We start from the raw sequence: 132,048 nt of genomic DNA on the forward strand, positions 1-132,048 counted from the left end.
GCTAGAGTCCTTGGCAATTTTTTGGGCCTTCCTCTGACACCGTCTGGTATAGAGGTCCTGGATGGCAGGAAGCTTGGCCCCAGTGATGTACTGGGCTGTACGCACTACCCTCTGTAGTGCCATGCGGTTGGAGGCCGAGCAGTTGCCATACCAGGCGGTGATGCAACCAGTCATGATGCTCTCGAGGGTGCAGCTGTAGAACTTTTTGAGGATCTGAGGACCCATGCCAAATCCTTTCAGTCTTCTGAGGGGGAATAGGTGTTGTCGTGCCCTCTTCATGACTGTCTTGGTGTGTTTGGACCATGATAGTTTGTTGGAGATGTGGACATCAAGGAACTTGAAGCTCTCAACTTACTGCACTACAGCCCCATCGATGAGAATGGGGGCGTACTCCGCTCTCCTTTTTCTGTCGTCCGCAATCATCTCCTTTGTCTTGATCACGTTGAGGGAGAGGTTGTTATCCTGGCACCACACTGCCTGGTCTCTGACCTCCTCCCTAGAGGCAGTCTCATTGTTGTCAGTGATCAAGCCTACCACTGTTGTGTTGTCCGCAAACTTAATGATGGTGTTGGAGTCATGCTTGGCCATGCAGTCATGGGTGAACAGGGAATACAGGAGGGGACTGAGCACGCACCCCTGCGTGCTCAACCCCCTGCGTTGAGGATCAGCATGGCAGATGTGTTGTGACCAACCCTTTTCACCTGGGGTCGGCCCGTGAGGAAGTCTAGTTGCAGAGGGAGGTGTTTAGTCCCAAGGTCCTTAGCTTAGTGATGAGCTTTGAGGGCACTATGGTGTTGAACGCTGAGCTTTAGTCAATGACTAGCATTCTCACTTAGGTGTTCCTTTTGTCCATGTGGGACGGGGTAGTGTGGAGTGCAATAGAGATTGCATCATCTGTGGATCTCTTAGGGCGGTATGCAAACTAGGGTGGGTCTAGGGTTTCTGGGATTGTGGTGTTAATGTGAGCCATGACCATCCTTTCAAAACACTAAATGGCTACAGACGTGAGTGCTACGGGTTGGTAGTTATTTAGGCAGGTCACCTTGGTGTTCTTGGGCACAGGGACTATGGTGGTCTGCTTGAAACATGTTGGTATTACACACTTGGTCAGGGACAGGTTGAAAATGTCAGTGAAGACACTTGCCAGTTGGTCAGCGCATGCTCTGAGTACACGTCCTGGTAATCCGTCTGACCCTGCGGCCTTGTGAATGTTGACCTGTACTCCGGAACAGCTGATGCTCTCTTGCATGCTTGGGTGCTGCCATAGAGTTACATTAGAAGTGCCCATCCAAGAAGGCTCAAGGTCATTGGCCACCGATAAAATGATGTCAAATCATATATCTACAGTAGCTTTGATTGGACTGATCATGTCAACATCATACTTTCAAAATCTTAGCTAGCAGTCATCATCATGAATCAAGTCGACAATCTACTGGCAAATCTTTTTTAATCAAATCAAATTTTATTTGTCACGTGTATCGAGTACAATAGGTGTAGACCTTACAGTGAAATACTTACTTACAAGCCCTTAACCAACAATGCAGTTTTAAGAAAATACCTAATGAAAAATAAGAAATAAAAGTAACAAAAAATTTAAGAGCAGCAGTAAATAACAATGGCGAGGCTATATATATACAGGGGGTACCGGTACAGAGTCAATGTGCGGGGGCACCGGTTCGTTGAGGTAATTGAGGTAATATATACTTGAGTAGAGTTATTAAAGTGATGTATATGTATTAATTTGAGAATGTCCATCATCCATTTTTGTATGATGTGTTACGGAAAATATATTTTACAGTGGTTTAGATGGTACAATTATTCTTTAGACAATGACTGCTTGTTTTTTCACATAAACTGAAATTAGGCAAACTATTGCAATTTTAGCAACCAGGAAATAGCAGAGCGATTTCTGCATTTTGCACCTTTAAGTAACCTTCTGTCTTATGTAACCATACCAAATGTAACATATATTTTGAGTGTCCCGGATCTACATTTACTATGTTACATCTAGTCTATGAGACCAGGCTGCCTACACACAGCAACGCAGTGCAGCAGAAACACCAATTTTTTGGCGCCAACCTGTCACGCAATCAAACCTTTTTGCAACTTTTATGTACAGACAAAAAACTAAAACTGAGGGGGCATAAGTTTGAACTGAGAGGTCTAAGCCCCCCTCGTGGCACCGGGCCCATGACACCACAGGGACACAGGACTGTGTTATGTGTGGACATACAGTTCCAGCACATATAGTACAGAGAGAGTTGACCACCAATTTGGTCCAGATGTGATCGTGATGCTGATTTCCACACCATATTATTCACAAGGTCATAATGATAAAAGATAAAGAAGGCTGTGATACACCTCTTTCTTTCAATACCTGTTATTAGAAAAGTGAATTGATCGAGGCTGACAATATGGGGATCGTCTGGAATGTGGATGGTTCCTATCAGTCCTTTATGAGCTGAGCTCATATCACTGAAATACCAGCTCCATCAACAGAGATGTATGCCAGACACCCAGTAGGCCTCTCTCTCTCTCTCTCAACAGCTCAAAGCCACTCTTGCTCCTGGGATATTGCCTGCCTCATTCCTGCCCTATCTTCTCACTTCTCAGCCTGAATCCAATTGAGTTTTGGTGGACAAGTGCTTATGCACAAGATATATATATATTTTTTGTGGTCACAGTAAGCAAATTATATCTTATGAAGCCATCATAAGGCCTGAAGCATTTACAAGCAGATGTTGAACTATATAAACGGGTAGTATAAGGCTTATGCCACATACGACAAAGCAAAAGATGTGAGGATGGTATGGTAGACATTAGCGTCTAAATAATTTGTCAAGCATTATTGGTGGCCTTGAAAGGGCTTTATTAAGCGTTATTGGATATACCTTGTTTAAAGTGTGACCCTTAATTTTTGATGTGTAATTACGGCTCTCCAACCTATGTGTGTGTGTGTGTGTGTGTGTGTGTGTGTGTGTGTGTGTGTGTGTGTGTGTGTGTGTGTGTGTGTGTGTGTGTGTGTGTGTGTATCAGTGGGTTGGATAAAAAGCAGAAGAAAAATTTCCATCTCGTGTGGACTAATAAATCTCTCTATCATGACAGCTGCTGGAAAAGTTCCATTGTGAAGTGACCGGTAAGTGGTTCTATTTAAAGTTTATTCCTTTTATAGGCGTCAGTGTACTGGTTTAGATAACCCTTATCTCATATGCACTAAGAAACAGTATAAAAGCTCAAGAGAGGCTTGCACAGTGTGCCCTGTATCACTCGCTCGCTCTCGCCTCACATCCGCACACATTGACGTGGCAGTAGGTATACTGGCAACATGGCCCCGAAAAAAGTGGAACCCAAGAAAGTAGAGCCTAAGAAACCAGAGCCCAAAGCAGAGGCCAAGGCAGAGCCAGCAAAGGCCCCTGAACCTGAGCCTCCCAAGGAGCCGGAGGTGGACCTCAAGAGTATCATTCTAGATTTCACGCTGGACCAGATTGAGGAGTTCAAGGAGGCGTTCACCTTGTTCGATGAAACACCGACGGGCGAGATGAAGATCAGGTACGCCCAGTGCGGAGACCTAATGCGGGCCTTGGGTCATAACCCCACCAACACTGATGTGCTGAAGCTGCTGGGCAAGCCCAAGGCTGAGGAGATGAACGCCAAGCTGATGGACTTTGAGACTTTCCTGCCCATGCTGCAGCATATCTCCCGCACCAAGGAGACAGGGACCTTTGAGGACTTTGTGGAGGGTCTGAGAGTCTTCGACAAAGAGGGCAATGGCACGGTGATGGGGGCCGAGCTCAGGCACGTTTTGGCTACCCTTGGGGAGAAGCTGATGGAGAGCGAAGTGGACCAACTCATGATCGGACAAGAGGACTCAAGTGGCCACATCAATTACACTGAATTTGTCAAACACATCCTCTCTACGTGAGCTGCTCTTTCTTGAGTCACATTACAAATTCTACTTTAACATTGCCTGGCTCAAAGGACTGAATGGAACATATATTGCCCTTTCTGTCTGTATGCTGAACAATGTTGATTCCTAAATAAATGCCCATCATTCTAGGTGTGTTCAGTCATTTTTTGAGAAATACTGTTTAAAAAGCAACAGCAGCAGTAGATACAAGCCTCCAAAGTTGGCTAGATTTCGTGATATACGGTCATTGCTGAGACATACTGTCAGAATGTATCTCCGGTAAAGACCAGCTGTTGAAACCATTTAGTGTCTGATTCAAAACAAAATAAGACACAATACGGACGTTGTATAAATACAGTACATGACATCAATTAGTAAGTGTGAGAGTTGGGTTTGTGAGTAAATCACAGGCTTCCTACAGGGACAGATCACACACCAGCTGCTTTCCAGAGCTCCAGACTGATTGATATTCAACATGTCACAACAAGGTCTAGGATTTTCTATATTTTTGAAGAGGTCACAATAGATCATAGGCCAGGATTCAATCTGAGGCATGTTGTAGAGCGATGTCAACAATGCGTCTTCTGAAGCCAAGGTCCCCAAATTCGCTGAGATTGCATTCATGACCTTTTCATGTCAACCGCTGGACAGCGCGCGTCAGATTGAAATTCATTGAATCCCAGGCACAGTTTCTGAATATACAGTGCCTTCAGTAAGTATTCACACCCCTTGACTTTTTCCACATGTTTTTGATTTAGAGCCTGAATATAACATTTATCACATTTAGAATTTTTTTTTTGTCACTGTCCTAAACACAAAACCCCATAATGTCAAAGTGGAATTATGTTTTTTGAAATTTCTTGAGTCAATAAGAATACAACCCCTTTGTTATGGCAAGCCTAAATAAGTTCAGGAGTAAAGATTTGCTTAACATATCCCATAATAAGTTGCATGGACTTACTCTGTGTGCAATAATAGTGTTTATTAACATGATTTTTAACTGACTACCCCATCTCTGTACCCCACACATACAGTTATCTGTAAGGTCCCTCAGTCGAGCATACATTTCAACCACAGATTCAACCACAAAGACCAGGGAGGTTTTCCAATGCCTCGCAAAGAAGGGCAGCTATTGTTAGAAGGAAGCCTGTACAGAATAAAAATATTCCTAAACATGCATTCTTGCAATAAGGCACTAATGTAAAATCGAAAAAAATGTGGTAAAGAAATTTACTTTATGTCCTGAATACAATGAGTTATATACCACTCTTTATATTTTCAAGCAAATTTTCAAGCGTGGTGGTGTTAAGGGTATGCTTGTCATTGGCAAGGACTAAGGAGTTATTTTAGGATAAATAAACAGAATAGAGCTAAGCACAGCCAAAATCCTATAGGAAAACCTGGTTCAGTCTGCTTTTCAACAGACACTTGGAGACACATTCTCCTTTCAGCAAGACAATAACCTAAAACACAAGGCCAAATATACACTGGAGTTGCTTGTGACATTGAATGTTCCTGAGTGGCCTAGTTATGGTTTTGACTTAAATCGGCTTGAAAATAGATGACAAAGCTTGAAAATGGCTTTCTAGCAATGATCAACAACCAACTTGACAGAGCTTGATGAATTAAAAAAATAATAATGTGCAAATATTGTATATTCCAGGTGTGCAAAGCTCTTAGTGACGTACCCATAAAGACTCACAGCTGTAATTGCTGCCAAAGGTGATTCTAATACGTTTTGACTCAGGGGTGTGAATACTTACAGTACCAGTCAAAAGTTTGGACACAACAACCCATTCCAGGGTTTTTCTTTATTTATACTATTCTCTACATTGTAGAATAATAGTGAAGACATCAAAACTATGAAATAACCCATACGGAATCATGTAGTAACCAAAAAACTGTTAAACAAATCAAAATATATTTAACATTTTAGATTCTTCAGAGTAGTCACCCTTTGCCTTGATGACAGCTTTGTATACTCTTGGCATTCTCTCAACCAGCTTCATGAGGAATGCTTTTCCAACAGTCTTGAAGGAGTTTCCACATATGCTGAGCACTTGTTGGCTGCTTTTCCTTCACTCTGCAGGTCCAACTCATCCCAAACCATCACAATTTGTATGTGTATTTGTATTTATTATGGATCCACATTAGTTGCTGCCAAAGCAGCAGCTACTCTTCATGGGGTCCAGCAAAATTAAGGCAGTTTAAAACATTACAATACATTCACAGATTTCACAACACACTGTGTGCCCTCAAGCCCCTACTCCACCACTACCACATATCTACAGTACTAAATCCATGTGTATGTATAGTGCTTATGTTATCCTGTGTGTGTGTGTGTGTGTGTGTGTGTGTGTGTGTGTGTGTGTGTGTGTGTGTGTGCCAATGTTTGCTTCATAATCCCCGCTGTTCCATAAGGTGTTTTTTCATCTTTTTTTAAATCTAATTTTAATGCTTGTGTCAGTAACTTGATGTGGAATAGAGTTCCATGTAGTCATGGCTCTCTGTAGTACTGTGTGCCTCCCATGGTCTGTTCTGGACTTGGAGACTGTGAAGAGACCTCTTGTGGCATGTCTTATGGGGTATGCATGGGTGTCCGAGCTGTGTGCCAGTAGTTTAGACAGACAACTCGGTGCATTTAACATGTCAATTCCTCTCATGAGAAAGGAGTAGTTATGAAGTCAGTCTCTCCTCCACTTTCCGCCAGGAGAGATTGACATTATTAATATTAGCTCTCTGTGTACATCCAAGGGCCAGCCGTGCTGCCCTGTTCTGAGCCAATTGCAATTTTCATAAGTTCTTGCATCAATATGTTTTAACCATGACAGTTTACAATCTAGTGTTACTCTAAGTAGTTTAGTCATCTCAACTAGCTCAATTTCCACATTTTTTATTACAAGATTTAGTTGAGGTTTAGGGTTTAGTGAGTGTTTTGTTCCAAATACAATGCTTTTAGTTTTAGAAATATTTAGGGCTAACATATTCCTTGCCACCCACTCTGAAACTAACTGCAGCTCTTTGTTGAGTGTTGCAGTCATTTCAGTTGCTGTAGTAGTTGACGTGTATAGTGTTGAGTCATCCGCATACATATGAACTCTGGCTTTACTCAAAATCAGTGGCATGTAATTAGTTAAAAAAAAAAAAAATTAAGGGGCCTAAACAGCTACCCTGGGGTATTCCTGATTCTAACAGGATAATATTTGATAGGCTTCCATTAAAGAGCACCCTCTGTGTTCTGTTTGACAAGTAACTCTTTATCCACATTATAGCAGGAGGTGTAAAGCCATAACTCATACATTTTTCCAGCAGCAGACTCTGATCAATAATGTCAAAAGCTGCACTGAAGTCTAACAAGACAGGCTCTCTAGTAGGCTTAAATTAAAGATGTGGCAAATAGGAGTGGCAATATCGTCTGCTATTACCCTCAGTAATTTTCCATCTAGATTGTCAGACCCCGTTGGCTTGTCATTGTTGATAGACAACAATAATTTTTTCACCTCATCCACACTGACTTTACGGAATTCAAAAGTACAATTCTTGTCTTTCATAATTTGGTCCAATATACTTTGATATGTAGTGTCAGCGTTTGCTTATCTTGCCAATGAAAAAGTCATTATTATATCTTCTTAGGGCTAGGCCCATTTTTTTTTAAGCAATTTCCACCTGAATGACGTGCCCAAAGAGACCATCCTCTTAAAATGGCAAGTATAATATATTGAAAATTAGCTCCCTGGATGCAATTCCTATGGCTTCCACAGGCTGTCAGCAGTCTATGTTCAAGGTTTCAGGTTTGTAACTTCAAAAATGAATAAGAAATATCAGTTTTAGTACAGGGACACAGTCTTGGAAATTCATGTTTGCGTGCACCATGAAGACAGTACGCACCTGCTAAAATCCTATTTCCTATTGAACATGCTTCTTTCCGTAAGAAATATTATAGTTTGATCACATTTTAGGGTATCTGAGGAGTGAATAGAAATGTATTTTGACTTGTTGAAACAAAGTTTAGGGGTAGATTTTCGGATTCCTTTCTCTGCCTGTTGAACGAGTGGATTACTCAAATCGATGGCGCCAATTAAACAGACTTTTTGGGATATAAAGAAGGATTTGATCTTACAAAACGACACTATATGTTATAACTGGGACCCTTTGGATGACAAATCAGAGGAAGATTTTCAAAAAGTAAGTGAATATTTAATCGCTATTTGTGAATGTATGAAACCTGTGCCGGTGGCAAAATATTTTGACGTGGGGTGCCGTCCTTAAACAATCACATGGCATCACTACATCCTATGGATGGCATGTTTTCGCTGTAATAGCTACTGTAAATCGGACAGTGCAGTTAGATTAACAATAATTTAAGCTTTCAACCAATATAAGACACTTATATGTACCTAAATGTTTAATATCCATCTTTTTTATGATTATTTATTTGAATTGGCGCACCCTCCAGTTTCACCAGAAGTTGAAAGTTTGAATGAATGAGTTGGCTTTTTTCCCCAAAATGTCATTCAAGGTGCCCCAAAGTCTTTTAGTGTCATTCTTAATATAATTTATCTTGGTTTCATAGCGTAGTTTCTTTTTATTTAGTTTAGTCACATGATTTCTTAATTTGCAGCACGTTTGCCAATCAGTTGGGCTGCCAGACTTAATTGCCATACCTTTTGCCTCATCCCTCTCAACCATACAATTTTTCAATTCCTCATCAATCCAAGGGGATTTAACAGTTTATACAGTAATTTTCTTAATGTTGCGTGCTTATTAGAATAAAGAATAAGTCGTTTATGAAACTATTGGAATAAGTAGTTTCATAAATGTGTCAAGTGCAGCGTTTGGTTGCTCCTCATTACACACCACAGACCAGCAAATATTCTTTACATCATCAACATATGAATCACTACAAAACTTCTTGTATGATCTCTTATACACTATATTAGGCCCAGCCTTTGTAACTTTAGTTTTCTTAGATATGGCTATTATATTTATATTGTGATCACTACATCCTATGGATTTGGATACTGCTTTAAAGCAAATATCTGCAGCGTTAGTAAAAATGTGATCAATACATGTTGATGATTTAATTCCTGTGCTGTTTGTAATTACCCTGGTAGGTTGACTGACAACCTGATCCAGGTTGCAGACACTGGTTACAGTTTGAAGTTTTTTCCTGAGTTGGCAGCTTGATAATAGCCAGTCAATATTTAAATCACCCAGAAAATATACTTGTCTGTTGATATCACATACATTATCAAGCATTTCACAGGCCAGGTCATCTGATGATGCACTCCATTAGTTTCCTTGGTCAAATAGACCTTTCACAGCCTGGAGGTGTGCTTTGGGTCATTGTCTTGTTTAAAAACAAATAATAGTCCCGCTAAGCGCATCGCTGCAGAATCAAATCAAATCAAATCAAACTGTATTGGTCACATACACATGGTTAGCATATGTTTATGTGAGTGTAGCGAAATGCTTGTGCTTCTAGTTTTGACCATGCAGTAATATCTAACAAGTAATCTAACAATTTCACAACAGCTACCTTTTACACTCAAGTGTAAAGGAATGAATAAGAATATGTACATATAAAAATATGGATGAGAAATGCTGTGGTAGCCATGCTGGTTAAGAGTGCCTTGAATTCTAAATAAATCACTGACAGTGTCACCAGCAAAGCACCCCCACACCATCACACCTCCTCCATGTTTCTTGGTTACAGCCACACATTCGTTGACCTACTCTGCGTCTCACAAAGACACGGCGGTTGGAACCAAAAATCTCAAATTTGGACTCATCAGACCAAAGGACAGATTTCCACCAGTCAAATGCCCATTGCTCATGTTTCTTGGCATAAACAAGTCTCTTCTTATTATTGGTGTCCTTTAGTAGTGGTTTCTTTGCAGAAAATTCAACCATGAAGGCCTGATTCACGCAGTCTCCTCTGAACAGTTGATGTTGAGATGTGTCTGTTACTTGAACTCCATGTAGCATTTATTTGGGCTGCAATCTGAGGTGCAGTTAACTCTAGTGAACTTATCCTCTGCAGCAGAGTTAGCTCTGGGTCTTTCTTTACTGTGGTGGTGCTTTTGAGAGCCAGTTTCATCATAGCGCTTGATGGTTTTTGCAACTGCACAAATTTTCCGTGACCTTCATGTCTTAGTGTAATGATGGACTGTCGTTTCTCTTTTCTTGAGCTGTTCTTGCCATAATACTGATGTAGTCTACGTGAGGACATTTGTCGGGAGCTGGCCTGCAGGGACACCATCCTTGCCCTCGACCAGCTGGTGGATTTATCCATCCGGCTGGATAACCTATTGCCCACCCGTGGACGTCTGGATCGGGGTCCGTCTATTCCATCCCCCAGCACCTCCGATCCCACACCTATGGAGCTCGAAGGTGCTGTTCTAAGGGTGACCGGAGGGGGGGCTGTTTCCTGCACTACCTGTGGCCGCAGAGGACACACCGCTGGTCGGTGCTGGAGAGGTTCCCCAGGAAGTCGAGGCAGCAGGCAGGGCACTGGTGGATCATCCCAGGTGAGTATGCACCCAACTCACCCAGAGCTTCCTGTTGCGCACATGTATATATCTATAGAATTTCCTGAGTCTTCTCCGCATTCCCAGCATAAGGCGCTAGTAGATTCAGGCGCAGCTGGGAACTTTATTGACCATTCATTTGCTCGTAGATTAGGGATCCCTATTGTTCCTGTTGATGTGCCCTTCCTTGTACATTCCTTAGATAGTTGTCCTTTAGGGTCGGGTCTGATTAGGGAGGTCACAGCTCCACTATGTATGATAACGCGGGAGGGTCATGAGTAGAGAATTAGTCTCTTCCTGATAGATTCTCCTGCGTTTCCTGTGGTGTTGGGGTTTCCCTGGTTTGCCCATCATGACCCCACTATTTCGTGGCAACAGAGGGCTCTCAAGGGATGGTCACGTCAGTGTATAGGTGTTTCCATAGGTGCAACTACGGTGGAGAGTCCAAACCAGGTCTCCACCATGCACATCCCCGTGAATATGCAGATTTGGCTCTAGCCTTCTGTAAAAAGAAGGCAACTCAACTACCACCCCATCGACAGGGGGATTGTGCGATAAATCTCCTGGTAGACACAGCACTTCCCAGGAGTCACGTGTATCCTCTGTCACAGGAGGAGACGGCGGCTATGGAAACATATGTCACCGAATCTCTGGGACAGGGATACATTCGGCCTTCCACTTCACCTGCCTCTTCGAGTTTCTTTTTTGTGAAGAAGGATGGAGGTTTACGCCCATGCATTGACTATAGAGGTTTAAATCAGATCACGGTGAAGTATAGTTACCCTCTGCCTCTCATAGCCAGTGTGACCGAGTCATTGTATGGGGCGCGCGCTTCTTCACCAAATTGGATCTCAGGAGTGCTTACAACCTGGTGCGTATCCGGGAGGGGGATGAGTGGAAGACGGCATTTAGTACCACCTCTGGGCACTACGAGTACCTCATCATGCTGTACGGGTTGATGAATGCTCCATCCGTCTTCCAATCCTTTGTAGACGAGATTTTCAGGGACCTGCACGGGCAGGGTGTATATAGATGACATTCTAATATACTCCACTACACGCACCAAGCATGTGTCTCTGTTGCGCAAGGTGCTTGGTCGACTGTTGGAGCATGACCTGTACGTTAAGGCTGAGAAATGTCTGTTCTTCCAACAGTCCGTCTCCTTCCTAGGGTATCGCCTGTCCGAGTCGGGTGGAGATGGAGAATGACTGCATTTCAGCCGTGCGTAATTGGCCGGGGCTTTGGTCAGGTAGCGGCTCCCATTACCTCTTTGCTGAAGGAGGGACCGGTGCGACTGCAGTGGTCAGCTGTGGCGGACAGGGCATTTGGTCACCTGAAGGCTCTGTTTACCTCGGCTCCTGTGTTGGCTCATCCTGATCCCTCCTTAGCGTTCATAGTAGAGGTGAACGCGTCCGAGGCTGGGATAGGAGCTGTGCTGTCTCAGCTCTTGGGTACGCCACCAAAACTCCGCCCCTGTGCGTTCTTTTCGAAGGAGCTCAGCCCGGCGGAGTGAAACTATGATGTGGGGGACTGGGAGCTGTTGGCTATTGTCGGGGCTCTGAGAGCTTAAAGGCATTGGCTTGAAGGAGCTAAATACCCTTTTCTCATTTGGACTGACCACCGCAATCTGGAGTATATCCGGGCGGCGAGGAGAATGAATCCTCGCCAGGCAAGGTGGGCCATGTTTTTCACCCGTTTTGTGTTCACTCTATCCTACAGACCAGGTTCCCAGAACGCTAAGGCAGACGCACTGTCTCGGATGTATGACACAGAGGAGCGGTCCACGGATCCCACTCCCATAATGCCGGCTTCTTGCCTGGTGGCACCGGTGGTATGGGAGGTTGACGCAGACATCGAGCGGGCATTACGTGCGGAGCCCACTCCCACCCAGTGTCCAGTTGGTTGTAAGTACGTTCCGTCTGTTTGTGATCGATTGATCTGTTGGGCTCATACGTCACCTTCCTCTGGTCATCCTGGCATCGGTCGGACAGTGTGCTGTCTTAGTGGAAAGTACTGGTGGCCTACTTTAGATCAGGACGTGAGGGTGTATGTTTCCTCCTGCTCGGTGTGCGCCCAGTGCAAGGCACCTAGACACCTGGCCAGAGAGAAATTACAACCCCTACCTGTTCCACAATGGCCGTGGTCACACCTATCGGTGGATTTCGTGACGGATCTCCCTCCGTCACAAGGGAACACCACGATTCTGGTTGTTGTGGATCAGTTTTCTAAGTCCTGCCGTCTCATTCCTTTGCCCGGTCTACCTACGGCCCTACAGACTGCGGAGGCCCTGTTTACACACGTCTTCCGGCACTACGGGGTGCCTGAGCATATAGTGTCTGATCGTGGTCCCCAGTTCACATTAAGGGTCTGGAGGGCGCTCATGGAACGTCTGGGGGTCTCGGTCAGCCTGACCTCAGCGTTTCACCCCGAAAGTAATGGGCAGGTGGAGAGAGTTAACCAGGATGTGGGTAGGTTTCTGAGGTCTTATTGCCAGGACCGGCCGGGGGAGTGGTCGGCTTTCATCCCCTGGGCAGAGATGGCCCAAAACTCCTGGCTCTGATGCACCGTGGATGAATGGTTTCGGCGCTCGGAGGAAACCTGGGACGCTGCCCATGTACGCCTGCAACGGGCCATCAGGCGACAGAAGGCGAGCGCCAACCGGGAGGCCCCGGTATATGCACCGGTAGACCGGGTCTGGCTCTCGATCCGAAACCTGCCCCTTCGCCTGCCCTGCCAGAAGCTGGGTCCGCTGTTTGTGGGGCCATTTAAAGTCCTGAGGAGACTGAACGAGGTAGGTTACAGCTTCCCCCTGATTATTGTATTAACCCCTCGTTCCATGTGTCTCTCCTCAGGCCGGTGGTGGCTGGTCCGCTCCAGCAGTCTGAGGTGCGGGAGGTTCCTCCGCCCCCTCTGGACATCGAGGGGGCCCCGGCGTATACTGTGCGAGCCATCATGGACTCAAGGCGTCGGGCGAGGGGCCTTCAGTACCTCGTGGAGTGGGAGGGGCACGGTCCGGAGGAGAGATGCTGGGTGCCGGTGGAGGACACACTGGACCCTTCCTTACTGCAGGAATCTCCACCCAGATCGCCCTGCGCCTCGTCCTCCGGGTCGTCCCCGAGGCCGGTGTCGGCGCGGCTCCAGGGGGTACTGTCACGACTGCCACCGAAGTTGGTGCCTCTCCTTGTTCAGGTGGCGTTCGACAGTCGTCGTCGCCGGCTTTCTAGCTGCCACCGATCCACGTTTCTTTTAACATTTGTTATGTCTTGATTGTTCACACCTGGTACCCATTACATTATTATTATTTCCCTATTTAACCCTCTGGTTCTTATTATGTTTTGTGCGTGAAAGATTCCTGGTTTTGTGTTAGTCTTTTGTGTTTGGGTTTGTTATCCCTGCATGGATTTATTGGCTGATTATTTTTCAGAGTAAAATACGTTATTTTACTCAGTTCTGTGTCCTGCGCCTGACTCCGTCCTCACCTCTGCACAACTGACACTTGACAGCTGTAGCACACCAAAATGTGGAATAAGTCAAGAGCTAGGAATACTTTCTGAAGGCACTGCATATCTGCTGCTTCTTTGGTGATAAATAACATTGTAAATAGCATGGACAAAAGGCAGCATTGTGCTGCCATTTTCATAGAACTGTTGAAAGCTTTCGACACTGTTGACCACCCATTATTAATTCGTAGACAGTCTGAAATTGGTCTGGTTCAAGCAGCCTGATAGACAAAATTGTAACATACACCTGTATGCAGATGGCACTGATGTGTATGTTATCATCCCTATGGTTGGCCAGGCTCTTTTGGAGCTTCAGAAAGCCTTTGTTGAACTGAAATTGGTACTTAATGCAAGTAAAACCAAGTATGTTATTTTCCAATTCACGTAAAAAAATATGTCTGATTCATGCATCTGGGCATCTGGATTGATGAAAAACGATCTTTTGAAAAGCATATTGTTGAGTTAGTTAAGAAATTAGCCTTTCTAGGGTAGGGGGCAGTATTTGCACGGCGGGATAAAAAACGTACCCGATTTAATCTGGTTATTACTACTGCCCAGAAACTAGAATATGCATATAATTGTTTGATTTGGATAGAAAACACCCTAAAGATTCTAAAACTGTTTGAATGGTGTCTGTGAGTATAACAGAACTCATATGGCAGGCAAAAACCTGAGAAGATTCCTTACAGGAAGTGCCCTCTCTGACCATTTCTTGGCCTTCTACACTCTCTTTATTGAAAACTGAGGATCTCTGCTGTAACGTGACATTTCCTATGGCTCACATAGGCTCTCAGAAGGCGGCAGAACGTTGAATGATGACTTTGCAGGCCATGGCTGAAAAACAGTAGCGCATTTGGATAGTGGTCGATCAGAGAACAATGAGACTGGGGGCACGTGCACGAGACGACTCCATGTTTTTATTTTTTCGTCTTTGAACGAAAACAGGGTTTCCCGGTCGGAATATTATTGCTTTTTTACGAGAAAAATCGCATAAAAATTGATTTTAAACAGCGGTTGACATGCTTCGAAGTACGGTAATGGAATATTTAGAATTTTTTTGTCACGAAACGCGTCGGGCGCGTCACCCTTCGGATAGTGTCTTGAACGCACGAACAAAACAGAGGATATTTGAACATAACTATGGATTATTTTGAACCAAACCAACATTTGTTATTGAAGTAGAAGTCCTGGGAGTGCATTCTGACGAAGAACAGCAAAGGTAATCCAATTTTTCTTATAGTAAATCTGACTTTGGTGAGGGCTAAACTTGGTGGGTGTCAAAATAGCTAGCCCGTGATGGCGAGCTATCTACTCAGAATATTGCAAAATGTGCTTTTGCCGGACATAGCGATTGCATAAAGGAGTTCTGTATCTATAATTCTTAAAATAATTGTTATGTTTTTTGTGTTGAGAGTCCCATATATTGGGGTGTGTTTGTGTTTGTGATTCGTGGGTGATTGTTCTGTGTTGAGCCTAGGCTAGCCAGATTGTTTGTAGTTGTTCGTTCGTTCTTTTTGTTTTGTTATTTTGTACGTTCATTTTTTGAAGTTAATAAATTCTCAAGATGAGCATACACATACCTGCTGCGTTTTGGTCCTCCATCACCGACGACAACCGTGACAGAATCCCCCACCAATAACAACCACAAACACACCCCAATATATGGGACTCTCAATCAAAGGCAGATAGACAACACCTGCCTTCAACTGAGAGTCCCAACCCCAATCAACACAACATAGAAACACTCTCACCACACTACACATAGAAATACATAAACATAGACTATAAACCACAACCCCGGAAATACTACATCAAACACCCTTTAAACAAACACACCACACTGAACCACATAAAACAAATACCCTCTGTCACGTCCTGACCAAACTACAATACTAATTAACCCTTATACTGGCCAGGACGTGACATTGAGACAATACATTATTTACCATTCATGTGTTATAGGTACAAAATAATGTGAAACACAACCAAAACAAACAGCAAACGCATCCAACAAATGTGTAGTCCCAAGCTTGATGTGGTCATTGCATGCTATGAATATGGGACTAAATACTTAACTTTTTACTACTTTAATACACATAAGTGAATTCCTCCCATTACTTTTGGTCCTCTAAAATGAGGGGACTGTGTACAAAAAATGCTGTAATTTCCAGACAGTTCACCCGATATGGATGGAAATATCCTCAAATTAAAGCTGACAGTCTGCACCTAAACCTCATAGTCATTGTATCATACAAAGTGCTGGAGTACAGAGCAAAACAAAAAACTGTCCCAATACTTTTGGATCTTGTTGTATATTTCCACACTATAAAGTTGGAATAATACTGTGAAATTGTGAAAATTAAGATAATGCCCTCTTAGTGTAAGACCTGTTTGAAAAATTTCTGCCTTGGTGGGATGGAGTTTTGGCCTTCCATAGTGACATCACCATGTGGTAAATTAGTCTGTCTGCCAATAACAGCTAATTTTCAGTTTTCCCTTCCCCACTCAGACCACTGACAGACAGTCCTAGCTAAATTCTTTCTTGACAAATTACCCTTTGCTAAGAAGCTATTTTTGTTTCTTTTTGACCGTTTTAATTGAAAACAATCACAGTAAGGTACCTGTTACCCTGAAATGATTTCATATTCAGATAAAAACAGCTGCATTGGACCTTTAAACATCCTCTGTATTATGTGCTTATTGTTTAATGATGTCTTCTAGGTGTCATGTTATCTGCTAATGGCATGGCCATCTTTTTGTGAGAAATTACACTGGTCACTCAAAACACTTATAAAGTATTCCTAAAGTATAAATAGCCCACACTTTAGATGAGGCCACGCAAAAATATTTAACTAATGATTCATAAATGGTTTACAAGGACCTATATTAAAAATGTAATGACTTAATTTATGAATGATTATTAAACTAGGTTACTAACATTTACAAATATGGGAGTAATGATTAATAAATTATGACTACACTATTTACTAATCCATTATAAATGCTTTATTAGGTGGAGGATAGTGGTCACCATAAAACAGCAAGTGGGGTCACCATAAAACAGCATTTAATGCCCTAAGTGACATTCCTGGGGCTAAGGCCATTGGCTGTAATTCAGCTAAGCACTTTAAAGTGTTAGAGACATTTACTCTATAGTTCACACTGGCCTTGCAAGTTGACTTGTGTTTTGACCATGTTTTGACCAGGGAGGCAGCTGGTGAGCGAACAGAGAGAAGGATGAGCATACAATGTCTTATCTTTGGAATATAGAGCAGATTACTACAAACCTCTCAGAGGAAAGTGTCGGTCTTCATTATGCGTATGTCTGTCAATTGTTTGTCAATTAAACCTTTAAATTTAGAAGTCGTTTACCTTATTCTTGGGCTCAGCATGTTCCACTCCTTAAGAAAATCATTATTCCCGACACCAACTAATCAACTATGATTTCAATATTGAAATTGAAGTAGGTTATTATTTAGTCTTCTGTTATTAAAGCAAGCTATTGATTAGGCAAGCTAGGTTAGCGTCAGCTAGCAGCTAGCTTGGAACCTAACTAGCTGGTTAGCTAACGTTAGCTAATATTTAACCACATATAAACATTACCAATATCACTGGTTTAGCAAAGAGTTTTGCAGCTAGCTAGCTAAGTTAACGAGGGGTTAGTAGAGGAGGAGGATTTGGAAAACCAGCATGACTGGGAGGGAGTGGCAGAGGAGGGAGAGGCAGGGTGAGATTGAGAACAGACAGGGAAGGCCCTCAGTGGGGAAGAGGCCCTTGATTGAGATGGGGTGAGGGGGAGCCAAGAGAGCTCAAACTCTGAACTAAATAGTGAATATTGTACACCGCTAACTAATTACTAGAGACAGTCTTTTTGAAATACAGAATTGATTACTTTTACTCTGGCAGTTTTTGTGCAGTTACAATAAAAGAGAATGACCTCTAACCATTTCTCTCTCTCTCTCTCTCTCTCTCTCTCTCTCTCTCTCTCCATCCCTCTTTCCATGCAGGCCCACTTTCCAGGACACCTACAACGACCGATGTCACAGGAAGGCCAAAAAGATCATTAAGGACATCAACCACCCGAGCCACGGCCTATCAACCAGAAGGCAAGGTCAGTACAGGTGCATCAAAGCTGGGACCGAAAGACAGCTTTTATCTCAAGGTCATCAGACTGTTAAATAGCCATCACTAGCCGACCTCCACCCAGTACCTTCCCCTGAACTTAGTCACTGTCACTAGCCAGCTACCACCTGGTTACTCAACCCTTAGAGGCTGCTGCCCTATGTACAGAGACATGGAATCACTGGTCACTTTAATAATGTATACATACTGTTTTACTCATTTCATATGTACAGTATATACTGTATTCTACTGTATTCTTGTCAATGCCACTCCGACATTACTCGTCCTAATATTTACATTTCTTAATTATTTTACTTTGAGATTTGTGTGTATTGTTGTGAACTACTGCACTGTTGGAGCTAGGAACACAAGCAATTTGCTACACGCATAATAACATCTGCTAAATATGTGTATGTGACCAATAACATTTGATTTGATTTAGTTTGATTTATGTGGTAGTTGTTCTCTGCTTCGCTGACAGAGATAGGAGCTACAGGAGTCCACTCTGTTCCAAGTACCTGGCTCTTCTCTATGCACAGCACACTGGGGACTTCCTGCAATCACCCCCATAACTTAATCATTAGTGGTACTGAGAGTTCCTCTAAATCAGCTTTGACTTTGCATGGAGGCATTGTTATTAGGACATTTGTCACGTAGAGAGGATGACGTTATTGACTTTGACCAACTGCTTTTTTATTGGTTAAAAATATGGCTCTATACAGTGGATCATTCTGTACTGAATGTGTACAAGTAGGTTAGGTAAGGAATGAAGTGAAAACCTTTAGGAGGATAGCTCTCCATGACAAAGGTTGGGCAAAATAATTACAGCAGGAGGTTCAATAGTGAGCCATACTGACTGACGAGTGGCGTGGATTGGTACAGCTCAGCTCAGTACCACATACAATGTTAAAACCGGTTTGGGATAGGGGCAGTATTTTCACGTTCGGATGAAAAGCGTGCCCAGAATAAACTGCCTGCTACTCGGGCCCAGAGTCAAATCTCAAACTGTTTGAATGATGTCTGTGAGTATAACAGAACTCATATGGCAGGCAAAAAACAGAGAAAAATCCAACCAGGAAGTGGGAAATCTGAGGCTTGTAGTTTTTCAAGTGATTGCCTATCCAAACTACAGTGTCTGTGGGGTCATTTTGCAATTCCTAAGGCTTCCACTAGATATCAACAGTCTTTAGCACCTTGTTTCATGTTTCTATTGTTACTGGGGAGAGAATAAGAGCCCATTCAACCAGTGGACTGCCTGAGACCTATGAGTTGTTTACTGCGCAGTCACGCAGGCACACCGTTCCTTCTTTTTCCTCTGTAATGAATACGCTATTGTCCGGTTGGAATATTATCGAAGATTTATGTTAACTTCTATGGGCTACGTGGGATGCTAGCGTCCCACCTGCGGGACACAGCCAGTGAAATATCAGGGCGGCAAATTCAAAAACAACAAAATGTCATAATTCAACTTTCTATTAACTATTTTACACCATTTTAAAGATACACTTCTCCTTGATGTAACCACATTGTCCAATTTCAAAAAGGCTTTACAGCGAAAGCAAAACATTAGATTATGTTAGGAGAGTACATAGACAAAAATAATCACACAGCCATTTTCCAAGCAAGCATATATGTCACAAAAACCCAAAACACAGCTAAATGAAGCACTAACCTTTGATGATCTTCATCAGATGACACTCCTAGGACATTATGTTATACAATACATGCATGTTTTGTTCAATCAAGTTCATATTTATATCCAAAAACAGCATTTTACATTGGTGCGTGATGTTCAGAACATGCATTCCCACCCAAAACTTCCGGTGAGTTTACTAAATTACTCATCATAAACGTTGACAAAATACATAACAATTATTTTAAGAATTATAGATACAGAACTACTTTATGCAATCGCTATGTCAGATTTTAAAATAGCTTTTCAGCGAAAGCACATTTTGCAATATTCTGAGTACATAGCTCAGCCATCACGGCTAGCTATTTTGACACCCACCAAGTTCGGGGCTCACTAAACTCAGAATTACTATTAGAAAAATTGTATTACCTTTGCTGATCTTCGTCAGAATGCACTCCCAGGACTGCTACTTCCACAAGAAATGTGGTTTTTGTTCCAAATAATCCATAGTTATGTCCAAATACCTCCGTTTTGTTCGTGCGTTCAGGTCACTATCCAAAGGGTAACGCGCGAGCGCATTTCGAGACAAAAAAATTCAAAATGTTCCATTACCGTACTTAGAAGCATGTCAAACGCTGTTTAAAATCAATTTTTATGGTATTTTTCTCGTAAAATAGCGATAATATTCCAACCGGACAATAGTGTATTCATTCAAAGAGGGAAAGAAAAAACAGCGTGCTCACGTGAATACGCATATCCAATCTCTTTGTCACCAGGCAGACCACTGACAAACTGAGCTACTATACTCTGCCCAGAGACCGAAGACGCCTCAATCCACTTTCCGAAGGCTTTAGAGAGCCAATGGAAGCCTTAGAAAGTGCTACGTAACCCCACAGATACTGTAGTTTCGATAGAGAATCAAAAAAAGAACTACAAATTCTCAGACAGGCCACTTCCTGCTTGGAATCTTCTCAGGTTTTTGCCTGCCATCTAAGTTCTGTTATACTCACAGACACCATTCAAACAGTTTTAGAAACTTTAGAGTGTTTTCTATCCAAATCTACTAAAAATATGCATATTCTCATTTCTGGGCAAGAGTAATAACCAGTTTAAATCGGGTACGTTTTTTCATCCGGCCGTGAAAATACTGCCCCCTTTCCCAAACAGGTTAACCTGTTGAGGATAGACGTTCCACTAGCGGAACCCCGTTCTGCCAGCGGGACCCCTAGCCAACAGCCAATGGAATAGCAGGGCGCAAAATACAAAACAGCAAAAATCTCATAATTCAAATTTCTCAAACAATCAACTATTTTACACCATTTTAAAGATAAACTTCTCGTTAATCCAACCACATTGTCCGTTTATATACCACAAAAAAGGCTTTACGGCGAAAGCATAACATTAGATTATGTTAGGACATCACCTTGACAAGAAAAACCACAGCCATTTTCCAAGCAAGGTGAGGCATCACAAAAACCAGAAATACAGCTAAAATGAATCACTAACCTTTGACGATCTTCATCAGATGACACTCCCAGGACTCAATGTTACACAATACATGTATGTTTTGTTCGATAAAGTTCATATATATATCCAAAAACCCCATTTTACATTGGCGCGTGATGTTCAGAAAATGTATTGCCTCCAAAACTTCCGGTCAATGAGCACATCAATTTACAAAAATACTCATCATAAACATTGATAAAATTTACAACAGTTATTGAAAGAATTATAGATACACTTCTCCTTAATGCAACCGCTGTGTCAGATTTCAAAACAGCTTTACGGCGAAAGCACATTGTTCAATATTCTGAGTACAGAGGTCAGCCATCAAAGCAAGCTATACAGTTACCCGCCAAGTTCTGGAGTCTACAAAACTCAGAAATAGTATTATAAATCTTCACTTACCTTTGTTGATCTTCGTCGGAATGCACTCCCAGGACTCCCACAAGAAATGTTTGTTTTGTTCGGTAAACTCCATATTTATGTCCAAATATCTCCTTTTGTTCGCGCGTTCAGATCACTATCCAAAGGCAAAATGCGCGAGCGCAAAACCAGAGACGAAAAGTCAAAATGTTCCATTACAGTTCGTAGAAACATGTCAAACGATGTTAACAATCAAGCCTTAGGGTCTTTTTAACTTCTTATGGCTTGGGGGCATTATTTCGACGTCTGGAGAAGAGTGCCCAAAGTACACTGCCTGTTACTCAGGCCCAGATGCTAGGATATGCATATAATTTGGATAGAAAACACTCTAACGTTTTCAAAACTGTTAAAATAATGTCTGTGATTATAACAGAACTAATATGGCAGGTGAAAACCTGAGGAAAATCTATCCAGGAAGTGGGATTTTTTTTAATGTGGGTAGTTTTCAATTGAATGCCTATAAAGTATCTAATAGGTTAGGACCCAGATTGCAGTTCCTATGGCTTCCACTAGATGTCAACAGTCTTTAGACATTGTTTCAGGCTTGTTTTTTCAGAAGAATGAGACCTTTCTGTCAGTGGACTGTAGAGTCATGCAGTGCTGGTTTGCGCACGTGACCGAGTGCCTGCCCTTCGTTGTTTTTCCTTTCTATTGAATACGATATTGTCCGGTTGAAATATTATCGATTATTTAGACAATTGACAACCTGAGGATTAATTATAAACATTGTTTGACATGTTTCGACAAACTTTACCGGTACTATTAGGATGTATTCGTCTGCATGTTTTGACCGCCTTTGAGCCAGTGGATTACTGAACAAAACGCGCCAACAAAACTGAGTATTTGAGATATAAAGAGGGACTTTATCGAACAAAACAAACATTTATTGTGTAGCTGGGTATCTTGTGACTGCAACCATATGAAGAACTTCAAAGGTAAGTCATTAAATTGATCGCTATTTCTGTATTTTGTAATTCCTTTACTTGGTTGTAAAATGTTTCTATGCTTTTGTAAGCGGGGTGCTGTCCTCAGATAATCGCATGGTATGCTTTCGCCGTAAAGCCTTTTTGAAATCTGAGAAAGCGGCTGGATTAACAAGAAGTTATTCTTTAAGCCGATGTCTAACACTTGTATCTTTTATAAATGTTTATTATGACTATTTCTGTATTTTGAATTTGGCGCTCTGCAATTTCACCGGATGTTGTCGAGGTGGGTCGCTAGCGGAATGCCTGCACCAGGCAATGCTGCCAAATACTAATTGAGCTTATGTAAACTTTTGACCCACTGGGAATGTGATGAAAGAAATAAAAGCTGAAATAAATCATTCTCTCTACTATTATTCTGACATTTAACATTCTTAAAATAAAGTGGTGATCCTAACTGACCTAAAACATGGGATTTTTAGTAGGATTAAATGTAAGGACTTGTGAAAAACTGAGTTTAAATGTATTTGGCTAGGGTATATGTAAACTTCCGACAACTGCACATCCCGTAAAAAGTAAATATGTTTTTGTTTGGTTATCTTTTAGAAATAAAACATTTTCCTTCTTCAGAAGTTACAGCTAGGCAGGCTGACGTTAGTTAGCTAATAAATTTGCTATCTATCATACAGTAGGCGTATATTAATAATTATATATTTAATATAAGTAGACTTGCACTCATAATTGACTGTAGCCCATATAAAGCACCCACAAGCTACAGGTGGCTGAAAACACAATCATCGTGGGATGAACGAGTGATGAATTTCTGGCCAAGGGTGGACCATTTAAAAATAATTCCTTCCTCCCTCGCACCTTTCCCTGCAAGTGTAAACTCATCAGACATAATGATACGTCATCAGAAGTGTCCACTTAATTTGAGGGCTGAGGGGATAGGGTGTGTCTTTTAAGTGTTTGGACTGCAACCAGAGTGTTTGCCAATGCGTTGATCATGTGACCTTTAAGCGAAAACCGCATCTGAGAATTTGTTTTCACCGGAGGACGCCCTCGTTCGGACTTTTGACCCCCCCAAAAATTGGGTAAAGTAGATCATACACAGATTATACATACTTTGTTATAACCCTCATGGACATGTGAATCCATCATGTAATTTCGATTTTTAACGGAAACACATATATATATATGGTTTATTTCCCATTTTAAAAAAACGAAAATAACGTCTGATAGGTGGCATCTATACGCTAAATTAATTTGAGGACAGGTCGAAACACATGAAACATTCATGGACATTTAGCTAGCTAGCTTGATGTTGCTAGCTAATTTGTCCTGGGATATAAACATTGGGTTGTTATTTTACCTGAAATGCACAAGGTGCATTTTTTCCTGGATTTTTGCAGAATTTTTACCCATTCTGAGTCACCCAAGATTGTGTGTTCTCTACTCCGATAATTAATCCACAGATAAAAGGGTAAACCTAGTTAGTTTCCAGTAATATCTTCTTCTTTTGTGGACTTCATATGGCGGTTAGCAACCAATACTAAGGTGCATTACTACAACCGACTGTGGACCTCAGTTCAGCTTTCAATCACCCATGTGAGTATATGCTCTTCAAAACCAATGAGGAGATGGGAGAGGTAGGACTTGAAGCACATCATGCATCAAAAATAGAACCAAGTTCTACCCAAAATTACAACCAACTAATTGCAGCATTACCGCAAAAATGGAAGAGGGAAAAAGTAAGGAATTTATCTGTTGGCCCTGCATTAAAGACCACAATTGGTTTCAGATAAATAAAAAAGTATACTAGTTTCATTTAATTTAACGACCAAAAAATGTACAGCCGTGCCAAATAGATTGCAAAATAGTTGTGAAGAGATATTTGAGGTACCGATTCCATGGCACATGGTTTATGAACTGATACGCAAAACGACACCGAATTCGAAATGTTGAATTTTTCAATTTAAATAATTATACAGAATTCTTGCAACCAACAGAATGTTATTTATATGGGGGATTCAACCTTCCCAGCACTGCAGATTTACTGCGAAGAGGCAGAATCATTCGATAATTTGCTTTGGTACTGTCCATATGTAGCTTGTTTTTGGTCACAGGTCCAGGAATGGTTGAAGAATTGCAATATTTACCTGGAGCTAACCCTGCGGACAGCACTACTGGGTGATCTGAAAAGTCATAGTCAGTCGGACAATAATATAATAATACTTTTAGCAAAAATATTTATTTTCAATTTACAATCTGTAGGAACAATGAGAATAGAAAGGTTCAGAACTTTTGTGAAACATCACAGCACAGTTGAAAAATGTATAGCAAATAGAAATCCAATATGGATGGTGTTAAGAGATAGATGGGAGGGATTGAATGGAGCTGAAGGTTGGGACTAATAACAACAAGATAACGAATGTAAAACATACATAATGTGCCCGTAAAACGTATATAGGTTAAGAACTTTTTGAAAGAGCAGTTTGAAATATATGGCAAATAGAAATCAAACCGGATGGATATCATACATATATGGGAGAGTTTGACGGTAGAAGAAGGACAAGAGTTAAAAACAAACAAAATAAAACTATTGTAAAATAGACTGTGTCCATAAAATGTATATAGTATGTATGAGATGGAAATACAGGTCTGTGTATGTATGTATACAGTGGGGGAAAAAAGTATTTGATCCCCTGCTGATTTTGTATGTTTTCCCACTGATAAAGAAAGGATCAGTCTATAATTTTAATGGTAGGTTTATTTGAACAGTGAGAGAAAGAATAACAACAAAAATATCCAGAAAAACGCATGTCAAAAATGTTATAAATTGATTTGCATTTTAATGAGGAAAATAAGTATTTGACCCCCTCTCAATCAGAAAGATTTCTGGCTCCCAGGTGTCTTTTATACAGGTAAGGAGCTGAGATTAGGAGCACACTCTTAAAGGGAGTGCTCCTAACCACAGCTTGTTACCTGTAAAAAAGACACCTGTCCACAGAAGCAAACAATCAATCAGATTCCAAACTCTCCACCATGGCCAAGACCAAAGAGCTCTCCAAGGATGTCAGGGACAAGATTGTAGACCTACACAAGGCTGGAATGGGCTACAAGACCATCGCCAAGCAGCTTGGTGAGAAGGTGACAACATTTGGTGCGATTATTCGCAATCGGAAGAAACACAAAAGAACTGTCAATCTCCCTCGGCCTGGGGCTCCATGCAAGATCTCACCTCGTGGGGTTGTAATGATCATGAGAACGGTGAGGAATCAGCCCAGAACCACACGGGAGGATCTTGTCAATGATCTCAAGGCAGCTAGGACCATAGTCACCAAGAAAATAATTGGTAACACACTACGCCGTGAAGGACTGAAATCCTGCAGCGCCCGCAAGGTCCCCCTGCTCAAGAATACATATTCATGCCCGTCTAAAGTTTGCCAATGAACATCTGAATGATTCAGAGGACAACTGGTGAAAGTGTTGTGGTCAGATGAGACCAAAATGGAGCTCTTTGGCATCAACTCAACTCGCCGTGTTTGGAGACAGGAGGAATGCTGCCTATGATCCCAAGAACACCATCTCCACCATCAAACATGGAGGTGGAAACATTATGCTTTGGGGGTGTTTTTCTGCTAAGGGGACAGGACAACTTCATCGCATCATTTGGCGGGGCCATGTACTGTCAAATCTTGGGTGAGAACCTCCTTTCCTCAGCCAGGGCATTGAAAATGGGTCGTGGATGGGTATTCCAGCATGACAATGACCCAAAACACACGGCCAAGGCAACAAAAGAGTGGCTCAAGAAGAAGCACATTAAGGTTCTGGAGTGGCCTAGCCAGTATCCAGACCTTAATCCCATAGAAAATCTGTGGAGGGAGCTGAAGGTTCGAGTTGCCAAACGTCAGCCTCGAAACCTTAATGACTTGGAGAAGATCTGCAAAGAGGAGTGGGACAAAATCCCTCCTGAGATGTGTGCAAACCTGGTGGCCAACTACAAGAAACGTCTGACCTTTGTGATTGCCAACAAGGGTTTTGCCACCAAGTACTAAGTCATGTTTTGCAGAGGGGTCAAATACTTATTTCCCTCATTAAAATGCAAATCATTTCATAACATTTTTGACATGCGTTTTTATGGATTTTGTTGTTGTTATTCTGTCTCACTGTTCAAATAAACCTACCATTAAAATTATAGACTGATCATTTCTTTGTAAGTGGGCAAACGTACAGAATCAGCAGGGGATCAAATACTTTTTCCCCCCACTGTATGTATATAAAAATATATATTTGCTAAATATATATGGGGGATTGGAAGTGATGCAGTCAATTATATTTAAGCATGCACGTGAGCAGGTATGTGTAACAGGTGTGATTGAATAACAGGTATGTGTACATTTATTTTACAACGCTTGTGCGCAAATTGCAGGCGATGTGGTCAGCATGTTATGCCTCGATTACACCTACAATGATTTTGCACTTTGGTACAACAGAAGTACATAAACTTCCAATGGAACGCTGCACTTGCCTTGCAGTTTTGCGTTGCAGAGGCAGTTGACGTGCGTTCTGTGTTGGATTTATGGAATATATTCTTCAAACTGTATGCCCAGGCCGCTTGACAGAAATGGTAGCAGGTGGTTTATGAACTTTTGTTGCACACATATCCAGACGATGCTGCGTTTCATTGTTGGTGTGATCGAAGCGTTAGTGGAAGGTAGCGATATAGTGTATCCAATATCAGACCAGGGTGACCGCTGAAGCACAATTATTGCACCAAAAATGTACAACTACGGCATTGACTTTTAAATTTTTTTGTAAAGAAAATCCCAAAACAACAACGAACAATTCACTCGGATAAAAACGGAATCACTTTGAACACTTCCAAGTCCCAACTTCGGCAGACAAATTTCACAGTCTCGCTGAAGATTCTAGCCACAATCACAATAAACTAGCTAGCTGGGAAAGGCTCATTGGGACGGCTGAACCACAGATAGAACCATGAGACAGATTATTTTATCGGATGTATAAATCATCCGTTTTGCGAGAGGAAGCCCACTGGCCGGCAGTGGGTGAAGCAGGAACGAGATCGATTTTGGCTGACATTCTGCACATTTTCTCATCGATGAAACATTTGATATCAATACAGTTTTCTATTCCCTACAATCTGTTATTTGTTTTAAATCGCGTTGTTTAGAATGAGTGCAAATGCGAATTGGGTTATTGCACACGCGCACTTCACAGAGGAGGCGTTCCCTAACGGAAATATGCAGATGTCTGCTAGAACGCGCCAATAGGATCTCGCTAGCTCGTGGTTGTTCTGCCCACTATGACTCATTCGTTCCCATTGGACATGACAGGCTGTGGTCTATCTTGGTTCAGTTGAACAAATCTTTGACTGAACCGAATCCGTTCGTATCCACTCGACATACGTCATCAATTTTGCCACCAGGCGTGTCCGTAGCATCTCGCTTTCCATCTCCACGTTGTCTTTACGATATGGCGACTCTGTGTGTAGACGGCTGCCCTTCGCTCCGAAAAACAGGTTTTTTATTGTTCAAAACGAGCATTATTTTTGTGTTTCTATTTAATCCGTCTCTAACCACTCGGCTGTATTCTGAGGAGGACTCGGTGGTTATACTGACAAGCGCGACTGTCAAGCAGACTTTGCTCAACTCTTCCACCGCTTGGCTGGTCCAGTTCTACTCATCATGGTGTGGTCACTGCATCCAGTACTCTCCTACCTGGAAGGCACTAGCTGGCGATGTAAAAGGTGAGTCTTACGGATATTTAGCTAGCTAGCACGGTCACATAAAAGGTTTGCTAGCCTTTTGTAAATTATCTTTCCCTGTTGTATTTCTGCTATATTCTTAGAAGATAGCTAACAACGTTAGCTGGCTAATATTATTAGCTGGTTGATAACTAGCTAGTTTAGTAGCTTCCTTAATTGAGTTTGAATTAAAATGTGATACACTAGTTAGCTAACATTACAAATAACAATAACGGCAAGCTTAGTAATAATGTTAGCATTAGCGTGCATGTTTTCTTAGCTAGCTATTTGGATCTCGATGTTTTTTCCCCTCATCTGCTCTTCTAGTCCGTCAACATATGGTACGGTTTAACACCGTGGTTAAAGTTGGTTTGAGATGAGATATTTGCCGAATATTCCTACCGTAAACTTCAATAGGTCGCGAACGATTTGAGCTAACGTTACATACACCGGATGAGGCTCTTTTATGAAGGAAAAAAGCTGTACAACATTGCACAGGTCTTATTTTTAGACAGCCTTGCGCACTGACACAAGTTATGGACAGTCAACAAAGTGCATGATAACAATATTCAAATGTCAATAGCTCTTCCACCACGTGACTTGGCAACCTCACTTCAGTTGTTTGAATACCAATACTAACATACTGTATACTGCACACTTAATGAGTATATGATACTATACACTATTCGTTAATTTTAGTATACTGTAAACGAATGGTAACCTTTCAGTTGAGCGTACTAGCTCTTCGCTTGTCTACTGGAAGTTGATGCTGTTGCTATGCAACCTCTTGCTAGTTTGTTAGCATAACAAATTACTAGCTAGACATCTTTCGACTACGGGTGTGTTTCTAAATTCAATTTGTACTGCCAGAGTGCTCTCTTGGCGCTTTGTAAATTCAGAGTGCACATTGGACACTCTGGTCGAGGAGTAGGGTTGATCTGAGCGTTCTGACCTCACAACGGCAGTCAAGCACCCAAGTCCACTGGCTAATGTTGGCTAGCTTGTTAGCTACTTCCAGACACAAGTGAGAGAACTCCTCGCTCTGACCATTTTACTCTCCCTAGCAGAGCTGATTAAGCTGTTTTCATGTTGTCCATAGCGTTGGTGTCTGTAACTGCTGCTGGCACCAATTTAATTACGCTTTTTTGCAGATGTTTACTGACACCGGCCATATTCAACGGGTGTTGAGCTTTCATAAATTAATCAGTTATTCTGCGTTCTGGCACACTCAGACGAGAGTGCTCTGAAATTGGTGTAGATATCCAGAGCGAATTTACGAACGTACCCTTCATTAACAATGTCCATTGAGAACGCACAACAACTGTACCACTTAGCTAAGCAAAGAATGACGTGAATAATCAAGTCAATAAACGTTGGGTAGTTAGTTGAATAGCATATAATTAATATACTGGCAAGTTTGATGTATTAGCAGGCAACTAACATTAGGTAGGTAGCTAACATACAGGCACATACTGCTCTAATGATATGCGGTTCGTAAGGATAGCGTACCTAACAAATTGTCTGCCAACATAACGTGTAACTTATTTGAAAAGTCATTACTTTATTACATTGCTCATTATTTTCTTAACTTGTGTCATAATTATTTAAAGCAATGAATTTGTTGGACTTCGGCAAAATACACTGCTCAAAAAAATAAAGGGAACACTAAAATAACACATCCTCGATCTGAATGAATGAAATAATCTTATTAAATACTTTTTTCTTTACATAGTTGAATGTGTTGACAACAAAATCACACAAAAATAATCAATGGAAATCCAATTTATCAACCCATGGAGGTCTGGATTTGGAGTCACACTCAAAATTAAAGTGGAAAACCACACTACAGGCTGATCCAACTTTGATGTAATGTCCTTAAAACAAGTCAAAATGAGGCTCAGTGTGTGTGGCCTCCACGTGCCTGTATGACCTCCCTACAACGCCTGGGCATGCTCCTGATGAGGTGGCATCCGCCAACTCCTGGACAGTCTGTGGTGCAACATGGCGTTGGTGGATGGAGCGAGACATGATGTCCCAGATGTGCTCAATTGGATTCAGGTCTGGGGAATGGGCGGGCCAGTCCATAGCATCAATGCCTTCCTCTTGCAGGAACTGCTGACACACTCCAGCCACATGAGGTCTAGCATTGTCTTGCATTAGGAGGAACCCAGGGCCAACCGCACCAGCATATGGTCTCACAAGGGGTCTGAGGATCTCATCTCGGTACCTAATGGCAGTTAGGCTACCTCTGGCGGGCACATGGAGGGCTGTGCGGCCCCTCAAAGAAATGGCACCCCACACCATGACTGACCCACCGCCAAACCGGTCATGCTGGAGGATGTTGCAGGCAGCATAACGTTCTCCACGGCGTCTCCAGACTCTGTCACGTCTGTCACATGTGCTCAGTGTGAACCTGCTTTCATCTGTGAAGAGCACAGGGCGCCAGTGAGGAATTTGCCAATCTTGGTATTCTCTGGCAAATGCCAAACGTCCTGCACGGTGTTGGGCTGTAAGCACAACCCCCACCTGTGGACGTCGGGCCCTCATACCACCCTCATGGAGTCTGTTTTTGACCGTTTGAACAGACACATGCACATTTGTGGCCTGCTGGAGGTCATTTTAGAGGGCTCTGGCAGTGCTCCTCCTGCTCCTCCATGCACAAGGCGGAGGTAGCGGTCCTGCTGCTGGGTTGTTGCCCTCCTACGGCCTCCTCCACATCTCCTGATGTACTGGCCTGTCTCCTGGTAGCGCCTCCATGCTCTGGACACTACGCTGACAGACACAGCAAACCTTCTTGCCACAGCTCGCATTGATGTGCCATCCTGGATGAGCTGCACTACCTGAGCCACTTGTGTGGGTTGTAGACTCCGTCTCATGCTACCACTAGAGTGAAAGCACCGCCAGCATTCAAAAGTGACCAAAACATCAGCCAGGAAGCATAGGAACTGAGAAGTGGTCTGTGGTCACCACCTGCAGAATCACTCCTTTATTGGGGGTGTCTTGCTAATTGCCTATAATTTCCACCTGTTGTCTATTCCATTTGCACAACAGCATGTGACATTTATTGTCAATCAGTGTTGCTTCCTAAGTGGACAGTTTGATTTCACAGAAGTGTGATTGACTTGGAGTTACATTGTGTTGTTTAAGTGTTCCCTTTATTTTTTTTAGCAGTGTATTTTCTGCCATTTACTTCAAATCTGATAATGTTTTGAAGCCATTCCCATTTTCTGAAGAATTGCATTATGGGCTCTAAAAGCACAGAAACTGTCCACTGCTTGTATACTTCATATTTTGGTGTATTGAGTACAACATCTGGGAACTTTTGGCGTACCATACTATTACCAATAAGCATGCTGCATCCTCAATTTATATCAGAAATAGTGCGGTTAGTTTGAGTATGCAAACACAGCTTCAACTCTGTATTAAAGGCTTTTATCATACTTCTGTGTTTTGGAATGCGGAAGCATCCTTTGTTGGGTATGAATAATTCCAGTCCCTTCCTTGGTTACTGAGTACAATCAACAATGGCGGAGGCTAAATCAGTGTTTTTGTTGCTTACTTCTCTGTACTAATAACAACCAAAAGCAGCCGTACATGGGTTTCCATGCATTTCCAAGAAACTTGGTAGAGCGCAAAAAATTGGTTCATGCTGTGAAGAGAGTTGAATGCCCTACGTTTAATACTCTGTGGTACCACCTTCATATGTAGCCTACATTTCAACAAAATGGACTACACTAGTGCGACTGGTCGCAAACTGCTGAAGATCAGAGTTGTCCTGTCCCGGTTTCATTGGAATAACTGGGGGGAAGATCTGCCACAATGGGAATCAGTTTATGAAAGGATGAGCTCATCTCGGAGATGATATTCGTCCCATCCCTTCTTCTGATGAAGACCTGGACGAGGACGTCTTTCTAGAGATTGCAGCAGCAGACTACAACTACACGACGACTCCTCCCGTGTACATACACATTGCGTTCTATGTCTAACATTCAGCATTATAATATTAATGTAATTCTATGTCAATACACATCAGCTATGTAAAGGATGCTGCCATTACTAGCAACATTCAAACATTATGAAAAATAGGAGCTAGGCTAACGTTACACTAGTTCTATTAAAGGTAGACCAGTGATTAGCCTAACATGCTGCCCACACTGGTCGCATCGCGTGCCCGAGGGTTGCAAAATAAATGTACTCGTACATGTTATTCAATCATTGCACCCACACTGCTCGTGCGCGCCAATGAGTGTCTGCGTTGTCAGGTGCTAAAATAGAAGTTTATTCTATTTGTGATGCAGAACGCGCTGCAAGTCCTGCCTCTCCCATTTGCTCATTGGTTTTTAGAAGCATATACCCATGTGCCATCTTCTCATTGGTTTTTAGAAGCATATACCCATGTGCCATCTTCTCATTGGATTTTAGCAACATATACCCACGTGAGTGAGTGAAAGATGAACTGAGGTCGGTTGTGGTAATGCACATTATTAGTTAGTTGCCAATCGCCATGTAAAAGAAGCCTGGAAGGAGGCGAGATGACATGAAACGTTTCGGTTGACAGTTTTATGTGTGGATTAATTGTCGGAATAGAGGACCTTGTGTGTTTCAGGTAAAATAACAACTCATTGTTTATATTCGGACAAATTAACTAGCAACAGCAAGCTAGCTAGCTAAATAGCACAAATTAATGCTTTTTGACCTGTCCCCAAATTAATATAATTGGTTCAGAGTTTGTTTTGATATTTCAACCTGCTTGTCATGTTTGGTGTGGGGGGGACAAAATCAGTTTGCGTACACGCGCGTCCGGTTTGGGCATTGTGTAACTCAAGTAAAGTCAGCTAACCCACATTTTCATTTTTTTGGGGAAAGATTTTATCTACCTATTTTACAAGAATAGTGTCATTTTCATTAGTGTTTACCCTCCTACTTATCCACAGTGCTTAGGCTTTAATGGGGTCATCTATTGATTTTACCTTTGTCCCTGATGTAGTCATTATGAAAAATGTCCAAACATAACTAAAATATGATCTAAATCAGGGTAATCTAGTCAAGTCACTTTTAACAACAGGTGCACTGGATGCTGCAGCAGAAAGGATCAGGGAGCTCGAACATCAAGTCCAGAAACTGAGAATAAGCCACTCCCCTCAGTTACAAGTCAACAGATTCTGTGCTTCTGATGAAGATTTTTGATTCTATACCCATTTCCAGTTGGAGATTTTCACTGCATCTAAGCTGGTCCAATGGACAGAGAATGGGACTACTAACTGGTCTGGAAACAAACCCCAGTCCTAACCGCAAGTTGCAAATCATTGACAAGTTCTTCCTGTATTGCTGCCATTTAGCTTTAGTATTAAAAATGAAGGTCTTGTCTGACATCTCTAGAATAAGTGTCTCTACTGTCAGCCGTGTAGTCATCATGTGGGCCAACTATCTTTTCCTAGTCCTGGGTTCATTGCCTATCTGGATGACCAGAGAGCATGCGATTGTGATGATGCCTGACAAGTACCAACAGCACAGTCCAGACGTCAGTTATCATTGACTGCACAGAAATAAGATGTGAGAATTCAACATCCTTACTCTTCAATCTGAGAGATTCTCCTTTTATAAGAACACTAACACCTTCAAGGGGCTAATCAAGATTGCCCCATGTGGAGCAGTTACCTTTGTCTCTGAGCTCTACACCGAACCAGTGTAGAGCTCAGAGGACCAAGGTAACTACTCTCTGACCGAGACATCAAAAGGCTGTCAGGAATTGTGGAGTTACTGGAGCCTGGAGATGGTATCATGGCTGACAAGGGATTCACCATTGAGAGGATGCTGGCTGATTTGGGGCAAAGCTAATCATTCCCCCGTTGAAGAGAACAGCAATGAGGACACTGAAAGTATGCAGGCCATAGCTCGTCTGAGGATTCTGGTTGAGAGAGCCATCAGAAGAGTCAAGGAGTACCACATCTGGGAAACAACAGTTCCACTCACCTTGGCAGGGACTGTAACCAACTGCTGCTTGATGACCAAATACTAAGGGTCACTTGATGTCGAAGGACATAGACGAGTATGATCAATATTATCCCTTCAAACCCACCTTCTACTGTCCTACACTGTTTCTGTTCAGCTCTGCCCAAATCCTTAAGATGAAAACAGTGACTGACTGTTGTGTAAAAAGATTTTGTAAATTAGTTTTAGTAAATATGTTATTTCTTGTTGGTAATTTTTTTTTTTATGACAGTCATTTTCAATCACCTTAACTTGTATGACCATTGTAAGTCAGTCATCTTATGGCATTCCCTGTGACAATCAGTTCTATTCGGGAATTTGTTTGGGGAGACTGCATTGTAGACCCCACCCGGTAAATAGAGCCATTGACACTTCAAATCCCTTCAGTTGCACACTCTTCAAAATGGTCAAACATTGTTTAAAATAGAGCCAATGTTTTAAAAATAAACACCATAAAACAGTATCTTGTAGGCACACACAGAGCTCTATCAGTAATGCAGAGCAATGTTTTGAACATTGCAATGTTTTTTTGTTTTTTTTTACACCTGTAAATTTTGTTTTTCCACAATATTTTTTATGGTTTTGTTTTTTTACACAAGAACAAGGTGTCTAAACTCTCGGACGCACACACAGTTCCAGCATTAAGTGTAAAGCTGTCTGTTCTCGTCTTTGTTGCTATGTGCTGGGTGGCTAAAGATAAGTCACACTATCTGGCCTTGAGAAGACAACAGCAGCATTATTTACATCATTTACAATTACATCCCTTCAGGCCATTCTCAGATACTCATCCATGTACAGTACCAGTCAAATGTTTGGACATACCTACTCATTGAAGGGTTTTTCTTTGTTTTTACTATTTTCTACATTGTAGAATAATAGTGACATCAACACTATGAAATAACACATATGGAATCATGCAGTAACCCAAAAAGTGTTAAAAAAAGTTTTAACAGTCTTGAAGGAGTTCCCACATGCAGAGCACTTGCTGGCTGCTTTTCCTTCACTTTGTTGTCCCAACTCATCCCAAACCATCTCAATTGGGTTGAGGTTGGGTGATTGTGGAGGCCAGGTCATCTGATGTAGCAATGTCCATCAACTCTCCTTGGTCAAAAAAACCTTACACAGCCTGGAGGTGTATTTTGGGTCATTGTCCTGTTGAAAAACAAATGATAGTCCCACTAAGCGCAAACCAGATCGCCGCAGAATGCTGTGGTAGCCATGCTGGTTAAGTGTGCCTTGAATTCTAAATAAGTCACGACCGTGTCACCAGCAAAGCACCCCAACACCATCACACCACCTTCTCCATGTTTCACGGCAGGAACCACACATGCGGAGATCATCCATTCACCTACTCTGCGTCTCACAAAGACACGGCGGTTGGAACAAAAAATCTCAAGTTTGGACTCATCAGACCAATGGACATATTTCTACCGGTCTAATGTCCATTGCTCGTGTTTCTTGGCCCAAGCAAGTCTCTTCTTATTATTGGTGTCCTTTAGTAGTGGTTTCTTTGCAGCAATTCGACCATGGAAGCCTGATTCACATAGTCTCCTCTGAACAGTAAATGTTGAGACTTGAACTCTGTGAAGCATTTATTTGGGATCAATTTTCGAGGCTGCTCACTCTCTAATGAACGTATCCTCGCAGCAGAGTTTACTCTGGGTCTTCCTTTCCTGTGGCGGTCCTCATAAGAGCCAGTTTCATCATAGCGCTTTATGGTTTCTGCGACTGCAGTTAACTTTCAACGTTCTTGAAATGTTCCGTATTGACTGACCTTAATGTTTTAGTTTGAATTAAATATAATAAATAAAAAGTGCCCTTCCCTTATCTACATTGAAATAATTTAATTTCAGTAGTCCTCTATGATTTATTTTTTTCTATTTCGCATAGCTCATTAGTACACCCTTGTGGTTGAATAAATATAAATATATATAAATATATATATATATATATATATGTGTGTGTGTGTGTGTGTGTGTGTGTGTATATATATATATGTATGTATGTGTATATATGTATGTGTATATATGTATGTATGTATGTATGTATATGTATGTATATGTATATGTGTATGTATATATGTATGTATGTATATATGTATGTATGTATATATATATATGTATATGTATATATGTATATATGTATATGTATGTATGTATATATATATATGTATATGTATGTATATGTATATATGTATATGTATATATATGTATGTATGTATATATATGTATATGTATGTGTATAATATGTATGTATATATTATGTAGTATTATATAGTATATATATGTATATATATGTATGTGGTGTGGTGTGTGTATATATATATGTATGTGTGTGTGTGTGTATGTATATATACATACATACTAGGGTTAACAATTAATAATGTGGATCATATAAATACCATCAAAGGATACCATACAACTTACAATAATGAAAACCTTGTGAAACAGTTGCGAAAACCAACCTTGTTATATTTAAGATTTTAACACAAACTTTGATAGTTTTAGGCACAGTTGTGTCATTAACTTTTCACAGATTTGTTGTGCACTCACATGGCAATCATGGACTGAAATACTGAATTCTGCTGTGTGGAATATAGAGGAGGTGGTTGCTGTGTGCGTGTCACTTGTTCTCAACAGGCAGCCAGTCTCAGAAGGGGGACTTGAAGAGTGAGACTGCAAAGTCCAGGCAATACTGCTCTTTTTGTTCTGTATGCAGTGCTAGTGTTTTTAGTTAATCTTTGTATCTCACATATTATGTGCTCAGTATGATAGAGCAAGATAACTTTCTTAGCAGATCATGACGACAACAGTGGCTGTAGATGATTTAATGAAAAGTTGGAGGGTGGTTGGTAATGGAGGACATCAGGTGTCTGGGTGTTGGGCAGATCCCCTAGCTCCTGGAGAACAGGAGCAGAGTTAAAGGGAACAGGGACAGAGTTTGCTTGTTTAAGACAGAGACTTAAACAAGCAAACACACAGGTTACACTTTACTGTGAGAAAATTTGATGGATTAGTGCAGTGTTATAAATGGGAGATATGTACTTTTCAACACTTGGAAGGTATAGCCTAACTCAAGCTGGTCCCCCTCTGACTCAGAGCACAGAGAATCAGACTGATCCGGACTCGCTGGTTCTGGTGGATGGGATACCTCCTGGGGGGCTCGGACAGTCGATGGTCCTAAAGTCATTTGAAGAGGTACATTTTTATAAGCTTAGCAGAACTACCATTTCTTGCTATCTCAAATGTCAACCAAAGCTTAACTTCTCTCGGCTAGGGGGGTGATATTTTCACGTCCGGATGAAAAGCGTGCCCAAAGTAAACTGCCTGCTTCTCAGGCCCAGAAGCTAGGATATGCATATTATTGGTAGATTTAGATAGAAACTTCAGAATGTTTTCTAAAACTGTTTGAATGATATCTGTGAGTATAACAGAACTTATTTGGCAGGCGAAACGCCGAGGACAAACCATCCAGGATTTTTCTTTTTTTTAGGTCACTATCTTTTCAATGGGTTTTCAATGGGAATCTAGAATTTTGAGGCAGTTGTTTGCAGTTCTTATCGCTTCCACTGGATGTCAGTCTTTAGAAATTGGTTGATATTTTTCCTTTGTGTAATGAAGAAGTAGCCCTGTTCAGAACGAGGGTCGAGTGAAGTGTACTGTTGTGGTTGAGGCGCGTGACCTGAAAGCACGCTCCACTTTGTTTTCCTCTGGTATTGAACGCAGTTTATCCCGTCTTAAGTTTTATCGATTATTTACGTTAAAAAATACCTGAAGTTCTATTAGGAAAGTTGTTTGAAATGTTTAGACAAAGATTACAGGTAACTTATGAGATATTTTGTAGTCATGTTGCGCGAGTTGGAACTGGTGTTTTTCTGGATCAAACGCACCAAATATATAGACATTTTGGATATATAACGACGGAATTAATCAAACAAAAGGACAATTTGTGATGTTTATGGGACATATTGGAGTGCCAACAGAGGAAGCTCGTCAAAGGTAAGGCATGAATTATATCTTTATTTCTGAGTTTCGTGTCGCGCCTGGCGGGTTGAATTATGATTGTCTGTGTTTGTTTGGTGGGGTGCTATCCTCAGATAATCGCATGGTTTGCTTTCGCCGTAAAGCCTTTTTGAAATCTGACACGTTGGCTGGATTAATAAGTGTAGCTTTAATTTGGTGTATTGCATGTGTGATTTCATGAAAGTTTAATATTTATAGTAATTTAATTTGAATTTGGCGCTCTGCCGTTTCACCGGATGTTGTCAAATCGATCCTGTTAACGGGATTTGAGCCATAAGAAGTTAACCTGTTGGGGCTAGGGGGCAGTATTTGCACGGCCGGATAAAAAACCTACCCGATTTAACCTGTTTGGGATAGGGGGCAGTATTGAGAATTTTGGAAAAAATATGTGCCATTTTTAACTGCCTCCTACACCAACTCAGAAGCTAGAATATGCATATTATTGTTCAGGTTTGGATAGAAAACACTCTGAATTTTCTAAAACTGTTTGAATGGTGTCTGTGAGTATAACAGAACTCCTATGGCAGGCAAAAACCTGACAAGGTTTCATGCAGCAAGTACCCTGTCTGACAAGGAGTCGTGCGTCTTGCATCTGTTTATTGAAAAGTAAGGATCTTAGCTGTAACGTGACAATTCCCAGGGCTCCGATAGGCTCTCAGAACCCGGGAAATACCTGAAGGTTGACGAGGCAGCCTCAGGCTGAAACATATTATCGCCTTTGGTAAGTGGCGGATCAGAGGACCGTTGAATGAGGCGCGTGCACGATTCGCTCCTGAGGAGAAATTTAATTCGGCTGTTTAGGCTCAATGCATATTCCCGGTCGGAATATTATCGCTTTTCTACGAGATAAATGGCATAAAAATTGGTTTTAAACAGCGGTTGACATGCTTCGAAGTACGGTAATGGAATATTTAGAATTTTTTTGTCACGCCAATGCGCCATGCGCGAGACCGTAATGCGCCATGCGCGAGACCGTGATGTTGCATTCTGATAGTGTCTAGAACTCACGAACAAAACGTTGCTGTTTGGATATAACGATGGATTATTTGGGACCAAACCAACATTTGTTATTGAAGTAGAAGTCCTGGCAGTGTATTCTGACGAAGAACAAGCAAGGTAAGAACATTTTTCTTATAGGAAATGTGATTTTGGTGGAGGCTGACCTGGGTGGGTGTCTAAATAGCTATCCCTGTGATGCCGGGCTATGTACTTAGATTATTGCAAAATGTGCTTCATCCGAAAAGCTATTTTAAAATCGGACATATCGAGTGCATAGAGGAGTAATGTATCTATAATTCTTAAAATAATTGTTATGCTTTTTGTGAACGTTTATCGTGAGTAATTTAGCAAACTGTTAGTAAATTCCCCGGAAGTTTGCGGGGGTTATGCTTTTTCTGAACGTCACATGCTAATGTAAAAAGCTGTTTTTTGATATAAATATGAACTTGATTGAACAGACATGCATGTATTGTATAACACAATGTCCTAGGTGTGTCATCTGATGAAGATCATAAAAGGTTAGTGCTGCATTTAGCTGTGGTTTGGGTTTATGTGACATGATATGCTAGCTTGAAAAATGGGTGTCTGATTATTTCTGGCTGGGCACTCTGCTGACATAATCTAATGTTTTGCTTTCGTTGTAAAGCCTTTTTGAAATCGGACAGTGGGGTTAGATTAACGAGATTCTTGTCTTTAAATAGCTGTAAAATAGTCATATGTTTGAGAAATTGAAGTAATAGTATTTCTAACGATTCAAAAATCGCGCCACTGGATTTCAGTGGCTGTTACGTAGGTGGGACGAGTTCGTCCCACATGCGCCAGAGAGGTTAAACTGGTTACTACTCTTGCCCAGAAACGAGAATATGCATATACTTAGTAGATTTGGATAGAAAACACCCTAAAGTTTCTAAAACAGTTTGAATGGTGTCTGTGAGTATAACAGGCAAAAACCTGAGAAGATTCCAGGCAGGAAGTGGCCTGTCTGACAATTTGTTGTCCTTCAGTTGCATCTCTATCGAAAATACAGCATCTGTGCTGTAACGTGACATTTTCTAAGGCTTCCCCCTAGCCCCAACAGGTTAATAATAGAATGTACTTAATTAACAAAAGGTTAATTTAACTTGCCCAGCTGTCCACCTCCTTGACAATTCCCTGTCAGAATAAGTGTAGGTTGATTTTGGCAATCATGTGTCTCACTCCGAAATGGCCAGCATGCATCTGTCAGCACCGCCTCCTCCTCCTCTTTAGTAAAAGTCACCCTCCTGTGTGTGGCTGGCCATGCTTCCCCCTGGTTAAGGGTATTTGGAATTACCATAATTGCTTACACCTATCCATTTGATATATCAGGTTTAACTGATAGCTAGACACCTCAGTATGACAGAGATATAACTATATCACTATATTCGGTCCTCTGAAGTAGTAGGCAGGTTGTCACAGTCAAAAACACAGACCTTAGAGCAATTCTGAGGTAATAATTTTGGACTGAGCGTGCGTTTATGCGGTGAAATAGAACTAGAACTGCCTGCGTCCTCCTTCCTTCGCGACTGGTACGAGGTAAAATGGAGCCAAGCAACCAGCATAGCAACGGACGCTTTGGTTCATTAAGCCGGTCACAATGTTGCAAGTTGTAGCAACAGCCCTAGCAATAGAAGCTTGAACTCATCGAATCCCATTGTGACGTAGAGGGGGACACTATTACAGTTGTAGGCTATTTGCGCAAGGCATAAGAAGCAGTGCTCGACTTGGTCAGGAGCTCACCGGAGCTGAGTACCGGCATCTCAAATGTTCTACTGCTTGAGCTCCTGGTCCTCCTATAGAATATTAGCTCAAAAGTATTATGGCGCTCTTGCACCTAAATATAAACAGTACCAGCACACAAAATGATTACCGGAACCTATTTCAGTCAAGCACTGATAAGAAGTAATCAGGTAGGCCTATTTCTTGACGTTTTCACTGGATCAGAGCATGACATTTTTGCATTTCATGCTGATTCGTTATCGTAAGGGAGAGAGATGGAAAGATTTTTCAAATACGTTGAACTATTGTCATTCTCAATGGTTGTAAAAACACACTTTGTTTGTTTGCTGTTTTGAGGTGAAGAAAACATTACTTTGAGAAGCTCCACAGCTTGTTAGTGGTGGTGCATTGGGTCAATCAGAAATACTATCAGATCCCCAAATGGGCCACGTTTAGTATGCCTACATTTGGGCGCAGGCCAGGTAGCCTATAGGCCTACTTATGTGCGTGCGCATCGCTACTCAACATTCACATGAGCACTCTAAACAAAAGACAATGACTAAATTGACAAAACTCATATGAAATAAACCAAAACTTGTTTCTTTCAAGTGTAGCATAGTTTGTGTGCTCTGCAAACAATGTGTCCACTCCGAATATTTTATGCATTACCAGAATTACTGAAACAAACATTGTAGATTAGGAATGAATGGTAAATGTACAACTGGTGACTTCTACATTGGCCATGCGGCATTTACGGCATATGGCCTCAGCAGAAGGCAGGGCATTCATACTTCTTGCGCTTTGCTGAGCAGTGCAGAGCTGTTGTCAAGGAAGTTAGTTTGTTTATACAAGATGTACCACCCCCACCTACCGTCAACCAATTACGTCAATGCGGAGAAGCTATACAGAGCCCTCAGCATTGTTACAACATTTGGGAGGTGCATGGCGATGCGGTACAGAACTTGTTTTGGTATCTGCATGCCTCTGGAGGCTCTGCAATTGCGTCACACCTTCCATATGTGGGAACTTCTTCAAAACTGTTGGAAAAGCATTCCAGGTGACTTCCTCATGGAAGCTGATTGAGAAAATGCTAAGAGTGTGCAAAGCTGTCATCAAAGCAAAGGGTGGCTACTTTGAAGAATCTCAAATGTAAAATATTTTGTTTAACATTTTTTTTGGTTACTACATGATTCCATATGTTTTATTTCATACTTTTGATGTCTTCACTGTTATTCTACAGCTGTAGAAAATAGTAAAAATAAAGAAAAACCCTGGAATGAGTGTCAACTTTTGGCTAGTACCCTATATTTATAAAAAATCCCTTAAATTCAATAGCTCTTTGCCCATGTGCTCTAGTAGGGATTGGCATTTGACTTTTTCTTTTACTTTTCACGAACTTGCATGATTCTTTATATTTTTTTACAAATGAAAAAATAGAGGTATTAGTAGAACAGGGCTGTATTTTTTATTTTTTTATGCATTTATATACACTTAACAAAAATATAAATGCAACATGTAAAGTCTTGGTAAAAACATGTAAGGTGTTTGGCAGTAAGTCCAACCGGCCTCAGAACTGCAGACAGGTGGGGTTATGGTATGGGCAGGCATGAGCTACGGACAATGAACGCAATTGCATTTTATCAATTGCAATTTGAATGCACAGAGATACCGTGACAAGATCTTGAGGTCCTTCTGTGTTTTGGGTCGTTGTACTGTTGCATCACCCAACTTCTGTTGACCTTCAATTGGTGGACAGATGGCCTAACATTCTCTTGCAAAAATGAATTCAAGTTTATCATCAATGATAGCAAGCTGTCCAGGCCCTGAGGCAGCAAAGCAAGCCCAAACCATGATGCTCCCTCCACCATACTTTACAGTTGGGATGACGTTTTGATGTTGGTGTGCTGTGCCATTTTTTTCTCCACACATAGTGTAGTGTGTTCCTTCCAAACAACTCAATTGTAGTTTCATCTGTCCACAGAATATTTTGCTAGTAACGCTGTATAACATCCAGGTGCACTTTTGTCAACTTCAGATGTGTAGCAATGTTTATTTGGACAGCAGTGGCTTTTTCTGTGGTGTCCTCCCATGAACACCATTCTTGTTTACGTATCGTAGACTTGTCAGATACGTAAACAACGTATCAGATACGTCGTTTACGTTGTCAGATACGTAATCTCTGCATGTTGCAGAGATTTCTGTAAATCTTGAGCTGACATGAGAATTTTTCTTAACCTCAATGAGCATCTTTGCAGGACAGCCACTCCTCGGGAGAGTAGCAACAGTGCTGAACTTTCTCCATTTATAGACAGTTTGTCTTGCCGTGGACTGATGAATATCAAGGCTTTTAGAGATACTTTTGTAACCCTTTCCAGCATTATGCAAGTCAACAATTCTTAATCTTAAATCTTCTGAGATCTCTTTTGTTCGAGGCATGGTTCACATCAGGCAATGCTTCGTGTGAATAGCGAACTCAAAATTGTGAGTTATTTATAGGGCAAGGCAGCTCTAACCAACATCTCCAATCTCGTCTCAATGATTGTACTCCAGGTTAGCTGACTCCTGACTCCAATTAGCTTTTCGAGAAGTCATTAGCCTAAGGGTTCACATACTTTTTCCAATCTACACTGTGAATTATGTATTTAATATAGAAAGACAAATACAATAATTTGTGTGTTTATTAGTTTATGCACACTGTTTGTCTATTGTTGTGACTTAGATGAAGATCAGATCAAATGTTATGACCAATTTATGCAGAAATCCAGGAAATTCAAAAAGGTTCACATACTTTTTCTTGCCACTGTACCTTATTTACATAAGTATTCAGACCCTTTTGCTATGAGACTCAAAATTGAGCTCAGGTGCATCCTGTTTCCGCTGATCATCCTTGAGATCTTTCTACAACTTGATTGGAGTCCGACTGTGGTAAATTCAATTGATAGGATGTGATTTGGAAAGGTGCACACCTGTCTATATAATGTCCCACAGTTGACAGTGCATGTCAGCGCAAAAGCCAAGCCATGAGGTCGAAGGAATTGTCCATGGAGCTCAGAGACAGGATTATTTTGAGGCACAGATCTGGGGAAGGGTACCAAAAAATGTCTGCAGCATTGAAGGTCCCCAAGAAGACAGTTGCCTCCATCATTCTTAAATGGAAGACGTTTGGAACCACCAAGACTCTTCCAAGAGCTGGCCGCCCAGCCATACAAGGTTCATCACAAACATTATTTACCACAGCCTCAAATGTCATAAACCCTGCCTGTTTGTACAATTTTGCCTTTTAAAATTGGATTTTAAACTTAACCCTAACCTTAACCACACGGTTAACATTATGCTTAACCTGCCAAAACTTAAATTAAGACCAAAAAGCACATTTTTCTTTTCATACATTTTTACGATATAGACAATTTTCATGTTGTGGTAACTAGTGGAAGTCCTTAATTTGGCTTCAATGCGTTGATGAGTCTTTACATAGGAATGAATGGTATCACCTGATTGATTGGCTTTTTCCATTAATATAGTCATTGGTTTCAATGCTTACATTTTCTTGGAAATGCTTTATCCTAGTAGTAGATACAGGGGCAGGGTGGGCCTACCTTTTTTTCTAAATCTCGTTTGTCCTCTGTAACCACCTAGCCAATTCTTTCATTTTCTAGTAGTTTCCTTTTATTCTCTCCAACAAGCAGCAGTTTAGCTATAGTATTATGCTCGTCACATGAGGAAGTATGAACCGGTTTTGCACAAATTACTTATTTTAATCAGACGGACAAAAAAGACTGTTTCGATCCAAGTTAAATCCTCGTCAGGTTTCGGTCCGAGTTGTATCTTCGTCAGGACGAAATGTTGTCTTCTTTGTGCGTCTGATTAAATCACCATACCAGAGTTGCAGACATTACTTTTTTTATTTAAAATGTTTGTCTATCCTGCACCTGATAAGTTGGATGTGCATATTTTTCATTTTTTCCCGTTATTCGCTCAGCACTAAGATGTATACAATAGACAAGATTGATAATGTTGGCCTAAATTCTCACTAAGAAGCATTCTGCCGAATTGCATGTTTTTTAGGGAGGCAGACTGAGTTCTTGAGAAGACGAGGAAGGATCACATCATTGAGCTGTTTAATACATTATACATCTCTTTGTTGGCACATGCTGTCGCCTGGCTGGCTCGTGAATGGCCGCCTACCAGCTGTTACTCTCTCAATTGGGGTCATTCAGGCTCATTGTTTCCTATTGACCCATGGGCTTGCATTTCTCCTCATGAGCCGAGACACATTAAGGATCGTAGGAAGATGGAGAATAGGAACAGCCCATGGACACCGCTGGCTCCAGGCACAGCCTTTTCTTTTTTTCTTTCCATACAGTTGGGGGGGGGGGGGTGTAACCAACAGTTGTTTTGTATTGCCTTCAGGCACAATTTAAATAATCGTTCTGTTGCTTCCTCCACCAACAATCTATTTTGCCTCTCCTTTAACTTTTTTCCATTAGCGCCGGCCTGTTGGCTAATCAGCCGGTTACAGACTCAGTTTCAGCCGGCTACTTTTTCCACTTTATCTTAACTAGGCTACATTTCAATTTGCTAGTCCGTCGAGCCCTCTCCCGCTAAAATGAACAATGTGCATATTTTAGTGATTTATTGATAGTATAGGTGCCTGTCACTCACAAAGCAATTGATGGCAGGGAAATTCAGTCTGCTGTCAGTCCCGCTTTCCGGTGTGCGCAGTGGTTGGTTGTGGTCAAATTTCGTTACACAGAGGAGGGAGAGAGCATGATGCTTTTGAATTTGCAGGTCCCATGTAATGTAAGTGGTAACAATGAGTCGAAATCCACTTAGCCTAATTATTGTTTTCTGGAAGATTTTTGTATTTATTTTCTTTCGTGTGTTTCACATAGCCAACCACGTAGAGTCGTAGCGCATAGGCTATTTACTGTGCTTTGATTGACAACTGAACAGCAAGTGTTGACTAGTTTATAAAAGGTGTTGAACTGATGGAATAAAGTCGATCTTCTACATCCTTTTGCCATTCTAAAATTATACAACGTGGTTATATGTCCATGGTATTGCGTTGGTACCAATGGTTTCCTTTCCTAGGATGTCGGGGCTTGGCAGACAGTGACGCTAAAGTGTGTGTCAGTCAGTGTAGCCAACCATTTCAGATGGAACATGTTAGCCATCCTGATCAGCTTACCGGGCTTTTTTTATTTGCTTAAATCATTGAACACAATAGGTGCTTATTAGAGACAGGCTTCGATCTCCCTAACAGCACAGCACTGAGGTGAGAGCCTTTAATTTGCCTCACTAATTTGCATAGGCTACTGGTAGGCCTAGGCTTTTTGTCGAGTTGCTGCAGATAAATTATGAAAACATTTTATGAAGATGGTGAATCATCATAGGTAGTGGAGAGCCTCATTCTGGTCCAAATATCAGAATTAGGGCCCTTACGTAATCCAGGCATTAAAATGGAATTCGCAATATAAAATGGTAGTAGGGAATTAGTAGGGAATCAGCTAACTGTATTGAAAATGTATTAATTTGCCCAAGTTTATCATTAGACATGAACAGAATATATTGTTGATTCGTATTTCCTGCAACTTTCTGAAGAGGCAACAACTGTGCCCGTCTGTGTGTGATGCGCATCTACCACTTTGTATAGCCGTTAGTGATGCTAATGTAAACAGTTTCATTTAATTTATAATAACGTCTTCATATCGCAATCATGTGGTTAACCTCTCTGGGCCAGTGGGACGCTTGCGTCCCACCTACTCAACAGCCAGTGTAATCCCGTGGCGCGATATTCAAATACCTTAGAAATGCTATTACTTCAATTTCTCAAACATATGACTATTTTACGCCATTTTAAAGACAAGACTCTCGTTAATCTAACCACACTGTCCGATTTCAAAAAGGCTTTACTTTGCTTTCGTTAAAGCAAAACATTAGATTATGTCAGCAGAGTACCCAGCCAGAAATAATCAGACACCCATTTTTCAAGCTAGCATATAATGTCACAAAAACCCAGAAGACAGCTAAATGCAGCACTAACCTTTGATCTTCATCAGATGACAATCCTAGGACATTAAGTTATATAATACATGCATGTTTTGTTCAATCAAGTTCATATTTATATCAAAAACCAGCTTTTTACATTAGCATGTGACTAGCATGTGACTAGCATTCCCACCGAACACTTCCGGTGAATTTACTAAATTACTCACGATAAACGTTCACAAAAAACATAATTATTTTAAGAATTATAGATACAGAACTCCTTTATGCACTCGCTATGTCCGATTTTAAAATAGCTTTTCGGTGAAAGCACATTTTGCAATATTCTGAGTAGATAGCCCGGCCATCACAGGCTAGCTATTTTGACACCCACCAAACTCCGATTTACTATTAGAAAAGTTTGATTACCTTTGCTGTTCTTCGTCAGAATGCACTCCCAGGACTTCTACTTCAATAACAAATGTTGGTTTGGTTCAAAATAATTCATAGTTATATCCAAATAGCGGCGTTTTGTTCGTGCGTTTAGGTCACTATCCGAAGGGTGACGCGCGAGCGCATTTCGTGACCAAAAAATTCAAAATAGTCCATTACCGTACTTAGAAGCATGTCAAACGCTGTTTAAAATCAATTTTTATGCTATTTTTCTTGTAAAATAGCGATAATATTCCAACCGGGCAACGTTGTATTTATTCAAAGGCTGAAAGAAAAAAATGTTGTAGTCTCGTGACCGCGCATCTCCAGTGTCACTGTCCCCAGGCTGACCACTTACAAATTCTGCTGCTGTTCTTTGCCCAGAGACAGCAGACACCCCATTCCACTTTCTGGCGGCTTTAGAGAGCCAATGGAAGCCTTAGAAAATGTCACGTTACAGCACAGATGCTGTAATGTCGATAGAAATGCAACAGAAGGAGAACAAATTGTCAGACAGGGCACTTCCTGTTTGGAATCTTCTCAGGTTTTGGCCTGCCATATGAGTTCTGTTTATACTCACAGATACCATTCACAGTTTTAGAAACTTTAGTGTTTTCTATCCAAATCTACTAATTATATGCATATTCTAGTTTATAGGCAGGAGTAGTAACCAGATTAAATCGGGTAGGTTTTTTTATCCGCCGTGAAAATACTGCCCCCTATCCCAAAGAAGATAAGGGAGGTAAGGCAATAAATAGGTCGTAGTGGCGAAATAATTACAATTTAGCAATTAAACACTGGTGTGATAGATGTGCAGAAGATGAATGTGCAAGTAGGGATACTGGGGTGCAAAGGAGCAAAAATAAACATTATGGGGTTGAGGTAGTTGAATGGGCTATTTTACAGATGGGCTATGATCTGTGAGCTGCTCTGACAGCTGATGCTTAAAGTTAGTGAGGAAGATATGAGTCCCCAGCTTCAGTGATTTTTGCAATTCGTTCCAGTCATTTGCAGCAGAGAACAGGAAGGAAAGGCGGCCAAAGGAGGAATTGGCTTTGGGGGTGACCAGTGAAATCTACCTGCTGAAGCGTGTGCTACGGGTGGGTGCTGCTATGGTGACCAGTGAGCTGAGATAAGGCGGGGCTTTTCCTAGGAAAGACTTATAGATGACCTGGAGCCAGTGGGTTTGGCGACAAATTTGAAGTGAGGGCCAGCCAACTGGAGCGTACAGGTCGCAGTGGTGGGTAGTATATGGGGCTTTGGTGACAAAACGGATGGCACTGCATTTAAGAGCAGTTGGAGGCTACGGAAGGCGAGTTGTATGGCATTGAAGCCCATCTGGGGGTTAGTTAATACCTAGTCCAAAGAAGGGCCAGAAGTATATAGAATGGTGTTGTCTGCATAGAGGTGGTAACAAGTAACAAACATTGTAGATTAGGAATTCAAATCAAATGAAATCAAATTCATTTATATAGCCCTTCTTACATCTGCTGATATCTCAAAGTGCTCTACAGAAACCCAGCCTAAAACCCCAAACAGCAAGCAATGCAGGTGTAGAAGCGCGGTGGCTAGGAAAACTCCCTAGAAAGGCCAAAACCTAGGAAGAAACCTAGAGAGGAACCAGGCTATGAGGGGTGGCCAGTCCTCTTCTGGCTGTGCCGGGTGGAGATTATAACAGCACATGGCCTAGATGTTCAAATGTTCATAAATGACCAGCATGGTCAAAAAATAATAATCATAGTAGTTGTCGAGGGTGCAACAAGTCAGTAACACGAGTAAGTGTCAGTTGGCTTTTTCATAGCCGATCTTTGAGAGTATCTCTACCGCTCCTGTTGTCTCTAGAGAGTTGAAAACAGCAAGTCTGGGACAGGTAGCACGTCCGGTGAACAGGTCAGGGTTCCAGCAGGTCTGGGACAGCAGGTCTGGGACAGGTAGCACGTCCGGTGAACAGGTCAGGGTTCCATAGCTGCAGGCAGAATAGTTGGAACTGGAGCAGCAGCACGGCTAGGTGAACTGGGGACAGCAAGGAGTCATCAAGCCAGGTAGTCCTGAGGCATGGTCCTAGGGCTCAGGTCTTCTGAGAAAGAAAGAAAGAATTAGAGAGAGCATATTTAAGTTCACACAGGAAAAGACGAGAAATACTCCAGATGTGACAGACTGACCCTAGCCCCCCGACACATAAACTACTGCAGCATAAATACTGGAGGCTGAGACCAGGAGGGGTCAGGAGACACTGTGGCCCCATCCGATGAAACCCCCGGACAGGGCCAAACAGGCAGGATATAACCCCACCCACTTTGCCAAAGCACAGCCCCCACACCACTGGAGGGATATCTCCAACCACCAACCTACCATCCTGAGACAAGGCCGAGTATAGCCCACAAAGATCTCCGCCACGGCACAACCCAAAGGGGGCGCCAACCCAGACAGGAAGACCATGTCAGTGACTCAACCCACTCAAGTGACGCACCCCTCCCATGGACGGCATGGAAGAACACCAGTAAGCCAGTGACTCAGCCCCCGTAATAGGGGTAGAGGCAGAGAATCCCAGTGGGAAAAGGGGAAACCGGCCAGGCAGAGACAGCAAGGGCGGTTCATTGCTCCAGCCTTTCCGTTCACCTTCACACCCCTGGGCCAGACTACACTTAATCATAGGACCTACTGAAGAGATGAGTCTTCAGTAAAGACTTAAAGGTTGAGACTGAGTCTGCGTCTCTCACAAGGATAAGCAGACCATTCCATAAAAATGGAGCTCTATAGGAGAAAGCCCTGCCTCCAGCTGTTTGCTTAGAAATTCTAGGAACAATTTGGAGGCCCGCGTCTTGTGACCGTAGCGTACGTGTAGGTATGTACGTCAGGACCAAATCGGAAAGATGGGTAGGAGCAAGCTCATGTAATGCTTTGTTGGTTAGCAGTAAAACCTTGAAATCAGCCCTTGCCTTAACAGGAAGCCAGTGTAGGGAGGCTAGCACTGGAGTAAAATGATAATTCTTTTTGGTTCAAGTCAGGATTCTAGCAGCCGTATTTAGCACTAACTGAAGTTTGTTTAGTGCTTTATCCGGGTAGCCGGAAAGTAGAGCATTGCAGTAGTCCAACCTAGAAGTAACAAAGGCATGGATTAATTTATCTGCGTCATTTTTGGACAGAAAGTTTCTGATTTTTGCAATGTTACGTAGATGGAAAAAAGCTGTCCTTGAAACAGTCTTGATATGTTCTTCAAAAGAGAGATCAGGGTCCAGAGTAACGCCGAGGTCCTTCACAGTTTTATTTGAGACGACTGTACAACCATCCAGATTAATTGTCAGATTCAACAGAAGATCTCTTTGTTTCTTGGGACCTAGAACAAGCATCTCTGTTTTGTCCGAGTTTAAAAGTAGAAAGTTTGCAGCCATCCACTTCCTTATGTTTGAGACACAGGCTTCTAGCGAGGGCAATTTTGGGGCTTCACCATGTTTCATTGAAATGTACAGCTGTGTGTCATCCGCATAGGAGTGAAATTTAACATTATGTTTTCGAATGACATCCCCAAGAGGTAAAATATATAGTGAAAACAATAGTGGTCCTAAAACGGAACCTTGAGGAACGCCGAAATTTACAGTTGATTTGTCATAGGACAAACTGATATCTTTCCGACAGATAAGACCTAAACCAGGCAAGAACTTGTCCATGTAGACCAATTTGGGTTTCCAATCTCTCCAAAAGAATGTGGTGATCGATGGTATCAAAAGCAGCACTAAGATCTAGGAGCACAAGGACAGACGCAGAGCCTCGGTCTGACATCATTAAAAGGTCATTAACCACCTTCACAAGTGCAGTCTCAGTGCTATGATGGGGTCTAAAACCAGACTGAAGCGTTTCGTATACATTGTCTTCAGGAAGGCAGTGAGTTGCTGCGCAACAGCTTTTACACATTTTTTTGAGAGGAATGGAAGATTCGATATAGGCCGATTATTAAAAAAAAGAAAATAAAAATTCTGGGTCAAGGTTTGGCTTTTTCAAGAGAGGCTATATTACTGCCACTTGTAGTGAGTTTGGTACACATCCAGTGGATAGAGAGACGTTTATTATGTTCAACATAGGAGGGCCAAGCACAGGAAGCAGCTCTTTAAGTAGTTTAGTTGGGATATGGTCCAGTATGCAGCTTGAAGGTTTAGAGGCCATGATTATTTTCATCATTGTGTCAAGAGATATGGTACTAAAACACTTTAGTGTCTCTCTTGATCCTAGGTCCTGGCAGAGTTGTACAGACTCAGGACAATGGAGCTTTGGAGGAATACTCAGATTTAAAGAGGAGTCCGTAATTTGCTTTCTAATGATCATGATCTTTTCCTCAAAGAAGTTCATGAATTCATTACTGCTGAAGTGAAAGCCATCCTCTCTTGGGGAATGCTGCTTTTTAGTTAGCTTTGCGACAGTATCAAAAAGACATTTCAGATCATTCTTATTTTCCTCAATGAAGTTGGAAAAATAGGATTATCGAGCAGCAGTGAGGGCTCTTCGATACTGCACGGTACTGTCTTTCCAAGCTAGTCGGAAGACTTCCAGTTTGGTGTGCCGGCATTTCCGTTCCAATTTTCTGGAAGCTTGCTTCAGAGCTCGTGTATTTTCTGTATACCAGGGAGCTAGTTTCTTATGACAAATGTTTTTAGTTTTTAGGGGTGCAACTGCATCTAGGGTATTGCGCAAGGTTAAATTGAGTTCCTCAGTTAGGTGGTTAACTGATTTTTGTCCTCTGACGTCCTTGGGCAGGCAGAGGGAGTCTGGAAGGGCATCAAGGAATCTTTGGGTTGTCTGTGAATTTATACATGGCACGACTTTTAATGGTCCTTGGTTGGGGTCTGAGCAGATTATTTGTTGCAATTGCAAACATAATAAAATGGTGGTCCGATAGTCCATGATTATGAGGAAAAACATTAAGATCCACAACATTTATTCCATGGGACAGAACTAGATCCAGAGTATGACTGTGGCAGTGAGTAGGTCCAGAGACATGTTGGACAAAACCCACTGAGTCGATGATGGCTCCGAAAGCCTTTTGGAGTGGGTCTGTGGACTTTTCCATGTGAATATTCAAGTCACCAAAAATGTGAATATTATCTGCGATGACTACAAGGTCCGATAGGAATTCAGGGAACTCAGTGAGGAACGCTGCATATGGCCCAGGAGGCCTGTAAACAGTAGCTATAAAAAGTGATTGAGTAGGCTGCATAGATTTCATGACTAGAAGCTCAAAAGACACAAATGTCATTGTTTTTTTTGTCAATTGAAATTTGCTATCGTAAATGTTAGCAACACCTCCGCATTTGCGGGATGCGCGGGGGTATGGTCACTAGTGTAACCAGGGGGTGAGGCCTCATTTAACACAGTAAATTCATCAGGCTTAAGCCATGTTTCAGTCAGGCCAATCACATCAAGATTATGATCAGTGATTAGTTAATTGACTATAACTGCCTTGGAAGTGAGGGATCTAACATTAAGTAGACCTATTTTGAGATGTGCGTTATCACAATCTCTTTCAATAATGACAGGAATGGAGGTCTTTATTCTAGTGAGATTGCTAAGGCGAACACCGCCACCTTTAATTTTGCCCAACCTAGGTCGAGGCACAGACACAGTCTCAATGGGGATAGCTGAGCTGACTACACTGACTGTGCTAGTGGCAGACTCCACTAAGCTGGCAGGCTGGCTAACAGCCTGCTGCCTGGCCAGCACCCTATTTCATTGTGGAGCTAGAGGAGTTAAAGACAAGACTCTCATTAATCTAACCACACTGTCCGATTTCAAAAAGGCTTTACAACGAAAGCAAAACATTAGATTATGTCAGCAGAGTACCCAGCCAGAAATAATCAGACACCCATTTTTCAAGCTAGCATATAATGTCACATAAACCCAAACCACAGCTAAATGCAGCACTAACCTTTGATGATTTTCATCAGATGACACCCCTAGGACATTATGTTATACAATACATGCATGTTTTGTTCAATCAAGTTCATATTTATATCAAAAACCAGCTTTTTACATAAGCATGTGACGTTCAGAACTAGCATACCCCCCGCAAACTTCCGGCGAATTTACTAACAATTTACTAAATTACTCACGATAAACGTTCACAAAAAGCATAATTATTTTAAGAATTATAGATACAGAACTCCTCTATGCACTCGATATGTCCGATTTTAAAATAGCTTTTTGGTGAAAGCACATTTTGCAATATTCTAAGTAGATAGCCCGGCATCACAGGGCTAGCTATTTAGACACCCAGCAAGTTTAGCCTTGACCAAACTCCGATTTACTATTAGAAAAGTTTGATTACCTTTGGTGTTCTTCGTCAGAATGCACTCCCAGGACTTCTACTTCAATAACAAATGTTGGTTTGGTCCCAAATAATCCATAGTTATGTTCAAACAGCGGTGTTTTGTTCGTGCGTTCAAGACACTATCCGAATGGTAAATAAGGGTTACGAGCACGGCGCATTTCGTGACAAAAAAATTCTAAATATTCCATTACCGTACTTCGAAGCATGTCAACCGCTGTTTAAAATCAATTTTCATGCCATTTTTCTCGTAAAAAAAGCAATAATATTCCGACCGGGAATCTGCGTTTAGGTAAATAGACAGAAAATAAAGCACGGGATCGACTCGTGCACGCGCCTAAGCCCATTATCATCTTATCGGCCACTTGCCAAAAGCGCAAATGTGTTTCAGCCTGGGGCTGGAATGACATTCAGCTTTTTCCCGGGCTCTGAGAGCCTATGGGAGCCGTAGGAAGTGTCACGTTCAAGTAACAGACACATCTCAACATCAACTGTTCAGACCAGGCCTTCATGGTCCAATTTCTGCAACAGGACACCAATAAGACGAAGAGACTTGGAAACACAAGCAATGGACATTAGACGGGTGGAAATCTGTCCTTTTGTCTGAGTCCAAATTTTGAGATTTTTGGTTCCATCCTCTTTGTCTTTGTGAGATGCAGAGTAGGTGAAAGGATGATATCAGCATGTGTGGTTCCCACCGTGAAGCATGGAGGAGGATGTGTTATGGTGTGGGCGTGCTTTGTTGGTGACACTGATTTATTTAGAATTCAAGGAACACTTAACCAGCATGGCTACCACAGCATTCTGCAGCAATACGCAATCCCATCTTTTTTTGCGCTTAGTCCCACTATTATTTGTTTTTCAGGACAAGGACAGTGACCCAAAACACACCTCTAGGCTGTGTAAGGGCTATTTGACCAAGGAGAGTAATGGAGTGCTGCATCAGATGACCTGACCTCCACAATCACCCAACCTCAACCCAATTGAGATGGTTTGGGATGAGTTGGACCGCAGAATGAAGGAAAAGCAGCAAACAGGTGCTCAGCATATGTGGGAACTCCTTCAAGACTGTTGGAAAAGCATTCCTCATGAAGCTAGTTGAGAGAAAGCATTGCACACTCTTGGCAATCATCAAAGCAAAGGGTGGCTACTTTGAAGAATCTCAAATATAAAATATATTTTGATTTGTTTAACACTTTGGTTATTACATGATTCCATATGTTTAATTGTTTTGATGTCTTCTCCTATTATTATTTTACAATATAGTAAATATAAAGAAACACCCTGGAATGGGTAGGTGTGTCCAAATGTTGGACTGGTACTGTATTTACAAACAATTATATATGGGGTATTGGAAATGATGCAGACAATTACATTAATGGAAGCGCCACTCTATCTGCAATATTAAAGCTGATCTATTGCCTAGACATAAAAAAATATATAAAAAAATCACTAACACCAACTCTAACAACTCCAACAAAAATAAAAATCTGTATTAAAGTAGTGGCAGACCCTTGGCTGTGACCCCACTCTGCAATTTGGGATCTGCAAAACAAACACTTTCAAATCACACATGCATATTAATATACAATATACAATAGGACAGTATAAGTATCCACCAATTTATTTATTTTAAATGTAACCTGTTAATAGCTCCGTATAGAGATAAAGAATGCCAACCTGTGGGCACTGCATAACCCCAATGCATTAAAAACTACACCATGTCCAGGCCAGTAGAAATTCTGTTCGGGCCTGGTTGTGCCAGTGAGAAAAAAAAGTTAGCGTTGGACCCTGCCATAGCCTACAAATAGGACCCAGATTTTTTTTACCTGACGAGGCCATGAGATCAGGAAAAACTCCAGGCCAGAAAAGACACGTACGAATTTAGCCACACCACTTTTGAACCTGTGGTGATGCCTTTCCTTTAAATACTATAATTAACAAATGTCTAGAGCATAGCGTAACTGTCTTACCCTATCATAACCCAAAATATAAGGTTCTATTAGTCCATTGTTTACAACAGGAACATAAACGATGCATTAAGGCTGACCCCATTTAGTCGACTGGACGATTGTTTGGACGACCAAAATTCTTTTTAGTCGAGCAGTGGCAAATAGATTTTTTTTTCTTCCCGTTGGCACACAAGGCACCTGTCTTTGCGCCTGTCTCAGTGGAATAATCCATTGAGACCGCGGGGATGCCACGGTCTAAGAAACGTGTGGCTCAGCAGTACAAGGCACGGCTCTCTCCAGATTGTGCGCTCTCCCGCTAATATTCATTGTTTCATAACTTCATTGTGTGTGCATGGTTTGCTGTGTCTATCAATTCCCAATTTACTTATGTCACCAGCAGTAGCCTACATTTTACTGTTAATTCCCATAATTTCTAATCTGCGATGTTTATTTGGTTACTGTAGATTCTGTTAACGCATTCAAAATATTATTTATTATTATTATTACAGTCTTTTACAATCATTGTCGGCGTGGACACATTGTTTGAAGAAATCACAACCTATGCTACACTTGTGAGAAACAAGTTTTTTTTATTTCATTCCATTTGAGTTTTGTCAATTTATTCATCAACTTTAGTTTGAAATGCTCCTGTCATTGTTGAGTAAGGACACACACCTGATTACAAGTATAGAAATAGGACTAATCTACCTGGCCTGCGCACAAATGTAGGCTTATAAATGTCCCCATTTGGGGATGTCTGATTTTAGAATTTCTGATTGTTACTCACCACCGCTAAGGAGATGTGGAGCTTCTCAGTAATTTTTTATTCACCTCAAACACCAAGTAAATGAAGTATGTTTTTAGAATCAAAAGTATTTGAAAAGTGGATAACCACTCGGCAGGAAAGAAAGGGAGAAATGTAATGTTCTTATCCAGCGGAAACATCATAAACTACCGTATTACTTCTTATCCCTTGCACAAATAGCCTACAGCTGTGTCTGTCCAAAGCTTACTGGTGTGGATAACTCTTGAGGGCCCAGAATATTTTATACAATGTTGCAAGTTTGCTAGTGAGTTTTGGGCTGACCCAGTTGACAGTTGATACAATGTCTCAAGTTTGATGCATAGTCAATGTGATTTATTTTTATCAGGATATTTTCTACCTGCAGGCTGCAATGTTTTGTTGGCTTTATGTAGGCTATTTTTACATAGTTGGCAATAAAAGTTACTTTCGATTTATATAATTTTCATTGCGATAAAATCATTGTCTGTGTTTAGAGATAGAAAGACTTAAATAAATTAAATTAATCTGTTACATGAAAATTTGCACTTGAAAATCACAACTGGCACGCAGAGCGGTAGAAATGGTAAGATAAATTGGCGCTCCAAATGGAAAAGGTTGCCGACTGCTGGTGTAGCCTATTACCGTTAATAATGGCAGATTATGCGAAGGCCAGCAGCAGGAGGAGGGTCGGGAACAGTTAAAAAATATATATTAAAAAATCTTCTGGTTAGGCTATCGCTCCTGCTTGAGTCCTTTGTGTGTCTTATTTAATACAACAGTGTGATTTAAAACATCAGACAGGTTCAGTACATACAGTGCATTCGGAAAGTATTCACATCCCTTCACTTTTTCCAAATTTTGTTACGTTACAGCCTTGTTCTAAAATTGATTAAATAGGTTTTTGCCCGCATCAATCTACACCCAATACCCCATAATGACAAAGCAAAAACAGGTTTTTAGAAGAAAAAAATTGCGAATGTATCACATGTAAGTATTCAGACCCTTTACTTAGCACTTTGTTGATTTACAGCATCAAGTCTTCTTGGTTATGACGCTACAAGCTTGGCCCACCTGTATTTGGGGAGTTTCTCCCCCATTCTTCTCTGCAGATCCTCTCAAGCTCTGTAAGGTTGGATGGGGAACGTCGCTGTACAGCTATTTTCAGGTGTTTCCAGAGATGTTCGATCGTGTTCAAGTCCGGGCACTGGCTGGACTTGTCCCGAAGCCACTCCTGCGTTGTCTTGGCTGTGTGCTTAGGGTCTAGGTCCTGAAGGTGAACCTTCGCCCCAGTCTGGGCGTTCTGGAGAAGGTTTTCATCAAGGATCTCTCTGTACTTTGCTCCGTTCATCTTTCGCTCGATCCTGACTAGTCCCTGCTGCTGAAAAACATCCCCATCTGCTGCTGAAAATCATCCCCACAGCAAGATACTGCCACCACTACTTCATCTGGTTTCCTCCAGATGTGACACTTGGCATTCAGGCCAGAGTTCAATCTTCGTTTCATCAGACCAGAGAATCTTGTTTCTCCTGATCTGGGAGTCTTTTGGAAAACTCCAAGCAGGCTGTCATGTGCCTTTTTTACTGAGCAGTGGCTTCCCTCTGGCCACTCTACCATAAAGGCCTGATTGGTGGAGTGCTGCAGAGATGTTTGTCCTTCTGGAAGTTTATCACATCTCCACAGAGGAATTCTGGAGCTCTGTCAGTCACCATCGGGTTCTTGGTCACCTCCCTAACCAAGGCCCTTCCCCCCCCTGATTGCTCAGTTTGGCCGGGCGGCCAGCTCCAAGAAGAGTCTTGGTGGTGCCAATACCATTCCATTTAAGAATGATGAAGGCGACTGTGTTCTTGGGGACCTTCAATGCTGCAGACACTTTTTGGTACCCTTCCCCAGATCGGTGCCTCAACACAATCCTGTCTCAGAGCTCTACAGACAGTTCCTTCGACCTCATGGCTTGGCTTTTGCTCAGACATGCACTGTCATTTGTGGGACCTTATATAGACAGGTGTGTTTCCAAATCATGTCCAATCAATTGAATTTACCACAGGTGGACTCCAAGTTGTAGAACAGGGGTGGGCAAACCGAAATTCAACGGAGTGATGCATTTTTTAAATCAATTTGCTGGGGCCTCCCAGGTCGCGCAACGGTCTAAGGTACTGCATTGCAGTGCTTGAGGCGTCAGTACAGACCCGGGTTCGATCCCAGCCTGTGTCACAGCTGGCTGTGACTGGGAGACGCATGAGGTGGCGCACAATTGGCCCAGCGATGTCCGGGTAAGGAAATGTTTTGGCAGGTCGAGATTTCCTTGACCCATCGTGCTCCAGCGACTCGTGTGGTGGGCCGGGCGCATGCACGTTGACACGGTTGCCAGGTGTACTGTGTTTCCTCTGACACATTGGTGCAGCTGGCTTCCGCATTAAGCAGGCATTGTGTCAAGAAGCAGTGCGGCTTGGCTGGGTTGTGTTTTTGGGGACGCACGGCTCTCGACCTTCGTCTCTACCAAGTCCATACGGGAGTTGCGGCGATGGGACAAGACTCTAACTACCAATTTGGATACCACAAAATTGGGAAGAAAAAAACAAGACTTTTTTTGTCTCGCGGGCCAGATTTGAGTGCCTGGCGGACTTGATACGGCCCACGGGCCGTACTTTGCCCCCCTTGTTGTAGAAACATCTCAAGGATGGTCAATGGAAACAGGATGCACCTGAGCTGAATTTTGAGTCTCATAGCAAAGGGTCTGATACTTATGTAAATAAGGTTTTTATTGTTGTCAATACATATGCAAAAAAAATCTACAGACCTGTTTTCGCTTTGTCATTATGGGGTATTGTGTGTAGATTGGAGTTGCTCATTGGATGTTGGAAATAGTGGGGTGCCTGGCTGGCTACTTTTGTTCTATACAGCCCCAAAATCCTTATTTATTGCCGTTAAGACTGACCTGTGAATGTTTGTTTTCTGTATCAGAATGTACAGTCGTGGCCAAAGGTTTTGAGAATGACACACATATTAGTTTTCACAAAGTCTGTTGCCTCAGTTTGTATGATGGCAATTTGCATATACTCCAGAATGTTTTGAAAAGTGATCAGAAGAATTGCAATTAATTGCAAAGTCCCTCTTTGCCATGCAAATGAACTGAATCCCCCAAAAAACATTTCCACTACATTTCAGCCCTGCCACAAAAGGACCAGCTGACATCATGTCAGTGATTCTCTCGTTAACACAGGTGTTAGTGTTGACGAGGACAAGGCTGGAGATCACTCTGTCATGAGTTCGAATAACAGACTAGAAGCTTCAAAAGGAGGGTGGTGCTTGGAATCATTGTCCTTCCTCTGTCAACCATGGTTACCTGCAAGGAAACACGTGCCGTCATCATTGCTTTGCACAAAAAGGGCTTCACAGGCAAGGATATTGCTGCCAGTAAGATTGCACCTAAATCAGCCATTAATCAGATTATCAAGAAATTCAAGGAGAGCGGTTCAATTGTTGTGAAGAAGGCTTCAGGGCGCCCAAGAAAGTCCACCAAGCGCCTGGACCATCTCCTAAAGTTGATTCAGCTGCGGGATCGGGGCATCACCAGTACAGAGCTTGCTCAGGAATGGCAGCAGGCAGGTGTGAGTGCATCTGCACGTACAGTGAGGCGAAGACTTCTGGAGGATGGCCTGGTGTCAAGAAGGGCAGCAAAGAAGCAGGAAAAACATCAGGGACAGACTGATATTCTGCAAAAGGTACAGGGATTGGACTGCTGAGGACTGGGGTAAAGTAATTTTCTCTGAATCCCCTTTCCGATTGTTTGGGGCATCCGGAAAAAAGCTTGTCCGGAGAAGACAAGGTGGGCGCTACCATCAGTCCTGTGTCATGCCAACAGTAAAGCATCCTGAGACCTTTCATGTGTGGGGTTGCTTCTCAGCCAAGGGAGTGGGCTCACTCACAATTTTGCCTAAGAACACCGCCATGAATAAAGAGCAACTTCTCCCAACCATCCAGGAACAGTTTGGTGATGAACAATGCCTTTTCCAGCATGATGGAGCACCTTGCCATAAGGCAAAGTTATAACTAAGTGGCTCGGGGAACAAAACATTGATATTTTGGGTCCATGGAGAGGAAACTCCCCAGACCTTAATCCCATTGAGAACTTGTGGTCAATCCTCAAGAGGCGGGTGGACAAACAAAAACTCACAAATTCTGATAAACTCCAAGCATTGATTATGCAAGAATGGGCAGCCATCAGTCAGGATGTGGCCCAGAAGTTAATTGACAGCATGCCAGGGCGGATTGCAGAGGTCTTGAAAAAGAAGGGTCAACACTACAAATATTGACTCTTTGCATCAACTTCATGTAATTGTCAATAAACGCCTTTGACACTTATGAAATGCTTGTAATTATACTTCAGTACTCCATAGTAACATCTGACAAAAATATCTAGACACTGAAGCAGCAAACTTTGTGGAAATTAATATTTGTGTTATTCTCAATTTTTGGCCACGACTGTACTTTTTGCCTTTTAGTTTCACTATATTCATTAAAGGCTTAATTAGGATTTGTACCACTGCCTTAAGGCATCTGCATGCTTCCCAGACAACAGTTCGGAAGAAGTTGTGCATATATTTGTATATTTTGTGACGTTTTTGTTAATTCTTTACTTTGGTGAGTTTTTCTGGCTGTTCGGGCAAACGTTTTTTTTTTTCCCAGAGGCAAACCGAATTCTACGCCCCTTCGTCGGTGATTGGTCAACTGTAAGGATTCTTCAATAAAGTCTTTGTTTTCTTTCAATGAGAGACGACTCATTTTCATGCACATTTTTTTCATTGACAAATGCTGCACCAAACAGATTTTACATCGTAGATGTAAAATTGCACGACTGCAAAAACGTAAAAAATGACATTTCTTGAGTTTCTTTAGATTAATTCTGACTATTTTTGAGGAAGTGTATACTGGCCATGTCATCTCAAATGGACAAACAGTACTATTGCCGCTTTCTTCTCGTTTTTCAAATGAAGGTCTTTTAAGGGAGTATGCGTGCACACTCGTTAGGCTAAGCCACAGCCGAACTGAAGCATGCTGATGCCTTTACTTTGCATTTGTCCCTGTAACAACAACTGACATGCATTTTCTCTCTCTCATAGACTGGGAGCATGCCATACGGATTGGCGTCCTGGACTGTGCTCAAGAGAATAACTTTGACATCTGCAAGGAGTTTGGCATTCACTTCTACCCCACCTTCAGAGTATGTGCCAGCCAAGATTTGAATTATGTAGGCTCCTAATATGCCACTATTGTTTTACAGTTCTGCCGCTTGTTCTTTTCTCCCTCAGTACTTTAAAGCACGTGGCCCCACATTTGATGTTGGAAAAACATACAGAGGTAAGATTCTGGTACTTGTAGGTGCATTTGGGGATGGTATTTGGAACAAAATAAGTAGTTTGCATTTGGATGAACTTAAATGTTCACAACATTGTTTGTCTGACAAGGCTATGCAGTTTGTAAATGTTGTTCCATACTGCCAAATGTAGACAGACCCGTACCACCGCTGCATTCTAGAATAATATGTCCATCTCAAGACAGTTGTTTTCATATTTGACATTCTTCTCAAGTTGTTTCCATAAAGACCTACTGTTAGGGCTGGGATTTATGCCCTAGGAGTTACCCTCTGCTGGTCAGGCTTACCTTCCGGGACTTACAATAAAGCTGTGACCGGTCGGAATACAACGGGACTACTGAATAAGTTCAGGCTTCCTAGGTCCGTATACTATAAATCTTCCCAAGATTTATGAATGAGTGGTAATAGGTGTAGGATCTGTGCCAACCTTGTTTTTGGTACCGGCTCTTGTTTCACTGATTCGGAATCTCTAGTTCGACTGTAAATTGCGGTGAACCCTGCTTGTAGCGCCAACTGTTAGGTTCTAAATAAACAGAGTAAAAAACTCACGGACGCTTAGTAAAGCTCAAACCAAGTTTATTCACCCACTGGGTCATACAGCTGCACAAGACAAAGAACATATTCACATAAATCCTGGTATTTAACCCTTTCTCCTATGCTGAGTCTCCTACACATCTGAAAAGCCAATACATCTCTATTGCTAGACAAAACCTTAGTGATATCTGTTCTTCATCTGACCTGACCTCTGCCCAAATTCCTTACTCCTCCCTATAAGATCCCTGATGTCTAACAATAACATATTCTGACAGAATGTGAATGTTCTACATTCCCCTCTCTCCCTCAGTGACATGAATGAGAATATTTCATATATTAAAGTTGATAAGTCAGAACCCATCAGAGCAAACCAGATGAGATGGCATATCGCTGCAGAATTCTGTGGTAGTCATGCTGGTTAAGTGTACCTTGAATTCTAAATAAATCACAGACAGTGTCACCAGCAAAGCACCATCACACCTCCATGCTTCACGTTGGGAACCACACATGCAGAGATCATCCGTTCACCTACTCTGCATCTCATAAAGACATGGCGGTTGAACCAAAAATCTCAAATTTGGACTCATTAGACCAAATTACCTGTTTCCACCGGTCTAATGTCCATTGCTCGTGTTTCTTGGCCCAAGCAAGTCTCTTATTCTTATTGGTGTCCTTTAGTAGTGGTTTCTTTGCAGCAATTCGACCATGAATGACTGACGTGAATCAGGCCATCTGAAAAATGTCAAGAACTTTGAAAGTTTCTTCAAGTGCAGTCGCAAAAACCATCAAGCGCTATGACAAAACTGGCTCACATGAGGACCGCCACAGGAAAAGGAAGACCCAGAGTTAACTCTGCTGTAGAGGATAAGTTCATTAGAGTTACCAGCCTCAGAAATTGCAGGCCACATAAATGCTTCAGAGTTCAAGTAACATACACATCTTTTTAACATCAATTGTTCTCCTCTAAAGTAATGATGGACTGTAATTTCTCATTGCTTATTTGAGCTGTTTTTGCCATAATATAGACTTGGTCTTTTACCAAATAGGGCTATCTTCTGTATACCACCCCTACCTTGTCACACCACAACTGACTCAAAAGCATTAAGAAGTAAAGACATTCCACAAATTAGCTTTTAAGAAGGCACACCTGTTAATTGAATTGCATTCCAGGTGACTACCTCATGATGCTGGTTGAGAGAATGCCAAGAGTGTGCAAAGCTGTCATCAAGGCAAAGGGTGGCTACTTTGAAGAATCTCAAATATAAAAAATATTTTGAATTGTTAAACCAGTTTACTACTTGATTCCTTGTGTTATTTCAAGGGGTTGATGTATTCACTGTTACTCTACATTGTGGAAAATAGTAAAAATAAAGGAAAACCCTTGCATGCGTAGGTGTGTCCAAACCTTTGACTGGTACTATACATAAAGAAAAATATGCACACTTGTGTGACTCTCTCATAAAGGCAGCGTGTCTTTCGCACAGTACTTATCATTTCCCACTCTGGGATAATGTGATGGGCTTTCACTGTTAAAGTAACTCTTTGTAGCCCTGGAGGTCCATCCGTCTGTAGTAAGCGCAACACAGGGTGCATTGGCCAATTAATTGAAAACTTCAGCTTTAGCTTGCTTATATAGACAGGGTGCTACCTGTTTGCTGAAGTGGGTGCAAGAGGGCGATGTTCGTAACGTGGCTCGAGCACTTTCGCGAGGTGCTGAAATCCCCTTTTCTTCTCCACCGAGAATCGGCGCATATACGCGGCTATAAACATACTTATCGCTCTTCTAAATTATTTGGCCCGGTCAAAGTCTGCCGCAAAGGGCTGCTTGAATGCAGAGGGGAGACAGTTGTTTGGTAGGAATACTAGGGTGATGTTGTTATAAATGTGTCCAGGAAGGCTGGGCATTCATGCGGTTGAGTCCATTTCGGCCATAACATGGACTCTTAACATGAAACTTTTGTACTCCTTGCTGAAACAAGCACATTTTGTGTTTCTGTCGCCTAGGCAATGCCCACCACAATGCAGCAGCACACATGGAAGTAGAATAACTAGAATAGGCTTGGAACCTCTAACCCTGGCAATTTGACTGGAAAACTCAGGTTCTGACTAGAGGGACTACAGCTACGACCGGAACTGACGTTGCAGAATTTACAGGATAATCTACACAGCAAGTTAGGCGACTTGGGTTAAGAAAAGGGTTAGGGTTAGCTAAAATGCTCTTCTAACCTGCTACGAATAGTAACTTTCGGTCGTAGCTGTACTCTTTCTAGTCACAACCCTAAACTCATGGGTACACTTGCAATGGCTGCCTGGTATTGTGATGCGATCATTTTCATGGTAATATAGCGTGTGGCTGATGCAATAGAATGTGTTTTTTTGTAATGTCGGTTCCCATTATGCCATCATTGTTTGAATGGCAGCATATGGAGGCAGAGGAGAGTAGAAAATGTGCAGCTTAATTTTTTATATACACTGCTCAAAAAAATAAAGGGAACACTTAAACAACACATCCTAGATCTGAATGAAAGAAATAATCTTACTAAATACTTTTTTCTTTACATAGTTGAATGTGCTGACAAAAAAAATCACACAAAAATAATCAATGGAAATCCAATTTATCAACCCATGGAGGTCTGGATTTGGAGTCACACTCAAAATTAAAGTGGAAAACCACACTACAGGCTGATCCAACTTTGATGTAATGTCCTTAAAACAAGTCAAAATGAGGCTCAGTAGTGTGTGTGGCCTCCACGTGCCTGTATGACCTCCCTACAACGCCTGGGCGTGCTCCTGAGGGATCTCCTCCCAGACCTGGACTAAAGCATCCGCCAACTCCTGGAAAGTCTGTGGTGCAACGTGGCGTTGGTGGATGGAGCGAGACATGATGTCCCAGATGTGCTCGGGACAGTCTGGGCAGTCTGGCAACTCGGGATAGTCTGGCAACTCTGGATAGTCTGGGCAGTCTGGCAACTCGGGACAGTCTGGGCAGTCTGGCAACTCGGGACGGTCTGGCAACTCGGGACGGTCTGGCAACTCGGGGCGGTCTGGCAACTCGGGGCGGTCTGGCAACTCGGGGCTGTCTGGCAACTCGGGGCTGTCTGGCAACTCGGGGCTGTCTGGCAACTCGGGGCTGTCTGGCAACTCGGGGCTGTCTGGCAACTCGGGGCTGTCTGGCAACTCGGGGCAGTCTGGCAACTCGGGGCTGTCTGGCAACTCGGGGCTGTCTGGCAACTCGGGGCTGTCTGGCAACTCGGGGCTGTCTGGCAACTCGGGGCTGTCTGGCAACTCGGGGCAGTCTGGCAACTCGGGGCAGTCTGGCAACTCGGGGCAGTCTGGCAACTCGGGGCAGTCTGGCAACTCGGGGCAGTCTGGCAACTCGGGGCAGTCTGGCAACTCGGGGCAGTCTGGCAACTCGGGGCAGTCTGGCAACTCGGGGCAGTCTGGCAACTCGGGGCAGTCTGGCAACTCGGGGCTGTCTGGCAACTCGGGGCAGTCTGGCAACTCGGGGCAGTCTGGCAACTCGGGGCAGTCTGGCAACTCGGGGCAGTCTGGCAACTCGGGGCAGTCTGGCAACTCGGGGCAGTCTGGCAACTCGGGGCAGTCTGGGCAGTCTGGCAACTCGGGGCAGTCCGGGCAGTCTGGCAACTCGGGACAGTCCGGGCAGTCTGGCAACTCGGGACAGTCCGGGCAGTCTGGCAACTCGGGACAGTCCGGGCAGTCTGGCAACTCGGGACAGTCCGGGCAGTCTGGCAACTCGGGACAGTCCGGGCAGTCTGGCAACTCGGGACAGTCCGGGCAGTCTGGCAACTCGGGACAGTCCGGGCAGTCCGGCAACTCGTCTGGGCAGTCTGGCCACTCCGGCAGTTCAGCGCAGTCTGGCCACTCCGGCGACTGTTGACTGGCGGGCAGCTCTGACGACTGTTGACTGGCGAGGCTGGGTTTACGCACTTGCAGGCTAGTGCGGGGAGCGGGAACAGGACGAGTCGGACTGGGTTGACGCACTTCCGGGTCCGCACGAGAGACAGGAGCTGGAAACCCAGGGCTATGGAGGCGCACAGCCGGTCTAGATCTTACCTCCTGCACAACCCGCCTTGGCTGGATGGAACTAGTAGCCCTGTACGAGCGGGGTGCTCGTACAGGGCAGACTGGGCTGTGCAGGGGCCTGATGGTAGCCGTGCATAGAGCGGGAGTTGGGTAGCCTGGTCCTCGGAGGCGTACCGGCGACCAGATGCGCTGCGCAGGCATCCTCCTACCAGGCTGGATGCCCGCTCTAGCACGGCACCTGCGAGGGGCTGGAATAACTCGCACCGGACTGTGCGTGCGTATGGGTGAGAGAGTGCGCTTCTCAGCGCAACATGGCGCTCCCCACCTCATACGCTCCTCCATATAACCACGGGTAGCTGGCCTCCGGCTCTTCCTAGGCCTAGCCAAACTACCCGTGTGCACCCCCAAAAAAATGTATTGGGGGTGCCTCTCGTGCTTCAACGCCAGTCTTGTCCCTCGGAAACGTTCCCGGTCCATACCAGCCTTACTCCTTTCCTCTCTCTCGCGTACCACCTGTTTCCAAGGAAGGCGATCTTTCCCTGCTTGGATCTCCTCCCAAGTGTAGGAGCCTTCTCCCTCCAAGATCTCCTCCCAAGTCCATCTCTCTCGTTTGTCCACTTCGAATTCTGTCTGCTCCTTCCTCTGCTGCTTGGTCCAATTTTGGTGGGAGATTCTGTCACGGTTGTCGTCGGTTAAGGTAGACCAAAACGCAGCAGGTACGTGCAGGCTCATCTTGACGTTTATTTATTTTCAAAAATGAACATACAAAAATAACAAAACGAAATACGAACAACAAAACAGTCTGGCTAGGCATAAGGCTAAACACAGAACAATCACCCACAAATACCAAACACAAACACACCCTACTATATGGGACTCTCAATCAAAGGCAGATAGACAACACCTGCCTTCAACTGAGAGTCCCAACCCCAATTAACCAAACATAGACATACACTTACTAGACTCCACATAGAAATTCTTAAACATAAACCAAAACCCGGAATTAGTAAATCAACCACCCTTTTAACAAAAACACACCACCCTGAACCACATAAAACAAATACCCTCTGCCACGCCCTGACCAAACTACAAAAACAATTAACCTTATACCGGCCAGGACGTGACAAGATTATGTCAGCAGAGTACCCAGCCAGAAATAATCAGACACCCATTTTTCAAGCTAGCATATAATGTCACATAAACCCAAACCACAGCTAAATGCAGCACTAACCTTTGATCTTCATCAGATGACAATCCTAGGACATTATGTTATACAATACATGCATGTTTTGTTCAATCAAGTTCATATTTATATCAAAAACCAGCTTTTTACATTAGCATGTGACTAGCATTCCCACCGAACACTTCCGGTGAATTTACTAAATTACTCACGATAAACGTTCACAAAAAACATAACAATTATTTTAAGAATTATAGATACAGAACTCCTATATGCACTCGCTATGTCCGATTTTAAAATAGCTTTTCGGTGAAAGCACATTTTGCAATATTCTGAGTAGATAGCCCAGCCATCACAGGTTAGCTATTTTGATACGCACAAAGTGTGGTTCTCACCAAACTCCGATTTACTATTAGAAAAGTTTGATTACCTTTGGTGTTCTTCGTCAGAATGCACTCCCAGGACTTCTACTTCAATAACAAATGTTGGTTTGGTCCCAAATAATCCATAGTTATATCCAAATAGCGGCGTTTTGTTCGTGCGTTCAAGACACTATCCGAAGGGTAAATAAGGGTGACGCGCCCGACGCGTTTTGTGACAAAAAAATGCTAAATATTCCATTACCGTATTTCAAAGCATGTCAACCGCTGTTTAAAATCAATTTTTATGCCATTTTTCTCGTAAGAAAGCGATAATATTCCGACCGGGAGTGTTTGTTTTCGTTCAACGAGAGAAAGTAAACATGGTGTCAGCTCGAGCATGCGCGCCCCAGTCTCATTGTTCTCAGATCGACCACTTACAAAATGCGCTAATGTTTTTCAGCCAGGGCCTGCAAAGCCACCATTCAGCTTTCTGGCGCCTTCTGAGAGCCTATGGGAGCGTTAGAAAATGTCACGTCATGCCAGAGATCCCCTGTTTTGGTTAGAGATGATCAAGAAGGCCATGAAATGGTCAGAGAGAGCGCTTACTGTTTGGAATCTTCTCAGGTTTTGGCCTGCCAAATGAGTTCTGTTATACTCACAGACACCATTCAAACAGTTTTAGAAACTTTAGGGTGTTTTCTATCCAAATCAATTATATGCATATTCTAGTTACTGGGCAGGAGTAGTAACCAGATTAAATCGGGTACGTTTTTTTATCCGGCCGTGCAAATACTGCCCCCTAGCCCCAACAGGTTAATAGAGGAACATTGTGACAGAAAATTACAAGTTTATGTTATAATACTGTTTATACATCAAAGAAGGGTTGATGAGTACTCTCTCATCTGTGGTTTGAGTTGGGCCTGTGGGGTTTGAGCTGACAATTGATTGACTTGGTGATGAAACCTACAGCTGGCATTCCATAGATAGGATGTGAGGTGGTTGTAACTGGGATAGAGAGGAGTAGAACAAAGGCCTCAATGGTTCTTAGACATCCTGGCATCTGGGAAATTAGGCCAGGGTCGGGGGTTAAGATAACGCCAGGTGCAGATAAAGACACGATGAGTCCAGTGTCGCTTATGATGCCCTTTGATCTGCATGACTAAGCATTTTAGTCATCCTATATAAGATGTCTGTTTTTTAATTTATATTTTTTTAAGTGTTGGGCTGACGGTTTCATTATTGCAATAATTAATCGATTTTAAATAAGTATGATAGTTTGAAGAAATGACCAAGTCTCTCAGTACTGAATTTCCACAACATTTTTGGTGAGGGGGATGGTATCTGCAACTTCACCTGTTGACCGCTCCTGAAGATCTGGGTAAACTGTGTACAGGGGATCAGAAGTTGAGATCTCAGGGTAAACCACGCTTATTATTGAGCAGCTGGACCCGCCTATGATCTGAGAGGTGGCGGGCACGGGTGGATACCGGATCTCAGACATAGTGCTGAGAGAGGTAGGCTTGGACAAAAAAAATCAATAAGTGATGAAATTATAAATAAAAAAGAAATGCCCTGTTTCTTAAGAAGGCCACAGCTGAGGTGACTAACAGGACTGAGTTGAGTTGATAAGTGAGGTGTCCTTGGGCATGATTGTTAATTAGCCAGTCGAGGGCAACCAAAACTCTAGCCTGTGGTACTGACTTGATCACAGTAGGACTGGTGAGGTTTGTGGGAACGAGGGACCAGAGCCTGGTGACACCCTGCGGGGGCGCTAGTCCTGGCGAAGTTCTATTAGACGAGGGACCTGCGCCCAGTGACACCTGAAAGTACGCTGGCCCTGGCGAAGTCTAATTATAACTTGTGTTTTGTTAAATGAGGTAAACAGGTATGCCCTGGGTTACTGTTGTTAGGTGTTATTGTGCGTGTTTTGTTATTCCTGATACTTAGAAAATACGAGGTAAGGTTGGATTTTTTGGGGGGACTGTGTTGCATAATTAAATAGGAGACATGGGTATCTGTATGTAGTTTTGCACATTTGTATAGACATAAAATAATCTATACCATAGTAATCGCAGTAAGCGGTATCCCAGTGTGGATACAATACCCTGTTGTCGGACCGCTAATTAGGCAATATTTTGGTAATGGTATGGGTTTCCCTGTTTATATAGACAGGGTTTTGAAATCTAAAAACAGCGCTAACCAGTTTTCCTCGTCTGTCTCGTTCCCATCTGTTTTTTTGTTTGTGCAAAAAAAAAATGAATGAGAAATTGTATGTCTGTATAATCGATTACTGGAGATTTGATAAATTAATACTGGGAATTTAATGAGTTGCAATTTAAACAACCTTTAAGTAGACGTACGTAGGTTCAGAGTGGTCTTTTTATGTATAATTTGTTAGAGAACATTAAAGCGTTATATGACTGTCTACAGGATCTGGGAGATAGTCTCAGAAAAAGATTGGCATATATTAAAACCTCAAGGAGAGAGGAGCAGAAATAACCATAATAGAAGAGGTATACTAAAGCAAAGCCATAAAGACACTAATAGAAGTTCATGAGCATTCTTACAATTCGGCTCGAATATGAAAAATCTAATTGTGAATAAAATTTGTCAATTTCCCCACTGACAGGGAAATTCCGGGATGCATTTGTGACTGGGCACAATGATGTAACAAGAGTCTTTAGCTCAATACACCAGCGTTTTCATGTTAGTGTTCTATGAGCGTAATCGCACTAACCGTTCTATTTGTGAAGTTAATTGGGTATGGATATTGTTAAATGGGGTACTTGGTAAATTCGCTCAGACTATTTTGTTCGGATTTCAGAGCACTAGTTTGAATGTACCAGAGTGCAAAATAGCTGTTGAATTTACCAATGCTCAACGCCGGTTGAATATGGCTGGTGTCAGTAGACGTTAGGGAAATAACGTAACTATGTAATAACGTGAAATTATTGCCAGCAGCACAGTTAGTCACCAACGTTTTGAATAACATGAAAAAAGCCTAACCAGCTCTGCAAGGTGAGTAGAATGGAGAGTGAAGCTGTATTCTCTTGTTTGTGTCAGGAAGTAGTGTTAGCTAGCCAACTTTAGCCAGTTAGTTTGGGTTTGAGGTAAGAAAAGTATTATATTTTGTGAGGTCAGATAGCTTGGATCAACCCTGCTCTTTAGCAGATTTTGGGATTGAATAATCCTTGTGAGAATCAAGGACAGTGGATAGTACAATTGGCAGTATATATGGGCAAGAGCACGAATGTTTACAAATAGTCACTTTGTTTCACGCCGCATTTAAACAATCGCTAAAGGGTGTAGATTTGAGGGTTTTGTGTTGATAGAATTTAAAGTGAATTTGTTATTGGTGTGAAAAGACGAAGGAACGCCTACCAAACATCGCCACATTAGTAAACTATGTGGTAGAGCAGGGTCACAAGGAATTATATGGTGAAGTACAACCGGAGAAACGAGAACATATTTGGGGCTTTCGAGAACATTGCGACTCAGGAAAACCCCAGTAGTTTTAATCTCGTGAGACACTTTATTTCGTTTTATTTTGAAGTATATTTATTGAATTGAAGAAAGGGAGAAAGAGAAGAGTAATTAAAGTGGGCTCCCTGAGAACCGAAGTTATGTTTGTTTTGACTATAATTAAAGAAAATGTTCACCTGTTAACAATGTGAGACAAAGACAAAGGTAGAGATTGTAGGGGGCTTTCTGAGTTTAAGGGAAGAGCTGACAAGGTAAAGATCTGGCATCCTGCCCCTGAATAAGGCAGTTAACCCACTGTTCCCCAGTAGGCCGTCATTGTAAATTAGAATTAGTTCTTAATTGACTTCCCTAGTTAAATAAAGGTTAACAGGAACAATTTAAGGTGAAACTGATATTACATATGTTGTTGGACATTGGTCTAGTAACGATACCAGGATTACTTTACATTGTTATGGAAAAGAGAGACCAGTCATATAATACAATATGGGAGTGAATTCTTAGACTCTGTGGCGAGATACAAGGGTAGCGCATGCTAAATTAAGCCCACATAAACGTTGGGGTACATTAAAACAACCAATCATGTTTTGTTTGTAGTTGTGGGTTGCTGATTATGATATTAGTATAGTGAATACTAAAGAAATTGACATTTCTCTTCCAGGAGAATGGGGGTAGTCATTCTCTCTCTTTGAAACGTTTCCTAAGGCTATGGTAGTTAGTATAAAGGTATCCGGATTAAGCCGTAAACTACCAAATTAAATAAGGCCATTTTTGTTTGTTTTTACCGTATGGTTTGCAGGCACCCACACACACTTGTTATGAATATTCTTTAGTGTTTTAAAATGCTATGTCTGATTTATTGTGAGTGTTGCATTTCATTTGGTTTTAGTAGGTTTTTCACAGGTTGGAGATGCGGTATTTTAAAGACACACACACATGGAATTTTCTCAAGTTTTTATTTTCTGAGTTTTAATTGACCATGTGAATTATTTTGATGAAAATGTACTGAAGAAACTGTAACTCTGGGATATGAAATGTTTTACTGTTTTCTTTAAGGATTAATGGAATGGTGTGCACTATGGCCGGTGTCCTACACCACTTCTAGCGAGAGACCTGAGTCCGAACCAGCAACCGTGTACAGCATCTAGTTTAAATTATCAAATGCATTCTCTCTCAGGAGTGCAACAGAAGTCCACATGGAGTGAGCATGGAGAGAGATCTGTTCCAAAACTTCTCATATTGCTGGTATACTGGTTGGCAAATGGACAAGACGTAGTGAGTTGTGGTGGGGTTCAGGTGAGACATTTGAAATTGGGTCATTGTTATGGGCCATCCACTTTGAACTGTGAAGCTGTCTGAAGAAAAATGAAGAAATGCCAGAAGATTGAGTGCCGGTCAACTGCCCGTAATTGATTTGGACTTGGACTCTAAAATTGTTATTTGGGGTATCAGGTTGATTATGGAGGTTCACACTGCTAAATTTATAATGATTTAGGCTAAGAATGCATTGGGATAGTGATCTGTAATTTATAACCCTGATGAGAGTTAATTGGGTTTTAATTATGATTTGGAAATGATTTCCCTGACCTATTCCCATTTCCTGACTACATCTCTGATGAAGAGCACTCCAATTCTGAGCATAAGGACCCAATCACCGCATTCTTATCGGCAGACTCAATAGCCTTGGCTTCTCAAATGACTGCCTCGCCTGGTTCACCAACTACTTCTCAGACAGAGTTCAGTGTGTCAAATCAGAGGGACTGTCTGGCAGACTCTATGGGGGTGCCACAGGGTTCAAATCTCGGGACGACGCTTTTCTCTATATATCAATGATGTCGCTCTTTCTGCTGGTGATTCTCTGATCCACCTCTACGCAGACGACACCATTCTGTATACATCTGGCCCTTCTTTGGACACTGTGCTAACAAACCTCCAAACGAGCTTCAACGCCGTACAACACTCCTTCCGTGGCCTCCAACTGCTTTTAAATACTAGTAAAAACTAAGTACATGCTCTTCAACCGATTGCTGCCCGCACCCTCCCGCCCGATTTAGCATCACTGCTCTGGACGGTTCTGACCTAGAATATGTGGACAACTACAAATACCTAGGTGTCTGGTTAGACTGTAAACTCTCCTTCCAGACTCACATTTAAGCATCTCCAATCCAAAATTAAATCTAGAATCAGCTTCCTATTTCGCAACAAAGCCTCCTTCACTCATGCTGCCAAACATACCCTCGTAAAACTGACTATCCTATCGATCCTTGACTTCGGCAATGTCATTTAAAAAATAGCCACCAACACTCTACTCGGCAAACTGGATGTAGTCTATCACAGTGCCATCCGTTTTATCACCAAAGCCCCATATACTCGCCACCACTGTGACCTGTATGCTCTCTTTGGCTGGCCCTCACTACATATCTGTCGCCAAACCCACTGGCTCCAGGTCATCTATAAGTCTTTGCTAGGTAAAGCCCTGCCTTATCTCAGCTCACTGGTCACCATAGCAACACCCGTAGCACACGCTCCAGCAGGTATATTGCACTGGTCATCCCCAAAGCCAACACTTCCTTTGGCTGCCTTTCCTTCCAGTTCTCTGCTGCCAATGACTGGAACGAATTGCAAAAATCTCTGAAGCTGGAGTCTTCTATCTTTAAGCATCAGCTGTCAGAGCAACTTAACGATCACTGTACCTGCACACAGCCAATCTGTAAGTAGCACTACCTCATCCCCATATTATTACTTACCCTCTTGCTCTTTTGCACCCCGGTATTTCTACTCTCACATAATCATCTGCACAGCTATCACTCTGATATGTAATTATTTTCACCTCTATGGCCTATTTATTTCCTACCTCCCTACTCTTCTACATTTGCACACACTGTACATAGATTTTTTTTTGTGTGTGTGTTACTGACTACGTTTGTTTGTGTAACTGGGTTGTTTTTGTTGCACTGCTTTGTTTTATCTTGGCCAGGTCGCAGTTGTAAATGAGAACTTGTTCTCAACTGGCCTATCTGGTTAAATAAAGGTAAAATAAAAACTGGGTGGACATTTTCATCAAGCTGACCCCTATCTTTGTGCATAGTGCCAGCGTGATGATTCCCCTGTTTGCTGTAATGAAGCTTGTGTGTGATTTTTATTTTTCATGTTTCATTTTCTGTTTCAGATTGACTGTGTTTAGATAAAGGTCTAAAACTCAGCAATGAAAGAAAGGTTATTTACCCTGGAAGAATTGTCAGGCACCAGAAATATGTACGTTGTTTGTTTAAATGTATGTTTACCAATAATCATGTAATGCTTGTACCCTTTGGTTTTTCTAGAAGAAGCTTAGCTTCTTGAGAGGAGAATGTGACAGAAAAAAACGTAAAGATTATGCTATATTACTGTTTATACATCAAATAAGGGTTGATGAGTACTCATCTGTTTCTGTCGTTCGAGTTGGGCCTGTGGAGCTTGAGCTGACAATTGATTGACTTGGTGATAACCTACAGCTGGCATTCCATAGACAGGATGTGGGGTGGTTAACTGGGATAGAGAGGAGTAGAACAAAGGCCTCAATGGTTCTTAGACATCCTGGCATCTGGGAAATTAGGCCAGGGTCGGGGGTTAAGATAATGCAAGGTACAGATAGACAGGATAAGTCCAGGGTGGCTTATGATGCCCCTTGATCGGCATGACAAAGAATTTTGGTCATCCTATATAAGATGTCTGTTTTTTCATTATTAATTAGGCTCTCTGCCTAACAGTCAAGACTGTTGGCCTGACGGTTTCATTATTGCAATAATTTATCAATATTAAATAAGTATGATTGTTTGAAGAAATGAAGTCTTTCTCAGTACTGAATTTCCACGACAGGATCCAATCAACTTTCTATTGGCTAGGCCTACTATATTAATTTCACGACTTTCTTAATGTTAAGCACATTGCTTGTCTTTATAACAGGAGTATAGCCCACCTGGATGGCATGAAAATGAACCACAGAAAAAGTGTCATCCCTTCTCTATTTAAGTGCATAGATTACATGTATTTTTTTTCCCCTGTCCCTGTTTCAAGACAGGTGCATGATAATGGTCCATTCTAAATCAAAACAAATTTCACACATATATTATTTAGTTTATGTAAAGACCAGATTAAATCAAGAGTAGTCTGATGGGTGACAATATTAGCTTATCACTTGTGAATTATGTTTTGTCACTTGTGAATGATGCCCAGCGTAAGGCAAGAAACAAGGACTTTTTTCGAATCATAGTTGTAGGCCTATAGGCGTATATGTTTTGAGGTTTGTATTACAACTAAAGTGGCCCTTCTTAAAAATAAACACATTAATCCGCTTTACGATGGGTGTAGAGCCTAACTGGCATTTAATAAAAGCATTACATGCATAATCGCATTTGCGGTCACTTTTGAAAATCAAATCAAATTTATTTATATAGCCCTTCGTATATCAGCTGAAATCTCAAAGTGCTGTACAGAAACCCAGCCTAAAACCCCAAGCAGCAAGCAATGCATGTGAAAGAAGCACGGTGGCTAGGAAAAACTCCCTAGGAAAAACTCCCTAGAAAGGCCAAAAACCTAGGAAGAAACCTAGAGAGGAACCAGGCTATGAGGGGTGGCCAGTCCTCTTCTGGCTGTGCCGGGTGGATATTATAACAGAACATGGTCAAGATGTTAAAATGTTCATAAATGACCAGCATGGTCAAATAATAATAATCATAGTAGTTGTCGAGGGTGCAACAAGCACGTCCGGTGAACAGGTCAGGGTTCCGTAGCCGCAGGCAGAACAGTTGAAACTGGAGCAGCAGCATGGCCAGGTGGACTGGGGACAGCAAGGAGTCATCATGCCAGGTAGTCCCGAGGCATGGTCCTAGGGCTCAGGTCCTCCGAGAGAGAGAAAGGAAGAAAGAGAGAATTAGAGAGAGCATATTTAAATTCACACAGGACACCGGATAAGACAAGAGAATACTCCAGATGTAACAGACTGACCCTAGCCCCCCGACACAAACTACTGCAGCATAAATACTGGAGGCTGAGACAGGAGGGATCAGAAGACACTGTGGCCCCATCCGATGATACCCCCGGACAGGGCCCAACAGGCAGGATATAACCCCACCCACTTTGCCAAAGCACAGCCCCCACACCACTAGAGGGATGTCTACAACCACCGACTTACCGTCCTAAGACAAGGCCGAGTATAGCCCACAAAGATCTCCGCCATGGCACAACCCAAGGGGGGGGGCGCCAACCCAGACAGGAAGACCACGTCAGTGACTCAACCCACTCAAGTGTCGCACCCCTCCCATGGACGGCATGGAAGAACACCAGTAAGCCAGTGACTCAGCCCCTGTAATAGGGTTAGAGGCAGAGAATCCCAGTGGAAAGAGGGGAACCGGCAAGGCAGAGACGGCAAGGGCGGTTCGTTGCTCCAGCCTTTCCATTCACCTTCACACTCCTGGGCCAGACTATACTGAATCATAGGACCTACTGAAGAGATACGTCTTCAGTAAAGACTTAAAGGTTGAGACTGAGTCTGCGTCTCTCACATGGGTAGGCAGACCATTCCATAAAAATGGAGCTCTATAGGAGAAAGCCCTACCTCCAGCCGTTTGCTTAGAAATTCTAGGGACAATTAGGAGGCCTGCGTCTTGTGACCGTAGCGTACGTGTAGGTATGTACGGCAGGACCAAATCGGAAAGATAGGTAGGAGCAAACCCATGTAATGCTTTGTAGGTTAGCAGTAAAACCTTGAAATCAGCCCTTGCCTTAACAGGAAGCCAGTGTAGGGAGGCTAGCACTGGAGTAATATGATCACATTTTTTGGTTCTAGTCAGGATTCTAGCAGCCGTATTTAGCACTAACTGAAGTTTGTTTAGTGCTTTATCCGGGTAGCCGGAAAGTAGAGCATTGCAGTAGTCCAGCCTAGAAGTAACAAAAGCATAGATAAATTTTTCTGCGTCATTTTTGGACAGAAAGTTTCTGATTTTTGCAATGTTACGTAGATGGAAAAAATCTGTCCTTGAAACAGTCTTGATATGTTCTTCAAAAGAGAGATCAGGGTCCAGAGTAACGCCGAGGTCCTTCAGTTTTATTTGAGACGACTGTACAACCATCCAGATTAATTGTCAGATTGAACAGAAGATCTCTTTGTTTCTTGGGACCTAGAACAAGCATCTCTGTTTTGTCCGAGTTTAAAAGTAGAAAGTTTGCAGCCATCCACTTCCTTATGTCTGAAACACAGGCTTCTAGCGAGGGCAATTTTGAGGCTTCACCATGTTTCATTGAAATGTACAGCTGTGTGTCGTCCGCATAGCAGTGAAATTTAACATTATGTTTTCGAATGACATCCCCAAGAGGTAAAATATATAGTGAAAACAATAGTGGTCCTAAAACGGAACCTTGAGGAACACCGAAATGTACAATTGATTTGTCAGAGGACAAACCATTCGAATATAATGGTATTTCAAATCAAAATTTATTTGTCACGTGCGCTGAATACAACAGGTGTAGACCTTACAGTGAAATGCTTACTTACAGGCTCTAACCAATAGTGCAAAAAAGGTATTTGGTGAGCAATAGGTAAAGAAATAAAACAACAGTAAAAAGACAGGCTTTATACAGTAGCGAGGCTACATACAGACACCGGTTAGTCAGGCTGATTGAGGTAGTATGTACATGTAGATATGGTTAAAGTGGCTATGCATATATGATGAACAGAGAATAGCAGTAGAGTAAAAGAGGGGTTGGTGGGTGGCCGGACACAATGCAGATAGCCGGTTAGCCACTGTGCGGGAGCACTGGTTGGTCGGCCCAATTGAAGTAGTATGAACATGAATGTGACTATGCATATATGATAAACAGAGGGTAGCAGTGGTGTAAAAAAAAGGTGGGGGGGGGCACACAATGCAAATAGTCTGGGTAGCCATTTGATTATCTGTTCAGCAGTCTCATGGCTTTTGGAACATTCGCGCGTATAGCCTACTGCCGTGTGCTCATTGCTGTGCTTATAATGTGAAAAAATAGCCTAATAGTTTATCAACATTTTAAGCTAAATGTTCTGATCTGTTGCTTGTGGTTGTATTCATTTGAGATCTATCGCATCCCAAAACGGTCCCAGACTGTTTGGTGTATTTATTTCTAACCCAGAATAGAATAGGTTGACTTCTGTACTATGGTGGATAATATATTGAGATAGACTGGAGCTTTTGCTGTTCGTTAGGCCTACTCATCTTGTTGGCTGACGAAAAGTAAATGTGGACAGTTCTTCCATTATCTTCAATATGCAATCGGAATTGGATAAGGAAGCGTGCAGTTGAGTCCCCGATGTGTCTGTCTTCACTTGTAGCCTTTGAGAAATACCCAATCACGTGAGTGAGAGGTGCTTCAGAGCGCGCAGCACTCAGGGAGAAGGGCGCAAAGGCCACTGGTCGCGAAAGGCATGGATTCTTTTAGGGTGCATTATGGCCGCAAAAATGGGATGCCGCGGGGAAATTCAAGCAATTATCAAGTGCTTGTCAAATTGAGAATGACTGATCAAGTGTTTACAGCTGCGCAAAAGACAAAGCATAGCTCATACCTTTTCAAGCAACTTCAAATTGGAAAATTTCCCAAACTGTTGCCACAAAGTTGGAAGCACAGAATCATCTAGAATGTCATTGTATGCTGTAACGTTAAGATTTCCCTTCACTGGAACTAAGGGGCCTATCCCGACCATGAAAAACAGCCCTAGACTATTATTCCTCCTCCACCAAACTTTACAGTTGGCACTATGTATTCGGGCAGGTAGCGTTCTCCTGGCATCCGCTAAACCCAGATTCGTCCGTTCGAATGCAAGATGGAAAAACATGATTCATCATTCTAGAGAGCGCGTTTCCACTGCTCCAGAGTCCAATGGCAGTGAGCTTTACACCACTCCAGCCGACGCTTGGCATTGCGCATGGTGATCTTAGGCTTGTGTGCGGCTGCTTGGCCATGGAAACCCATTTCATGAACTTCCTGTCGAACCGTTCATCTGCTGACGTTGCTTCCAGAGACTCTTTTTATGCGCTTTCTCACTCGGTGGTCACGTTCTGTGAGCTTGTGTGGCCTACCACTTTGCAGCTGAGACGTTGCTCCTAGATGTTTCCACTTCATAATAACAGCACTTACAGTTGTCCTGGGCAGCTCTAGCAGGACAGAAATTTGACGAACTGACTTATTGGAAAGGTGGCATCCTATTATGGTGCCATGTTGAAAGTCACTGGGCTCTTCAGTAAGAGCATTCTACTGCCAATGTTTGTCTATGGAGATTGCTTGGCTGTGTGCTCGATTGTATACACCTGTCAGCAACGGGTATGGCTGAAATAGTCAAATCGACAAATTTGATAGGTTGTCCACATACTTATGGCCATGTAGAGTATATATACATTTGAACGGTGACTGCGGTCATATGGCTGGTCAATTACTGTCATCCACAAAATTCCATGACCTTCACAGCCCTACCTACTGTGTTCTCTCCTGTATAAAGGACCAGAGTTTGTGCAGATGTCAACCTCTCATCTAGAGCTGGGACATTAAACCGAAAATGACTGATGTTGTCTTCCTCCTTACTGAAGCATTTTGCCTGCGTTGGGAATGCTCGGGATTTTGCTACACAAAGTTTCTGTAGATTGTTTTAAAACAATGCATCTCAACCGTAATGTCTGTTCGTTATGTTGATTTCTACTATGAAATTAACTGGCTGTCTCCGTTTCACTAGCAGCTGCTGTGTGAGCGTACCACTCTCACTCCCTTTTCCCACTGTGCGCACAAAGTAGGGAGTGATGCATTCTGAGAAGCACAAGCATATGGCCGTTGCTCAAAATGCAATTGCGGAAAAATAGTTTTCAAAGCAACTATGGTTGTTTTAGTTACAGAGGGGAGAGTCACAAATTTCTGTGAGTATGTCATTTATTTCTCATATCTTAAGTCCAGGCACCACACCCTCAGGGTAATTGTTTTCTCTTAATCATATCACAATCAACCTTTTATCAGTTGAAGGTAGACACAAATCTAATCGTTTTTTGTATAGAATTGTCAGAAATATGAGGCTATATATCGTTAATTATGCACCTATTTTATATAGTGCAAATACATTTTTCTGGACACTGGATGAAGTCAGTCTAAATATGTTGGTTTAATTTTGTTAATACACTCCAGGAGGACTGGAGAGCAGATTGTGGATAAATATATTTATGGTTCTGTTTATCGGGTCAATTTATTGGCAATTTATCGAGATATGGGTTTTTATCAATATCGCCAAGCTCTATTCTCATCTCTCTCCCCAGGTGCAGATAGGGAGCTACAGACAGTGCGACAGCTGATGGTCAACTTCCTCCAGAACCACACAACACAGGACTGGCCTGTCAGCTGCCCTCCACTTGAGCCTTACAGGTTTGTCCAGTGGCACACCTTGGGCTTCAACACAATCTTGGGACCAGAACAATTAGCCTATGCCATGGTTTGCTAAATAACCTCTGTCCTTTTACACTGCCATATGTCTGCTAATATGGGCCACTGTCAGGTTGATTTTTTTTAAATGCTCAATGAAAAGTGAGTGGCACACAATACAGGTGATTATCATATTAAATTGAGTGTGTCTCATTTCCTCTTTCCAGCTCTGCAGATATATTGCCTTTGATTGGTCAGAAATCCAACCAATACACAGCTGTCATTGTTGAGAACGAGGACTCCTATGTTGGCAGAGAGGTATGCTGATTTCAAATTAAACTGAACTTTACCTTTCATGGCATTCTTATACAATTAGACTTCAAAACAACGAAGTAATTTAACTTAAATGCTGCTTTATAGGGTTTATATATATATAAAGTAACGTCAACTGTTCTATAGGTTATCTTGGACCTGATGATGTATCAGGGGCTAACAGTGAAGAGGGCATTGAGTTCAGAAAAGAGCCTCACAGAGAAGCTTGGCATCAACTCTTTCCCCTCAGCATACCTTCTCCACCCTAATGGAACACATGCCATTCTGCATGTGTAAGTTGGCAACCTCTACTATATTTACTTCTCCAGGAGTTCTGGTTCAAATGTTGGAGGCTCAACAAATGTGTTTTTGTAGTTGGCATACCATTCTCTTTTAATGGATTGTATGTGAACAGGATATAGCATTGTTGTTGTTTTTTTAATATATATATTTTTTTTACAAACATGTAATTATTATTTAAAAATAATATTTCATCCCAATTGTCAGTGAAATGTTTGACTTCTTTATGTAGTCTGATTTATAAATCCAGGCATTTTAAATGCTCTGATATTTCTGTATCACCAGGCAGAAAAGACTGCGCTTCTTCTTCTCCTCGTTCCTCAAGCTTCTCCTAGGGGTCCACAGAAAGCTGAGCACCTCTGGAGCACCCCAGGAGCCCCTACTGGAGGGACCACGAGGTCCTGGGACGGCTGAGGCCTTGAAGGACTTTGAGAAGTGAGTCTGATGCTAATACAGTATCTTATATATGCATGAAGACGATACCAGTGGGTATGTGTGGGTGCATTCTTTGTGTGTAACCATGTCTGATCTGAGGCCCCATCATTGATTTTAAAAGTTTTGTCATTTTAGCAGATGTTCTTATCCAGAACAACGTACAGGTGCAGGTAGGGTTAAGTGCCTTGCTCAAGGGCAAATCAACAGATTTTTCACCTAGTCTGCTCGTGGATTCAAACCAGCGACCTTTCGGTTACTGGTCCATGCTCTTAACCGTTAGGCTACCTGTCTCCCTGATTTTCTCCAGGTCCAAGGTGTACATGGCGGACCTTGAGTCAGGGTTGCACTACCTGCTGAGAGTAGAGCTGGCTACCCACCAAACCCTGGAGGGAGAAGAGCTCAAGACCTTCAAAGACTTTGTGACAGTGGTTGCTAAGGTATAAGTGCTCTAAGGCTGAAGTGAAGTGGGTCCGCACAAACAAGTAAACAATATTTACCCTCTTGTTTCTATTAGAGAAGTAACATTTATCTTTTCTTTGATTCTTGAATCCCAGCTCTTCCCCGGTCGCCAGTCCGTGGTAAAACTCTTAGAGACTCTTCTGGAATGGCTGGTCAGTCTTCCCCTGGAGAAAATCCCCTTTGATGCCATCCTCGACTTGGTCAACAACAAGATGCGGGTAAGGGAGGCATTTGTGTGATATTTAATTATCAAGTGCTCAAATAAACTAGATGTTTGGCATAGTTTAAAGGGCCATTCAGGAAAAGTTGGTAAAGTGGGGGAGGGTGTCCCTTTTTGCAGAAGGTGTGTACTTGAATGCATTTCTAATGGAAACAATCCATTTCCACTAGCATTGGTACTTTTACCAAAAATGCTAGCCAGATTATTCTTAACATTGCTAAGTAACCAGTAATCAAATGTAGAAACAGTTTAGAGGAAACAACCACAGCCTAAGGAAGTGAAATTAGTTAAACTATCCTTTTAAACAACCAATGTAACAAACGGTTCACAACACTTTCAGTTTGTCCCTTGATTTTTGGTTCTTGTTCGGTTTTAGTTTAGGAAGGAAAAAAGTTATTTATTTATTTAACTAGGCAAGTCAGTTAAGAACAAATTCTTATTTACAATGACGGCCTACCCCGGTCAAACCCTAACCCGGACGATGCTGGGCCAATTGTGTGCCGCCCTATGGGACTCACAATCACGGCCGGTTGTGATACAGCCTGGAATCGAACCAAGGTCTGTAGTGATGCCTCTAGCACTGAGATGCAGTGCCTTAGACCGCTGCGCCACTCGGGAGCCCAAAACGACCACAAAAATGAGTTCACATTTTACTCCATCGTTTGTAAACAAAGTGTTTCTGTATAGCAGTGGTAGACATTAAGAAAAATTTGCACTGGCCACTCGTGCCACCGAGATTAAATTCTTACTAGCCAATTAATACCACAATGCAACAATATCACAATGTATGCATGCGTCTGTACCTTTGTGTGTCTCTTCACAGTCCCTGTTGTTCCGTAAGGTGTATTATATATATTTTTTTTTATCTGATTCTACTGCTTGCATCAGTTACCTGATGTGGAATAGAATTCCATGTATTCATGGCTGTATGTGGTACTGTGCGACTTCCATAGTCTTTTCTGCTCTTGGAGACTGTGAAGAGACACCTGGTGGCATGTCTCGTGGGGTATGCATGGGTTTCTGTATGTGCAAGTATTTTAAACAGACAGCTCTGTACATTTAGCTTACACCCCTTACAAAAACAATTAGTGATGAAGTCAATCTCTTTTCCACTTTGAGCCATTGACATGCATGTCATTAATGTTAGCTCTCTGTGTACTTTTAAGCGCCAGCTGTGCTGCCCTATTCTGAGCCAACTGCAAAACAAAAAGTAATTCTTGGTGACACCTGACCACTCTACTGAACAGTAGGTGGGACAAAACTAGGGCCTGTAGGACCTGCCTTGTTGATAGTGTTGTTAAGGCAGAGCAGCGCTTTTATTATGGACAGACTTCTCTTATGGACAGACTTCTTAGCTACTGTTGTATCAATATGTTTTGACCATGACAGTTTACAATCCAGGGTCAATTTCCACATTATTCATTAGGAGACATAATACATTGCTTTTAGTTTTGGAAATATTTGGACTAACTTATTCCTTGCTACCCATTCCAAAACTAACTGCAGTTCTTTGTTAAGTGTTGCAGTCATTTCAGTTGCTGTAGTAGCTGACGTGTATAGTGTTGACATCCACATACATACACACTGGCTTTACTCAAGGCCAGTGGCATGTCATTAGTAAAGATTGAAAAAAGTAAGGGGCCTTAACAGCTACCCTGGGGAATTCCTAATTATACCTGGATTATGTTTGAGGCTTCCATTAAAGAACACCCTCTGTGTTCTTTTAGACAAGTAACTCTTTATCCACATTATAGCAAGGGGTGTAAAGCCATAACATAGTTTTTCCAGCAGCACACTATGATCGATAATGTCAATGCTGCATTGAAGTCTAACAGGACAGCCCCCACAATCATTTTATCATCAATTTCTCTGAGCCAATCATCAGTCATTTGTGTAAGTGCTATGCTTGTTGAGTGACCTTCCCTGTAAGCATGGTGAAAGTCTGTATATTTGTTTACTGTGAATAGCATGGTATCTGGTCAAACACAATGTTTTCCAGAAGTTTATTAAGGGTTGGTAACAGGCTGATTGGTCGGCTATTTGAGCCAGTAAAAGGGACTTTACTTTTCTTTGGTAGCGGAATGACTTTGGCTTCCAACCAGGCCTGAGGGCACACACTTTATAGTAGGCTTAAATTGAAGATGTGGCAATATCGTCCGCTATTATCCTCAGTAATTTTCCATCCAGATTGTCAGACCCTGGCGGCTTGTCATTGTTGATAGACAACAATCATTTTTTTTCACCTCTTCCACACTGACTACGGAATTCAAAAGTATAATTTGGTCAGATATACTTGAATGTATAGTGTCAGCGTTTTGTTGCTGGTGTTTCATACCTAAGTTTGCTTATTTTGCCAATGAAAAAGTCATTAAAGTAGTTGGCAATATCAGTGGGTTTTGTGATGATGGATCCGAGTTACCCTTTTTTCAAATATTTCATTTAATGTGCTCCGAAGCTTTTTACTTTTTATTTATTTTTGTTTCATAGTATATATTTTTCATATTTAGTTTAGTCACATGATTTCCGAATTTGCAGTACATTTGCCGATCAGTTGGGCTGCCAGACTTATTTGCCATACCTTTTGCCTCCTTCCTCTCAACCATACTATTTTTCAATTCCTCATCAATCCAAGGGGATTTACAGTTTTTACAATAATTTTCTTAATGGGTGCGTGCTTATTAGTAACTGGAATAAGCAATTTCATAAGTGTCAAGTGCAGCGTCTCGTTGCTCCTCATTACACACCACAGACCAGCATATATTCTTTACATAATCAACATATGAATCACTACAAAACTTATTGTATGACCTCATATACAGACCTCTTAGGCCCAGACTTTGTAACTTTAATTTTCCTATATATGGCTACTATATTGTGATCACTACATCCTATGGATTTGGATACTGCTTTAAAGCAAATGTATGCAGCATTAGTAAAGATGTGAAAAATACATGTTGATGATTTAATTCCTGTGCTTTTTGTAAATACCCTAGTAGGTTGACTGACAACCTGAACCAGGTTGCAGGCACTGGTTACAGTTTGATGTTTTTTCTTGAGTGGGCAGCTTTATGAGAGCCAGTCAATATTTAAATCACCCAGAAAATATACTTCTCTGTTGATATCACATACATTATCAACTTGTAGTTGTAGCCAAAGCATAAATTAAGAGAAAAAACACTTGGTATAACCCCACCTTAAACATAGTTTCAATAATGCTAGCTTTTTTGTGATATCATGTGACCTCACATACTTTGGCGAAGACAGGCCTTCCTGTGATTTGTTGAAGATCAGTGTTATGCAGATAACCAGCAGCCTTTTCCCCCAAATATACGGGTGGGGGGTGGGTGACCAGCGGTTAGACACAAGCTCAAGGGTGCACTCTACACACAAGCTAGGTTAAAATCAATAGTTACATATCACAATATTATTTTGGACGATATTCTGTCTATTTTATCTCCAAGTATCGATTTGTTAAAATAAAAAAAATAAAAAATATATATATATATATATATATATATATATATATATATATATATATATATATATATATATATACACTGCTCAAAAAATAAAGGGAACACTTAAACAACACAATGTAACTCCAAGTCAATCACACTTCTGTGAAATCAAACTGTCCACTTAGGAAGCAACACTGATTGACAATAAATGTCAAATGCTGTTGTGCAAATGGAATAGACAACAGGTGGAAATTATAGGTAATTAGCAAGACACCCCCAATAAAGGAGTGGTTCTGCAGGTGGGGACGACAGACCACTTCTCAGTTCTTATGCTTCCTGGCTGATGTTTTGGTCACTTTTAAATGCTGGCGGTGCTTTCACTCTAGTGGTCGCATGAGACGGAGTCTACAACCCACACAAGTGGCTCAGGTAGTGCAGCTCATCCAGGATGGCACATCAATGCGAGCTGTGGCAAGAAGGTTTGCTGTGTCTGTCAGCGTAGTGTCCAGAGCATGGAGGCGCTAACAGGAGACAGGCCAGTACATCAGGAGACGTGGAGGAGGTCGTAGGAGGGCAACAACCCAGCAGCATGACCGCTACCTCCGCCTTTGTGCAAGGAGGAGCAGGAGGAGCACTGGCAGAGCCCTGCAAAATGACCTCCAGCAGGCCACAAATGTGCATGTGTCTGCTCAAACGGTCAGAAACAGACTCCATGAGGGTGGTATGAGGGCCCGACGTCCACAGGTGGGGGTTGTGCTTACAGCCCAACACCGTGCAGGACATTTGGCATTTGCCAGAGAACACCAAGATTGGCAAATTTGCCACTGGCGCCCTGTGCTCTTCACAGATGAAAGCAGGTTCACACTGAGCACGTGACAGACGTGACAGTCTGGAGACGCCGTGGAGAACATTCTGCTGCCTGCAACATCCTCCAGCATGACCGGTTTGGCGGTGGGTCAGTCATGGTGTGGGGTGGCATTTCTTTGGGGGCCGCACAGCCCTCCATGTGCTCGCCCAGGGGTAGCCTGACTGCCATTAGGTACCGAGATGAGATCCTCAGACCCCTTGTGAGACCATATGCTGGTGCGGTTGGCCCTGGGTTCCTCCTAATGCAAGACAATGCTAGACCTCATGTGGCTGGAGTGTGTCAGCAGTTCTTGCAAGAGGAAGGCATTGATGCTATGGACTGGCCCGCCCGTTCCCCAGACCTGAATCCAATTGACCACATCTGGGACATCATGTCTCGCTCCATCCACCAACGCCACGTTGCACCCCAGACTGTCCAGGAGTTGGCGGATGCTTTAGTCCAGGTCTGGGAGAAGAGCCCTCAGGAGACCATCCGCCACCTCATCAGGAGCATGCCCAGGCGTTGTAGGGAGGTCATACAGGCACGTGGAGGCCACACACACTACTGAGCCTCATTTTGACTTGTTTTAAGGACATTACATCAAAGTTGGATCAGCCTGTAGTGTGGTTTTCCACTTTAATTTTGAGTGTGACTCCAAATCCAGACCTCCATGGGTTGATAAATTGGATTTCCATTGATTATTTTTGTGTGATTTTGTTGTCAGCACATTCAACTATGTAAAGAAAAAAGTATTTAATAAGATTATTTCTTTCATTCAGATCTAGGATGTGTTGTTTAAGTGTTCCCTTTATTTTTTTGAGCAGTGTATATATAAGTATGTGTGTGTGTGTGTGTGTGTTTTTGCTGTGTAGCGTTAGCTAGTGCTCGTCAGCTTTTCCTGCGCCAAAACGCCAATATTTTTCATCCTATAGCTTGTTCTCAATCTTGTTTTTATATAGTGTGCCAAAATGTTTTCAGCACTTACATTTACATGACTGATCAAAAAAAATGTAATCGTGCTCTCATCTACACCTTTCCAGTGCTTTAAAACTTCTTAACTTCTTACATCTACACGTTCCGCTAGCGGAACGTCTGCTCCAATATCCAATGATGGGCGGGGCGCGAAATTCAAACTCCTCTAAATCCGAAAACTTACACTTTTCAAACATATGACTATGTTACAGCTATTTAAAGACAAGACTCTCCTTTATCTAACCAAACTGTCCGATTTCAAAAAGGCTTTACAGCGAAAGCAAAACATTAGATTATGTCAGCAGAGTACCCAGCCAGGAATAATCACACAGCCATTTTTCAAGCTAGCATATCATGTCACATAAACCCAAACCATATCTAAATGCAGCACTAACCTTTGATGATCTTCATCAGATGACACACCTAGGACATTGTGTTATACAATACATGCATGTCTGTTCAATCAAGTTCATATTTATATCAAAAACCAGCTTTTTACATTAGCATGTGACGTTCAGAACTAGCATTCCCACCGAACACTTCCGGTGATTTTACTAAATTACTCACGATAAACGTTCACAAAAAGCATAACAATTATTTTAAGAATTATAGATACAGAACTCCTCTATGCACTCGATATGTCCGATTTTAAAATAGCTTTTCGGATGAAGCACATTTTGCAATAATGTAAGTACATAGCCCGGCGTTACAGGGCTAGCTATTTAGACACCCACCCAGTGTAGCCTTCACCAAAATCACATTTCCTATAAGAAAAATGTTCTTACCTTGCTTGTTCTTCATCAGAATACACTGCCAGGACTTCTACTTCAATAACAAATGTAGGTTTGGTCCCAAATAATCCATCGTTATATCCAAACAGCGACGTTTTGTTCGTGCGTTCTAGACACTATCCCAACGCTAAATCTCGGCCACGAGCATGACGCAAAATATGACAAAAAATTTCGAAATATTCCATTACCGTACTTCGAAGCATGTCAACCGCTGTTTAAAACCAATATTTATGCAATTTATCTCGTAGAGAAGCGATAATATTCCGACCGGGAATCTGCCTGTCTGTAAACTGAGGAAAAAACCAAAAGCCGGGGGCGGGGCGTGTCACGCGCCTAAGGCTTAGTCCATTGACTGACCACTCAGCTTTTGCTCTCGTGTGCTTCAGCCAGGGCTTTGAATGACATCATTCCTGTTTTTCCCGGGCTGTGAGACTCCATTGTTGACGTGACAAGTGTCACGTAAGAGCAGAGATCCTTTGTAAACGATAGAGAGAATCAAGAAGGGCAAGAAATGTTCAGACAGGGTACTTCCTGAACAGAAGCATCTCAGGTTTTTGCCTGCCATAGGAGTTCTGTTATACTCACAGACACCATTCAAACAGTTTCAGAAACTTTGGAGTGTTTTCTCTCCAAAGCTAATAATTATATGCATATTCCAGTTTCTGGGCAGGACTAATAATCAGATTAAATCGGGTACGTTTTTTATCCAGCCGTGAAAATACTGCCCCCTAGATGTAACAGGTTAAAGTATAGGGGGCAGTATTTTCACGGCCGGATGAAAAACGTACCCAAATTAAACTGGTTACTACTCTGGCCCAGAAACTAGAATATGCATACTATTAGTAGATTTGGATAGAAAACACTCTGAAGTTTCTAAAACTGTTTGAAAGGTGTCTGTGAGTATAACAGAAGTTATATGGCAGGCAAAAATTTGAGAAAGTCAACCAGGAAGTGGGTGATCTGAGAATTGTAGTTCTTTCTAATCCCTATCAAAAAACAACTGTGTCTGTGGGGTCACATTGCACTTCCTAAAGCTTCCATTGGCTGTCAACAGCCTTCATAAAGTTCTTTCAGCATTCTCCTGTCACTGGGCAGATAATAGTAGCTCAGTCAATGAGTGGACTGCCTATGGACAAAGCACTTGGATATGCGCAATCCCGAGAGCGTGCCGTTCCTTCTTTTACTCCTGGAATGAATACGCTATTGTCCGGTTGGAATATTATCGCAATTTTACGTTAAAAATAGCCTAAAGATTGATTGCAAACAATGTTTGACATGTTTCTACTAACGGTAATGGAACATTTTGACTTTGTGTCTGGAATCACGCTCGCGCATTATGCCATTGGATAGTGAACTGAACGCACGAACAAAACGGAGGTATTTGGACATAAATATGGATTATTTCGAACAAAAATAACATTTCTTGTGGAAGTTGCAGTCCTGGGAGTGCATTCTGACGAAGATCAGCTAAGGTAAGAGTATATTTATAATACTAATTCTGAGTTTAGTTGACCCCGAACTTGGCGGCTGTCTGTATAGCTTGCTGTGATGGCGAGCTATGTACTCAGAATATTGAAAAATGTGCTTTCTCCGTAAAGCTATTTTAAAATCTGACACAGCGGTTGCATCCAGGAGTACTGTATCTATAATTCTTAAAATAATTGTTCTGTATTTTGTCAACGTTTATGATGAGTGTTTTTGTAAATTGATGTGCACATTCATCGGTGGTTTTGGTGGGAATACATTTTCTGAACATCACGCGCCAATGTAAAATGCTGTTTTTGGATATAAATATGAACTTTATCGAACAAAACATACATGTATTGTGTAACATGATGTCCTAGGAGTGTCATCTGATGAAGATCGTCAAAGGTTAGTGCTTCATTTAGCTGTGTTTAGGGTTTTTGTGACACATCCTTGCTTGGAAAATGGCTATGTGGTTATTTTTGTCTATGTACTCTCCTAACATAATCTAGTGTTTTGCTTTTGCTGTAAAGCCTTTTTGAAATCGGACAATGTGGTTACATTAAGGAGAAGTGTATGTTTGAGAAATTGAAATTATGATATTTTTGTATTTCGCGCCATGCTATTTCACTGGCTGTTGAATAGTGTGGGACGGTCACGTCCCACCTTGCCCAGAGAGGTTAATATCTTTGAGGGGAGTGAAGGTAAGTGGCCAGGGCTCATTTTTGAAATGAATGACAGCACGATGCCTCTCGATTTCAACAAGTTTAGGATAGTGTATCGATTGCTTTGCTACCTAAAATCTAAATAATATGAACTGGTGAAATTACTGCAGTACTGTTAATATATTTTGATCGCTTTTCATGTCACTGATCAAGCAACATCGGTAGAAAGTGGGGAACCTCTTTTATGAATCGATTTAACGTTCGCTCCTGCAAATGGCTACTTGTTGACAAAATGAAAGTCTGAGCCACTTGTATTTATAACTACAATGTTGATTGTAAGTGACAACTTTATTCTACTACATTACTAGCTAGCTAGATAATTATTTTGTGTATAATTCAGCCTGATTTCATTGATCTGTAGCATGTTATCTTGAATGGGCCAAGTCAGCTGCAAGTTTGAGCTAGCGTTTTCAAATTGGACATGCTAGCTAACATGCAAAAAGAAAAAAAAAACTTGGAAATGAACTATTTACTTTCAATAATCATACAATATGTTTTAATTACAATAAAGTACAGGGGGTTAAAGTATCAAACTTTATTTCCTCAAACACATTTTCATTAAATGTTGGTTTTTGCCAACGAATGGCCGCGACATCCGACAGGTTCTTGTAGGCCGCCACAAAATTAGTAGGGGTGCAACCGTTCACTAAATCAATGGTTTGGTATGTACCTCTGTTCTTGGGCCACTGTTCTGTGGGGGGTTTCAGTCCAAAAGTAGGGACAATTTTTCAAATTAGCAATGGTAACAAGTACATGTTAAATCCCATAGAGAATGATAACTAAATGCTAACGAGCGCAGTGCGAACATATTGTACATTTTCACGTAAACTATACAAGTAACTCAAATGCTACTTGCAGTTTGTTGCACACACTAAACAAATATTAGCCAGCAAGGCTCTTGATCCAGGAGGGGATTCTCTGCTGTTATCAAGCAAAGGCTTGATTACGGAAGAAGCTAACCACTAAGCTAGATAGCTAACTAGCTACTAAATTAGCAAACCAAATGCACAACTACAGAGCATTTGGCACATTTTAGACAGTAAACTTAATAGACGAAATCTAGCTGGCAAACATTTAGTTGTGAATTCCATACTATAATTAGATCACCTGATGTGTGCTTGGGTCATTGTCCTGTTGGAAGGTGAACCATCGCCCCAGTCAGAGGTCCTGAGCATTCTGGAGAAGGTTTTCATCAATGATCTTTCTGTACTTTACGCCATTTATCTTTCCCTCGATCTATCCCAGTGTCTGCCTCTGAAAAACATCCCCACAGCATGCTGCTGCCACCATCATACTTCACCGTAGGGATCGTTACAGGTTTCCTCCAGACGTGACGCTTTCATCAGACCAGAGAATCTTGTTTCTCATGGTCTGAGAGTCCTTCAGGTGCCTTTTGGCAAACTCCAAGCGGGCTGTCGTGCCTTTTACTGAGGAGTGGCTTTCGTCTATAAACTCTACCATAAAGGACTGATTAGTGGAGTGCTGCAGAGATGGTTGTCCTTCTGGAAGGTTCTTTATCTCCACAGAGGAACTCTGGAGCTCTGTCAGAGTGACCATCGGGTTCTTAGCCATCTCCCTGACCAAGGCCTTTTCCCCCGATTGCTCTGTTTGGCCGTGCGGCCAGCTCTAGGAAGAGTCTTGGTGGTTCCAAACTTCTTCCATTTAAGAATGATGGAGACCACTGTGTTCTTGGGGACCTTCAATGTTTGGTACCCTTCCCCAGATCTGTGCCTCGACACAATCCTGTCTCTGAGCTTTACGGACAATTCCTTCCACCTCATGGCTTGATTTTTGCTCTGACATGCACTGTCAACTGTGGGACCTTATATAGACAGGTGTGTGCCTTTACAAATCATGTCCAATCAATTGAATTTACCACAGGTGGACTCCACATCTCAAGGATGATCAATGGAAACAGGATGCACCTGAGCTCAATTTCGAGTCTTGTAAGCAAAGGATCTGAATACTTATGTAAAAAAGGTATTTGTTTTCTTTATTTTTTATACATTTGCAACAATTTCTGAGACCTGTTTGCGCTTTGTCATAATTGGGTATTGGTTGTAGATTATGAAAACCTTTCATTTAATCAATTTTATAATAAGGCTGTAACGTAACAAAATGTGGAAACCGGGAATGGGTCTGAATACTTTCCGAATGCACTGTATGATATACAGCCCAAGCCTATAGGCTACTGTATCAGGCCTCAAAGTAGAGCTGGGACGATCAACAGAAAATTGCTCACAGACATTGCATTGCCTCCCTCTTACTGAAGCATTTTGCTTATGTAAGTCAGTAATTTTCCGTGGTTTTGCTTGTTTCCTGTAGATTTATTCTAAAACCAAAATTTGGTCAACAGTAATAGCCAATACATTGTTGATTCCTGCTATGAAAGTATCTGGCTCCCCGTTTCAATCATTTAATTAATCAATCTATTGAATTTATAGAGCCCTTTTTACAACTGATATTGTCACAAAGTGTTTATACAGAAACCGAGACTAAAACCCAGCAGCCCAGCAAGCAATGCAGATGTAGAATGCACGGTGGCTAGGAAACACTCCCTAGAAATGCAGGAACCTAGGACTCATGCTCTAAGGAGTAGCTAGTTCTCTTCTTGCTGTGCCAGGTGAAGATTGAGTATATGGCCATTAAGGCCAGATTGTTTTTCAAAATGTTCAAACGTTCATAGAAGAGTCAAATAGAAAGTTCAAATAATAATCACAGTGGTTGTGGAGTGTCCTAGAGGCCAGCACTTTGAATTATTGTCAGTTGGCTTTTCATAGCCGAGCATTCAGACGTCGAGACAGCATGTGAGGGGGTTGGGGGGGTCTGGTGAACAGGTCAGGGTTCCATAGACGCAGGCAGAACAGCAGAAAGTGGGTCAGCAGCATGACCACGTGGACTAGGGACGGGCACTGCCAGGTAGTCCAGAGGCATGATCCGAGGGTTCAAGTCCTCCGGTAGGGGAGAGAGAGTTGGGAGAATTAGAGGAAGCATGTCTGGGATCACACAGGACACCAAATAAGACCGGAGAATTACACCAGATATGACAGACTGACCCTAGCCCCCCGGGAACATAGACTATTGCAGTATAGATACAGGAGACTGAGACGGGGGGGGGGTCGGGGAAACCGTGGCCCAGACCAAAGTTACCCCCAGACAGGGACAACCAGGTAGGATATAAGCCCACCCACTTTGGCAGAGCACAGCCCCCACACCACTAAAGGGAAATCAACAGGCCACTAACTTATAACCCTGAGACATGGCTGAGTATAGCCCACAAAGATTTCCCCACCGCACACCCGAGGAAAGGAAGGCTGGATGGAAGAGGAGCACCATCAAGCCAGTGAAGATAAGGTAGCTGGCCAGGCAGAGACAGCAAGGGTGGTTCGTCACTCCAGTGCCTTGCCGTTCGCCTTCGCACCGTGACTACACTCAATCATAGAACCTACTCAATCTTCAATAAAGACTTGAAGGTAAAGACAGAGTCTTACGTGTAGGTAGGTACGGCAGAACCAAATCGTAGAGATTCAGTGCATTTGGAAAGTATTCAGACCCCTTCACTTTTTCCACATTTTATGTTACAGCCTAATTCTAAAATGGATTAAATCAATTATAATCTCATCAATCTACACACAATACCCCATAATGACACTGAAAATATATATATATATATATTTTTGCAAATGTATTGCTAATAAATAAAAACATACCTTATTTACAGAAATATTCAGACCCTTTGCTATGAGACTCAAAATTGAGCTCAGGTGCATCCTGTTTCCATTTATCATCGATGTTTCTACAACTAGATTGGAGTCCACCTGTGGTAAATTCAATTGATTGGAAAGGCACACACCTGTCTAAATAAGGTTCCACAGTTGACAGTGCATGTCAGAGCAAAAAACAAGCCACGAGGTCGAAGAAATTGTCCGTAAAGCTCCAAGACAGGATTTTGAGGATGCACAGATCTGGGCAAGGGTAACAAAACATGTCTACAGCATTGAATGTCCCCAAAAACACAGTGGCCTCCATTCTTAAATGGAAGAAGTTTGGAACCACCAAGCCACCTGGCAAAACTGAGAAAATGGGGTAGAAGGGACTGGGAGGTGACCAAGAACCCGATGGTCACTCTGACAGAGCTCCAGTTCCTCTGTGGATGGGAAAACCTTCCAGAAGGACTCTGCAGCATTTCACCAATCAGGCCTTTATGGTAGAGTGGCCAGAAAGGAAGCCACTCCTCAGGAAAAGGCACATGACAGCCCACTTGGAGTTTGCCTAAAGGACACTCAGACCATGAGAAACAAGATTCTCTGGTCTGATGAAACCAAGATTGAACTCTTTGGCCTGAATGCCAAGTGTCACGTCTGGAGGAAGCCTAGCACCATCCCTACGGTGAAGCATGGTGGTGGCAGGATCATGCTGTGGGGATGTTTTTCATTGGCAGGACTGGGAGAATAGTCAGGATCGAGGGAAAGATGAACGGAGCAAAGTACAGAAAGATCCTTGATGAAAACCTGCTCCAGAGCGCCCAGGACCCCAGACTGGGTCAAGTGTCACCTTCTAACAGGACAATGACCATAAACACACAGCCAAGTCAACGCAGGAGTGGCTTCAGGACAGGTCTCTGAATGTCCCAGCCAGAGCCCGGACTTGAACCCGATCGAACATCTCTGGAGAGACCTGAAAAGAGCTGTGCAGCGACACTCCCCATCCAACCTGACAGAGCTTGAGAGGATCTTTAGAGAAGAATGGGAAAAACTCCCCAAATATAGGTGTGCCAAGCTCAAGACTGTATTCGCTGCCAAAGGTGCTTCTGCAAAGTACTGTGTAAAGAGTCTGAATACTTATGTAAATGTGATATTTCAGCAAAAAATTCAAAAAACATGTCATAGCTTTGTCGTTATGTGGTATTGTGTGTAGATTGATGAGGGGGGAAAAACAATTTAATCAATTTTAGAATAAGGCTGTAATGTAACAAAATGTGGAAGAAGTCAAGGGGTCTGAATACTTTCCCGAATGCACTGTATATCACCCAACTAGTTCAATGTAAACTTTTTTCCTCACTGCCCTGACCCAAAATCTACTGGAATAATTTAAGTGCATTGGTGTCATGTCGGGCTCAAATTGACGGGCGCTCTCTTTTTTTTCAACTGTGTTTTTACCATGATTGCATTTAGAAATGTTTTGCAATGACTGGGCTTATCAGAATGCAAGTTTCTCTCCATGTGGGACTAACAACTTGAAAGCGCCTCTGGAGGAATACCTGTGGAATACCAGTGGAATAGTTTAGCCTACCACTCTGGGGATGTCTGATTTTGCTGTTCTGTAACATCACTCATCTTGCTGGCTGAGAAGAATTTAATGTGGACAGCTGTAGTACATGCGCCTTGGCAGAATTGTTTTTTTCCATGTTCCTAATTGGCACATTGTGTTCAAAAATGTAATTTGGTTCACCTCATGCATAGCACATCCTGTGAACCGGTGGCCCATACTAGACAGTCCTGTTCAAATACACGTCATTACAACCTTAATAATACAGTATGTGGTAGATGGAAAAACCTTGGTCCACTTTTCGCGAACTGCATTACCGAAACGGGCAGCTTGTGACAGGCCAGTTTGGTTCAGTCCAGTGAACCATAACACCCCTGATCTACTCTGTGGCTTAGTAGTGAGTTTTTCCTGACTCTCTCCCTGACCACCTTCAGATTTCAGGGATGTTCCTGAGTGACCAGCTGCAATGGGTGGGTTGCCAGGGAAGCAGAGTCGGACTGAGGGGCTACCCCTGTTCACTGTGGACCCTGTTCCATGTGCTGACCGTCCAGGCGGCTAGCCGGCCCGACGCATTGGCCAACACCGGTACGTACGCATGCACGTACATGCAGCGAAATACTTGTGTAATTAAGAAACATCCATGTCATAGCGACACTGCACACCTTCGAAAATAGATGACAACATCACGATTTGTACCATCATGAATATCTCAACTGTGGGTTGATTATGAAATGTGTGCCTTGTCAAGAAATCGACTGTGCTTCTCTCGTTCCCCTGACCACCTCCCTTCTGTCCCACCAGGCCTGGAGGAGAATCCCAAGGCAGTGCTGCAGACAATGCGCAAGTACATTGTGAACTTCTTCGGCTGCCAGGAGTGTGGGAAGCACTTTGAGGAGATGGCCGTGGCGTCTCTGCCCCAGGTGAAGTCTGTGGACCAGGCGGTACTGTGGCTCTGGAGGAAACACAACCAGGTCAATGGACGCCTCGCAGGTGGGGAACCTACCTCTATATCGGCATCGTTTGAGATCTCAAACCTAACCTGGAGAATATGCTGTCATTAGAAGTATGTAATGCGTAATAGTAGATATATAGTAGATATATACTGTGGAATAGGTTAGTAAGCTACGTGTGTTAGAATTGAGTAGGCCGGTCAAAATGACTGGTCTCGACTTAGGAGATATGGGCCAACAATAACTTGACCTGGTGTTATACCTGTGTTATTGACCCTGTGTCCTCTGTGTAGGAACAATGAGTGAAGACCCTCACTTCCCCAAGACCCAGTGGCCCAGCCCGGACCTCTGCCCCACCTGCCACGAGGAGCAGGATGGCATCCACGTGTGGAACGAGGACAAGGTGCTCATGTTCCTCAAGCAGCACTACGGGGCTGCCAACATCTCCCCCAAACACATGTACAGCAGTCAGCATGAGCCAAACCAGGAGACCCTCGGATCTCCTGACAACAAGCCCATTAAAGCCACACAGGAAAAGACAGTGGCCCCTGAGAGCTCCCTACTCCACGCCAACCATGCCAAGCAGAGTGACGTGGAGGGAGCAGGGCAGGCGGGCACAGGGGCCCACAGGGAGACCAGGCCGGGGGTAAGCTTCTTGGGTCTGGGCTTCTCCAGTGTGGACATGAGTCTGTGCGTTGTGCTCTACGCTTTCTCCTGTGTCTTTCTCATGGTCATGTTCTTCTTTTTCCGAGTCCGCTCCAAAAGGTGGAAGATCCGCTACAATCGTCCATATGTATAGCAGTCTACTGGTCCAGGTCTGCACATTTGACTGAGTTTTGTTTTTTTGGAATTGAGTTTTCCTTTTTAAATGTAGATTAGAAGGTTGCATTTTTTATTTATTTGTTTATGTTTTGAATAATATTTGCTGTGAAGAAACAGTCTCCAGATGTTGAAGTATTTCACAATAGTGACTGGTTGAAACAGTTTTAGTCCCATAACAGAACCCCATAACATTGTCATGGGGGAAGGACTTGACTGTACACAATTCATTCCCAATACAATGTCTCTTAGCTATGATGGTAAGGAATTGTTTTTAGTATAAAGCCGTGACAGAGTCCAATTAATCAAGTGTTTTTTTATATCTTTCTATCTAATTCAACGGTATTCGTCATGTTTTAATGGACTAAGGAAGCTCTGGAATATTTGTATTGACTACTACTAAAATCTTACTGTGTGAATTTATGATTTCAACCTCAATGTATTATTTTCCAGACATATCAAGGCAATCACTTATTACAACCTATTAATGTTGGCCCATAACCATGAGAAAGAGGTAGCAAGTACAGCCTTATTTTACCCAAGTGCTTGTTGTCTAAATACTTGGTGTGCATTTGAAGTCCTCTGTATTCTCTCAGACCCTAGGTGGCCTTAACGTGATTTCATTATTCATTCTAGTCAAGATAATATGTGGTATTACTGTTAAAAAGTTTGGGGTCACTTAGAAATGACCTTGTTTTTCAAAGAAAATACAATATTTTTGTCAATTTTTAAAATAACATCAAATTGATCGGAAATACAGTGTCGACATTGTTAATATTGTAAATTACTATTGTAACTGGAAACGGCTGATTTAATTTATATATTTTTTAAATGGAATCTCTACATAGGCATACAAAGGCCCATTATCACTCCTGTGTTCCAATGGCACGTTGTATTAGCTAATCCAAGTTTATAATTTTAAAGGGCTAATTGATCATTAGAAAACCCTTTCGTAATTATGTTAGCACAGCTGAAAACTGTTGTGCTCATTTAAAGATGCAATAAAACTGGCCTTCTTTAGACTAGTTGAGTATCTGGAGCATCAGCATTTGTGGGTTCGATTACAGGCTCAAAATGGCCAGAAACAAATAACTTTCTTCTGAAACTCGTCAGTCTATTCTTGTTATGAGAAATTATGGTTATTCCATGCGAGAAATTGCCAAGAAACTGAAGATCTCGTACAACGCTGTGTACTACTCCCATCACAGAACAGTGCAAACTGTCTCTAACTAGAATAGAACGAGGAGTGGGAGGCCACGGTGCACAACTGAGCAAGAGGACAAGTACGTTAGTGTCTAGTTTGAGAAATAGACGCCTCACAAGTCCTCAACTGGCAGCTTCCATTAAATAGTACCCGCAAAACACCAGTCTCAACATCAACAGTGAAGAGGCGACTCCAGGATGCTGACCTTCTAGGCAGCCGTTTCCAGCTACAATTCTCATTTCCAATATTTCAGATCAATTTTATGTTATTTTAATGGACAAAAAAAATAGCTTTTCTTTAAAAAAGGACATTTCTAAGTGACCCCAAACTTTTTAACAGTAGTGTATATACAAAAGTATGTGGACATCCCTTAAAATGTGTGAATTCGGCTATTTCATCCACACTCGTTTCTGACAGGTGTATAAAATCGAGCACACAGCCATGTAATCTCCATAGACAAACATTGGCAGTGGAATGGCCTTACTGAAGAGCTCAGTGACTTTCACTGTTGCACCGTCATAGGATGCCACCTTTCCAACAAGTCAGTTCACCAAATGTCTGCCCTGCTAGAGCTGCCCCGGTCAACTGTAAGTGCTGTTATTCAGAAGTGGAAACATCTAGGAGGAACAACGGCTCAGCCGCAAAGTGGTAGGGCACACAAGCACACAGAACAGGACCACCGAGTGATGTAGTGTGTAAAAATCGTATATCCTCGGTTGCAACACTCACTACCGAGTTCAAAACTGCCTCTGTAAGCAACGTCAGCACAAGAACTGTTTGTCGGATGAAATGGGTTTCCATGGCCAAGCAGCTGCACATAAGCCTAAGATCACCATGTACAATGCCAAGCATCGGCTGGAGTGGTGTAAATCTCGCCACCATTGGACTCTGGTGCAGTGGAAATGCTTTCTCTGGAGTGATGAATCACGCTCCACCGTCTGTCAGTCCGACGGATGAATCTGGGTTTGGCGGGTGCCAGGAGAATGCTACCTCCCCCAATGCATAGTGCCAACTGTAAAGTTTGATGGGGGAGGAATAATGGCTTGGGGCTGTTCTTCATGGTTCAGGCTTGAAGGGAAATCTTCATGCTACAGCGTTCAATGACATTCGAGATGATTCTGTGCTTCCAACTTTGTGGCAACAGTTTGGGGAAGGCCCTTTCCTGTTTCAGAATGATAATGCCCCTGTGCACAAAGCGAGGTCCATACAGAAATGGTTTGTCTTGATAGGTGTGGAAGAAATTGACTGGCTTGCAAAGAGCCCTGACCTCAACCCTATCGAACACCTTTGGGATGAATTGGAATGCTGAATGCGAGCCAGGACTCATCGCCCAACATCAGGGCCCGACCTCACTAGTGCTCTTGTGGCTGAATGGAAGCAAGTCTCCGCAGCAATGTTCCAACATCTAGTGGAAAGCCTTCCCAGAAGAGTGGAGACTGTTATAGCAGCAAAAGAGAGACCAACTCCATATTAATGCCCATGATTTTAGAATGAGATGTTCGACGAGCATACTTTTGGTCATGTAATGTACTACAAATAGGGCTGTAGCCAGTTATCTTCAGAATGTATAGGTCATAGTGCATTACACAAACAAAACTGACACCCAATATTACTCAAATATCCTTGTGTTAATAAAAGGTGATCTGATGGTTCATCTGCCCATACATTGTCTTTGAAAAGCTTATTTCTCTACTTAAAATGGATTTATTTGATGCATAAAATGACAAACATTGGATAGAAACTTGTCCGATGGTGACATGATTGAGTAAATAGCATAGAGTCACAAAATTGCTCATCTGTATTCTGGTTTTATGAAATGTGTGTTTCTATATCTGAAATTGGGCACGTTTTTCAGCTAACTGCAATGTTACTGTAATTTGAGACTTAATGTCTATAATGCATGTGATATGCAGGTATGAATGGAAGCACTTACTGCTTCTCAAAATAGAATGCTCTACAATATTTTGAATAGAACATATATGTTTTGTTCCAGGTGCTGGTCCTTGATAATGTTATTTTATTTTATTTTTTGCCAAAAGTAACTCTATTGGAACTTTGAATTTACAATAGATTGGTGGTATCCCCCGATACTTGAACATTTTAAGTGTAAATTGACTTCCCTGATCAATTCTGTGAAATAAATAATATTATGCCACATGAACATAGACAAAGCTTACTTAATTGTACAATTTGCTACATAATTTAGCTCGGTCAGATTGTCGCCAGGATCTGATCGAACTGGAAAATAAAACATTTAAATTATGTAAATGGGCGTTCATTTGTTTTACTTCTAGTGTGTGTTCTCGCTATGTGGAGAAAATGCATTTAAATGTGTCACCGCTACTTCATGTTGAAAAAGTGATGGACAAGTTGCACAAACCGTTTTGGCACGTACTACTTTTGAGCTGCTGGAAATCATTGATTTTAATTTGTCTTTTTATTTTTACTCTACTGCATTTAATTTATATTTCTTATTATTTCATTTATTTTTGGGCTCCGTGCATTCTTATTTTTTCATTTATTTTCAAGTGTTGATAATAGATCATTTGAAATTGTACTTTGTTTGAATAATAAAAAATCTGGCATTATAATAACTCTGAAACTCTAGTGATACTAGCCCAACCACTGTTAAGTATAATTTAACACAGGGTAAATATTCACGTATTCAGGACCAACCCAGTTTGAGAATGGTTAGTGCTATCAGGGATCCGTGGGACGTCCCTACCGTAACTACTACCCTTACCTAACATTCCCTTATATTAACTGTTGACATTTTTTACTTCAATGGTGTGACATCAGTGTTGGGACGTCCCAGGATCCCGTTTAGACTTGAGAAGAGGTTGTTGTCCAGCAAGCAGCAAGCATTTAGGCCTACCTGCAAACAACCACAACGATGGTGGAGTGTTCGAGAAAGCCAGCTAACTTTGATATGCAGTCAAATTAACTCTTGATTATCTGATTTAAGCTAAACTTGAATATGCGTTGTTTGATGAGTCAATTGTACCATGCCAATTTCAAGTATATTTCTCAACAATAAGTTATTTAAGATGATTTGGTACAGTTCACTGGCTGTCTCATTGATCCTACTTCCTGGAACATTTACATTTTATATTTGTCATTTAGCAGACACGCTTATCCAGAGCGACTTACAGTAGTGAATGAATACATTTCATACACTTTTTTTTTTTTTTTTTTTCTAGTACTGGTCCCCCGTGGGAATCGAACCCACAACCCTGGCGTTGCAAACACCATGCTCTACCAACTGAGCCACACGGGACCAGATAGCTGTTGTGTTCATCTTTACCTTATGCGAGTAAAAAATATTTATAGTTATGATTTACTTTGAGTGCGTACATTTTTGTGTAAAAACTATTTTCCTTTTGAGTAAATTGCTTTTTATTTAATTGTGTACAATACAGTAATATTAGAAGATTGGAGAATGACTGTTGCCTGACTGTAATATTGCCTCACATTCACCCTACAGAATGTCAGATGCGATTTGTCTGTCTTTTTAAAAAAAACGTTGACGTCAAGGCAGCATGAGTGCAGTTCAATCTATCATCAACGTGAGATAGGCCGTGATTAGTTACTGTACAAGGAAATGCTGAAAAATAGAACGAGGTGGCGGCAAAAAAAAACGAACTCTTTTAATGCTCAGGATCTTTAATATTGTAGCAACCTTGGTATGCACCTTACAATCTGTCACCGTTTACAATTGCCTCACCATCTCGGTTATTTTTTGTTTACCTTTGATAACACTTTACAATAAGGTTCAATTTGTAAAGGGTGTTATAATTCCATTATTAACAGTTAATAGTTTGTAAATGCATTATAAACGGTTATATCGCATTGGTCAAAATAGTGCAATAACTGGTAAGTGTTTGCCCGCCTTGTCATCTGTCCCTATCCAAATGGCCTGTGCTACCTCGAACTTGCCTGCCATGGAAGTCGTTTCTATCTACTTCTCCTCAATCCTGTAATGAAGTAGACGGAGAACAGCGGCATGCTGCTAAACAGACAGTATTGACTGCGAGAGATTCGGAGCAGATTGACTTGAGGAATAGTTTTGCTGCACTGGTGCCTGATCTACCTGTACCTTCATCGCTGGGACGGCAGCTGACTCCAACTACACTGACTCCGGCAGCGTCTTCGTTGTCGAGTTTGGCCCCTCTCTCTGGATCTGACAGCGCGCTGCCTGCTATGGGAGGTCTGGACCTATCGCCGGGAGCAGCGAGTTTACGCTATCCTGCTTCTCGTGGGCCGGTGAAAGGTTCAACAAATTGTGTAAGGGGTAGGAATAGGAGGATTTCTCCATTCCTTTCTCTGGCCGTTGTATTGGGCAGCTCAACGGTGAGAAATGTCTCAGATCCTGGAGCAAAAATGTTGTGCTATCCAGGAGCATGAGTACAGGACGGTTAGCCCATCAGAAGCTTCTAAAGCCATGACATAATTTTCTGGAATTTTCCAAGCTGTTTAAAGGCACCGTCAACTTAATGTATGTAAACTTCTGACCCACTGGAATTGTGGTACAGTGAATTAATTATAAGTGAAATAATCTGTCTGTAAACAATTTTACTTGTGTCATGCACGAAGTAGATGTCCTAACCGACTTGCCAAAACTATAGTTTGTTAACAAGAAATTTGTGGAGTGGTTGAAAAACTAGTTTTAATGACTCCAACCTAAGTGTATGGAATCTTCCCACTTCAACTGTAAATAACAAAAGGAATGGCAAATAAGTCTGGCTGCAGTACCGATTGGCAAATGTACTGCAAATTGAGAAATCATGTCACTAAACTGAATTAAAAGAAGAAACTACGCTATGAAACAAAGACAAATTACATAAAGAATGATGATAAAAAGATCTGGAGCACCTTAAAATTTTGGCTAAATGCTAATTTATCTTCTATCATTAAATCAGATGGCTCATTCTTCACAAAACCCACTGATATTGCCAACTACTTTATAGATTTTGTTTCCATTGGCAAGATTAGCAAATGTAGGCATGACATGCATAAGTATAACTGATCAAATTTATGAAATTTGAATTTTGTAAATTGTGAGTGTGAAAGAAGTGGAAAGAATTGTCTATAACAATGACAAGCCACTGGGGTCTGACAACTTGGATGGAAAGTTACTGACGGTATTGCCACTCCAATTTGCCATATCTTCAATTTAAGCCTGATTGAAAGTGTGTGCCCTCAGGCCTGGAGGGAAGCAAAAGTTTTTCCACTAAGCAAGAATAGTAAAGCCCCCTTTGCTGGCTGAAATAGCCGACCAATCAGCCTGTTACGAACCCTTAGTAATCTTCTGGAAAAAATAGTGTGACCAAATACAATGCTTTTTTACAGTAAACAAATGTCCTTCCCTATCAGCACGCTTATAGGGAAGGACATTCAAGCACAGCACTTAGACAAATGACTGAAGATTGGCTGAGTGAAATTGATGATAAAAAGATTATGGGAGCTGTTTTTTTAGACTGCGCTGTGGCTTTTTATATTATCGATCATAGTCTGCCAATGGAAAAACGTAGATGTTATGGCTTTACACCCCATCCTATATTGTGGATAAAGAGTTACCTGTCTAACAGAACACAGAGGGTGTTCTTTAATGGGAGCCTCTTCAACATAATTCAGGTATAATTACGAATTCCCCAGGGCAGCTGTCTAGGCCACATACTTTTTAAAATCTTTACTTATTACATGCCCCTGGCCTTGAGTAAAGCCAGTGTGGCTGTGCATGCGGATGACTCAACACTATACACGTCACTACAGTGAGTGAAATGACTGCAACACTCAACAAACTGCTGCAGTTAGTTTCAGAATGGGTGGCAAGGAATAAGTTAGTCCTAAATATTTCCAAAACTAAAAGCATTATAGTTGGGACAAATCATTCACTAAACCATAAACCTCAACTAAATATTGTACTAAATAATGTGGAAATTGAGCAAGTTGAGGTGAAAAAACTGCTTTGATTTACCCTGGATTGTTAACTGTCATGGTCAAAACATGTTGATACAACAGTAGCTAAGATGGGATAAATCTGTCCATAATAAAGCGCACTCTGCCTTTTTAACAACACTATCAACAAGGCAGGTCCTACAGGCTCTAGTTTTGTCGCACCTGGACTACTGTTCAGTCGTGTGGTCAGGTGCCACAAGGAGGGACCTCAGAAAATTACAATTTGCTCAGAACAGGGCAGCATGGCTGGCCATTAAATGTACACAGAGAGGTAACATTAATGATATGCATGTAAATCTCTCATTGCTCAAAGTGGAGGAGATACTAAATCATTACTTGTTTTTGTAAGAAGTGTTGACATGCTGAATGCACCGAGGTGTCTGTTTAAATTACTAGCACACGGACACCCATGCATACCCCACAAGCCATGCCACCAAAGGTCTCTTCACAATCCCCAGGTACAGACATACACAAGATAAGACATGAACTCTACACACACGTGGATGTTGTATTGTACGTTTGTGGTGGTGACCTGAGGGAACACACAATGTGTTGGGTAAGGTGTTATGAAATGTAATGTCATGTAGTATTTAAACTGTATGTAACTGTCTTATGTTGCTGCACCCCAGGAAGAGTACCTGCTGCCTTGGCAGCTAATGGGGATCCATAATAAATACAAATACAGAAACAATATTTACCTCCATTTATAAATGCACTTACAAATGCTTATAAGTTGAACCCTTCCGTATCATCATGGAACCTTATTTTCAGTAGCTGAATAGTTAATGTCTCCCTTTTTAGGTGTGATGGATTGTTGCTCTGACCCAGGAACTGAAGAGGTTGGTTTTCATGATGTGTCTTGACTGACTTTTGAAACCCTGATGCCCTGGCCAAATTTACATCAAGGACATTACTCAATCAACATCACATCTCTGATAGTCCAAGTATGGTGAATGTTCTGGTGTGAAATGGTAACTAATACCTTTGGTTGGGGAAACAATGGAGGAGATATCCTCTCACAACGTTGAAAGTTTTGGTCTTCATACCCACCATTCATTGACTGAACATGTTTAATAAAGTGTTGAATCTTCTCACATGTATATAGTAATGAGTACCAAATACTGCCTATGAGTACTGTATGTCTAAGCTCTGAGTGTACCTTCTTTTAAAGTGACAGACCTACAAACATAACGGAGTTACCAAATGTATATACACTATCGGTCAAAAATGTTACACATACTCATTCAAGGGTTATTCTTTATTTGAACTACGTTCTACATTGTAGAATAATTGTGAAGACATCAAAACTGAAATAACACACAAAATCATGTAGTATTTTTTTAAATCAAAATAGGTTTTATATTTCAAATTCTTTAAAGTAGCTACCCTTTGCCTTGATGACAGCTTTGCACACTCTTGGTATTCTCTCAACCAGCTTCACCTGGAATGCTTTTCCAACAGTCTTGAATGAGTTCCCACATATGCTGAGCACTTGTTGGCTGCCTTTCCTTCACTCTGCTGTCCGACTCATCCCAAACCATCTCAATTTGGTTGAGGTCGGAGGATTGTGGAGGCCAGGTATCTGATGCAACACTCCATCACTCTCCTTCTTGGTAAAATAGCCCTTACACAGCCTAGAGGTGTGTTGGGTCATTATCCTGTTGAAAAACAAATGATAGTCCCATTAAGCCCAAACCAGATGGGATGGTGTGTCGCTGCAGAATGCTGTGGTAGCCATGCTGGTTAAGTGTGCCTTGAATTCTAAATAAATCACACAGTGTCACCAGCAAAGCACCCCCACACCATAACACCTCCTCCATGCTTTATGGTCGGAAATACACATGCGGAGATCATCCGTTCGCCCACACCGCGTCTCACAAAGACATAGCGGTTGGAATCAAATATCTCCAATTTGGACTCCAGACCAAAGGACACATTTCCACCGGTCTAATGTCCATTGCCTGTGTTTCTTGGCCCAAGCAAGTCTCTTCTTATTGGTGTCCTTCAGTAGTGGTTTCTTTGCAGCAATTCGACCATGGAAGCCTGATTCACACAGTCTCCTCTGAACAGTTGATGTTGAGATGTGTCTGTTACTTGAACTTTGTGAAGCATTTATGTGGCCTGCAATTTCTGAGGCTGGTAACTAATGAACTTATCCTCTGCAGCAGAGTTAACTCTGCGTCTTCCATTCCTGTGGCGGTCCTCATGTGAGCCAGTTTCATCATAGTGCTTGATGGTTTTTGCGACTGCACTTGAAGAAACTTTCAAAGTTCTTGACATTTTCCAGATTGACTGACCTTCATGTCTTAAAGTAATGATGGACTGTCGTTTCTCTTTGCTTATTTGAGTTGTTCTTGCCATAATAAGGACTTTGTCTTTTACCAAATAGGGCTATCTTCTGTATACCACCCCATACCTTGTCACAACACAACTGATTGGCTCAAACGCATAAAGAAGGAAAGACATTCCACAAATTAACTTTTAAGGCACACCTGTTAATTGAAATGCATTCCAGTGAAATATCTATCTGTGGTTAATATTTCCTAGCTAGCCTGGTAGGACAGAGGTGCTAGCAAACGTTAACTAGCTGAGCAGCATGCTAAATTATACAGCAGAACTTCTGTATTCAAAAGTGAAACAAATTACATAGAGAATGTCTCCTGTGTGAAAATGTGTATCTTGTGAACATTTATTTTGCGCAATCTCTTCTCTCTGGCCTTTGCACACTTCTCATAACCTCGTCCATCATGATTCTTCATGACGCACTGTCACATGGTGTCAGTGTCAACAACATTCTGGGCACGTTCCAGGTCGTCTTTATTTCAAGCGTGTTTCACAGGGAATTTTTCAGAAATCCGCAAACCACACCAATAATATGACTTGAGATCTTGAGATAAAGTTCATTCCTGGAATTAATAAGTGTACCAATGTATCATCAGGGTTTCAGATGTACCAGGGTTTCGGACCAACCATTTCTGTTCCTGGAACAGCAACAATGCATCACACCCAAAAGTGAGAAAATAACTATTGTTTAACAGTGCAACCATTGGAAAAAAGTTTGTATGATACAGTACATAAGCGTTCAATATTGTACGCATTTGTAAGTGTATTTATAGATGGTTAATAGTTGGAGGGAAATAGTGGCTCACTATTAGGCAAGCACTGACTGGCTATCACACTGTTTTGACCAATTTGTTATAACCCATTTATTAATGGCTTATAATGCATTTACAAATGATTAATTAACAACAATTACAAACCCTTTACCCTTTACAAATGGAACCTTATTGTAAAGTGTTACCCTTTCTTGTTTATGTGCAATCAAGATTGTTATTAGCTCATTGTGAAGCTATGGGGATCTCCGGTTGTGACCACTGTTAGAAATCTGGCGCTGACACGCAATAAAACTTTACAATTGCCCCACCATGTTTAAAACTATCTTGTCTGTGTTGTATCCATAGCTACAAATGAATCTAAAAGGAGTTACATTTCCTCAGCTCTATTAATTTACAGTGGCAGGGTCAGGCTGTTGAAATTACAGATTTTAATATATCAAAATCCTTTTACCTCTCTAGCCTATGTTTGGAGGGGTGTCAATTCATTAAAAAAATACATATTATTGTTAATCAGTCCACTACTAACATCACATCTGCAGATAATCATTAGATTATCACTGCAGTACAAATCATACATTAATGCTGGCTAGATAATCAGAAGCTGACTTTCAAAATCAAGTTTTCATGCCCTTCATCATTCTTTAATTGCAAGAATATCCTTTTCAATATAGTCTTCAGACAATAATTCTAGCAGTATCGGATAATACCAACTTATCCTCCATAACCTATGAGTTATCCTTGCCATATTATAAGAAATAACAGGCACATCCAGCTGTTTCTTTAATCACAGACGAGTAGTCATTTGTGTGCAGTGCCCTGTGTGTCTGGCTCCTAGTTGGCACATAGACGCAGTATGCACACTATGTACTCAGCATGCCAAGTTGGGACAGGCACTGCATTGCAGCGCTGTGCATTTGCCCAAGTCTTGGCACACAGGCTGTCTGATCACACAGTGTAGATCATCTACTGTAAAGAACATAAGTCGACAGTATTATACCATAGCTTGCGTAACAACCCGTATGCCGGAACTCTTTATCTGTCTTCTGTATTTTAGACGGTCTCAGTAACAATCAATCTTCCGTCTTATTAATCTCTGAAACAGATGAGGTATGTAATACATGTCTCCATTTCCCAGCTCTATAGTACACAGTCACCCTCTGCAGGGCAGTTATCCGCATTAGCTCTCTCTATGTCCTTAAATGACTCCTCCTCTCCGTCTCACACCCTCCCTTCCTCTGTCTGTGTCTATAGCCTACCCCCCTTTCCCTGTGACACATACGCTAGACGTTGCATTGATTGTGCATAGAGAACCTCACCCTCTTCTACCACCTCAGTCTCGAATGGAGAAGGAGAGAATTGGAGTGCTTCTGTTCTTTCTGGTGGGCAACCTTATCTTTTATCTGAATTTATGTTGCTTAGAGAGGACTGTGCAGTACAGGTTAGAAACTGTTTGTAATAGGAGGATGAGTGTTGGCTGACTTTCTGTGCAGGTAACAGTTAGTACAGTCTATTGAATACCTGAAAGCATATGCAGAGCAGTTCAAAACTTGTATCTCATTCCTCTGTATTAACAAACATGAATATAAGTTCTGGAAAATAAATGTTAGCTTACTGACATTCTTTGTTGGAAATAGTTGCAAAGATACTGTGAACTCTTACTCTTTTAAATAGCATATTAATATGCATGTTGTATTGTCTGAATGTGGATAACTTCTTTCTCCATCTCCTCTTTCTATCTGTCTTTGTCGGCAGATGCCCTTTCAGCCGGTCCTGTCTCCAGTGAAGACCTGCTCTCATCATAATGTCCCAGCTCCTGCATGTGGAGATCCCCAACTTTGGCAGCTCTGTGCTGGAGAGTCTGAATGAGCAGCGCCTGCAGGGCCAGTACTGTGATGTGGCCGTCATGGTCAACGGCCAGTCCTTTAAGGCCCACCGCGCCGTGCTGGCCGCCAGCAGCCTCTACTTCAGAGACCTGTTCAGCGGCAGCTCTCAGGGCATGTTTGAACTACCCTCCTCGGTCACCCCGTCCTGCTTCCAGCAGATCCTCTCCTTCTGCTACACAGGCAGGCTGACCATGGCCGCCAGCGAACAGCTCGTGCTCATGTACACGGCCGGCTACCTCCAGATCCAGAACATTGTGGAGCGCAGGATGAATCTCATGCTAAAGGCCAACTCTCCACACTGTGATTCCCAGACGGCCACCACTGAGGATCTGGGCTTCGAACCGTCAAGCCCCAACTACAGCCATCCGGCCCTGTTGCCAGGCGACACACTAATGGCCACTTGTAGGATTAAGCAGGAAAGATGTGAGTCCCCAATGAATGAGGAGCACACAGCAAAGGGCCTCAAGGGCTACGCCACAAGGAGCAGTGCGCAATGTTACATGAGGGCAGGAGGGAGTGGTATTGTACCCGGAGTACAGTCGTACCCTATGGCCTCTGGGGAGCGCTCTAGCCCAGGGGCCTCCAGCCTCCCAGCCACTGACAGCCCCACTTCCCACCCCAACGAGGAGGAGTTTGAAGAGGAGTTCTATGGCAGCAGCAATACAAACGGGGTTTATGGGCAGAATTATGGGCACCCAACCAACTCCTACAGCAGTAAATGATCCATCCTCTGTGTTACTTTTTAGAAGCACCAGTATTTCTCATTTAAACACAACTTCAGCTTTAGAATACACTGTCTGGTATTGAAATTCTGCCTCCACTTGTTCCCCCAGTGCAGGATAAGTTGGACGTGTTGTCCCTACCTCTGGCCACTGAGAGGCGCTGTGTGCTGATCGGCAGGGACACGATGGCGCTGCCACCCAGTCTCATCAGCCAGATTGGCTACCGCTGCCACCCCACCCTGTACACAGAAGGGGATCCCGGGGAGAAGGTGGAGCTGGTGGGAGGTAAGACATAAGCAGTGACCCCTGATATAGGCCACTCTATAATATGTATGTCTATGGTGCATCTCAACTCGCCTCAAGCACTGACTCAATTAACACTAGAACCGCTGGGTCTTTCAGCCTTTAAGTACCCACTAGAGAACATTGCCGGGCGTCCCCTTTAGCGTCCGCATCAGATGAATATCAACCTGCAAGGTGTGCAAACATAAGCACCAACTCTTGAAAATATATTGTAAAGGATAAATTGCTTAAAGAAATACTCATAGAAATATATCTATGTAAAAATATAACAATAGTTATTTGTTTAGATAGTGTCAAGGATATGAGTATGAGTCCTACTGAAAAACGTATAGCCTATTTTAATTTCCTTTAAAATAAAACAGTGTAAATCATTTGATACATTTTATGTCTAGATTTGATTAGTAATAGAGTTATAATAAGTATTACAGTCCAGTTACAGCTTCTTTTGACAAAGTAGAAACAACAAATCCAGGTGTGCAGGTGAAATTATTTGCCGTATAAACAAAGCACCAGTGCATGAATAATTGTAAAGGATGAATTGCATGAAGAAATATTTGTGGAAGTATACATATGACTAGATATAAAAACAATAGTTTTTTGTTTGGATAGAGTCAAGGATATGTTTTCTATAATTCTACAAAGTCCTAGTGAAAAATGTAGGCATACAGCCTATTTTCGTTTCCATTACAATAAAAACATTTAGTGCAATACATTTGAGTAACTTAATTTGTAGATTAGATTAGTAATAGTTATAGTAAGTATTACAGTCCAGTTACAGCTTCTCTGACAAAGTACAAAACAAAAATATATAATAATATAACCCGTCAGGTGCTCAGGTGAAGTGATTTGATGTATTCCTAAATAAAACCACCAGTGCATGAACAATTGTAAAGGATGAATTACAAAAATAAATATTTGTGGAAATATATCAATGACAAGATATAAAAAAACGTAATTTGACATTGTCCTCTTTTTCCTGAGTGGGAGCTATGGTGCGTAGGGAAGAGGGAGAGCAGGACGTGCTGCTGCCTTGGCGGCTGTAGCTGCTTTCTTGGCGTTCATGTGGTTCTCACGAAGCTCACATGCCAGATCCATGATGAAGTCTCTGCTGACTATCTTGTCAAGGCATTGCTTGTACAACATGTGCGCATTGATAGTAGCCACGTCGATCACGTTGTAGGACACTGCAACAGGCCAGCGGCAAGTACCTCCTTTTAAAGAGTACAGTCTTGCCATCTGGTCGAGTGCATCCACACCAAGCTATTGCATAAAACAAAATAGAATAGAAAAGGTTTCATTTATATAGAATAAAACTAATAGTAATATCAATGATATTAACGTAATACAATATAATGAAAGGAGAAAATATTTGTTGCATGGCAGATGGAAAGGCTATCTGTATGTAGCAGATCTACATACCTTTGTGCGATTGTAGTCTGTCATTGTCTCCGATTTCTTCTTCTGGTAACTGCTGATGGCAACAGCGGGATGCATGGTGCTGAGGATTGCAAACACTCTTATTTATTTTACATCTGTACACTGTGAGTGTTGCTTTACCACTCTCCATCACTGATGTGGAGTAAAGCTCCGCTGGTATGTTGTTTTTTGCAGAGGGCGGAAGCTCCAGTCTCTGTTTGTTCACTATTCCGAGCAGGCTAGTTTTCTTTGCCAGACTCCTGTCTCACTGTGGCAGGTAGGATCACCGTCTCAGTTGGCCCTGTTCTGGTTTTGCTGCGGCGAGGCTCAGGCATCAGAGGCAGAGTCTCGAATCAGATGAATAATCTTCATCAGAAACGTTGATTTCAAGCTCAATATCCGATCCTCCATCCGATTCCAGCTCATCTAAATTCTACAGCAGGTGCAATGCTGTCAGTGTGTCCATTCGTTTGGTTCGGCTTGCCATTGTGAACTACACACATTGTATGTTGTTCTCAGTTTCTGATTTGACTCTCTGAGGGGAGATTATACAATTTCCAGGCTTTCATAAAATAATTAGACCTCCCACAATACTTTATCATCATTAGACTATTGCTCTAAATTCAAACCCCTTCTCCCTCGTCATTCAGATCATTAAAATTCAATCACCCTCTTCACCTTCCTCCTCATCATTCAGTTCATTCAAATTCAGTTGTGAAGTCACATGCACAATTATCAGTTTCGATCTGGTTTCTATCACCCATTCACCCATTGACAACACTCATTCAGTGAGGAGAGAGATGCATTAGCACCTCTGTACCAACACCCTTCGGCACATTTGTCTTGGCCCCTTAAGTTAGAAAGAAATGAAAAAACAACAACAGTTAAACAGCCTCTAAATACCTTTCTGTTTGTGATTTAAAAATTCTAACAACTGAGCAATGTAAAACATAAATATTTAGGAAAAGATTTTTTTGATTTACAAAATCAAACGTCAGTGGCCATTGGCTGTTGTAGTGTTAAAGACCTAAGCCCTCACATGCAGACAGTATATTTTCTTCTTTACAACTGTATCATACAATACAGAGATCTAATCATGGACATAGAGATCATTAGCGAGGCCCGCCATTTTATTGTTTTCATCATGGATGTGAACGTGAGTAGCATTGCTCTGTCCTTTTCCCCAGGTTCTGGTGTATATATGACTCGTGGCCAGTTGATGAACTGTCATTTGTGTGCTGGCATTAAGCACAAAGTGCTGCTGCGTCGGCTGCTCGCCACCTTCTTTGACAGGTTAGACTGTTAAATTCTACAGTGCATTTGTAACTATATTGTCGTAGCCAGGTTCTGGACCTAGACAGTAGGCTACTAGCTCTTTATAAAGCATATTTTGTAATTTTAGACAGAGAAAATGAGAGAGGAGGGTAGAGAAAATGATAGAAAGGAGAAAGGGAAAGCCGTATGGATACTGATTATGCTATTGTATACATAGAAACACACTGGCCAATAGCTGTGGAACTGGAATTCGCTCCTCCACCAATGATCCCAGCCGAAAACCGTTGGACAACCGAGTCCTAAACACTGTCAAACGTAGGTGCCCTTCTGTTTTCTCAGGTGTTAAACACCATACTGTATTAATTTGGTTCAACACTGTATGTAAAGTTGACAATATGCATTTATTTCAATGTTGTCTTGTCTCTTTCCTCTCTTTTGCAGTCTACTGTCAGAACTTTGCACCTAATTTCAAAGAGAGTGAGATGAACGTGATTGCAGCCGACATGTGCACCAACGCCCGGCGGGTGCGAAAGCGCTGGCTGCCCAAGATCCAGTCCATGCTCCCGGAGACCAAGGAGAGCAGCAGAAGCTCCTGCAAGGGGCAGTCCAGGGCCTGTGCGTCATCCCAGACAAGTGTGCTGTCGTCGGCCTTGCCCTTTGAAATGGACTTCAGACACCTGACGTCGTCCTACCTGACCCTAGAACAGCAGCTCTACGCCGAGAGCCGCAAAGAGACTCTCCTACCTCACCTGCAGTTTGTGGGAACCACCAGGTCAGAGGAGGGGGCTGCAGCAGCAGAGCTGGCTGAGTCCGAGACAGAGCCTGGGCCTGAGCGAGGAGGACGAGGAGCCCAGGCAGGCCAAGGAACTGAACGCCTCTCTGAGTGCTTGGAGAGAGCAGCTGAGGTCCCCTCCCTCAGCACACAGGGTAAGGCTGGGGTCGGGGGCTCCCCCTCCTCCAAACACACAGGACAGCAGGAGAAGTTGCTAGGAGATGACCAGTGAGCTCCTAACATCCCTCTTCTCCACCAATCTATATATGTCTATGTATGTGTATTTAAGCTTTGGCTACTCTACTGCATGTAACATCGCAGAAATTGCAGTTAAGACATGCACTTAAAAGAAAACTGATGAAAAATTAAATGCAGTATAATAATTCCCTGAAGAAGAAGAGAAGAATGCTACTAATGTGGCACCTGATGGACTCGCTGATAGATAAGGTGGGTGAACAGACATGAGGCGAATGAGGAAAGCCGTTGAGTTTTTAGTTGTCTTCTGTAGTTTGTACTCTTGTAAAGCCTACAAGACCAGAGGTCTAGGGTTGGCTTTTATGTGCATTTACCCTCTACTATACCACTGGTCATAATGTACGGCTCACTACTTCTACCAAAAGTTCGTTACCACTTTATTTTACAGTACAGAAATTACCTGGTATTTTACATAGAAATTGCATTGTAAAATGGTAATTAAACAATTATAATAACCTAGAACCTACATTTGTTTATTTGAGACTCAATGCAAGTAGAACCACTCAGCACCATTTGGTACCAGGTAGTTACCAACAGTTTAAAGGTCTTAGAAGTAAGTAGCAGAAAGTACCCATTAATACCACACAATGTCCTAGAAAATACCAAGTAATTTCTGTTCCTTAAAATAAAGTGCTACCAACGCTTCTTTATTGAATTCTGTTTTCTAATTGTTCTGCTTCCACCTAATTACCTCTGATGTGACATTATGTTCATCTATATAATCAACTGTTGGCACTGAATAAGACAAACATTACCAATATCAAAATGGGGAGGCCACATAATATTGCTTCTATATTCCTTTATTTGAATCAGCTTCAAACTGTCGGTCCACTGCGATGCATTGAAGGTATAGCCCCAGTGAGATTGATCTGTACTTTACCTTATATCCAGTACTGTTTTGATATTACTGATTGGAATATGTTGAAAGATTCATCCACCCAGGACTCATCCATCAACATTGAGGAATATACACCATCAATCACAGGCTTCATTAGGAAATGTGTTGATATTGTTCACAAAATAGCAATCCGGACATGCTCCAACTAAAAACCCTGGATCAACAGAGATATCCGTACCATGCTCAGAGCCCGTACTGCAGCATTCAATGTCAGCAGAACAGACCCTGATGACTTGGTGGGGCGCGATGCGTACAAGTCAAGCATTTACGAGCTCCTCAAAACCATTAGTGATGCAAAAAGACAGTACAGACTCAAACTTGAATTGATGTTTGACAACTTAGACTCGCGACTACAAGGACTACAGACTATCATGGACTATCACGGACTACAAAGGCAAATCTAGCTGTGTGGTGCCCACCAAAGCCTCCCTCCCAGATGAGCTTAACACACTCTGGTCGCTTCGAGGCAGACAATACCGAGCAATCCAGGAAGACACTCGCTGATCCGGACAACCAAGTGCTTTCACTCTGAGGCTGACGTGAAGAAAACTCTCAAAAGAGTGAATACTCACAAAACCGCCAGACCAGATGGCATCCCTGGCCGCATTCTCAGAGTGTGTGCTGACCAGCTGGTGAGCGTCTTCTCAGACATCTTCAACCTGTCCCTGGCTGTAGTCCTCACCTGTTTCAAGGAGACTACCATTGTCCCAGTGCCCAAGAAAAACAAGGTGACATTCCCAAATGACTACTGACCAGTCTCACTCACCCCAGTCATCATGAAGTGCCTCGAGAGGCTGGTCATGGCCCACATCAAGGCCATCATGCCAGGCACACTGGACCCACGCCAATTTGCCTACCGCTCCAACAGATCCACGGAAGATCCCATTTCCATCGCTATTCACACAGCCCTAACACATCTGGACAAGAGGAACAAGTGAGAATCCTGTTCATTGACTACAGTTCAGCATTCAACACTATTGTTCCCTCCAAGCTCGACACCAAGCTCAAAGCACTGGGTCTGGACAGCACCATCTGCAACTGGGTCCTGAACTTCCTGGCGGGCAGACCACAAGAACAACACCTCTTCCATACTAACTCTTAACACAGGGGACCCTCAGGGGTATCTCCTCAGCCCTCTGCTGTACTCCCTATTCACCCATGACTGCGTGGCTTTGCTTGACACCAACTCCATCAAGTTTGCTCACAACACCACAATTGTAGGCCTGGTAACCAACAATGACGAGTCAGTCTATAGGGAGGTTGTAAGTGAACCGGCATTGTGGTGCCAGGACAACAGCAGCTAGAATTTTTCCGTCCACAATTCAACTGTGGGAGCATGGCGCCTCTCAACACCAGGCAACAAAAAGAGCTGGCCGCTACTATACGAGAGATTGTTTGTGAGGAGATTACCTCTGCCCTCTTCTTACAATTAAAACCGATAATTGAATCATTGGCTGTGCTCACTGCTAAAGTGGATACCTATTCTAAAGTGGAAAGCCTGGAGAAGACAACCAATGCGACAGAGGTGTGACTCCATGACCTGGAAACAGCGCAAGCTAAATTGGAAGGGATAATCAAACTCCTGTAAATTCAATGTGCAGGTCACAGGACTTGAAACTGGTGTGGAAGCGGGACACCAACTTCCTTCATGAGCAATCTTTTCTATGAGCTGTTCGGGCAGGAGGTCCCATGTCGCTGATTAACAGTGAGCACTGCACCGGTCAACTCCAACGGCTCTCACTGTATGATTGTACGGATCCACAACTTTGAAGTCAAGCGGCGAATTGTTCACCTTGTAGTGTAATCTGGGGGTTTGACTATGCAGGGAAGAGGATCAGCATCTACCCAGACCTGAGTGCCAAAATGCTAAAACACAGGGAAACCTACAACAAGGTGAGATACCAGCTACGTAAGCTAAACCTGAGATGCGGCTTCATCCACTCGACAAAACTCATCTTGACCTCCAGAACACCACACACACATGTTTTCCACTGCCAAGGAAGCTCAAGACTTCTTCAAGAAGCACATCAAACCCAATACACAACGGGACAAGCCAACAGAAGGAACCTCATGACTGGCACATTTTTTAAGGTATGCTATCCATGCACAATCACGCGGCCTAGCCTATGGCTATGATGCTGCCCTCAGCATAAGACAATGATGACACCCCCTAATGTTTGGGTACAAGGAACAATAATAATATTATTGCTGAGCATTAAACTTGTTATAAGTATATTTTGCCTATGGTCCTGGACATTTACACAGTAATGGCACCACACCAATTAATGAACAATGGACAATATATGGAGGTTTACACATACTGGAACTGCATTCTTGAGGCTGCAGTGTATTGAATCCATTTGGGCAGAATATGGCAAATAACAGTATATATACAAAAGTATGTGGACACCACTTCAAATTAGTGGATTCAGCTATTTCAGCCATACCCGTTGCTGACAGGTGTACAAAATCTCCATAGACAAACATTGGCAGTGGAATGGCCTTCCTGAAGAGCTCAGTGACTTTCAACCTGGCACCGTCATAGGATGCCACCTTTCCAACAAGTCAGTTTATCAAATGAATGCCCTGCTAGAGCTGTCCCCGTCAACTGTAAGTGCTGTTATTGTGAAGTGGAAACTTCTAGGAGCAACAACGGCTCAGCCACGAAGTGGTAGGCCACACAAGCTCACAGAACAAGACAGCACACAAGCGTAAGATCATCATGCGCTATACTAAGCGTCGGCCGGAGTGGTGTAAAACTCGCCGCCATTGGACTCTGGAGCAGTGGAAACACGTTCTCTGCAGCGATGAATCACGCTTCACCATCTGGCAGTCCGACGGACAAATCTGGGTTTGGCGGAAGCCAGGAGAACACTACCTGCCCAAATGCATAGTGCCAACTATAAAGTTTGGTGGATAAGGAATAATGGTCTGGGGCTGTTTTTCATGGTTTGGGCTAGGCCCCTTAGTTCCAGTGAAAGGAAATCTTAACGCTACAGCTTACAATGACAGAGATGGTTCTGTGCTTCCAACTTTGTGACAAAAGTTTGGGGAAGGCCCTTTCCGGTTTCAGCATGACAATGCTCCTGTGCACAAAGCGAAGTCAATACAGAAATGATTTGTTGAGATTGGTGTGGAAGAACTTGACTGGCTTGCAATGAGCCCTGACCTCAACCCCATCGAACACCTTTGGGATGAATTTGAACACCGACTGCGAGCCAGTCGGCCTAATCGCATAACATCAGTGCCCGACCTCACTAATAATCTTGTGGCTGAATGGAAGCAAGTCCCCGCAGCAATGTTCCAACATCTAGTGGATAGCAGCAAAGGAGGGACCAACTCCATATTAATGCCCATGATTTTGGAATGAGATGTTCGACGAACAGGTGTCCACGTACTTTAGGTCAAGTAGTTTAAGTAGCTATTCCCCTACTATTTTATGTTTCATTTTGTATAGATGTTTTGCTACTGCCAAGGAGAGATGGCCAGTCCAATATGGGCTACTACTACACAATAGCTTTTTTGTTTTTGCTTGTTTTTCTTCTTGTTGATTCCTTCCCCTCTCTATTTAGGCACTAAATGTATCTCCCAGGGAGGACTTGCCCTACAGGCAATGATTAATTATTATATACAGTAACATCTAGAGTATAGACTTCACTTTTTGCACAGGAGGAGGGCTGGGAGCTACATAGGAAGGAGGGGGGCTGAGGAAGGGGGGGCAGGGAAGGGGGAACGGTTTACAGAGACCCAGTGGGTCGTGCTTTTTATTTTACATCCATGGTCTTATCAACACTAAGGATAACAATTACATATTAGAAAAACAATGGCAACACTAGCTATTGTCTCATGGAATCTGAAAGGCCTTAATAATCCTATCAAACATTCGAGCTGTCTTGATATTCAAGCAAGAAACCATACTGATATAGTAATGCTCCAAGAAACACACTTGCTCCATAAGGACGCACATAGAATAGAGAACCATTTGTACAAACTGGCTGCTTTTTAATAAGCCCCAAACAAAACTAAGGGTGTTATCATAATGATGCATAAGAAACTCAGAATCACAGTATCCCTGGTGAAGGCGAAGACCAAGAAGGCAGAATCACTTTCCTTAAATGTATCCGTAATGGAAAGAAAATTGCCTTTATCAATGTGTATGCTTCAAATTCATATGATCCTACGTTTTTTTTTATTCTCTGACCAGCATATTGTTAGAATTGACTGAATTCCAACTGGTTATTTGGACAGACATGAATGCCATTTTGGACATGCGGGACAAATCTAATGAGACCAACATACTCTCCAACATACAGTGCATTCGGAAAGTATTCAGACCCCTTGACTTTTCCACATTTTGTTACGTTACAGCCTTGTTCTAAAATTAATGAAATTGTTTTTTTTCCCTCATCAATCTGCACACAATACCCCTTAATGACAAAGAAAAAACAGGTTCAGACATTTTTTGCAAATGGATAAAAACAACTGAAATATCACATTTACGTAGGTATTCAGACCCTTTACTCAGTACTTTGTTGAAGCACCCTTGGCAGCGATTACAGCCTCGAGTCTTCTTTGGTATGACGCTACAAGCTTGGCACACCTGCATTTGGGGAGTTTCTCCCATTCTTCTCTGCAAATCCTCTCAAGCTCTGTCAGGTTGGATGGGGAGAGTCGCTGCACAGCTATTTTCAGGTCTCTCCAGAGATGTTTGATCAGGTTCAAGTCTGGGCTCTGGCTGGAACACTCGAGGACATTCAAAGACTTGTCCCAATGCCACTCCTGCGTTGTCTTGGCTGTGTGATTAGGGTCATTGTCCTGTTGGAAGGTGAACCTTCACCCCATTTTGAGGTCCTGAGAGCTCTGGAGCTGGTTTTCATCAAGGACCTCTTTGTACTTTGCTCTGTTCATCTTTCCTTCAATCCTGACTAGTCTCCCTGTCCCTGCCGCTGAAAAACATCCCCACAGCATGATGCTGCCCCCACCATGCTTCACCGTAGGGATGGTGCCAGGTTTCCTCCAGACGTGACGCTTGGCATTCAGGCTAAAGAGTTCAATCTTGGTTTCATCAGACCAGAGAACCATGTTTCTCATGGTCTGAGAGTCCTTTAGGGGCCTTTTGGTAACATCCCGCTTGGAGTTTATGTGCCTTTTACAGAGGAGTGGCTTCCGTCTGGCCACCCTACCATAAAGGCCTGATTGCTGGAGTGCTGCAGAGATCGTTGCCCTTCTGGAAGTTTCTCTCATCTCCAAGGAGGAATTCTGGATCTCTGTCAAAGTGACCATCGGGTTCTTTGTCATTCCCTGACCAAGGCCCTTCTCCATCGATTGCTCAGTTTGGCCGGGCAGCCAGCTCTAAGAAGATTCTTGGTGGTTCCAAACTTCTTCCATTTAAGATTTATGGAGGCCACTGTGTTTTTGGGGACCTTCAATGCTGCAGGCATTTTTTGGTACTCTTCCGCAGATCAGCGCCTCGACACAATCCTTTCTCGGCATTCTACGGACAATTCCTTCGACCTCATGGCTTGGTTTTGGCTTTGACATGCACTGTGGGACCTTATATAGACAGGTGTGTGCCTTTCCAAATCATGCCCAATCAATTAATTTCACCACAGGTGGACTCCAATCAAGTTGTTGAAACATCTCAAGGATGATCAATGAAAACAGGATGCACCTGAGCTCAGTTTCGAGTTTCATAGCAAAGGGTCTGAATAGTTATGTAAACAAGGTATTTTTGTTTTTATTTGTAATAAATTAGCAAGCATTTCTAAAAAAAAACAGTTTTTTCTCGTTTGTATGGGCTAATAATAATAAGGCCAAATAAAATTGTTAATCAAACGGGGTCGTGTTTTGGAGGACACATGACTCTCGACCTTCGCCTCTCCCGAGTTTGTAGGGGAGTTGCAGCGATGAGACAAGACTAACTATCAATGGGATATCATGAAATTTGTGAGAAAAGGGGTAAAACATTTTTTTGGACCATTGGTCAGCTACATTTTTTTTTCTATATATTTTTTTATACATCAAGGGGTCTTAAAATTATAATAATTAAAATGAATATGAAATAACAAAACGAACCTTGGTATGACCTTCTTAAAACAATTCCATATACAGTAGCTTAGTAGAACCCCCCCCAATTGAGCCCCTGGCCCAGGCAATTTGACAATCAAAAGAAGTTACACCAATATGCCTCAATTCTACGGATCAAATCATCTCATTATACGCTGAAGATGTATCTCAATCCCTCCCAAATGCTTTGAAGATCATAGATAAATTCCACTCCAGCTCAAGTTATAAAATAAATCTAACCAAATCTTCCCTACTCCCCCTCAAGAACCTGACAAGAGTACCCCAACTCTACTTATAGAATCCCAATCATTTCCCATTTTAAATATTTAGGAATAGATATATTTCCTTCTTTAGACAAAACTATTGTCAAAACCTTCAACAGAATGCTCAGTGAAGATGCGGGAGGAGGTGTGCTTGGTAGGGTGGGAAGGGGTGGGAAAAATGGTTTCTGGGTGGGGAGGGAGTATGCAGGCGTGTGGATATGGACTGAGGGGGTGGGGGAATGGGTTGGTGAGGGGGAGCCTTTTTTGTTTATTTTCCTTACTTAAAAAGTATTACAAAACTGTTGATACACGTACTGTTCTTTATCTTACAAAACTGTTGATACTGTTCTTTATGTATGTATGCATTTCTCTGTTTTTTCTTCTTCTTTCGAGTGGCATCCCACAGGTACAAAAAAATATGAAAGGCAAATATGATAACTGAATATATCTGAATTGATTTTACTTTGAATGTTATACCGGTACCTGTAACCCCCTTCTGAAAATATGACAAACAAAATAAAAAAGTGTAAAAAAAAAAAAGGAAGCAGAGGACATGCCCTGATCCACATATATGGGATTGCAGTAAAAAGAGTCATCAGTTTTAAGTTCCCGGTGTCCACATCACCGAGGACTTGACATGGACCAACAGCACCACCACTCTTGTCAAGAAGGCGCAACAGCGTCTCTACCTCCTAAGGCGGCTGATGATATTCCGCATGCCAACCCGGCTCCTCTCCAAATACTTCCGCTGCACCATCGAGAGTGTCCTGAATGGTTGTGTCACTGCCTGGTAAGGGAATTCCTCCATCCACGACAGCAAGACCCTCCAGTGTGGTGAAGACGGCCCAGTACATCACTGGGACCGTGTCCTGCCCATACAGGACATCTACTTGAAATGGTGCCTGAAGAAGCCCCGCAGCATCGTCAAGGACACCACACACCACAGCGAAGAGCTGTTCACTCCCTTATCGTCTGGCAGATGGTTTCGGAGCATGAGGTCTGATACCAACAGATTCAGAGACAGTTTCTATCTACAAGGCATCAGACTGCTGAACACTTGAACTGGACTGACCACCTGCACTGACTCTGCACCTTAGCAAACATGCACTCACTCACATACACATCCACACAGATACTGTATACACACACACACACACACACATCCCAACTGCTGCTACTAGGCTCTTATTTTTGCTAACTACTGCACAATTTAAACACTTGCCCACCAACCCCCCCTTCCCCAAAACACGTGTAAATATTGGACTATAAATTGTGCCTTCCTGTATTATATTTAAGCTAAAATGTTTATTCTATTCTACTGAGCCATTTACTTTATGTTCGTATTCTTATCTTTTATAATTTCTTATTGCTGTTGCATTGTCGAGAAGGAACCTGCAAGGAAGCATTTCGTTGGACGGTGTATATCATGTTTATCCTGTACATACAACTAATAAAACTTTAAACTAGATGCTTAAGGCTCTCCGTCCCTCCATCAATAACATGAGTTTCTCACTCTCATGTTCTGAAACAAGGTTGAGCGCAGCAGTCATGGTTTACAATAAAACAGATGCAATAAACAGAAACATTGGTCAAAATCCTCTTTGTTTTGACGTCATGTGAAAGGCAACAGAGCTACCAATAGAGGATGGTTTAGCTGGGAGAAATTGGTGCATATATTGTATGTTAGGTTTGTTATATTTGTTGACTTTGTTCACAATTACTGTTAGTCTTTAAACCCACTCTTCCACAATCAATACATCCAGACGGGTTTGTATTACACAAAGATTGGTCTGGCTATTGGAATATTCTCAAAACCAAATGGCTGGCTGTTTATGAGTGAAGGCACACATGGTATTTTAATTACACTTTTGATATAAGGTATTCATTGAGTATTGTTTGTAGAAATACATGTCAATACTTATACTACCCAAAACATACTACTACACATACAGTACCTTGGATAACTTGGACATTGGAGGGTGAATGTTCATGTGTCATTGTTGTTTTGTGATGATCTTTTGTGAGGTCCTACTGGTCCATGAGCTTCTCCAGGAGGACGTGTCCCTAAATGTGAAGAGGAGGTTCCAAAACTTCCAGACAGTGTGGAACTGGTTGCTCTGTTTGAGGTGGTTGTTCTCCAGGCGAAAGAGATTCCAAATACCATCTGGAGGAAGAAGAATGAAAAAACAGGCTTCTGGCAAAAAGTTGTGGCAAACGTTTGGCCAATTTGCCAAAAATGTTTGCAAATCGTTTTGTGGCAAACTGTTGCAGTAAATATGTGGCAACTTGTAAACTTCTGGCAAACAATTCTAGGAAACTTGTGGCCAACATTATGTGACGAACAGTGCAAATTAAATCAGTTTTGTGTTACAATGTGTTAAACAAATCAAATGTTGCAGTAAATATGGGGCAACTTGTAAACCTCAGGCAATCAATTCTAGGAAACTTAACTTTAAATTAATTTACACTACCGGTCAAAAGATTTAGCACACCTCCTCATTCAAGGGATTTTCTTTATTTTGTACTATTTTCTACAGTGTAGAATAATAGTGAAGACATCAAAACTATGAAATAACACATTGAATCGTGTAGTAACCAAAAAAAAGTGTTAAACAAATCAAAATATATTTTATATTTGAGATTCTTCAAATAGCCAACCTTTGACTTGATGACAGCTTTGTACACTCTTGGAATTCTCTCAACCAGCTTCATGAGGTAGTCACCTGGAATTAATTTAAATTAACAGTGCCTTCTTAAAAGTTAATTTGTGGAATTTCTTTCCTTCTTAATGCGTTTAACTTCTTTGGGATAGGGGGTAGTATTTTCACGGCCGGATAAAAAACGTACCCGATTTAATCTGGTTACAACTCCTGCCCAGAAACTAGATTATGCATATAATTAGTAGATTTGGATAGAAAACACTCTAACGTTTCTAAAACTGTTTGAATGGTGTCTGTGAGTATAACATAACTCATATGGCAGGCCAAAACCTGAGAAGATTCCATACAGGAAGTGCCCTGTCTGACAATTTGTTGTCCTTCTTTTGCATCTCTATCGAAAATACAGCATCTCTGCTGTAACGTGACACTTTCTAAGGCTCCCATTGGCTCTCTAAAGCCGCCAGAAAGTGGAATGGGGTGTCTGCTGTCTCTGGGCGAAGAACAGCAGGAGAATGTGTGAGTGGTCAGCCTGGGGACAGTGACACTGGAGATGCGCGTTCATGAGAATTCTCAATTTTTCTCTTTCAGCCTTTGAATGAATACGACGTTGCCCGGTTGGAATATTATTGCTATTTTACGAGAAAAATAGCATAAAAATTGATTTTAAACAGCGTTTCACATGCTTCTAAGTACTGTAATGGAATATTTAGATTTTTTTTGTCACGAAATGCGCTCGCGCGTTACCCTTCGGATAGTGACCTGAATGCACGAACAAAACTGAGGTATTTGGATATAACTATGGATTATTTGGAACCAAAACAACATTTGTTGTTGAAGTAGAAGTCTGGGAGTGCATTCTGACGAAGAACAGCAAAGGTAATCCAATTTCTCTTATAGTAATACTGAGTTTAGTGAGCACCAAACTTGGTGGGTGTCAACTTAGCTAGCCTGTGATGGCCGAGCTATCTACTCAGAATATTGCAAAATGTGCTTTCGCCGAAAGCTATTTTAACCTGTTATGGCTAGGGGGCAGTATTTTCACGGCCGGATAAAAAACATACCCGATTTAATCTGATTATTACTCCTGCCCGGAAACTAGAATATGCATATAATTATTAGCTTTGGATAGAAAACACTCCAAAGTTTCTAAAACTGTTTGAATGGTGTCTGTGAGTATAACAGAACTCATTTGGCAGGCCCAAACCTGAGAAGATTCTGTACAGGAAGTACCCTGTCTGACCATTTCTTGCCCTTGTTGATTATCTCTATCCATTACAGGGGATCTCTGCTGTTACGTGACACTTCCTACGGCTCCCATGGGATCTCAGAAGGCGGCAAAAAGCTGAATCGTGGCTTTGCAGGCTCTGGCTGAAAAACAGCGCGTTTGGATAGTGGCCAGTAACAGTACTATGAGACTCAGGCTTGTGCACGAGGGGATAGCATGCTTTTATTTTCTCTCTCTTTGTACGTATACATGCTTTGCCGGTCGGAATATTATTGCTTTTTTACGAGAAAAGTGGCATAAAAATTGATTTTAAACAGCGGTTGACATGCTTCGAAGTACGGTAATGGAATATTTAGAAATCTTTTGTCACGAAATGCGCCATGCTCGTGACCCTTATTTACACTTCGGATAGTGTCTTGAACGCACGAACAAAACGCCGCTGTTTGGATATAACTATGGATTATTTTGGACCAAACCAACATTTGTTATTGAAGTAGAAGTCCTGGGAGTGCATTCTGACAAAGAACACCAAAGGTAATCAAACTTTTCTAATAGTAAATCGGAGTTTGGTGAAGGCTAAACTTGCTGGGTGTCTAAATAGCTAGCCCTGTGATGCCGGGCTATCTACTGAGAATATTGCAAAATGTGCTTTCACCGAAAAGCTATTTTAAAATCGGACATATCGAGTGCATAGAGGAGTTCTGTATCTATAATTCTTAAAATAATTGTTATGTTTTTTGTGAACGTTTATCGTGAGTAATTTAGTAAATTCACCGGAAGTTTGCGGGGGGTATGCTAGTTCTGAACGTCACATGCTAATGCAAAAAAGCTGTTTTTTGATATAAATATGAACTTGATTGAACAAAACATGCATGTATTGTATAACATAATGTCCTAGGGTTGTCATCTGATGAAGATCATCAAAGGTTAGTGCTGCATTTAGCTGTGGTTTTGTTTTTTGTGACATTATATGCTAGCTTGAAAAATGGGTGTCTGATTATTTCTGGCTGGGTACTCTGCTGACATAATCTAATGTTTTGCTTTCGCCGTAAAGCCTTTTTGAAATCGGACAGTGTGGTTAGATTAACGAGAGTCTTGTCTTTAAAATGCTGTAAAATAGTCATATGTTTGAAAAATTGAAGTTTTCGGATTTTAGAAGAGTTTGTATTTCGCGCCACGCCCATCATTGGATATTGGAGCAGGTGTTCCGCTAGCGGAACGTCTAGATGTAAGAGGTTAAAATCTGACACCGCGATTGCATAAAGGAGTTCTGTATCTATAAATCTTAAAATAATTGTTATGTTTTTTGTCAACGTTTATCGTGAGTAATTTAGCAAATTCACCGGAAGTTTGCGGTGGGTATGGTAGTTCTGAACATCACATGCTAATGTAAAAAGCTGGTTTTTGATATAAATATGAACTTGATTGAACAAAACATGCATGTATTGTATAATATAATGTCCTAGGAGTGTCATCTGATGGAGATCATCAAAGGTTAGTGCTGCATTTAGCTGTGGTTTTGGTTTTTGTGACATATATGCTTGCTTTGAAAATGGCTGTGTGATTATTTTTGGCAGGGTACTCTCCTGATAAAATCTAATGTTTTGCTTTCGCTGTAAAGTCTTTTTGAAATCGGACAATGTGGTTTGATTAACGAGAGTCTTGTCTTTAAAATGGTGTAAAACAGTCATATGTTTAAGAAATTGAAGTTATAGCATTGGAGGTATTTGTATTTCGCGCCACGCTCTACCATTGGATATTGGTGAGGCGTTCCGCTAGCTTTGAAAATGGCTGTGTGACTATTTTTGGCTGGGTACTCTCCTGACATAATCTAATGTTTTGCTTTCGCTGTAAAGCCTTTTTGAAATCGGACAATGTGGTTAGATTAACGAGAGTCTTATCTTTAAAATGGTGTAAAATAGTTGATTGTTTGAGAAAATTGAATTGTGGTATTTTAGTTGGTTTTGTATTTCGCGCCATGCGATGCCATTGGCTGTTGGCTAGGGGTTCCGCAGGCGGAATGGGGTTCCGCAAGCGGAACGTCTGTCCTCAACAGGTTAAGCCAATCATTGTGTTGTGACAAGGTAGGGTTGGTATACAGAAGATAGCCCTATTTGGTAAAAGACCAAGTCCAATAGAAACAACAGTCCATCATTACTTTAAGACATGAAGATCAGTCAATATGGAACATTTCAAGAACTTTCTTCAAGTGCAGTCGCAAAAACCATCAAGCGCTATGAAGAAACTGGCTCTCATCTGGACAGCCACAGGAATGGAAGTCCCAGAGTTACCTCTGCTGCAGAGGATAAGTTCATTAGAGTTACCAGCCTCAGAAATTGCAGCCCAAATAAATGCTTCACAGAGTTCAAGTAACAGACACATCTCAACATCAACTGTTTAGAGGAGACTGTGTGAATTGCTGCAAAGAAACCACTACTAAAGGACACCAATAAGAAGAAGAGACTTGCTTGGGCGAGCAATGGACAGTAGACCGGTGGAAATTTGTCCTTTGGTCTGGAGTCCAAATTGGAGATTTATTGTTTAGAATTCAAGGCACACTTAACCATCATGGCTACCGCAGCATTCTGCAGCAATACTCCATCCCATCTGGTTTGGGCTTATTGGGACTATCATTTATTTTTCATCAGGACAATGACCCAACACACCTCCAGGCTGTGTAAGGGCTATTTTACCAAGAAGGAGAGTGATGGAGTGCTGCATCAGATGACCTGGCCTCCACAATCCCCCGACGTAAACCAAATTGAGATGGTTTGGGACGAGTCGGGCTGCAGAGTGAAGGAAAAGCAGCCAACCAGTGCTCACCATATATAGGAACTCCTTCAAGACTGTTGGAAAAGCATTCCAGTTGAAGCTGGTTGAGAGAATGCCAAGAGTGTGCAAATCTGTCATCAAGGCAAAGAGTGGCTTTTTGAATAATCTCAAATATAAAATACATTTTGATTTGTTTAACACTTTTTTGGTTACTACATGATTACATATGTGTTATTTCATAGTTTTGATGTCTTCACTATTATTCTACAATGTAGAAAATAGTAAAAATAAAGAAAAATCCTTGAGTGAGTAGGTGTTCTAAAACTTTTGACCGGTAGTGTACTTCACATAGAGAAGAAAATGAAACATACTAAATGTAGTAACTAAACATCATATATTCAATGTCTTTAACAGATAAAAAATAAATCCAATACAACTTGAAATCATCAGCATGGTAAATGAAGAATATAGCTAAGACTGTATATTTCCCAAAGAAATAGTTTATTTAATATTTTTGTGTAAATGGAACATTTACATGAGAGGAATGTGAACACTATCGGGATGTTGACCTTAGGAACTACAGAATTATTTACAAGCCAAGTATTAACTGAGCAATAGATTAACCAATGGAAGTTTAAAAGATAATCAGCGAAATGTAATAATAAAAATAACAAAAACTAAATCAAACCCAGTTCAGAACTATTTCCTTTTTGTGTGAACTTTGGAGGTGGGGGCTGTCGTGTCTTTACTGTGGATTAAATGACATGACATGCATGCATTCAAAATAGCCCTTACACAGCCTGGAGGTGTGTTGGTTCATTGTCAAATCAAATTTATTTATAAAGCCCTTCTTACATCAGCTGATATCTCAGTGCTGTACAGAAACCTAGCCAAAAACCCCAAACAGCAAGCAATGCAGGTGTAGAAGCATTGTCCTGATGAAAAACAAATGATAGTCCCACTAAGCCCAAACCAGATGGGATGGAGCATTACTGCAGAATGCTGTGGTAGCCATTATCAAATCAATTCTCTGTAATTAATATTACCTGACTAAACTAATCATGTAAATGTAATTAACTAGGAAGTTGGGCACCACGGAAGAATGTTTATAGAGCTGTTGTCTTCCATATAAACTCTTAAAGATCTGGTAATCTTTTATATAATTAGCAGTAAATTACGCTGTGAGCTATGGGGTTCATAAACCTCTCCAACAAGGCAACGTCATGACACGGCCCCGTAGAAAGTCCTTTGTCCGAAGTTTGTTGAATGCATGCACTGAAACAAATCAGTAAACAAAATTAGGATACTGAAAACAATTACTGAAAAATATATATTTTGGCATCTTAAAAAGGTAGAAATTGAGTTATACCTAATATGGAAATTTATATTATTTTTCCAACATGAATTATTGTTATTTTTAACCTAATTTGGGTAATTTCGACAACCCACTGCTGGATCAATATCGGTCAGACACAGCATTGGGTTAATTCAACCCAACGGGTTTGGGTTGTGCTTCTAACCCAACGCCTTGGGTTGAGCACTTGACCAAACTGCTGGGTAAATATTAGACTATATTTCTGGATTGTGACATAAACCCAGCACATTGGGTTGGGGGATTGACCCAGCAGCTGGGTCATTTATGTCATCCTTGGGTTATTTTCAGTGTCGTCCTAATTTATATTTTGATTGGATATTACATTTGAAGGTCACTCTACTAAGGACAGACTAATGACTAACTACTTAACGATTTCATTCATAAAGCACTTTTCACAATTCCCAAAATGTAACATTTGTATTTAAAATAAATTGTTGTGATCGAATGAAAGCGCAATAGAACGTGCTTCAGTAGTTGAACTAAAGGCAAACAATCCACATATCGTGCTGTAGGCAAAAACCAGGCACAAATACATTAAAAAACAAACTAAAAGTAAATTTAACAGAGCTATAAATAGTGCCTTAAGAGCATATTAAGAATATATTAGGATTGAAATGAGACACTTGTGGCTCGTCCACCCATTGATCTATTATCATCCTCCTGTCACTTCTCACACAACATACAGTTGAAGTCGGAAGTTTACATACACCTTAGCCAAATATATTTAAACTCAGTTTTTCACAATTCCTGACATTTAATCCTAGTAAAAATTCACTGTCAGAGAGAATACAGTAGGCGGCACACGTCAAAAAGTGATTGATGAGTTATTTTATGGGTCACGTGGTTACGCCCATATATGTACATCCTGTCCTTCCGTTCTCACGCTGTCGAGTAAGTGTTTATGTAACCTGATAGTCCATCTGTTTATGCTAAAGCTTAAAGCTGTCATGATGAATGATGTGTAGTGACCTTGTTGAACTGTGGAATGTGTTTGAACATTTGAAAGAGTATGGCCCCTGTTCTAGTGAACTTAGGGCCTGGCTATTGTATATGAAACAGTAATGTCCGGGGTATTGGTCAGCTGGAGTATAAGTAAGAGCTGTGACCACTACAAATGACCTCGAGAGATAAACCCCAGAACACTAAAGAAGAAATTAAACATGGATTTTTTGATCACTGACACACCCGTGATGACCTTAACAACGGAAGCAGGACTCTGGTTAACACATAGAGAAAGGGAAGAGTATAAACCATCATAAAGCCAAAAAAGTGTTTTCCAAATATGTATAGAACCCAAATACCGCCCGCAACTGTGTTGAAAGATCAAGTGCTGATGTCTATTGGACAACTATGGGGTTATCTGTTTGATTACCTGGCCTGTAGAGTGAAACTCAACACCGTAGCTGAAGGAGAAGAATATACAGACCTTAGACTTTAGGAGTGGACTACAGACTTGAAGACTGGCATGTGTTTCGCAAGGTGGTATGTCCCGAACTGAGAGTTATCACAAAGGGGTATAGCTTGTTCACTGGCTACGAGACCCATTGGGAAGGTGCCCCTGACTCCTCAGGAAGAATATTTCATAGGGTGAAAATACAAAGAAAGAATGGACTTCCATGTGGGTGCGTGGAGTTCTATATCAGCAATGAGAAAATCCGCAACGGTAACATCTGTGACGGTGGACTGACTGGGGATTTTAGAAAAAACATTGTTTTAAACACACCTGCAGAGACACACACACCGAAAAAAACATTGTTTCAAAACACAAATGCAGAGACACACACACACCCACCCCTCTTTCCCAGAAGCCCTTCTCTGAGACAGAGAGAGAAAAAACTGAAATTCCATTCATTAAATGTAAGTTACAATTTAAACCCCTTTATTTAATTCTAAATCTTTAGTACAGACCTTTTAACTCTTAGGGATAGGGGGCAGTATTTTCACGTCCGGATGAAAA

The 132,048-nt window shown here is 42.0% G+C and overlaps 3 protein-coding genes across 4 annotated transcripts; all 3 read left to right on the top strand.

Moving 5' to 3' along the window:
* Window positions 1-3,243: 3,243 nt before the first annotated feature.
* On the top strand, window positions 3,244-4,056 carry LOC115167692 (myosin light chain 4). Its single transcript, XM_075074263.1, has one exon. The coding sequence runs from the start codon at window positions 3,326-3,328 to the stop codon at window positions 3,920-3,922; it is 597 nt and encodes a 198-aa protein (XP_074930364.1). The 5' UTR covers window positions 3,244-3,325; the 3' UTR covers window positions 3,923-4,056.
* A 23,893-nt stretch (window positions 4,057-27,949) lies between these two features.
* qsox2 (quiescin Q6 sulfhydryl oxidase 2) lies at window positions 27,950-98,636 on the top strand. 2 transcript variants are annotated; one of them, XM_029722337.1, is made up of 12 exons: window positions 27,950-28,314; window positions 61,650-61,750; window positions 61,839-61,887; window positions 80,806-80,911; window positions 81,136-81,226; window positions 81,368-81,513; window positions 81,806-81,955; window positions 82,263-82,392; window positions 82,510-82,632; window positions 96,594-96,744; window positions 96,961-97,149; window positions 97,403-98,636. In XM_029722337.1, the coding sequence occupies exons 1-12, from the start codon at window positions 28,041-28,043 to the stop codon at window positions 97,906-97,908; spliced, it is 2,016 nt and encodes a 671-aa protein (XP_029578197.1). In that variant the 5' UTR covers window positions 27,950-28,040; the 3' UTR covers window positions 97,909-98,636. The 2 variants fall into 2 exon arrangements, with proteins under 2 accessions (XP_029578197.1, XP_029578198.1); XM_029722338.1 differs by lacking the exons at window positions 61,650-61,750; window positions 61,839-61,887.
* Window positions 98,637-109,521: 10,885 nt separating this feature from the next.
* On the top strand, window positions 109,522-116,204 carry nacc2l (NACC family member 2-like). The gene is made up of 6 exons (XM_029722340.1): window positions 109,522-109,585; window positions 109,959-110,803; window positions 110,923-111,096; window positions 113,718-113,823; window positions 114,023-114,120; window positions 114,247-116,204. Exons 2-6 carry the CDS (start codon window positions 110,008-110,010, stop codon window positions 114,807-114,809), a joined length of 1,737 nt encoding a protein of 578 aa, XP_029578200.1. The 5' UTR covers window positions 109,522-109,585; window positions 109,959-110,007; the 3' UTR covers window positions 114,810-116,204.
* The last annotated feature ends 15,844 nt before the right edge of the window (window positions 116,205-132,048 follow it).

This window comes from Salmo trutta, chromosome 29 (genome assembly GCF_901001165.1).
Source record: "Salmo trutta chromosome 29, fSalTru1.1, whole genome shotgun sequence".
In the NCBI taxonomy this organism is placed as follows: domain Eukaryota; kingdom Metazoa; phylum Chordata; class Actinopteri; order Salmoniformes; family Salmonidae; genus Salmo; species Salmo trutta.

Coding starts and splice junctions, on each gene's coding strand:
- nacc2l (XM_029722340.1), top strand. CDS start 110,008: ATGTCCCAGCTCCTGCATGTGGAGATCCCCAACTTTGGCAGCTCTGTG. Junction 110,804..110,922: donor CCCAACCAACTCCTACAGCA/GTAAATGATCCA, acceptor TTGTTCCCCCAG/TGCAGGATAAGTTGGACGTG. Junction 111,097..113,717: donor GAAGGTGGAGCTGGTGGGAG/GTAAGACATAAG, acceptor CCTTTTCCCCAG/GTTCTGGTGTATATATGACT.
- qsox2 (XM_029722337.1), top strand. CDS start 28,041: ATGGCGACTCTGTGTGTAGACGGCTGCCCTTCGCTCCGAAAAACAGGT. Junction 61,751..61,838: donor ACTTCTACCCCACCTTCAGA/GTATGTGCCAGC, acceptor TTTCTCCCTCAG/TACTTTAAAGCACGTGGCCC. Junction 80,912..81,135: donor CCTCCACTTGAGCCTTACAG/GTTTGTCCAGTG, acceptor TCCTCTTTCCAG/CTCTGCAGATATATTGCCTT.
- LOC115167692 (XM_075074263.1), top strand. CDS start 3,326: ATGGCCCCGAAAAAAGTGGAACCCAAGAAAGTAGAGCCTAAGAAACCA.